This window comes from Diabrotica undecimpunctata, chromosome 1 (genome assembly GCF_040954645.1).
Source record: "Diabrotica undecimpunctata isolate CICGRU chromosome 1, icDiaUnde3, whole genome shotgun sequence".
Taxonomy (NCBI): Eukaryota; Metazoa; Arthropoda; class Insecta; order Coleoptera; family Chrysomelidae; genus Diabrotica; species Diabrotica undecimpunctata.
In genome coordinates, this window is record NC_092803.1 from 66416904 (window position 1) to 66561082 (window position 144179).

Consider the following 144179-nt stretch of genomic DNA (forward strand, 5'->3'; position numbering starts at 1 on the left):
ATTACCACAACAGTTTTTTCTGGCAAATTTAGCATTAAGTTATTTCGAACCAATATTCGAAGGTCGGTCCATCCATTTCGTCGTGGTAGTTCTGAGTATTTTTCTTTGCCAAAAACGTGAGCTCCGCTCCATCAACAAATCCACTGGTAGATCCTGCGTGCAATAAAACGAACCGTGCACCACGAGCTGTTGGAGCTTTTAATTCTGTTGTCAGACCACGAACAAAAGCATCGCGATGAGATGTAATTGTTTTATCAACTCATTCTTTTTTCACACTGTGCCCGATATTTACCCATGATTCATCCAAATACACTATGTTGTATCCTTCTGCACGGTATTTACGAATTGCGCGTAAATAACGATGACGCTACGAGATGATTTCTGGTTTTTCAATCAAAATTGAATTTCTGCCACGTTTTATAAACACAAAATCCATATCACTCAGCAAGCGATGTAGCGTGGCCCGTGAAAAGTTGGGCAAAGTTTCTTCGACATTTACAACAGCTAATATGGTATTTATTGTTGGTGGTATGTTGTCACGAAAAAATTGATGAACTATTCTACGAATTTGGCCCCTGACACCTTCATCGTACTTGTTGTCACGAGAATTAATAACCTCTCGCTTCTTGGGGGTGCTCTTGGAGATTGTAATCCTGGTGATGAATATTCCTGTCGTATGCGAAACAGAGTCTTTTCACAAACACCACTCATTTCTGACACTTTCCTAATTACACTTGATACAGTATCGTTGGTATCCTGATTAAGATGATAATTAATAATATTTATTAGTATCTGCTTCCCTGAAAGTTTCAGAGCTTTTCCACGTTTCCATTGAATAATTTCCTCCGTCAAATTCTCGTCAAATATAACAATAGCCAACGACAGAAAATAACAATTTTTGCCAACAGCAAATCACAACAACAGCCACCAACAAATAATAACAATAACAAAACAGTAACAGTACATCCAAGATGGTACAAATAATCATAACTCGAATATATTTACGCGCTCCGAAGAACAAATGAAGACTAATTAAGGCCCTGGATGTATCAAGCTTTTAAACATATTCTGTACAAGAATTACTCTAATTGCTTCTTAATTACTGAATAACTTAGGAGAAAGTATTTGCAGTTAATATCAACCAAAATTACAAATTCCTTACACATTATGGCAGTAATTAACACCGCAGGGACATAAATAACATTTTAAATCTGGCAGTTAGTAGAGTAGAGTAAGGTAAAGGCTCCTTTATTAGCTGATGTCAGCATTTTAGTATTCACAGTGCATGAAAACATATTTCTAGAATACAGATATCACAAAATCATATAATTTCAGGTTAAGTGTTTTCTAAAAAAGTTCATGTCAACAATGAGCACACTTTCGGATAAAATCGACCATAGTGGTCGATTTTACCTCAACGTGATCGATATTACCCAAATTGTGATTGGTCTCAGTTGATGTTATTTATTTCAGATGCCAAGAACATATCACAGAAAAACAACATGTTCCTCATGGGGCGAAGAGGCGATGGAAAGAACCTTCAGCGATATAGCTGACAAAAATACTTTCGATAAGAGGAGCATCCAAGTTATACAACATTCCTTATGGAACATTGCAATACCGATTAAGAGGTCGTTTCGAGGCCAAAAGAATTACACTAGGAAGAAAAGCTGTCTTTACCGAGGAAGAGGAATCCGAATATGTATCTGGAATTTTAGAACTGTCGAAGGCGTTTTTGGCATTACGTCCCGTACCATACGTCAAATGGTTTTTGAATATACAGAGCAAAACAAAATTTAACATTCATTTAAAATGGCGACGAAAATGTGTGGAAAAGACTGGTTTTATTCATTTATGCACCGTCATCCAGAACTCAGTTTGTGAAAACCAGAAGCAACAAGTTTGAGTAAAATTACTGCTTTTAATCGTGAAGAACTAAAGATATTTTACAAAAACTTGGCAATTCTATGTGATCGTTAAAAAATTTGAATATCATCAAAATTTTAATGTTAATGAGACGGGTATCATAATGTTCATATTCCCTGCAAAATTGTTGCTGCCAAAGGCCAGAAACAAGTTGGTGCAATTACCAGTGGTGAACGAGGACAAACCACGACGCTAGTATGCGCGTTCAGTGCCTTAGGTCAATATATTGCACCTATGTTTATTTATAGAAGAAATCGGATGAAAGAAAGTTTGGACAAATACGGTCCTATTGGTGCAATATACAGATGTTCCAAATCAGGGTGGATAACGGAACAGTTTTTCTTGGAATGGTTGAAACATTTTCAGCGGCATGTTAATGCTTCTAAAGACCATCCATTTCTTTTAGTACTAGATATCCACACAACGCATTCAAGTCTGGCTTCCTACAATTTTTGTCGCGACACCGGAAATAGATGTCTAAAGACCATCCAGTTCTTTTAGGACTAGATAACCACATAACGCATTCAAGTCTGGCTTCCTACAATTTTTGTCGCGACACCGGAAATAAATCTCCTTTCACTGCCACCGCACACGTCTTACCGTCTCCAGCCTCTAGATATCACGTTTTTTTCTCCATTCAAGACAGCTTAATACCAAGAATGTGAAAAGTATATAAAATAAAAAAAATATGAGAAAATCAATAATCAAGAAGCGCGCGCTGGCCAATCATGACGTTCGCGCCACGGAGTGTGCCGATACGTCCCGACACGACAGGTCACCGCGACTATAAATAGAGCGGTAGCGGAGTAATCGTCGGATTCACTCCCTGCCTCTCGACGCGTTAGTGTTCTGAGCTGTTGGACGTGAATCCCTGTCCTGGCATTTGGTTTTCACCTCTGGCTGCGTTGAGTAGTTGAGTTACTGTGACCAAATGCCCATCTTGGTAGTTAGTATTCGCCTCTGGTTGCGTTGAGTAACTGAGTTACCGTTGCTAACTACCCATCTTCCTGTCTCTTGTTTTTCTTTTTCTTTTTTGTTCTCCTGAAGAAGCTACATACAATTGTAGCGAAACGTCGAGATGAACCCACTTTTGGGTCACTCACAAATGACACGGTCCAAACCCGGAAGACGAATAAACTATAATTCTGACTCTGGCCGTGGAAGCCTACGATTTCATATGTGCAGTATGTTTGGAGTCTGGATCAAATGAATTATGGTGGAAATGTCGTGTCTGTGGTCTCTGGGCTTATTCAGACTGCACGGAAGAGGATACTGCTACTCTTAATATTTGCTCAAACTGTAAATGTAACTAAAGAAATATGTATTTTATACTTAAACCCAAGTAAACTTAACCATTGAACCCCTCCTTGATCGATATTACGAATCTTCATTGTCGATATTAACCGATTAATCGATGTTACCTGAATTTTTTGAGTTTCAAAAATATGTATTTTTTAAAATTCCTTGTAATTATTTTATAATATTTTTGAAGTACTCATTTGTTAACTGAATGAACTAAATGTCCATATCATAAGTTTCAAATTCGTTAAAGCTATAGCGACCAGTCTGTAACAGTTTTCTCCTAAGTAGTCGATATTCCCCCATCTTCCCATAATATTGACGTAAAACCATAACTGCAATACTGTCCAATAAAGATGGAAAAGCTTCTGTTTCAGATGAAGTAGGTACACTCGGAGATAGTCAAACTCTTCGATAGAGATTTCAAGAACTATTTAAGTATTAGTCCACGAGATATAAAACAATAAAAAAATAGTCAGAAATTTGTTGAAAAAAAATCTCAGGAGTTAAGAGAGTATTTCAAATCCAGTGGTGAGCACTGCTACAAAATGGTTTATCGCGCAGACAATAGACTATCTACCATAGGAGCCATGCAGTGGCGTTGCAATATTAAACAATTTGAAAACATTGATTTATATTTGAAACCGCACTAATTACAAAATTATTACTCACTTAAATATTAAATGGAGTTTGATTCTATACAGATTGTTTTATCGGTACCAAACTTTTTAGCCAAATTAGCAACTTAATGTTCAGTACTGACGGTGTAAAAATACTAATACTTGTGATTGTTTCTTTCAAAATTTTCTACCGCACGTGGGCTTAAAATGTTAACAGAAGGTTATAAATAATACCATCTTTAATTGATACTTATGAAGTTTTCTAAAAGTTGCCAAAGTTTTAATTTAGTATTGGTGGTTACCTTAAAACCGTAATTATAAAGTCATTATTAATGACTCCTTAACAACTCATTAAGGATATACAAAGAACAGATAAGAATTATTTCCGAGAATTTCGAGTCACTGGAAGCCTGTTTTTTCCGAAGTTCAGGAAACAGAAATTGTTCATACGGTATTAACACTTTCCTAATTATTTTATGGATTGACTTCTCAAAGTATACGCACGTTAGTGTTCAGTTATGCAGAGAAAAATAAAATTCCACATACTTTTAACACAGCTAAAGGAATGTGTGGTAAGGATTGTCTCTATTTATTACAGCTTAAGTGACAATGATGATAAAACCCTCAAAATTAGGAAAAAAACGGAAAACACGTTATTTCAAGATTTGTGTCCAGTTCCAGTCTTTCAACTTGGAACTTCACAGCGAAAAAGACAACATTTGCAAATATTAAAATCTACTCCATTAAAAGCTGAGCTCGAAATTAAAAATCAAAACAAGAGAAAATACAGAAAAATTACAAAAGGTTACCAGAAAAGCTACAAATAAAGGGAAAACTCTTGTTGAGAAAAGAAAAGAATGTGATGAAATCTGTACCATTTGCGAACAGTTTGAACATGATAATGACATTTGGTGGCGGTGCCGTTCTTGTGCAACTTGGACCCATGCTGACTGTAAAATAATGTTCAAATAATAAAATTAAATGCATTTCCAAATAGGGGAAAGTGTCCATCAGTGGGACAGGTCCCACAGTGAGACAAGTAATGTAATTCCCCTAAAATAGGTAATAGCTGGCAATGCAGTGCATGAAAACGTGAGTATTTTTTTCCAATTTTTGGTTGCTGCGCATTGTTTATTTAAATAGTTAGGACTGTATCGTAGCTACGTGAGTAAAAATGTTTATTAAAGGCTAGATTTTTGCAAAAATTGTATATATAATGTTAAAAATTAAGAAAGTACAATTTTTCCAACTGATAGTGTACAGTTTCCAACACTAGGAAAAAGTGTCACGTCCTCCAGTGGGACATGTATATTGTAAATATACAAATATATACATTTTGCACTTGGCATAGAAAGCCAATAGAGTAAATTTTTTCATTTAAGATTAAGAAAATGAGTAAAGTCGTAGAAAAACGTAAGCTGAAAAAGCATGAACCATCGGTTATGCGAAAGGCGGTTGCTATGGTAATTGCTGGACAACCACTGAGAGAAGTAGGCAATATAAAAGGTATTCCACATCAAACATTACATCGATACGTACAAAAACAAAAAAATACTCAAGAACCAATCTGTATGCAGCCAAGATATGATATACGACAAATTTTCGACAAAGAGCAGGAATATATGTTAGCGAATTATATAATTGTTTGTGCTAAAATATTTTATGGACTTCCCGTTTTAGAATGCAGACAACTAGCCTAAAAAATTGATAAGAGGTTTTAGAAGGCGAAACCCTCGACTATCGTTAAGGACGCTCGAGGGATGCAGTTTGCCGCGAGCGATTGGGTTTAATGAGGCAAATGTACGAATATTTTTTAATAAGCTACATGCTTGTTACCAAAGGAATGAACGTTTCGCTGATGAGACAATAGTTTTTAATCTCAATGAAACGGCGACCATAACACAACAAAAACATCAAATTCAAATTTTAGCAGAAAGAGGTTCAAAGCAAGCAAGCAAAATAACTTCTGGAGAGAAGGCCGTACTGGTCACTACCTGTATGATTGTCAGTGCAACGGGAAATGGGCTTCCTCCAGCAATGGTTTTCCGTCAGGTTCATTTTTACAGTAGGATGGTTAACACTCCACCAAGGAGGACATTAGGTTTAGCTTGTAAAACTGTAGACTGGATGAATTCGGACATATTTGAGGATGTTATGAAGCATTTTATTAAGTGACGTGGATCTTCAAAAACAAACCCCTCAAACCCATAAACAAATTACAACCGTTAGATGTAGGTATTTTTGGACCATTTCAAAATGGGGCTGTAGACAGTTAGATGCTTCATAATCCTGACAAATCCTTTATCATTTATGAAGTTGCTGCATGTGTTGGACAAGTCCATGAAAAAGTAATGACTCTAGTTACAATTACAAATGCATTTAAAAAGACTGGTATTATGCCATTTGGCTGCTATGTTTTTACTGAAGATGATTATTTAAGCAGCAGGGTGACTGATAACTTTGTTCATCTTAAAATTACCAATGACGAAAATAATCAGAAGAATACGGATATGCTTCATAATCCCGAGAATGCACATCTAATTGAAACTATTGCGACGGTTGAAATTCCAGAAGTCCCATTACAAATAAAAGAAACTAAGTCTAACACATATGTATCGGAGATCCCATTAACAAGCGGTCTTAGCGAACACAAATTAGCGAATTTTGTTTCTCCAGAAATATTTTGAGGATATTCCAAGAAAGTAAGTGACCAGACAACAAAAAGACGAAGAAAAAAAGAAAAGTGCATGATAGCGACTGATACGCTCGAAAAAATTTAGATTAAAGAACAATTTTTAAAAAGGCAAAAGAAATTGAAAAAACAGAAGCAATGAACCATTAGAAAAATTTGTAAAGCCAGTGAAGAAAAAAAGAACGAAGCAAATCACAATACCAAAACGAAACTTCAAAGGACGAGTCTAGTTTAGACCTCTCCACAGATGAGGACTACGCAAATATCTCAGATGAATTGGAGGAACCAATTTTATTTTGTAGGCCCAAAATTGACATTCATAGCAAAATCCAGCTTGTCCTTTTTGTTTTCAGCACTGGACTGTTTCACTTGACTGGACTAAACATAACAGAATAAAAATAAAGTTGAAAATAACTGAAAATAACCCGAGAAATCTCAAATTTATTAAATCGAAACCTTCGGCGTGACCGTCAAAATTAAAAAGATATCTACACAAAATTTAACTTTATAATTTCGGTAGATAATTTAACGTATTTTTTTCAATTTAAATACAATAGTTCACCTATGTAAAACACGTTTTTCTACGCTTATGCATCATATTATCCGCAACTAATATATAATTATTTAGAATTACTAGAATTAGAATTACTAGAATTAATACTAATCCTTACAAAAAAAATTAATGGGAAAATCCCAGTAGTTCGCTGTATACCATAGTTAAAAAACTTATACAGAAGTAAAAAACTTCAAAATTTGTATATTGGTATAAAAAACATTTAATTAAAACTTGTTAAACGTGTCATCCAAAATTTGTAGATACATAACGTTTTCGATCTAGCTCAGATCATCGTCAGTGCCTTCTTTTGGTACTTGTAGCTGACACTAAAATTGCTGTGGAGACATCAATATATTAGTTTACATATTTAAATTTAAACTATAATGAGACCCTACGGCGATGACAATGGTTGTAAATGTTAATACTTAAAGAGAAACATGTTTCTTTGCTCAACTTGAACACGTGGTTCTTGACAGTTAAATCGACACAGACCAACTGGCTGAGGTGACAGGAAGTAAAATTCAGGAAGACAGCATTAACATGACGAGGTAGTAGTCGATTTTTGGGTATGATCAGAAACTAATGTAATATTTATAAATATAATTTTTTTTTGTAATAGTACCTAATATATTATTAGTAAAAGCCTTTATGTGAAATTAAATTTATTTAAATAATAGTATTTATTGTCTTAATCTGCAAATTTCTATTATTGAAGAAACAAGTAAGTCATTAAATTAGTAAAAATAATAAATAAAATATTAATTAAAATCCTTTGTAAAAGGTATATATTTAAAAACCCAAACGGGCTGTGTTAGACAAAACGTTTTCGGAATCCATCATTCCATCATCGGTGTCTAGGAGTACATGAATGTAGCCACTAAATATATGGGTAAAAACCCGTTAACAAATAATTAGTTACATTTGTTTGACATTATATCTTATAAATAATTAGGATGTTAAAGTTACCGTTGGATTAGGTAACATGGCGACATATGACTCCACGTTGAAGTTGCAAGTCCTGAGACGGTGTGTCTACGAGGACTTTATGGAAGCAGAAGTTATAAATAAAATATTTATAAAATATATATAAAAAATAAAATAAATTATTTACACTAATTTAACCTGAGCTAGATCGAAAACGTTATGTATCTACAAATTTTGGACGACACTTTTAACAAGTTTTAATCAAATGTTTTTTATACCAATATACAAATTTTAAAGCTTTTTTACTTCTGTATAAGTTTACTAATCTTTACATGACAGAATTATGACTGGGTTGTGAAACGACTATAAAAAGTTAACTTTTTTGATACCAAGAGAAAGGGAGACTAAAAAAAGCTACTACACTTACCGTAAAATCGTCGTTAAGGAAAAAAACAAAATGATGTAATCTCACAACTTCTTGGCAACAAATATTTTTTTCTCCCTAGGCTCATTTACTTTGTATAGTAAGATATTAGACCGTCGGATTTTAATACGATTCATCCACGATTTTATTTCTTATGCCTTTTTGTGTACTAACAATGTCATATGAAATAAGCAGAAAAAAAGGAAGTTTAGAGTTGGACCAAGTTGCATTTTTCTGAAAATAGAATTTTTTCTTATTACAAAAAATTTATTTGATTCCACGATTTTATGCCACTTTATGAATCGATAGAGGAATATTGACTATTTTTAAAAATTTTGGTATAAGGGTTAATAGTGCCCTAAGGGTTTTAATTACGACCCAAACATGTAATGCTAATATGTTACTGTAAGTAATTTTATCCTTCATGCCACTTGGAATTTTGTTAATTTTGACGATAAGAAAACTGCAAAAAAAGACATAACCACAGGCCGACAAAAAGAGAAATTATATCTCGGAAAAGTTGCAAAAAATTTTCAGCATCGGTTCGCGATTTTATCTCTTATGCCATTAAAACTATACGATGCTTATACTGTCTTCCTAAGCAAAAAAGCAGTATCTCCACAATGTAAGTTTCGAGATAATGCAGATTTTAGTTAACAGGGCTGGGCCACTATGAAAATATTTATGGATTCCGGAATTGTTTAACTATGTTGTAGTTAATTTTCATATCATTGAATAAGTTTATTTTTTTAAAGATATTTTTATACATTTTAATAAAATGCCTGATACTGCTTTTCAGCAAGGTATATTATTATAACCGGTAAGAATGAATTAAATAAAAAAGCAGTAACTCCAATTAATTTGAGGTTACTGCTTTTTAGTGTCTTATTTCTTCAACGGAAAGCACGGTAACAACAAAAAACAATTTCGTTTTATTAACTTTAATAGTTTAGAACTTTCTTATAATATCATTAAGCTTGATTCTACATTTTGTTGAAAAACAAATAATTAGTCAAAACAGATTATTAGTTAACAAAAAAACACAAAATCCACTCATTAAACATCATCCAACTACGATCTTAAATCTGCGGTTGCATTATTGACGGTAAGGCTCTGCCAAAATTGTCTTCGATTTCCAGGAATTAATGCATCCAAATTTTGCAAAATCGCTAGCTTCTTTAATTCCGATTGGTTTTGAAATGCTGACAGGTTCTTTGAAGTCAGACTTGGTTAATTTTAATAAAAAAAAAACTAATTCTTTTGTTTACTTATACAGGAGTAAAAAAATTATAATAGTACATATTAGGTACTATTATAAAAAAAAATTATATTTATAAATATTACATTAGTTTCTGATCATACCCAAAAATCGACTACTACCTCGTCATGTTAATGCTGTCTTCCTGAATTTTACTTCCTGTCACCTCAGCCAGTTGGTCTGTGTCGTTTTAACTGACAAGAACCACGTGTTCAAGTTGGGCAAAGAAACATGTTTCTCTTTAAGTATTAACATTTACAACGATTGTCATCGACATATTGTCTCATAATAGTTTAAATTTAAATATGTAAACTATATTATTGATGTCTCCACTGCAATTTTAGTGTCAGCTACAAGTACCAAAAGAAGGCACTGACGATGATCCGAGCTAGATCGAAAACGTTATGTATCTACAAATTTTGGATGACACTTTTAACAAGTTTTAATTAAATGTTTTTTATACCAATATACAAATTTTGAAGTTTTTTACTTCTGTATAAGTTTTTTAACTATGGTACACAGCCAACTAGTGGGATTTTCCCATTTTTTTTGTAAGGATTAGTATTAATTCTTAAGCTAATTCTTGTAATTCCAACTAATTATATATTAGTTGCGGATAATATGATGCATAAACGTGGAAAAACGTGTTTTACATAGGTGAACTATTGTATTTAAATTGAAAAAAATACTTTAAATTATCTACCGAAATTGTAAAGTTAAATTTTGTGTAGATATCTTTTTAATTTTGACGGTCACGCCGAAGGCTTCCATTTAATAAATTTGAGATTTCTCGGGTTATTTCCAACTTTATTTTTATTCTGTTATGTTTAGTCCAATCAAGTGAAACAGTTCAGTGCTGAAAACGAATAGAAGCGAAAAAGTTTACCGCTTTTTCCCTCGGGCTTCCCCCTAAAACCACCCTTTTAGAAGGAAAAACGTAAAATCGTCGATTTCCCAAGAATCTATTTACCGTAGAGAAAAATGTTTCAAAAAAGAAATATAGCTAAGATCATTTTGAAAAAAAAAATGCTTGAAATAATGCTTGAAACAACCAGTGATTTTGAATATCAGTTACGCTCGCGATATCAATTTTTTAAATAAAATTTGAATCAACGATGGTAAAAATTCGATATCTTTTGGTAAAAGACCTATCGACAAAAATCAAAATGACTTTAAAAGGTAAAGAGTGCAGCTTGTGGATGCAATTTTTGCATGTTGCCGTAAATGAAGTAAGTTTGTATAAAGCCGTTAAATAGATAAACGTTAGAAACGTAGAATTTCCATTAATAGACCCTAATCTTCAAAACCGAAAAAAATAAAATAAAATATAAGTTTTAAATAAAACTTCGAAAGTTTTGAAATGATATTTATTTATGTCTATTTAATTTATAATGTCTTGTTCTTATCTTAATTCATTAAAAGGCACAATAATTTATATCAATTTATTTAAACGAATAATACACATAATTTATTTAGGCGAGCGTAACAATAAATATCGCGGCCGCGGGTCTTCAGAATTAACTGCCCTCTTCAATCAAAGTTCGGTTATTTTATAAGCAATCCTGATATTCGAGAACAGCATCGAAAGATCGCATTGTCTTGCATCGAAAGATCGAGAAGCTTAGCCGGGCTCATTCACCATAATATTGGTTCTAGACTACCACCGAAATTTCAACAACAAAACAGAATAGTTAGTCATAAAATTTAGGCCAGTATGTTTATCGTAACATTGCCCCCCTCTTAAAAGATGGTTCCTCCTGGAACCTTGTCGGGACTGGAACCGGAACTGTATGCTGGTATCGGCAACTGGACCCTCTTTTACAACTTCCAGTTGTATAAAAATGACAAGGGACGGTTTTCTCTCCGCACAAGGTACTTAGCGGATTGCAACAGACTAACACCTGGACTTCGGTGTCTTTGAAGATCTCCTCCACCATATTTCGGATAACCCTCCAATCTAATTGGCGGCACTCCAACTTTGGCATGGCTAACTTTTGCACGTCGGACTCTAGTACGTGCTCTCTCAATTGAAGTAAGGCTTCCCATACATCTCGGTAGGTAGGTTGGTCACGGGCAGTGTCTTTTGTTACCAGGTAGAAAAGGTAACGTGATGCATCTTGGAGTTTCAAGGTTTTACCGGGAGCTGGCACTTGGCATTGAAGTTCTGCAACTCGACCAAACTTCCTTCGAAAGACGGATGCCAACCCTGGTGCGTCTTTGATACTGGCCGGGATGGTAAGGGCCAGCGAGTAGTCATCGGGGAGCGCGAGTAGATCTTGCTTTTCTTCAGTGATAACACCATGTCTTGCTTTACCGGTACCTCCATAGGCACCCATGAATTCCTCAAACGTGAGGTCAGACACGTCTTGGACTTGGTTTACCTCCACTTCTTCATCTACGTCGTGGTCACCTTCGAAAGACGCCAGCCGGTTATGGTGTACTATCATCGGCTTTCCCTTCGGAATCTTGCTTATTCGGTAGATGACATCGTTGATCTTCTCCATAATTAGGTATGGGCCTTCCCAAAACTGCTGCAATTTGGGAGAACAACCTTTTCGCTTCTTGGGGTTATAGAGCCAGACCTTGTCGTTCTTCTTAAAGCAACCCTTTTCGGCTTGTGTATCGTACCGTTTCTTCATTCGGTCGCTAGCGATCTGAAGGTGGGAACGGACCAACTCATGTACATCGTCCATTCTTCTTCGTAATTCGATCACATAATCTTCACCTGCTACATCTTCTGCAGGTCGACATCCAAACTCGAGATCACAAGGTAGTCGAATTTCGCGTCCGAATAGGACTTTGGCTGGTGTCTGGCCTGTTGATTCGTTAACAGCAGATCTGTAGGCCATTGTGAAGAACGGAAGGTATTGGTCCCAGTCTCGCTGATGATCGGACACCATCTTTGTCAAATACTTGCCAACTGTCCTATTCATTCGTTCTACCATACCATCCGATTGCGGATGATACGCGGTAGTTCTTGTTTTCTTCATGCCTAGTCTATCACATATTCCTTGGAATAGATCGCTTTCGAAGTTCCTGCCTTGGTCACTATGGATCTCCAAAGGCACTCCAAATCGGCTGATATATTCTTGGATCAACTTATCTGCAACGGTGGCGGCCTTCTGGTCTGGAAGTGCGTAAATCTCGACCCACTTAGTGAAGTAATCCATTACTACCAGCATGTACTTGCCTCCATTTTCACTTTCTGGAAATGGCCCAGCGATGTCCAAAGCTATTCTTTCAAACGGGCTTCCAACATTATATTGTCTCATAGGAGCTCTCCTTTTTCGGTAAGGCCCGTTACTCGTGGCACAAATAGTACATTTCTTACACCAGTCTTTTACATCGTCGGAACTGTTCATCCAATAAAACCGTTCCCGAATTCGCTGAAGGGTTTTCCTTACACCAAAATGCCCTCCCGATGGACTGTCGTGTAACTGACGAAGTACTTCGGCTGTTCTGCTCTTTGGGATCACCAACTGTCTTCTCTTCTTCGAACCGTCATCATTTTCCAGGACTCGTTTGAGCAAGCCATCTTCGATGATAAATGAGTCCCACTGGGCACAAGGTGGTCGACGGTTTTCCTCTTTCCATTCTCGGATTTTCTGTATAACTGGATCTCTCTCTTGTTCTTCCCTTATCTTAGTAGGCGTCCAGTCGTCGTTGACAATCGTCGTTCTTAGCACTGCTGCTTCCTTGGATTCCGTTTTGTTGCAGTGGGAACACTCTGCTGAGCATGGCCTTCTGGAAAGAGAATCAGCGTTTCTTTGGCTAACTCCGGCCCGGTGCTCAATCTTAAAATCGTATTCTTGGAGTCGTTCGATCCACCTGGCTATCTGACCCTCTGGATTCTTAAACTGCATCAACCACGTAAGGGCGGCATGGTCGGTTCGGATTAGAAACTTTCTGCCATAGAGGTATCGATAGAAGTGCTTTACTGATTTCACTACTGCCAGAAGTTCTCTTCTCGTGACGCAATAATTCCGTTCAGGTTTTGAAAGAACTTTACTAAAATATCCGAGAACTCGTTCCTGTCCTCCTTGAATCTGAGACAGAACTCCTCCAATTCCCACATTACTTGCATCCGTATCTAAGATGAACTCTCCTTCTGGCAGTGGATACCCTAAAATTGGTGCTGTTATTAAATGCTTTTTCAACGTTTCAAAGGCATTTTGGCAGTCTATATCTCAGCGGTATTCTCTTGCTTCCTCTGTAAGTCGCGTTAATGGCTTAGCGATATCTGCAAACTTCTTAATAAACCTCCGGTAGTAAGTACATAGTCCAAGAAAACTTCTCACTTGATGTTTGTCAGTTGGTTTTGGCCATTCCTTAATGGAATCGATTTTTCCCTTATCCACGGCCACTCCTTCTTTACTGACTATATGACCCAGATAATTGACTCTACCTTGAAATAGCTGGCACTTCTTGGGGTTTAGCATCAATTGGGCAGCAATTAGCAGTCGATTAAAAACGTTTTCTAAATTCCTCAAATGATCTGCGAATGTCTCTCCCAAGACGATTATGTCATCCAAATAAACCAGGCATGTTTTCCAAGATAACCCTCTCAACACATTTTCCATAAGCCTCTCAAATGTCGCAGGAGCATTACAGAGTCCAAATGGCATAACGTTGAATTGCCACAATCCAGATCCTGTGGTAAAGGCTGTCTTTTCTTTATCTACTGGGTCCATTTCTACCTGCCAGTATCCAGACTTCAAATCCAAAGTAGAAAACAATTTACTTCCAGTCAATGTGTCCAATGTGTCATCGATCCGAGGCAGAGGATAACTATCTTTCTTGGTAACGTTGTTTAGCAAACGGTAATCCACACAGAACCTCGTCGTTCCGTCTTTCTTCTTAACTAGGACCACCGGAGAGACCCATGGGCTCGTAGAAGGTTCTATCACCCCGTCTTTCCTCATTTCCTGAACAATCGTTTCAGCTTTCTCTCTTTTCGCCTGTGATAATCGTCGAGCTGTTTGACGAATTGGCTTAGCATTACCAGTATCAATTTTATGCTTAACAACCGTAGTTCTTCCCGTCTTTCCTCCTTTCGGTACGAAAATATCACGATACTGCTGAAGAAATTCCCTTAATTTCCTTTTCTCCATCTGATTTAGAGACTGTCCTGCAACTGCAACCATTTGGTCGAATTTATCGTTGGAATTATCAGATGTTGTCGCCTGACGGATTATGGATGTCACAGGTACACAAGTTCCTACTTTTGTCTCTTTCTTGATGGTCACTGGGTAGTCATTGACATTGATAAGCCTCACAGGAATTTCCTTAGCCAAAGTCACCAATTCCTTTCCAATTATGATTCCACGGCCAACCTCATCGTCGTGGTTCCAAGGCTCCATCATAACAGGTCTCCCTTCGTCTACAATTCCCTGTAGTCGCGCTACTATGATCGTTTCGCTTCTCGCAGGCACGACTGTATCTTCTGTAATGGCTGCTTGCACAGTGTTGTCATTATGTGGATGGAGAAATACCTCCTCGTTGCCAACTTTGATTACCTTATTCTTAAAATCCAATTGGAATCCATGCATATTCATTACGTCCATTCCTAATATAACATCCTCTTCGATGTCAGCAACTATAACAGTATGGACAAACTTTTCTGTCCCAATTCCCAATTGTACCTGGATTTCTCCATGAATGTTGGCATTTTCACCTGTAGCGGTCCGAAGTCGTAACCTCGTTGGTAACAGTTTCTTTCGGCTGTTTATAACTGTCGGGCGTATAATGGTTCTGGTCGCTCCGGTATCCACCAACAACGTATGCTTTTTACCATTTATGTCTCCATCTACATATACACTATCTTCACGGCATTTCAAAGAAGGTATTAGTATGAGAGGGTCTTTGGAAAAGTTTTGGGTCGAAGCTGCCCCCCTAAGGCTGACCCGTTCTAGTTTTCCTGATGGTGAGTTTCTTGATTTGCGTCGTACCTAGGGTGCTTACAGGAGCTTCGTACGTGTCCTATTTCGCCACAATTCCAGCATCTGATGGTCTTCGTTTTCTTGTATGTCATGCTTTTCATCATATTAACGAGCTGGTCAAGTTTATCTTCATCTCCTTCCTCTTTTACAGTCCTAACTTTACTGTACCCGCCAGAGGCCTGCGTAGCTGACTCGTATTCGAGGGCGGCGGATAGGACATCAACCAGCGTCTTGTGACGAGCTAATCGCAGTGTTCTCTGCATTTCATGATCACGAAGACCATCAATAAACGTTTGAACGGCCAATTTTTCCATCATGTCTTCGGGAGCTGTTGGATAAGCATATCGTACTAATCTGGCAATATCTACCTCATATTCTTGAAGAGCCTCATCTTTCTTCTGTCTACGATTTTTAAGCTGCGACTGATATACATGCTCCAAATGTTCGTGGCCATATCGCATATTTAACCTCTTCTTCAGTTGTTCGAAATCATCGGTCTCCTCTACGGCTATGGTCTGAAGCACATCTAAGGCATCTCCTCGAAGAGCGATAGTCAGGTTTACCGCCTTTTCTTTTTCAGACCATCCATTTGCTCTTGCGGCTGATTCGAACTGTTTCATGTAGTTGTTCCATGACGATTTTCCATCGAAAGTTGGGACTTTAACATGAATAGAACCTCCACTTCCTTCAAATTTCGGCCGTGTCTCCAACTTACATTTCGTCTCGTCTTCTTTTATCTCCACTGTAATCGGATTGTTACCTCTCTCTGCTGTCCCTGTTTCCTCCATCTTCCTTTCCATCTCTTTCCATATCTTTTCTTCGAAGGCCAACATATCGGCAGCAACTTGGTTTTTTAACGAAGACACTCTATCGTCAAGAGCAGATATCTCTGAAGTGACTTTAGAGATGTTAGCAGAAACTTTGCTTTCCAGAGAAGAAATCTCGTTAGAAACTTTGCTTTCTAAAGAAGCGATGTCGCCGGATACTTTGTTCTCCAATGATGCGATGTCGCCGGAAACTTTGGCTACATCACCAGAAACTTTGGCTACATCACCAGAAACTTTGGCTACATCAGGAGAAACTTTCGAAATATCGTCAGAAACTTTGTTCTCCAATTTCGAAATCGACGAGATGACAGCATCTTCAAATATATAAGTCTCTGGATCTAGACCTTCTTCTAGCAAAGCGTTCTTTAGTCGTTGGACTAACTCAGCCTTTTTTCCGGTAGAAGCTAATTCTCTGTCTTCGAGATGTCTTCTTAAATTCGTCACTGTGAGCTCATAAATCGTAGCCATTTTCACAATTTATTTTACGTATTCCACTATTCCGACACCAATGAAATGATATTTATTTATGTCTATTTAATTTATAATGTCTTGTTCTTATCTTAATTCATTAAAAGGCACAATAATTTATATCAATTTATTTAAACGAATAATACACATAATTTATTTAGGCGAGCGTAACAATAAATATCGCGGCCGCGGGTCTTCAGAATTAACTGCCCTCTTCAATCAAAGTTCGGTTATTTTATAAGCAATCCTGATATTCGAGAACAGCATCGAAAGATCGCATTGTCTTGCATCGAAAGATCGAGAAGCTTAGCCGGGCTCATTCACCATAATATTGGTTCTAGACTTCCACCGAAATTTCTACAACAAAAACAGAATAGTTAGTCATAAAATTTAGGCCAGTATATTTATCGTAACAGTTTTATTTAAAAATCTTTATAAAAGGTATATAATTAAAAAGATCCTTTCGGGATACATCACAACAGAACGTTTTCGGACTTACATAAGTCCTACTAGTCCATCGTCAGTGCATTTACCATGTGTACAAGAGTGAAGCCACATGTATGTGGATAAAAACCTGCTGAATTCTGCAAATTGTTTTAAATCTATAAGACAGATTTTTAATATGTCATTAGTTTTTTTCTACTGTTCCGATGATGCTATCAAGGTTTAAGTCCAAGACTCAAATTCAACTGAGATTAAGATGAGGTTAAAAAGGCTCTCTTCAAACATCAGTGAAATATCTAATCAAATGAATAATATTACCAACAAATTATCTACTATCGTTCTACCAACAAATACTGTCTATTGAAATCTAATGCAAAATACCCCACTATTGTATCTTTAAGAAAACTATATATTGTATACATTTCTAACAGAAAATAACAATAAATTATAAACCGTCTCTGTGGAACATTACTAAAATGAGTGGTAGATGAGAGTGTGGGAATATAGACCACTTAAGCGTTATTAAAGATTTTAAGTAGTAATCTTTATAATAAGATCAACAACATTTTTCAATTGGTTTTTCAATCAAAGAAGAAGTAGGATAATATCGACCAAGATTTAGGGCAAAACTGACCAATCACTAATAGGGCAAAGTGCCCACCAGTGGGACAATTTTATTTGTATTTACAAAATTTCATCAATTATTTATCTGAAATGGACTAAGCTTTATATAATATTTAACACTAGTTTAAAATCCTAATAGTTCAGCAAATTAAGAACATATTCTTTTTGTATACGCCAAAAAATGACGTTTTCTAAATAATCAACTTTGTCTCACTGTTGGACACGCTTGTCCAAGACTGAGACATGATGTGTCTAAGAGTGAGACAATAGTACCTTGAGTCACACAGGTAGACAATTAACACTATTACAATAGATACTACTATATTTTTAAATGTCAATTCCCAACGCTACAGCTACACAAAAAAATCTGCCACCTGCCTACAAGATGCGTAAAGTGTTCAAGTAATCACCATACTTTAAATTTTTCACGCAAAGAACGCAGCAATAACATATAATGTGTACTTAGTATGGGAAGCCATCCAGCTAACTATAAGGGCTGCAGCGTATATAAACAAATACAAAAAGAAAAATTCCCCAGCTTAGGGAGAAACCAGAGGCCCATAGAACAGGCCCCAAGGAAACTAGCAATCAACTAGTAATCTCTGGTATTTCTTACGCTCAAAAAATTCAGGAAATAGTCAAACGACTACAATTGCTAATCTTGAAAACCTTATGGAAAAACTAATGGAGAGAATAAACACTTAATCTCCGTACCACTATGATTTCCAAAATGCACTAATGCAACACAGACTTGAAATAGTCGTCTCGAACTCAAATGGCCTAACGAAGTATATATTGTTAACTACACAAAACATCCAAATGACAAAGCACAGGGTAGACAACTCCTGAAATCAATAATGGGAAACAACCTACAATATATATTTACAGGAGAACTAACTTATTGGCCTACTGATCTAAATAAAACACCAGATCTTTTAGATTTTTGTGTGATTAAAGGTATATCTCTTCTTCTTCTCTTCCTGATATGCCTATCCGTTACGAATGTTGGCGATCATCATGGCAATCTTTATCTTATCTGCAACAGCGCGAAAAAGCTGCACATATGTTGTATTGAACCAGATTCTGAGGTTCTTTAACTAAGATGTTCTTCTTTTTCTTGGACCTCGTTTTCCAAATATTTTTTCTTGCTGGACGGATTGAAGGAGAGTATATTTGGATTCATTTCGCATAATATGTCCGAAGAACTGTAACTTTCGAGATTTGATGGTGGTCAGTACTTCCGATTCTTATTCATTCTTCTGAGGACCTCCTCATTTGTGACTCGGTCAGTCCACGGGATCTTAAGCATTCTCCGATATAGCCACATCTCTTAACTACTGCATTATACAATTATGTTGGGACTTTTATTAATTTTTCACCAAGTAACAAAAAACAAAATGTGTTTAATTTATTAATGTTTTGTATTTTAAAAATTATTTCCGAAGTGGAAATCGAAACGTCTAAAATAAACTTATTTAAACTTAAATTGTGGCTTATTCCCAATAAAACTAGTAATTGCATTTTTTAAGAAAATAGTCTCAGAACCATACTAATTAATCTAATTTATGTAATTGATCCATCCTGTATGATAAATACTAATAAAATATTTGAAACCTATAAAGTATTAGTAATAAAATGATTTGCAACTCTTCCTATAGTGCTTTCTAATTACGGTTTTGTATATGTTTTAAATTACTGTCTTTGCTGACAATAACAGAGTAAGTAGTTGTTGTTAACAAAATACGTTTATGTGAGTGACCAACCTCTTTGAACTTATACAAGCGAGCTTCCTGCATTGCGTCCTTGATTTTGTCGAAATTTCCATTTAATTACCATTCAATTGCGTTGAAATTTTGAAAGCTTATAAACACTTTTTACGAATGCTCGATACAAGCTGCGTGGTTGGTATGAGCTGTTCAGTTCCCGAAAAGCGCCTTTAAGAATAAGACCATGTCGACTACCGTAACCCAAACCGTGGTGAAGGAGGAGGACGCTAAGCTGTCGAAAACCCGGGATGTGAACTGGATGAAGGTGTTGTTCCAGTTGCAGATCACCCTAATGTCCCTATGCGCGATTCATTTTATTTTGTATGATTTACAATGGAAGACGCTTTTCTTCAGTAAGTATATTTTAAAAGAATATACCGCCGCGAAATTTGTAAATACTTATTGTAATTTCGTAAAATTTTTAAAATATCACTAATGGTAATATAATAGTGGCATATCTAGGTTTCCTGTTTTATTTATTTAATCTGTTGTTTGTTCATTTTACATTTGAGGGCTCCTGGGCTAGTGTTTGAGAGCTATTCGTATTAATATACTCGGACGCAATATTTTTGTGCGACCATAGTAGAAAGTTCTTTATTATATATGTCTCTAGAAATTGTTTCCTCTGTCTTTTTCAAAGTCTCCATTCCTTGCTGATTTTAAAGTGTACCTAATTATTTATTTCATCTGAAATTTCAGTACCGTTAATGATATGTCTTAGACAGGCCTTGTGTATTCTCACCCTAATTTTTGTTGCCATTTATTCATTTCTCCATATCATCTTCACTTTCTCCACTCCTATTCTTGTATGGTATGATGTAATTGCTCTAACATCTACTTGTTTGGTTGACTTAGTGGTGTCCACAATTATTTTTTTGAATTTGTCCAAATTTATCAAATCTAAGTTTATCTTCTCCAATTGTGCAATTATATCACAAAGTTTATATTGACTTCTTATATCGTTGTTTGTTACTTTTTATTTTTAGTTTTGTTGATAATCGCATGTTTTTGCATTATTCGTCGAATCCTTTACCTATATAATTAGCCATTTCCTCCAAACATTTTCTTTTATTGTTTTTACTCTTAATAAAAGTATGATCTGGGCAAGATTTTGAAGGCACTTTAGTGTAAAGTTGCCTCCATCTATCTATCGTCCGTTCAAATTCAAATACCACCTTTAATCCAGACAAATTAAAATATTTTTTTACCATAAAAAATGAGATGAATAATTTTGAATTCGGTTCCGAATGAACTTGATGTTTTGTCCTTAAAAGCAGAAAAAAAGTTTAATTTCTATTGCTTATATTCCAGTCGTCAGAGAGTTGACCCCTTAAAATCATACGAACAAGCTGAATTTTTGCAGAGAATATTATTTTGAGACCTTTAAAAAGATGCAAAAAAGTTTAGCACTTTTACCACTGGGCTTCCTTCTAAAACGCCCCTCGCAGGAGGGTAAAAACGTAAAAAAATCGATTTACCAAGAATCTGTACACCGTGAAAAAAATTTCAAATAAAAATTGTAGCTGAGATAATTTTAAACAAAACCGTTTATAAGCATTTTTTGTGTAGAATAAACCGTTCTCTTAGAAACAACGCTTGAAGTGACCGTCGATTTTGCATGTGTCACGTGCGCGAAATCAATGTTCAATAAAATTTGTATCAACTTGACGGTAAAAATTCCATATCTTTTGATCCAAGTGTTCTATCGACAAAAATTAAGATCTGTTTTAAAGGTAAAGAATGCAGCTTTCGTATGCAGTTTTTGTATTTTGCCGAGAATAAATCGATTTTTTTTGCGGTTTTACTCCCTGCGAGGAAGATTTTAGGGGGAAGCCCGGGTGTAAAAGTGGTAAACTTTTTTGCATCTTTTGTGGGGTCCCAAAATTAATATTCCTGGCAAAATTAAGCTTGTTCGTAGGATTTTTTTGAGAGGTTCAGTGTAGTAATATTTATCGTCTAATAATTTTAATTGTACTAATATGCAACTGTTTACCTTAAGTACTAAAATTACTGATTTACAGTAAGTAATGCGATTGTTAAAATACCGTGCTTATCTTTAAAGGGACTGGACTTTGGCTGGGATGGACTGGACTGGACTGTGCATTTCTTCAATTTTCAGTTGCGTTGAAATTTTGTTTTTTTGAGGTGGTCGTTATAATTGTAGTATTTTTTTTGTTGTTTGTTTTTTGAAACTGTTTATCTGTGTATATAGAAAATATTTAGATCATGGGAAAAATTTAATTCAACAGTTTTTCGTCCATGGGAGCAAGAACACCCAAGTGATAGTAGTCGTAGACAAGATCTCGGGTTCGTTCAGAAAAATATTTCAATGAGATTTTTTTGCATAAGATACTCTAAAATAAGGTTCAAGATGTCGCCCAAGCGAAAAGTTTTTAAAATTTTTTTAAACAAGTTTTTTTTAACAAATTATAACAATAAATTTGTTAGTTTTTTTAAATCATTATGAACAGAAAAGGTCTGTTGTAAGTTTTCTCTAAAGTTGATCGTTTTCGAGTACGATAATTCAAATCAGTTAAAATGTGTGCCATAGATCTTGTTTCTATCGCTTATACACGCCACAGCCCGAGAGCTCGTCCTTTCATAAGCTCTTTATTTAACATTAAAAAACAATGAATTACAATGAAATAAGCCCAAAATACTTATTTGAAAATTATAGAACAAGGTTTGAACTTGAATTTAGATCCTTGGTGAATTCAAAAATAATATTTTTTACTCGTGTTTTGGAGTCTTGAAAATCGTAATTTTGAGTTTTCTTTTCTTTTTTTTATTTAGAAAAAAACATATAATCCACATCAACCACGCAGGGTTATTAGTGGAGTAACGTACACAAGAGTTCATTTTATTTACATTAAATATATGTATATAACCGTAAATGATTTAAATAATTTTTTACATGGTCAGTGTTTATGGTTAAAGTGGTTTTGATGTCATCTGAGATTCCATATTTCTTCTTGTTTCTTCGTGATACCGACAGTCAATCAGAATATACTTTACCGTCAATGGGAGAGAACAGTTTCTGCAGGTTGGAGAAGATTCTTTGTTGATTAAGAATTTATGGGTCAGTGCAGTGTGTCCAATTCTTAGTCGGTTAGTTATTACTTGGTCCCTTCTATTGGATGGATGATTCGAGATGATCTTCACAAGGGGATAAATCTCATATAGTTTGGTTCCTGAATCTTTCCAGTATTCTTGCCATATGTTCATACAGTGGTCTTTAATTAGATTTTTGAGATCGGAGTATGGGTAATTTCTTGATTTGGTTGTGTATTGTGAGTTTATTCGACTTGTGTTTTCTAGGTTGTCGTTTCTCATTTCCAGCTATTCCTACATGCGACGGTACCCAGATAAATGCTACTTCTTTTTGAGTTGATTGAATTATATTTAGCTCATTTTTTATAGCTTGAAATATTGGATTTGTAGGGTATATTTATTTTACACCTGATAGGGCATTTAATGAGTCAGAGATGATGACACATTTATTCTTACTACGCGTTTTGAAGAAAATTAAGGCTTCCAAAATTGCTGTGGTCTCGCCTGTGAGGATGCAGCAGTTTGAAGGTATGGATATAGTGTGAGTAGTGTATTTACACTAGTATGCAGCAGCGTGTCCGTCATGAGCTTTAGAGGCATCACTGAAAATTTGGAGATAATTAGGATAATGAGATATCACTTCGGAGTACAAGTGTTTAATGAAAATCATCCCTTGATTATCCCTCAATCAGTGATGATTCGTCAGTTTCGTCAGCTGAAGAAGGGTTAGGGTTTATTTTTTTGTCTAGTCGGGTGATATTATTTCTTAACCTAGAATTTTGTGTGTAACAATAAATAAAATTAAGGATCTGAATTAGTTCCTCTGGTTCATTGGAATAATCTTTAGAAATTAATTCAGGGTTATGAGAGTTTCAAAAATTTTCCATAAAATCACATATTTCATTGAAATTTAGTATAAATAGAGGTGATCTATTTTCAATTTTGTCTTTGATGGATTCTAGAGAGTGAATGACATCTTCGCGGGAGGTTTTGGAAGAGGTTTTGGGTTTCTTTTTTGGTTTATATGAGTCGGTTTTTGGGTTGTCTTCGTTAATTTCAGGAGATGATATGTTATGTCTTTTTATCTGTTTAGAATTGACTGCATTATTTAAGTTTATTGGTGTTTCTGGTGACGTAGTATTTTCAGTGTTATTTACAGCTGGTGCTGTTGTTTTGGAAGAAGCAGACGAAGTGTTTGGATTATCTTTAGACATGTTTTGGATGAGGTCGATTTCCTAGTATTTTCAGTGTTATTTACAGCTGGTGATGTTGTTTTGGAAGAGGAAGACGAAGTGTTTGGATTATCTTTAGATATGTTTTGGATGAGGTCGGTTTCCGTAGATTGATATATTTTATCATTAGGTTCATTAGGTTTAGATAATGACGATGTGGTTTGAGTTGTATCTGAGAGGGGATTGAAGGGGTATCATTAGGTTCATGAGGTTTAGATAATGATAATGTGGTTTGGGTTGAAGCTAAGAGGGTGGTTGAATTAGGTTGGTTTGAAATGAGAGCGCATTCTGATTCTTGATGACCAATGGTTTTACATTTGGAGCAATTGAATTCGTCTATGAAAAGAAATACCCGGTAGGAAGTATTATCATGAGTTATGGTAAAAGAGTCAGGAATAGACATATTTTTCAGGGGTGTAATGAATGATTGCCTTCTAAAGCTCAGAACATGACTGTACTCACTTTCAGACATACCTACTCGAAGAAAAGTAATTTTGGATACAGTGTGAATACCAAGTTTTTGTACTTCTTGTTCAATTATTTCGTTCGGGATTGTAGGACATGCATTAGATATTAGAAGTCTCTGGGCTGGAGAAATTAATCTTCTTACTTCGACTTGACATCCATTTATTTCGATATATTTATAAGAATGAAGAAGAGCATCAACAGTATTTTTTGAAGAGAGGTATATGCATATCCTATTGTTAGCAATTCTGGACGCAAAAAGTACATTAATTGGACCCACTAGTGATCCAACAGCTACAACGTAATCATGGATTTTTGTACCTTCAATGCTGGAAATGACTATTGCTTGTTGTTTTGTTGGATGTTTAAAATAATTTACGACATCTGAGTAACTGTGTTTAGTGGAGTTGTGAGTAGTATTATTGTTGTATGAAGTCATTTTATTAATTTTCTTGATCACAAGTTAAGCCGATCCTGTGGCCGGTCCAAAAAACTGGTCAAGACTCAACTGGAATTTTTGTTATCTCTTTACGTAGGTATTATTTAAAGATTATTTTGTTGTTGTTACAAAAATAATACGAAAAGAAGTGCTACTCATTTGAGATAATATTGTCAGCACTAACTAATGCACTTAAATTTGTAGTAGAGATATAAAATATTAAATTATGGTTTGTTTTTACCATTTAAAATGACCTGTATTTCAGGACAGCTGGTAACGTGGTAGATTTGATGGTTATCAGGGCCGAACTGCCGTTTTCTTTTCTTCTTAAATTGTTTATAACTCGATAACGATCAAGTTTACAGACAAATTACAAAAGAACTATTATGCTCAAAATGATCCAAGAAATTAAAAAAAAAAATGTCCGAATGCAAATAATCTATTGTTACAATTTGTTTAAAAAAATTGGTTCTAAAATAATTTTAACAACTTTTTTCCTGGGCGACCTTTTGAACCTTATTTTGAGGTAATATTCGATATAAAAACAACGACACTGAGATTGGAAATTTGCAAAATGATCCTGAAAATAGTTGTAAAGCCAGTATCATAAATAAGCGACCTTTCTAGCAGGAATTACGTATTCTACCATGCGCGAGATTATAAAGAGTGGTGTTAAAAAAGGAAAAAACAAGATCGGATGCTTAAAAAAATCTAAACATTCTAATATTGTGTTTGCTAAATGTATAAGAAATTTGGTTTACGAGTTATATGGAAAAAAATGTAATACAAATAATTGATATTATGTATACAACAAGCTTGTTGCGATGGGAAAAACTTGCCATAAAACTACTTTACGCAGACAGTTGAAAAAACTTTGATTGAAATACAAACTGGTTAATAAATGAATGGCTATTAAGAAAAGTAAGAGTATAGTAAGTACATTGCAGTTACATTATGTAGAAAAAATTCATCGAGACCAAAGCCGCACAATTTATCATTTAGACGAGACGTAGTATGACACGCATGTAAGATGTTCACTTCCCGTCATATAAAACTGGTACACTGGTAAACCTGTAATCAGACTGGACAAAATGGTTCGTGAATCAATTCGTTGTTGCCGTTACAGATAACGGAATTGCACTAAATCTAAAAAAAAAAAAATAACGTTCAAAAATGTATTATTGTAATTGTATTGTAATGTAGATAGGTATTATTTTTATCATTAACAACAAAAAACCGTATCTAATTAATTTAATAACCAGAGATAGGGTTGAGTTAACATCCAAAATGTTTAAAGGATCTTTAAACCTATGGTATTGGCACAGGGAATATTTGAATGCGTCTACTGTAATTTTATACTTCAATTGCCTACCGAACACTAACTGTATTTTGTGTTAATAAGTTTAGTAACAGGCAAACTACCAAGATTAATTGATTATTTAGTACAAGAACGATAAAAAATATTATACTTTATCCTACGTATTATAAACTATAAAATATCCGGGGGGAAAAAACGCTTTTCAAAACATGATAGTTACAATCCAATATCCGACTGAAATGTTTTATTATAATAATTTAAAGTTATGTCTAGATCGATTATCTATCATTATTTTTGAATTGAAATATTTTCATAAATTATAATAAGATACAAATCAATGTATGGGTACTTAATTGAGATGATGGAAAATTACAAAATTAATATGGGAATTTTTTAGGATGCATGTTTAAACAAATTTAATGTAATTGACTGATCGAGAATGCTCGATTATGTTTTAGTTTTTAGTACACTTAAAACTGGCGGTCTGTCGCACAGCCCTGCTTTTAGCTGGTTTCATATAATATTTTCGTTGAACTGGCAACGGTGCCCTAGAAATTAGAATGACACATGTGACATGTGACAAGATCAACGTACACAACTTAAAAAACACGATTTTTGGTTATAAGAGTTGTACCAGTTTTTTATGACGCGAACGGTACCTCCAAATAAAGGTTCTTGAATGATTATAGTGCACTGTGTATCTTCAAATGGTTGAGTGCCAAATGTGTTTAAGCTTTGCGAAAAAGAAAAAAAAGAAAAAATAGAATGGAGTGTAGATTATCATCAGAATATGAATTCTATTATTATATTCGAAGAGTGGTTTAAGAATACATAACTTTCTAATAGAATACTCAGTAGTGTGATAATTATGGACAATGCCAGCTATCACTCAAGACTCCTAAAAAAATTCCGAACAGCTCGCCTTCAAAACAGGAACTACAAGATTTCCTCTCAAATCATGATTTGCATTTGGAAAAGAACTATAATAAGAAACAATTACTTGAAGTGCTTCGTACTAAAACTTATCACAAACGATATATACTGGACAATGACTGGACACGATTGCAACAGAACATGACGTTTCAAAACATATTGTTTTGGCGTTACCACTTTATTTTTGAATGAAATGAATTCAGAAGACTATTATAATTAACTTTAAACAGTGGACAATTTAATATTGATCTGTTGGATAGTGAGAATGATAAGAGCTCGTTTGCAGAATTGATATTTTAGACAAGGTACGCTAATGTGATTACTGTTTCATTAAAAATTTTTAATTTTTGTTTAAAACAATATTATTTGTTTAAATGTAAAATAGTTTTTGCATTTTTATTTATGTGACGTCAATAGTCACAGAATAAATAATAATCATAATGCCCACTCTCAGATGCCGCCTTTGAAGTTTGTCAGCACGCGATCGCCATATTTTAAACAGAACTCGGATTGAGAAATTTGTGACAAGCTACGACAGAACTGTAAATTTTTTTATACATACTGGTCAAAATTTTCCACTTTTATTAAAGTTGTATGACACGAGTATGACTATTATCTACTTTAAAATTTATAAATCGTAATTTTAAAAATCAATTTAATATTAATATAAAATTTTTTTTATATTATATAATATATATATATATATATATATATATATATATATATATATATATATATATATATATATATATATATATATATTATATAATATATATATATATATATATATATATATATATATATATATATATATATACAACGCAAAAGTCTAAGGATATTTTAATAATTTGACAATACCAATGACAGAAATTTCATGACCATATAAATTTGCTTGTACTATAATTGTTGATACAGATACTCACTTCTTATCAAAAAAAAATTGTAAAACTAATAACAATACGTGTTTTAGAATGTTTTTTATAAGGGACAAAAAATCGGCATTTTTATGTTTTGTTTATTTTTAATTTTAGTCACTTTATACCATTCTTGCTTAATAGGTGAGTTAAAGGTATTGTCTTTTTACCATGAAACGACAACATTTAACGTTGGAAGAGATGAATAGAGCCGTGGGCCTCCTTCAAGCTGGTATGCGACAAACTCAAGTTGCTGACCAGCTGGGTGTCTCCCAAAGCGTCGTAAGTCGTTTGTGGCGTCGGTTTAGAGACACTAGGAGTCCAGCCGAGCAACATCTAGGACGTGGTCGCTCTACAACCGTCGCTCAAGACCGATATTTAATTTTAAATGCCAGAAGGCAGCCAACAATCACAGCACCTGAGCTGGTTAGTGAATTACAGCTTGCACATAATGTAACAATTAGTAGCAGTACTGTGAGGAATCGTCTCCATGAAGCCAATCCTCGTAGACGGCGACCACTGAGATGTCCACCTCTATCTAGAGGCAATCGCGCTGCAAGATTAACCTGGTGTCAAGAGTTTCAGAATTGGACTGACAATGACTGGGCCACAGTTTTGTTTAGTGACGAGTCTAGATATGGATTTCATCCAGATTCTCGTCGGACAAGAGTTTGGAGACGACCCGGATATGAAGAACGATTACTACATCTTCAAGAAGTGTATGCATACAGAGGTGGTACATTAATGGTATGGGGTGGAATGATGATTGATGGAAGAACTTACCTCATTTTCCCACGTGGCTTTCTCACAAGTTAGCAATATTTGGACACTATTCTTGAACCTGTTGTGCCCCCGTTTGCTGCTGCTGTTGTAGAAAATTTTTACTTTATGCATGATAACGCTCGACCACATGTTGCGCATATTGTAACAAACTGGTTGGATAACGAGGGTATTGATGTATTGCCGTGGCCAGCACAATTACCGGACTTCAATCCAATTGAGCATGTATGGGACATGCTCCAACGAAGAATTACTCCACATATGGGCAATATCTACAATGAGTTTCAATTAAAAGAGCTTCTGAGAGAACAATGGACACAACTACCTCAAGCAGACAGTAACAATGTAATTCGGAGCATGAACAGTAGATATAGAGCTGTGATAAACCAACGTGGTGGCCATACTATATATTAAGTTTATATTTCGTATTTTTGACATTTTATGGTGGTATGTGAAACATGGGTGATTTGCGATATATTTTTTTTTGCTCCAATTATCTGTGTTTTTTTCAATTTATAGTTTTTAACATATTAAACAACAATTTAAACTACAAATTTTGTATTACTTTTTTTAAGTTGATTACAGATAAACAAAATACGTCTATTTATAAAAATATCCCTAGACTTTTGCGTTGTGTATATATATATATATATATATATATACAATATAATATGAATTATGAATAATATATTTATATTATTTATATATAACACTAATCCCTCATATAAGATAAAATTTCATTGAACAACACTGGTTCCGGTTAAAACATGGCTGATTCCGTCTGCGCGAACGAGATGCGCGTACGTATCTCGACAAACAGAGTGGGCATTCTGATTGTTTTATTATTCTGTGTCATAGTTAAACGCTAATAGAAAATGCCATTTAAAAAATAAATAAATATAACGTTTTGTTTTTTTTTTCAAAATCAGATTTCTCTGCTCTTTGACTTTACAAATTTTACACATTGCTATTTATGCCGCCACTTTTTTCAACAGAAGGCGATAGAAATATGGAGGCAACTATACTTGATAATGGTAGAAGTTACCTAAATTCGCTTAAAACATTTGTATAGTCATAGTTTGTTTAGTCATTAGAAAATATATTTACATTATCATCAGCTACAAATAAATTAATATTGCACATTGGTGCTTGTTTTTGTAAGTACACATAACTTTATTTCTACCACCGGTTTCTATTGGTTATTTTTATGATTTATTGTATTTCTTTAAGTCGCCACTATATTATATCCTGATAAAATCGCTTATCATATAGTGTGATCTTCAAATATCTGTTTGTCTTGTTATTTGCTCTGTACCGTCTCTCACTTTGATCACTTCCCTAATATAGTGTTATATTTTTTCTTGTGACCTATACGATTTTGTTATCTTGTCAATATTAACTTTTATGAGTGTTCAGATTTGAGAAATGAAATGGAGTACCTATTATGCAAAATATGTATTCTCATATTAATATTAATCAAGTTTTAATTCATAAACATAACATAAATCATTCACAAATCTGTGGCAAAACGACTAGTTTCCATGCGAAACACACTATCGTCATCATCATCATATTAATATTCTATATATACACCGAGTGGTGAATGATCAAGCGAGCTATAGAAAACTAAATTTGAAATTCTAAATTGTTGAATTCCTCCTTCTCTAATTTTTTTTGAGACCTTCTCTCTATTCGGATTGCCGAATATAGGCGTCTCCTAATTCTCGTCATTCATCTCTGTTGTTTGTAAGCCGTTTCCACATCGGTCCTGCAGTTCTTTTAATATCGTCGCTCCAGCGCATTTGCGGTCTTCCTTGTGGTCTTTTGGCTTCATATGGCTGCCAATTCCCGATTTCTTTATTCCATCGGCCATCCTTAAGACGTTCATTATGTCCAGCCCATTTCCATTTCGCATGGAACAAAATTAAAAGATGCTGTTCGACAGTATCTTTTACTTTTGTTCTATAACGAATGTCTTCATTAGTTTTATGGTCTTTGAGTGAGATACTCAGCATTTGTCGTTTCATAGCTCTCTTTTTTTTGTTTTTCTGATCTTCTTCATATTTATTTTAGTGAATGTCCAGGTTTAAGCTCCATATGTAAGTACAGGTAGAAACACTTTGATTTGCAGTCTTTGAGGTATATTTTGATTTTTAAGTACGTATAAGATGGTATAAGAGTCTTCCGAATGCTGCCCATCCCATTTTTACACGTCTACTTATTTCGGTAGTCTGATTTTCTTTGCTAACCTTGACATTTTGATCCAGACATGTATATTCATCTACGTGTTCTATCTCTGTCCCTTGGATGTTTGTCATAGGTTTGTCATCTTTGTTTGACATTAGTTTAGTTTTGCTGAAATTCATTTTCAGTCCTTTCTTTAGGGATTCTGTGTGTAGCTTCTCAATCATCATATTCAGTGCATCAAGTATCTTCCGCTAATAGGGATTCCCTTATTTTCTCAGTCTATTGACTTAAGATATCTTCTAGGGCAGCTGTAACAAATTTTGGAGATATTGTATTTCCTTGTCTTACGTCTCGGTTGATTTTTACTGGTCTTGTTTCGATTCCATTACCCAACGTCACTGTCATTTCAGCTTGTTCGTAAATATTATGTATTAATATTCTGTACCTGTAGGCGATCCGGCTGTTGACTAATGCTTCTTCTATTGCCCACAGTTCTACGCTATCAAAAGCTTTTTCATAATCTATAAAAGCCAGACATAATGGGAGATTGTATTCGTTAGTCTTTTCTATTAGGATTTTTAAAGTATATAGATAGTCACAGGTGCTGTACCCTTTTATAAATCCGGCTTGTTCTACTGGTTGATATCCGTCAAATTTAATTGTTAATCTGTTTGTAATAATCTTTGTAAAGGTTTTGTAAAATTGTGAAAGAAGTGAAATTAGTCGATAATTTTTCAGGTCTGTGGTCTCTCCCTTTTTGTGTATTAGTATTGTTTTAGCAGTATTCCATTGTTCGGGTATGTTGTCTTCAAATAGACATTTATTAAATAGTATTTTTAGATATGTGATGGCTTCTTCTCTGCCTTCCTTTAGCATTTCTGCTAGGATTCCATCGCTTCCAGGAGCTTTATTCCCTGTTATTTCTTTTACTGCTCTTTCTATTTCTTCATGGCTTATTTCGGACATCACTTTCTGAGTTGACATTTGTTATCTGCCTTTTTAAGTTTTGCTTTGAGGAGTTAGGGGGATCGTTTCTGGAACGAGACAGATCGGCGTAGAACTTTTCAATTGAGTTTGCTATATCAGATTTACTTTTTTCTAGTTGTCCTTGTTCATTTTTAATGGTTATTATGTTTTTCTTCCTAGTTTCGCTTTGGTGCATATGAGACTTTGGTTTTTCTCTATGACTTGTTCTATACGGTCTTTTTGATGTTTTTTAATGTCCTCTTTTTTCCGTTTTCTTATTACTCGATTAAGTTCCTTAAATTCTGCAGTGTCTCTTTTGTTTTGTCTCAGAAGATATTTTCTTTGCTTCAGCATGTTTTGTGATTATTTTTAATTTTCATTTTTTGTTAGCGGTTGTCACTTCTGAGCCTGCATTTAATAGTTCTTTTGTTATGACTTCATTGATTTCATTAAAGCTAAGTTTATCTAGATTTAATAATTTCGCGGATTTTAACTTGCTTTTATATTGTTCTGTATTAGATTTTAGTTTATGTGTGTCTATATTCCAAGTTTTTCTAAATTTATTTCTATTTTTATTATGTTTTATCTCTATTATTTTACATTTAAAGTCATAAGAAATTATTTGTCTCCTTCTTATTTTTCTAATTTTTACTTTTTTAAACAAATCTACTTGTTCATTAGCGGATTAATACCCCTATGAAAGGTTGTCACTCTTTCTTTGCGCGGTCGTCCGATACTTCCTCGGTCGTCTCCTCCATTCTGCTTATGCGGTTATTCCATTCTTTTTTCTATTTTGTGTCCATTCATTTATACACTGTACTCATTTTCTTCTAATGTCTTCACTTCTCTTTCGATCTCACAGCGTATTTCCTGTAATTCTTCTCATTACTCTCATCTCTGCCGTTTTCAGCATTCTCTGTGTTTCGGCAGTATCGTGTCATTATTGGTCTTACACGGGCTTCATTAAATCTTGATTTCATCTCAGTGTTAATGTGTCTGTTTGGCCATATAGTGGTAAGGCACCCTTCCAGTCTATTTGCTAATTGTACTTGATCTCTTACTTCTTTGTCCAGGTCATCATAGCTGGACAGTCTAATTCCAAGATATGTTATTTCCACTTGTTCAATACTGATGCCATCATTTTCTATTTTACATCTGGTTGGTTCTTTGCTGATTACTATTGTTTTAGTTTTGTGAGATGTGATTGGCATACTAAATTCTTTTGCTCTTATGTTCTTATGAAATCTGTATTAAAAACAAAATGTTGCAAAAATGTAAAACATTTTTCAGGCCACCCCTAAAAGTCGGGCCACACATAGTGCAAGAATGTGAAGTGCTCCGTTTGATCATATTGATGTAAGATGTTTGACAATATTTAAATTGTCAATATTTTTATTTTATGATGAAATAATTCTAAACAATTAATTTTACTAAATACTACTACTAAACAATAAATATTACTTTGTAAACAATAAATTGTATTATTTGCAAAGCAATAAAGTTATTGAATTATACTCAGTGGACGAACAATAGCAATAATGTTGTACTCAGGCAATAGTGCGAGCACTTAATCTTTATTTAATGTAAGATATTTTAATACATTCCGATTTAATATCAGGTTACACGCCAATTCAATATACTTTTACTATGATCCTTTTACTATATTCCTAAAAATAATTTTTGATAATTTCTAAAGATAAAACTAAACAATCTGCCATTTTGTACTAAACAGTATCCCAATCGATTGTAAAATTCTCGTCTGACATTAGCCAGAACGCGTGGCGTTATTTTTGCACACTTTTTAATAATTCATATTTTTAATGCTTCAATATCCGTAAATTTTTGGTCAAAATAGATTTTTGATTTTAGATGCTCCCAGATAAAATAATTGTTTGGAGTCCATCTCAGAGGCCACCTAATGTTACAGTTAGGTAAAATCAAACAAATATTAAAGATCTTTTTAAGCAATTCCTTAACCTTCCCGTTATAGTGCACAGGGCATTTGAAACCAAATTTTTTCTTCATCTGGAGCTACTTCTGCAATTCCCGGTACATAGTCCCAGACATTTATTTTTCGAAGATGTTGGGTATGGCTTACAATAATATCCTTAGCCTTTCATGTCGACCAAATCCTATAATTTTGAACATTTAGTTCATTATTTAATGTAAATGTACATTCATCATGAAACAAAATGTTTTTTAAAAATTTTCTGTCAGCCCTCTCTAAAATTTCATAACAAAAGTCTGCTTGTCTCTCAGTATCTCCTTCTCTTAGTTCTTGATGACATTGAAATTAATATGAATGAGATTTGTTCCTTTACAAAATTTTTAAGGCCGTGGAATTATAAATATTAATCTGGTCTATAATGATCTGAGAACTGATTCTAGGATTCTCTATAACTGCTGTTAATACATTTATTTCATTTTGATTTATTTCTTGCGAACTCAGCAATATTGTTTGTACAGTTATAATCAGAAATCACGGGTCCACAATTTTCAAAATTTTGGAATTGGTCTATTGGGATGTCTTACGCTAAATAAAGAACTTACACTTCGCGCACTATTGGCTGAATAAAACATTTTTATTATTGGAATTTTTTCCTCAACTGAGTAAATTTTTTAATTACCTTTATTGTTTTTTAAATAATAAATCACAAATTAAAAATCTTGACAATTCAAATATTGACAAATACCAGAAACATCAATATGACCAAACCCAACATTTAACATTTGTTTTCGATACAGATTTAAGTCCTCTACAAATAGTTTCCCATGACTTTTGGTGTATACTAATTAGGGAAGCAGGAATTCAACAATTTAGAATTTCCTGTTGAGTTTCCTATAGCCAGTCACATCATTAACGATTCACCATCCTATATATACATATATATATAAATACATATATATATATATATATATATATATATATATATATATATATATATATATATATATATATATACATACATACATATATAAATACGTTGGAATTATCGGATAAAATGGTCTCTAATAAAAATCTTTTTTCTAAAATACTCAATATTTCGCTATGTATTTGATAGCTTCATCAGGAGCAAACTGTAAAACAATTTGAAGATTACAAAAAATGGCGTACAAATACATTTAAAAACACTCTATGTCTATGTCTATATATATATATATATATATATATATATATATATATATATATAGATATATATATATATATATATATATATATAGATATATATATATATATATATATATATATATATATATATATTTACAGTATAGATAGTATGTATATTTATCTAGATATGTCTATATATATATATATATATATATATATATATATATATATATATATATATATATATATATATATAGAAAAGAAAAGAAAAGAAAAAAAAAAAAAAAAAAAAGGAAAGGAAAAGAAAAGGAATTTAATCTTTGCAGATTAGTTAAATAGTAAACTCTTAAATATTGGGGAAATCTGCAAGAAATACTCTAATGTGTATCAATTGTTTCGCCGAACGTTTTCGCCAAAGAGAATTAATTTGGCTTCTTCAGGGCTGAAAGAGAATAAATTATAATTAGCTACCATATATTATCTATTAAAACATTATTGATCTTACCGTAACTTAGAATTGTAGAGTTAGAATATCGCATTGTTCGCGACTAACAATGCTGATCCTGATGTCTTAAGTGGGAACCCAGTCTCGGATACTCCTATAAACAAATATTTTTTCATTACCATATTTCAGAGATATCACTCCGGGGTTAACAAGGATTCTGAAAAGTGTTGAAAATAGCTTTGGCAATAATAATAACAACATTAAACTTAATGTAGCTTGTAGATCAGCCCTAACAATTAATAATCTTTATTCTAAGATAAAAGATAAGACTCCCATAGATAGGCTTAGTAATATTGTCTACAACATTCCATGTCTCTCTTGCAACAATTCCTACATCGGTCAAACATCTCAATTATTGAAATCACGTATTACACTACACAAAAGTGATTCTCGACTTCACCCTGACCGTTGTGCATTAGCCAAACATGTCCATTCCACTGGTCATCTCATGGACTATACTAACACCACAATTCTCCACCGTGAGAACAATAAATCTAAAAGAGAGTTCATTGAAATGTCTTATATTTTCCTTAACGATTTCTCCATTAATGTTAAGAGTGACATCAAGAATCTAAGCGATATATACCACCTGTTACTTAAATCAGATACCAAGAACAATACTATATCACAGATTACTAACTTGACTGATATATCCATTAACAACTAACATACCTTTATAATTAATTTTCAATTAATCAATAAGATTCAATAATACATGAACAATATAATATAATTAAATAAAGAAAATGAAAATAATATTTCCCTTTACTGGGATTTAAATTCATTCGTTTTTTACCAATGAACCTTAACGACATAAAGATTCATACGAACTAATAATGAAGTTGTCAGCGCTTGCGTTCTGGCTTAAACAGAACCTCACTTTTAACTATCTAAAAATCAAAAATTTAGTTATTGCTGACAATTCAAAGAATTACCTCCTTTTAAATGTAGTTGCATTGGGTTTTTCGATTAACCTTGGGTAAGCCTTTACGTGTCAAGTTCGAAGCTACCATACATTTCAATCCTTATAAAAAACTTTTTTTGCACATAGTAACAAAAAAACACCACTATGTTACTAGCAAAGTTTTTTAATATTCTAACTCTACAATTCTAAGTTACGGTAAGATCAATAATGTTTTAATAGATAATATATGGTAGCTAATTATAATTTATTCTCTTTCAGCCCTGAAGAAGCCAAATTAATTCTCTTTGGCGAAAACGTTCGGCGAAACAATTGATACACATTAGAGTATTTCTTGCAGATTTCCCCAATATTTAAGAGTTTACTATATATATATATATATATATATATATATATATATATATATATATATATATATATATATATTGTTATGATGTATTGTTTGTTTGAATGATGAGCAATGAGTATTTTTAATAATATAATATATAGGGTTTTTATCGCGGTTCTCAAAGAATTAGTTTGTAAGTACTTTTTTAAATTATCTTTATTATATCTATTATGAAACACACATATATGTCTAACCTAGCCAATGTAAATTTAAAATAAACTATCTTTAAATTGAAATTCTTATGAAACTAATTAAATTCTATAGACAATGTAAAATTTAAACAAACTATCTACAAAATTAAAATTGTTATGACACTAACTAAATTATATTAACAAAATTTTGTACCTTTCTGTCACTGAAAGCCTAAATGAACTGTTTTCCACTATATAGATTATAATCACCACTCAAATGTCTTCTTCTCAGCTTCGGTTATCCTTGTTTTTGTGAAATTACTTTTTCCAATTATTAGCTTCCACCAATTTAAGATATTTTTCTTCACCAGTATTTATCAACCACCAAGCAAACCAGCAAAGAGCATTTATTTTTATTCTTCTTTTCAATATACCAATATCCAATCACCAAATATATTATTTAATTTTAATATTCAATTAATACTTCTTCCATTATCCAATTATCATGTATACATAACATAATTTTTAATCTTCAATATTATTTTCTTTATACTGTTTCTTAATATTGATTTAACTCACTATATTGAACAATTGTAACTGATTGATTGCCTCTAACTAATTTTCATACTAAAAAACTCATAACTGATTGACTAACTGAATGAACTTTCTTACTAAACTTTCTGACTTTCTTACTAAAACTTTCTGACTGACTGACTGACTTTCTGAATCCAAATCACCGGGTATTTATATCTTTTTGGATGTTCCAGAACCATCTGGTAAGAAATCATGTTCCATTTGTTCTATTAAATACATGTCTGAATTTTCTGGAACAAACCATTTCGCAAACAAGGCCATCTCCGGTGATCTAGAGAATTCCATACTTTTCTATTAATAATTTTGTTGACATTTAGGCTTTTCAGATCAGAATAAACATTTAAATCAGTAAATATATATAAATTAAACATTTTAATTTTAAACTAACATTATTATTATAACCCCACTTTATATTCCTAATTATTTAAAATGTCACTTGGAGAGTATGTATATCTGGTTGCCTAGTCACATGGCTCACTTAAATATATTTTACAACATTATAATTATATAAAAAAAATACTTTTTATATGCTAATTTCTTAAAAATGCCCTCACATAAATAATTTTTATAAAATTCTCTAGTATATAACTTATTAAAATAACCAAATACTTTTCATATCTAATATTATGTAGTATATAATTTATAAATTATTTTCTTTAAACACTAATCATATCAATATATATATATATATATATATATATATATATATATATATATATATATATATATATATATATATATCTAGATAAATATACATACTGTATTTATAATCTATTTTTCAGTGCTAGCTTTAGTGCTACTAGGACAACTGGGTGTTACAGCTGGGGCACATAGGCTATGGGCACATAATACTTACAGCGCTGATGGTATTCTCAGAGGTTTTCTTATATTTTGTCAAACCCTTTCTGGAACTGTAAGTATTTCAACTTTCTACTTATTTAGTCATCTTAAATCTTGTTTTTTTTTTGGTTGTTGTGTATTTGTTCATAAATTATGGAGCATTTAATCTAATTACATGTTAACCCCTTCACTAAGAATCCGACAGATTAAATCATTTCGTTGTCTGTATGTGCGATAACTCTTGAAGGAATAGTCTTAAAGTCTTAAAACTTGGTGCACATGTTTCTTTTTGTCCAAATAAAAATATAAATTATACAGTATACATAAAGAATATACCTAGGTGAAAGAAAAAGAGAAACAAATCAAAGCTAGAAAATTTCAGAACAAATACTTTATTAAACACAACACTAAAATTAACACTCAAAGTAATAAAAATAAATTAAATGAAATTGTAACACTAGCAGAAGAACAACAAAGTTTTAGGTGACGGAAAGCTCGATACAGATATGGAAGATCAAGTAAATAGAGCAAACAGAGCCGCAGGTTACCTGAATTAAACAATATGTAGAAATAAAAATATCTTAAGAAATCAGGCAGAATTTATAAAACAGTCATCAGACCATTGGCATACCTGGCAGAAACAAGACCTGACACAGAGAGGACAAAAAGGATGTTCGAAATATAAGAAATAAAACACTTCGGAAAAATTAGTAGTAAAACCTATATGACAGAGCTAGAAGTACAGATATATGACGTAGATGCAAGATGGAGAACATCAAGGACTAATGTCCTTGAGACTTGAGACAAACCCTTCCCTCTCCTCCACAACTTATTCAGTTAAAGACTATAAAATATAAATGCGTGCCAAAAAGAGATCACTTGAGAAAGGCACTCTGCTGAAACCGTTGTAATGGTTATAAATTATACTAAATTTTCTTGAAATTTTAAAAACAACAGTTTTCAGTGTTTTATTGTTAGATAAAATGAATTTCCATTAAGAAACGGTCGAATCCATCATTTAATTTTTGTTGTTTTTTTTTAACCTTTAAACATTTTTATTCTAATAACAATTTTAATTTTGTTTAGGATTTCCTTTTGGTATTTTCTTTTCCCAATTTTACGAATTTTCTATCCAATTTTCTTTTCCTGCCTTTTAGAAAATTTACCATTATTTAACTTATTTATTTCTAAAATTTGTATATGGGATTAAGTATATTTAAATTGACCATTTAAGGGTTCCGTATACGAATGGGTTCAATGGCACAGGCTTCACCACAAATATTTTCAAACTGATTTGGACCCATATAATCCCTCGAGAGGGTGGTTCTACGCACATATTCAGAGCACAACTCTGCACTTAAGTCAAGCGCAAGAGGCAGAACTAAAAAAGATTGATATGAGTGATCTCGAAAATGATAAACTAGTAATGTGGCAAAAGAAGTAAGTATTTAATTGACATACATTTTAAGTATTCATAGTGTAATAGAAAAATAGGTTTGTCAAAAAATATAAATTTCACTCAAGAGTAAAGTACCTTTATATTTCACAATATCGAAAATAATTGTCATTATGAAAAGTTGTTTGGAATTAAAACTATGTTTTAATATGCAATTACATCCTACTAATTGAAAAAAAAAATGTTTGTAAATTTTTCTTATTACCGATACCCAACATAATTTTTGTTTATTACAACTACGAGTATGATAATTGTTTTATTATTAATTTTACGAAAAAAGTTATTCTTCATAAAAAGTTCTGCATGGTCTATAACCTAAGATGCAATTATCAGATAATACATTTATTTATTCTCATACGAGGTACGTCAAAAACCATGAATCTTGAAAATAAAAAAAAATTCAATTGGAAGAATGTAGTTACATATCAAAATATAGTTTTTAATTCTGAACAACTTTTCATAATAACAATTTTTAATATTGTGAAAAATAAAGGTACTTTACTCCTGAGTTAAATTAATATTTTTTGACATACTTCATACTTCGTATAAAATTGATAGAATGTGATATCTGATGCATCTTAGGTTTTAGACCGTGCAGAGATTTTTACGAGAAACAAAATATTTTTTCGTTTAATTAATGATTAAAGAATTGTCATATTTATAATAAATAAAAATGTAAGATGTTTGGTATTGGTAATTTGAGAAAAATTTGCATTTTTTTTTAATTAGAAGGACATAATGGCACGTTAATTTTTAATTCCAAACAACTTTTCATCATAATAATTTTCGATATTGTGAAATATGAGAGTACTTTACTCTTGAATGAAATTCTTATTTTTTGACAAACCTTTGGCAGACTTTAACAGAGAATTTAAAAATTCTGTTGGATAATTTATAGCTTTGTCTTCATTAACAATACTGTCAATTTATTTAAAAGATATCAGATCACCTGGTAACCGCTTTTAAACCTGGAAGTTAATTTAGTCAATATCAATATTATTTTCCACCAAAATGGCGCGTTCATTGAGCCAATTTTGATTCAAGTAATTATTCAGTATAGCCGGGAAGACACTACAATTATGTTTGGTCTTAACAAAAGTGCAGAAAATCTCTGGAAGTTTGATGCATTGTATATTTGGATGCAGTTTTATTTTACCTTTTTAAATATCCAGCAAATGTTTGAAAAAATTTGCTCCGATAGACCATTTTGCATTTGTACCCTTATGTTAATGGTCAATCGAACTGTTTCGATATTTCGCCATAAAAATTATTGTTTTAAACATGCATCCTCATATGTAAAAAGAGGAAAAACCGACAATGTCTGTCGGAAGTCACCAGACAGTATCAAGACAGCACCACCGAGTAGTTTGTAGAACAGCAGGGAGATACTGGATTCCATCAAAATAAGAAAACTACGTCATATAACACGTGGTGACAAATATGAATTCCAAAACTAATAATGCAGGGAAAGATTCAAGGAAAGCGCAGCATAGGTAAAAGAAGAGTGTCCTGGCTGAGAAACCTCAGAGAATGGTTTGGATGCAGCTCAACTGAACTCTCTCGATCTGTAGTGTCAAAAGTTAGAATAACAGTGATGATTGCCAACCTCCGTGGCGAAGATGGTACGTAAAGAACAAGAAGACCGAGTAGTTTGTTATTGTCAATTAAATTTTGCATACTTCTATGTAATTCTTCGAGTGAATGTTTGTGAGCCATAGTACATTCTTCCCAGATAATAACTGAACTCGTTTGCATCACTGTAACCATTTCACTTCGTTTTGTTAATTTGTATTTGGTTTGTTATGAATGTCTAATAGCAGCTTGAGTACTGAATGTGCAGTTCGCCCATCATCTAATAATTTTCTGAATCACCAGTAAAAAGCTATTTTAAAGGTTCTGGTAGAGTGGTAAGAGATGGTAACACAGCTTTTCCCGACAATACTGGCATACTGTGTCCATTGCACCAATAGCAATTTTAAAATGAGCAGAATATGTTTGGAGCATATTCAAATACAAGACGAACAAATATTATACATGTAAATGCGCGTTTGATTCACTATCTTTCTTGTTCTTGTGTTCTGGATATAGCTATATGCTGCTCACGTGCAGCTCTCCTTCTTAAATATATATTTTGTCGTACGCGTACACATATTGTAACGATTATTTTTGCCTACCACCTAGGGTATTACTATAAGTGGTTAAAAAATGGGGAGAGAAATTACGGAGCTACAGATAGGGCAAGCAAAACAAACCAAAACGTTTGCGAATGGCTACTCAGGATTTTTTTGGAGAACTGGATCGTGAATAAGTGAATGACAAGGGGACTGAATGGGGTAACTACAAAAATGGGTACTTACATGAATCTCCTGGACAAACACAATACAAGAAGGTTATTAAGCTATTTGAAATGGAAGCCGCTTAGAAAAATCTTCCTGTTGGATGAAATAAAGGCTTTTCCTTGCTAAAAATTACAATTTCTCAACTTGTCATGAAACCAATTATTAATGGAAAATGTCTATTTTTACTTTAAAAGTTCAACAAAAAAACGTTACCTGAATTTCACTAAATGTTATTTTTTTTCTTTAAAAATTCTGGGGTTGGAACTGCATTTAGATTCACTGCCACACAAACAACTGCGGAAATATTCTGGAATGACGACCATGGACAAATAAATTGAGGATGGAAGCTGAGTACTGGACGCAAACTTTAAAACTCGGCTTCTTAAAAACTCAGACACCATGGAACCATGTGGGCATCTTTCTAAGTTGATGAAAACGCCGTTTTACAAATGACGATGAGAGATGATCAGATGAGAGATGGCATGAAAATACAACAGTGACAGTGACTACTCTTATCAAAACTGACACATTACATTGAGTATAATTCACTTTTCCACAACAAATTTGCCAGTTTCTCCAAATTAAATACACCGCGTCTGCTCTCAATAAAATCTCTTCTAAACCTAATGTCATTAACTTCACCTTCTGCACAATTAACTGGCACAAGACTACACATTTTCCCACGAAAAGGGACGAAAAACGAAAAAACATTGCGAATTTGAAGAAAAATTCGGACCAACACTGAAACCAACTGCCTTTGACAGCGGCCTCACTGAGAGTAACTTCATAATCCTCAAAAATCATTCGCCTAGCCGCATAACGTTCCCATCAACCCAAGTAGATATTTATTTAACGCGCAATATTAAGCGGAGACGATAAAAAGAAATACCGAAAAATGACGCATCTGTGATATATAAACAAACTTTAAAATGAATTTATTATCAATCTCGGCGATGCAAAAGGATTTAAAATAGTTTTTTGGTGTTTTAACCTATACAAGGTGATTTGAAATGCTACAATATAATATAGTTTGTTATTTCCTGGCCGTGAATTTTTAAATCGAAACTTTTTTAATTCCTGGATTTGTTGGTCTGATGTAAATAAAACTATTTAACTTTTGCTTAAACGTTTCGGCAGATTTGTCATTTTCAATAAGCACTTTATTTTATTTTATAAACATTACATCTTAAAATTAAATATAATATAATATAATATAACTTTTTTAAAAAGTTTAACATGGATTAAAAAATTGGTATCTGACATTGTCAGATGACATCTGGCAAATATTTTAAAATAGGAGTAGTTCAGGGTCGTATCTTAAATATCTGACATAGTGCATTTAAAAAAACAACTCAATTTATTAAATTATGATACATATTGGAAGACATCAAAGTGAAAGTTGCAGGAAGGAAATAAACTGACGTAGGCTTCTCAACTAGTCATAACAGGTGACGTAACTGTGATAGATGACGTTACAGAGCCACTGTGACCAATAATTTTAAATGGCACCTTATAGCAAGTGATATCTTGTGTAAAAGGTATTGAGCATACCCATTCGATCATACAAATTTTGTTTGGGTTTAAGCTGAGTTTACCGAATAAATTAAATAAGTACTAAACTTATAGTCTCGCATTTAATTAAAATTAATAAAGATTCCAACATCCGCCTCTGGTTATTTATCAAAAAAGTTAACGTGTTTCAATTCCCTAGTTGTTTTTACTTTGCTCAGTTTTTGCAACAATGTTTATGCCTTAAATATTTAGTTTAAAGATTGTTTAACGAGACGCTTAAATGTTACATAGCCAGGATAGTACGTACTGTAACCGACAAAGTAGCAGCTGTCTTAATAATTGGTGAATATAGAAACAATTTTCATGCAGTGGAACGTCTTTTTAATCAGAGGTACCCCGATCGCCCTATATCGAGGACTTATTTGAGGGAGCTTCTTTGGAAATTTAAAGAAACAGGTATTGTTCAAGATGCCAAACAATTTGGTCGACCAACAATTATTCGTGATGACAAAAAAATTACCTAATTGCAGAAATGGTAATGAAACCTACTTCTTCTACAGTCCAAGATCTGGAGATGTGACAAAACGAAATTAAGCCGTTAATTATTGAAATTCTGGAAGATAATCCAGATGAATTCGACAATTTGGAAATAATGTTTCAACAAGATGGTGCTCCGACACACTATTATGAGCAGATACACTTTCGTCTGGAATATCGTGTGTTTTGAGTTCAGTTTTACCTTAAATTTTTACCTGAAGAAATAACACTTTCGTCCAAGTCAAATATTTTTGCATATACACTTTCGTCCAGGGGTCGAGCTCAGCGGGGATCAATCCCATAATTAAAAAAAAAGTTGTCTTACTGCGTTATAAAATTTATTATCTTAGATAAGTAAATTTCATTTACAACTTACAATATAAATAGCAAATAATAATAAACTTGCTTAAAAACTAAAATATTGGGATGTATATTTAACATATTCCAGATTAGTAATAGTTTTTTCATTCAAATTTTCTTTTTTACTTTTCAAAAGTTTCTCACGAACTACAGTTTTGTTATTAGGTCTGTTACATTTATGAATACTTTGAATTCTAGATCTCATTTTGATATTGATTGATAGCCTCTAAAAACACAAATATATTCGGATGGTATGTATTAAATGATTTATGTAAATCAGAATGGAAAGATTCACATGCATTGGTTGTTCTGATTGTGGGTCAAGAAGACCAAAGCAATAACCAATCCATTATCCCACTTCAGTTCTGTTTTTGTAATCATTTGTTAAGTCAAGTTCTTGAATTTTACGCCACCAAGCCTGCGAAAGATGGAATCTACATCCGATTATTTTAGATTGGCCCCAAACTGATTTAACAGCCTTATGAATTGATTTTTCAAAATCGATGACAATATCTTTTGGACGAAAATTTAAATTTAGCTCTGAACATTTGGCCCTTATCATATTGAAATATGTTTCATATTTAGATGATAATTTATCTGACAATAAACAAAATACTAGTGGAATGTAGTGGCCATTGTAGTATCCATGAATTGTAAACATTTGATAATAGAATTTTGGGCAATATTTAAATGTACCATTATATTCTAGAACACTTACATAAATATCTGAGATTTGTCTCACAAGATATAATAGTCAATTTTGCACTCATCATTTACTAATAAAAAGTTTTCATTTCTAGACGTGATGATAGGGTCCTCTAATTTTTCTAATGATTCCAGTACTTCCTTTAACGTTTTCGGTAAAACTGGGAGTAATTTTCTTCTTACATTATAAATACTTCGTTTCACTGATTTCAAATTCATAATAGTTAAATTGGTATTTTCTTCTTCATTTAAAACGAGATGTAAAATTTTCCTGGGTTGAGTACTTATATCTTCTGCAGCTTTACGCTTAGCTGCTACTCTTACAAACTGTTGTTGAATGCAGTTGGCCTCCAGACTTTCATGAGAATTATTTAAGTTTTGTCTAGAAATTACTATATCATCCCCAATTGTGTAGACGGCAGCGTTACAACCTTTGGTACTACATCTCCAGCGTGATTCCCCACTTTTTAACTTTTCGGCAAAATTGAATTTATAGTTATTCACGAGTAAAAGAGGAGCATCTCTTTTCGTTGCACTTTTTTTCAAAACAATACGTTTGCCGAAATTCTCCATAACGTTTCAAGAATAAATGATTTTCATAACACATTTCAAGACTATAGCAATATAAACACTTTGAGAATATTTATATATTTAATATTAATTGCTTCTTCGACAAGCATTACGAAAATTTACCTGACCCTTTAAAGAACTTGTATATCTCAATTTTAGGGGCTTGGACGAAAATGTATACCTTCTTTTATGACACTCATTATTTTGGACGAAAGTGTAATCGCCGACTATTATGGTGCAGTAAACCGTTACCTAGATGAGGAATATCGTGGTAGATGGATTGGACGACGAAGTTCGATAAAATGACCAGCTCGCTCTATGACCCTCAGACCATTAGATTTTTTTCTGTAAGGGAATTTTTGCAATGTAAGGTTTACGGTACAGCACCCGACAGTACTGACATTTTGAAACAACGAACTGTTGAAGAATGTAGGTAAATGTCCCCCATACATTTAAACGAGTACGACAAGAGTTTCGTAATAGTAAATGGAGATTTAGAACACTTTATAGGAATTCCATGGACTAGCAGAACCAGAAACGAAGAAGTTCTTCGAAGAATGGGACATCAACGAACTCTATTAAATATTATTAAGAGGCGTAAACTAAAATATCTTGGACATATAATCAGAGGACCAAGATATGAGTTCCTTCGGCTAATTCTCAACGGTAAAATCGAAGGAATGAAATGGATAGGATGGAAGAAACTCTCTTGGTTGAGGAATTTGCGGCAGTGGACAGGTTTGACAGCGGACCAATTGCTACACGCAGCGCAAGACCGAGATCAGTATAACAATATTATAAGCATGGTAGTCGCCGACGTTCCGTAGGGATATGGCACTCTAAGAAGAAGATAGGAACTGGTTCTTAAATCTTTATTAATTAAACACGAATCTATATCGCTTACCATAAGGTCCTATTTAAAATTATCGGTCACTTTATTAAATATTAGGTGGTTTCGATTTCATTTACGTGATACAGTTCTTGTTTAGTATAATATGAGTTAAATATACTATATTTTACGATGGAACAAACTAATGTAGCTGAGCATATGTGGCTTTCTTAAAGTATTAAATAAGTCGATATGGATATGGCGTCGATTTCGAGATACTTGAAGTCTAGCTGAGCAATATCCAAGACAATGATGTACTATGTATTACAATTGTAGCTAAAAGTCAATTTTTTATACAAGGTGGTCCTTAAATAATTGTACAAAAAAAACAGTAGATTCTACACCACTTTAAAATATTACGATTTAAGCCAAATTGCTTTAATAAAATGTTGATATTAAGAAAGATACAGGGTGTTAGAGTTCAAAATTAAAATTTTATTTTTCGCTATAACTTTCACCTTTGTAAACATTTAGGTATAAAAATTTACAACTGGGTACTTTTAAATATGAGAAATTATAATTTGATGCACACTTTAATATAACTGATAGAGGGCGCCACTAATGCCACATATGTGGCATAAATTTGCACTTAACTTTTTTGCTCTTTAAGTTACCTGTATTTGTGATAAAAAATATTAAAGATACATTATTTTAACAAATAAAAGGTATACTTCTTAATAACTTCAAAACTCAATAGTTTTCGAGATAATCGCATTTTAAAAATCAGCTGCCCAATTCTGATCTAAGGCAATTACTCCAGTCAACGAAGAAAAAATAGACAAAAACATTAATATTTTTGAATTTTGGTATAAAATACCTTTAACTAAAGATAATAGCAAATATATTCTTTGATAATAGTTAACGAAATATTAAATAAAATAAATATATCAGCAGGATAATAATAATTATTAATAGGATTTGACAAAATAACAGAATAATAGGATTTTACATAAAACATTTTACGTTTTATGTTAAATTAAAGTCATAATCAAAACATTTTGTTTACAAACCAAATTAAGAAATAGTTAAACTAAATAATATAACGTTTTGTCAAAGTAAGTGTTTGATATGTCCACCATTTTCTTTAATTCATTTGTCAAAATATTCCATAAAAGATCGTCTCATAAATAGCATCATTGGTTCTAAAGAAACTGCTGCAGTATTTATTTCTTCACATAGTTGGTTGCGAATGTTTATGGGATTCTTATAGACACGTTGTTTTAATGCGCCTCATACAACAAAATCAAGCGGATTAAATTCGGGGTTATGTGGTGGCTATAATGTATAGTGGATGAATATATTATTTTGGATACATATCCAAATCTTATGGTACATTATGGAACTAAATCTTATTTGTCGCAGAAGTTAAATAATGTATTAAACTGTGATGTATCTCGTTCATTGGTTACTTATATACACACGGAATAACCCATCGATGAAATTACTTATTTATATGATTACGTTACAGCTTACGAGTAAGTATAATTACATCTCGAACAAATCGACTATTATGATTTACTAACAAACTAATATTATGCTGACCTAAATTGCCTGTGTGTTTACTATATTTATACCAATATCGGTTATTAGGACAATGATGATGTTTTTGTAAAAATTCTGAGTCTTTCAGGTTAGATGTGTAGCAAAAGTATTATGAAACAGAACACATATGTGTTATTCAATACTTGTGCTCTAGTTTCTATTGTCCTAATAAAAATTGGTAAACAATTTACGTAATGAATAATAAGTATTCTTTTCGGATTTTTTATGAATTAAATAATTATATCAATATCTCACCACCTTGTCCAAGGAATATGACTACCACGACCAATCCAACGTTCAGAAAAGTTGTATTTAAGTAAGTTATAACTGTTTTCTCTCTAGAATGTGGTGGTGTACCATCTTGCATAAACCACATATTTTGTGTTTTTAGCATTTTACAATAGAGAAAAAGTAATACAACGCCATTATAGAAACTTAAGAAGCAATAGTAAAGGAAAATTGTAAACATGATGACGGCCAACGTCTGAATACGGACACGGCACCTAAAAAAGAAGATGAAATATCTTTTCTTCAATAAGACATTTAGCACCCATAACAAAGCATTTTGTGATGTTACATTATCATCTTTCAGTTGTTTTAATAAGAATAAACTATGAATTATGCTTATCTACAGGTATTCAGTGCTTTACCGTACAAACATCAAACTAAGAATTATTGTGCAGCTGACTTATAAAATGCATTTATGTCGAAAACGGTTGAATTTTCAGGTTACTATCAAGTATACCTTTTCTTTGTAAAAATTATGTATCTTTAATATTTTTTAACACAAATGGAGCTAAGTATAAAATTATAATTTATTCTACTCAGAAGCATCCAACTATAAATTTGTGTCCAAAAATATTTACAAACGTAAAAGTTATAGCGAAAAATAAAATTTTAAATTTCCTCTTTAACACCCTGTATCTTTCTTAATATCAACATTTTATTAAATCAAGTTGGCTTAAATCGTAATATTTTAAAGTGCAGAATCTACGGTTTTTGTTTGTACAATTACTTAAGGACAACCCTGTATAAGAGACATACTTCAACAACGAATCATTCCACATTTAGTTAACACCACAATGCATTTAGCTTACGGTAGCCTCTTACGAGAAAATGGACAAATTTTCCTCAAGTGGACGCTAAAAATAATATTTTGACCATAAGCGATAGACGTAGAACTTCTTTTCTGTAATTCAATCTCTAATCTACTTGTGATAATTATGTCGCTTTGTTTTCTATCATCATTGGTGAACTTTTCTAAGCAACTCTCTCAGTATTTTCTGTAAATATTTTTACTTGTTCTGGTCACTCACGCAATTAGTGCCATATTCACTCAATTTCCTATATTTACCTACCAAATATTCTTTGGTAATCATTAGTGTAAGTAAATATTTGGAAAAAAGGTAATTTTCGTTAATCTTGAATGTCTACTTGTAGATTAAAAGTCAACAATCAAAATTTCATTTTAAAAAACTATTGAAAATAAAAATTTGTTTTACATGCCCAAGATTGGACAGTGTTAACATGAATTGCAACGTAAGAGCATTAACATACAATTGATTGATTAATAAATCGAAATAAATTTTAATATAATTTTCTAAAACACTATCTAATTTTCATTTATTGTTCACGGCGCGGAGTATTGTTGTTATGTTGTAAAACAATGTTTACCACAAAATGACGGTCACAACCAGTTTAACAAAATGAATAGATTTAAAGTGCGATAGTGGAGCGACGACTTATCGCTTTTACATGTAATCAGCATAGTGACTATGCTGAATTGTTTTTTTTAATCTATAAAAAAATAGTAGCTTTAAACATCTGGGTCATTAGTGACATTAGTTATTACTAGGGAGTGAATTTATATCTGATCAATTTTGATGAAATATGCGCATATATATGCAATAAAAAATACGAAATATTCTCAACATATGCGCACATCTTACTTAACTTAACTTAAAAAATGCGCATTTTGAGAAACCACATATTTTTTATACTATTCTAATGGGTATTATAAATATTATCTTTTAAATAAAAACATTATTATATACCTTGCGCTTTTATTTCCCATTGTTGTACCCCAATTCTAGATTAATCGGCTTCAACATCATCCTTCAATCTTTTTCTCGATCGGCCTACTGATCTTCTACCATCTGGTCTTTCAAAAAACACTGTCTTTAACACTCTGACTGTCTAACACACTGTCTAACTATGTTTTCAGTTCCATACAGAGTCACCAATTCAGCATTGCGGCATCTTCTCTAATCCCCTGTGAATTCATCTTTTTGAGGGCCAAATATTATTCTGAGAACCTTTCTTTCAAATACTAGAAGCTTATTGATTTCCCGCTGGTTGAGAGTCCACGTTTCACTGCCATATGTAATAATTGGGCGAATAATCGACTTGTACAGTGTTAATTTAGATTTTCTTTTTAGCAGCTTCGATCTTAATAATGTTGAAAGGGAGTATAATGCTCTATTTCCCGCAGCTATCCTTACTGGGACCTCTTTTTCTATGTGGTTGTCAGCTGTGATTGTCGCCCCCAGGTATTTAAACTCCTTTACTACTTCGAAGTTGTGATCATTAATAGTTATGTTCTGCCTAACTCTTGTTCTTGGATTTTTGGTAACTACCATTTTTGGTATTTTGTCTTTTCTCCATTTATTTGGAGACCCAGACTACCTTTTTTCTCCTCGATCTGTGAAAACACCTCTCTTACGTCTCTTGTAGAATGCGTGACTGCATCTATATCATCAGCAAGGGCCAGCAACAGTTTTGATCCTTGATCAGCAAATTCTCTTGTCAGCTCAGACGATATTTTACTTAGTGCATATTCTAAATTGAACAGCAATGGTGACAAGGGGTTCCCCTGCCTAAGTCCTGAATTTATACCAAATGGCATCGATGTTCTGCTTCCTATCTTTACTTGCGCATATGAGTCTGTCACGCACATTTGCGTTAATTCAAGTAATTTTCTTGGTATTATCATTTCTAACATTGCTATCCACAATTTGCTTCTTTTTATGGAATCATATGCTTGCTGGAAATCTATTAAAATTTGGTGCACATCGCGGTTGAATTCCCAGTTTTTCTCTAATATTTGTCGGATGGTAAATATCTGATCTATAGTTAACCTTCCAGCACGAAAGCCGCATTGGTAGTCGCCTAGAATATCTTCCGAATATGGTGTCTCTTTAGCAAGAGAATTGATAGCACTTTATATGATGTGCTAATAAGCGATATGCCCCTATAGTTTCGGAATTGTTCTTTGTTTCCTTTCTTATATATGGGAATTATAAAGCTTTCATTCCATTATTTAGGCATTTTCTGTTGTTGCCTTACTCTCAGAATGATGTCATACAATTTTTGGTGTTTAAGGTTTCCTCCTTTTTTTAACAACTCTCCATTTATGCCATCATTTTCTGGTGCTTTATGATCTTCTAAAAACGTGATCGCGTTCTTTACTTCCTCAAGTGTTGGTGCTGGTATTTCGATATCTGCAGAATGAAACCTAATATCTGCTTCCTCCATCTCACTTTCAATATTTAGTAAATTCCGAAAGTATTCCTTCCATCGTTCGACGATTTCCGTTTCTATCATAAGTTCACCTGCTTCATTTCTCATAGGCTGTGTTACTCCAACACTTGCACCTTTTCTGACTGACTTCACTTCACTAAAGAATTTGCTTATTTGATTCCTCTCGCCACTTTTGTCCATTTCCCGGATTTGCTGTTTTAGGTAGCTCCTCTTTTTAGTTCTGAATCGCCTTATTTGACTATCGAATAAGTCGCCTTATTTGTGCTCTTGTTCTGTTAAAATCTGCTTTGTTCTCCTCTGTGGGGTCTTGTAGCATTTTCAATCTTTTTTTCATTTTTATTTCCAGAATTTCCTCGCATGCTTTGTCAAACCATTTCCGTTTTGGGCGAGTCCTCTTTTTTCCAATGGTTTCCTTGGCTGCTTGTTCTATTATTGATGCCACTAGCTGCCATGCTTGTTCTAACTCTACATTATGCTCTGTTTAGGTATGCTCTACATTATGTATCTGTTGCTTATTGCCACTTGATAATCCAGTTCTTTATTTGGTGTTTGTAGGGATTCTATGTTCCATATTTCCCTTTTTTCTTGTTGTTCCAGTTTCTGTATTGATAATTGTGTTCTCAACTTAGATTTCAACAGAAAGTGATCGCTATCGCTGTCAACTCCTCTCATACTTCGCGAATTATTAATGCTACTAGAGTGTCTTGCATCAATGAGGACATGATCTATTTGATTTTGTGTTCTTTCATCATTTGAAGCCCATGTGACCTTGTAAATGTCCTTTCTCTCGAATTGGGTGGATTTAGCGAAAATGTTATTAGATATTGCGAATTGTGTTAGCGGGTGTCCATTATCATTTGTTGTGTCGTGCAAGCTATATTTGCCAATTACTTCTTTTAAATAATCTTCCTTACTTAGTTTAGCGTTGCAATTTCCCATCACTATTTTGACGTCTTGTTTTGGAGCAGCTTTATACTGTTGGTCTAATATTTCATAAAATTCCTCCTTTCTATCTTCTTCGGCATTTTCTGTTGGAGCATATATTGAGAATATTGTGAAATTGAACCACTTACCCTTAATTCTAATATAGCATATTCGTTCGTTTATTGGCTTGAAATCTATCACTGCTGATTTCAGTCTTTTTGCAATGACAAAGCTACATCCGTATTCATGTCTATTCTCACTACCCGACCAAAAGACTATAGTATCTTCCATTTCCAGAATTCCCGTTGCTGTCCATCTTATTTCCTGTATTGCTGTTATATCCATGTTATACTTTTTTAGTCAGTTCCCGAACCAACTTTCCACCCGGGTTGGATACCGGATCTCCAATTGGGTTGCTCGGTTTAACAGGAGGCACCTTATCCACTGACATGCGGTATAATATATTTTGTTGTAAAACGTGTTTTTATAAAAGATTCCTAGAAAACCATCTGTGTACCTTCAAGTGATGTGTAATTATACCTGCTCCCAACTGCTGCAGTTTTAGTATTGGTCTAGTCTTTGAGCTACGTTGACGTAAAGTTTTTTTGCGGTATCACGTACCGCATGTCGTAGTTTACGTTTCTATAGTTAAAAGCAGTCCAGTGTATTCTTTGGCTATTATTATAAAAGCAAGTTCATCAAGTTGTTCTAAATTTACTCGCTAATCTGTAAAACCTTCAGACTATGATTTTGAGACTGTTTTAGCTCAATGGGCTGACGAAGTACGTAGCAATTTAGAAAATTTTAGTGATAGTGATATTGACGATGTAAACAAAGAAGTAGGCATTGAAAGTCTACACGACACCGGAAGTGAGCAATCGGAAGGTTCTGAAGACGAATATGATTCAAATGCTACTATTAAGTCATATTTGTACGGCAAACATCGTTTTAAGTGGTCTACTACAGAACCCTCAAAAAATTTAAGAGCTCCGTTACACTCCGTTACACTCCGTTACGAGTGTGAAGAATCATTTCGTAAAATTGATGTAAAAAACAAATGCAGTGATATGAGACAAATTCATATTGAAAACAAAGGAGCATAGACAGCGGTATGACATACCGCATATCAGTGTCTATGTTCTGAAAGATCCACGTCAGTAGTTAAGGGATATATATATATATATATATATATATATATATATATATATATATATATATACAAGAAATACAGGATATTAGTGACTGTCGATATAAACAAAACCACAAGTTTATTAGGGCTGCAGTCAGAAGGTTGGCCGAGATGTTAGAGAAACACTCTTTTGACTTTTTGTCGAGCTTTCGGAATGGTTTTATTTCTTTTTCAAGACAGTCGTTGAGATTCTTTAAAATAAACTTTGACAGTCAACATTAAGAACACAAATTTAAAATATAATAATGGACAATACATTCTAAAAATTTTGGTCAGGATAGTATACCTTAGTTTATTTCATGACATATTTTGATGGTATGACCATATACCATATACCATAATTTCAAAATTACCAATAAAACGGTATTTTCAATAAAAAGCCTTCACACAAAAGTAAAAGACAAAACACCTAAGGAGCAAATGTCACATGTAGTCTACAGCATTCCATGCAAAGACTGCAATAAAAAATACATAGGCCACACAGAAAGGCATTTAAAAAATCGCATAATTTCACACAAAAGCGACTGCCGACTGCATCATGACCGTTGCTCATTAGCGCTTCATGTAGTAAATGAAGGACATCAGATGGACTTTGATTCAGTAGATGTTCTAAAAAAAGAAACCAATTACAAGAAACGTCTTTTCCCAGAAATGGCTTGTATAGTACAAACAGAGAACAACATAAATAAAAAAACAGACATCCACCACCTTAGTGAAATCTCCTCCTTTCTTCTAACAGTTGACAAACAACATATTAAATTCAATAATTCAATAGATTCCATTTTAGAATAAGATTATTACATTACCATATTATCACATAGTTTTACAATAGACTCTTAAGGAAAGAATCGTACAGCACATATTCAATTATAATAATTAACATTTCTTATCAAAACATTTTTAAATACGACATCATTCAATACTACTCTTTAAAGGTGGGTACACATATGCGAGCCGAACGGTATACGTACCGTACGCGTACAGATCCTTGAAAAATATTCTACATCGTACTGATCGCATACTTATCTCGATCCATGGAAAGCGACAAACCAACAACGAACACACATGTGCGAAATGATTCATTTTATTTATAATTTGGGTACTGATTTATGTTCCTGTTTTTGCTTGCTTTGCAAAACAAAAATAAAAATATGCACAATAATCAGTTTACTGTTTTCTCACGTCTCTCTAATAGGAAGGAACACGTCATTCACACAATGTCGATTTGATGACACAATAAAAATGTTTGCTGCGTCTAGTAAGCGCCGTCCAAACTGAAAGACGAGCTTCCTTTGAAGTCGTGAAATAAACCGCAACAATTTGGTTTGCGACGAGTCACGATGAAACAGTACGCAAGCGGTTTTTTCTGCCGTACACATTAACGAATATAGCGTTCGCATACCGTATGTATACCATTTGGCTCGTATATGTGTACCGACCTTAACATTTACATAATAACTAGGTCTTGAAATTAACCAAGATCTAGTTATCAAACTCTTGTTAAAGTGATCTTCAATCACTTTAACAATTTCAATTGTTTTTTTTTAAATAGCTCCAACTTGAGCGTCTAATCTAATACAGGTATATATATCCAATGAAGGCAAGGGCCACTAAAATCTCCATTCTACTTCGACCATCTAAGAGAGAAGAAGATTTTAGAGGTTAGTCTTTTCAAACCTGCAAATTAACCACAATGGCCCCATTACATGTCATAAGGTTCAGGTTATAAATTAAAAAAAAAAAGATGTAAAACTCTCGAGAGAGGACTTATTTCAGTCCGATACATAAAAGGAAACACTTGTTCGTTGTTTTTGTACCAGTTTTGTGAATTACACTACATGGTTTTTGTAAGAAAACTTATACAATTTTCTACAAAATTTTTTATAACATTGATCAACTTTCATTACGGCGCTAATCTCAAATTGTAAGTAATATCAACTTAGTCAAATAGACTGTCAATTTTTCATGTAAAACTTTTTGTAGCTTATCCCTAATGATGTCGATGACTATCGACGAAATATTGGAAAAATAAAGGAATAAAGAGTACACTTAGCCTATCCTTTCAGCTGTTTTTCCCAAAGAATCTCAAAGTTTATCTTCTAACTTTAACAGCTGTGATCAACACTATTTTATACTATATATATACATATATATATATATATATATATATATATATATATATATATATATATATATATATATATACGCATTTTATTTACATTTTTTATAAAAACTGATATCAATAGTGAAATAGATACCTATTTAGAATAAAATAACAATCATCATCATAATTGGCTCGACAATCCGTTGTGGATCTTGGCCTGCTCACAAAGAAGTCGCCATTCCTGTCGATTCCTGGCAACTTCCTCCCATCTTCTGACCCTTAGAATCTGTAGGTCTTCTTCCACATCATCAATCGATCTCCTTCGTGATCGCCCTCTACTTCTTGTGCCCTCTGGTTTTGAAAATGTAAATCTCATCATGTATTCGTGATTTAACATCCTATCAATGTGTCCAGCCCATCTTAGTCTCTGCACTTTAACGAATTTCACAATACCTGGATCGGTGTATAACTGATATAGTTCAAAGTTGTATCTTCGACGCAATTGTCAATTTTAATTTACGGCCCCAAAAATATTTTCAAGAATTTTTCTCCCAAAAATACCAAGAAGTATTTCATCATTTTGAAATAAGGTCCACGCTTCAGCCCCATATATCAAAACCGGTCTTATTAAGGTCGTGTGCTTTTGCACACGACATTTAGCTTTAATGCACGTTTTATATTTTTATTTTTTTAATGTTTCTGGAGACCGTGAACAGTTTTGTTTACCATTGTTATGCGTCTTTTTATTTCGTCGCTTGTCGTATTTTTTGCGTTTACTAGCGATCCAAGATATGAATTTTTTGACTTACCAAAGGTATGGTTGGTAATATGAATTCTCTGTTCGATAATTCAGTAGTTTTAGAAAGCAACATATTTATATTTGGTTTTTTTCTCGTTTATCACAATAAAACAACAATATGACTACATATCATATCTTCGATTATAATTAACTACAGTGAGTTTTTTCAAATTATTTACGAGGAAACATTTTCTTTAATGTGATAAAATATATCATTAAGATATAATACACCACATCTTATCTTAAGTATCCACCTTATATAATTAAAATACACTTCATCACTCACATAACCCATGTGAACGCCGAGTCCGATGTCTATTGATGATTGCAGAAATTAGATTCAGTTGCTCTCTCCAATGCCTTTTCCTTATCCCAGCACAAATTGCTCCTATCACCTGTTCCAGCTTATCCACACAAAAATTTTTATCCTTCCACTCGGTTTTAAATTCCACTACCCATCTTCCCCCAAGTTTTATGTAATTTCATCGTAAATAGATAGATACACATACTCTATTTTAGATTCTAAATCCAACATGTAGTTTGGACAGTACATAGGAATATTCTTACTTATAAAAATTTCTTATAAAAAACGTTTTACCTCTTCAACTACCTTAAATTCCGTACGTCCCAAACTTAAGCTCTATAAATCAGAATAGATTGAACTATCCCTTCATATATGGCACATTAGATGATAGGGTCACCAAATCATGTTATTAACTGCTTTGGCCGCTCGTTGTTTTTGGTTAAAGTGGGCACTAAAAGATAGCCGCAGTGTAAATTTCACTCCCAAATAGCAATAATTAAAAGACTTTCATTATTTCTCCATTTATCTTTTCTTTAATAACTCTACTCCCTTATCTAAACACCATAATTTTTGACTTGTGCATGTTGATCTTTAGATTCCATAGCCTAATAATCACCTCATTTATTTACCATAATTATATTAAATCATAGTAACTCTCGGACTGCTTGTCAACACCACCATATTATCAGCATAAAGCAATATTCTAATAATAAATCCGTTTAACTCAACGCCTCCACCTAGAAAATCATGTAGGTCATTAATAAATAGTGCAAATAGCAGCGGACTAAGAATGCAGCCTTGTCTAATCCCTATCTCAAAGGCAAACCAACGTGACATTCCATTCCTTTTTCAAAGTGCATATTGTGTTTCTGTAAAAAGACATTTGATAATTTTTCGCATTTTTGAAGACAACCCCATACAGCTAAGCTTGTAAGACCTCGCTTGTCGATCAATCGTATTGAACGCTTTACTGAAGTCCACAAATAAAGCATAAGTTCTCTTATAACCCCTTTCTCTTCGTATCTACTGTAGAATATCCCTCTCTTTAACCTGCTTGTTATTCCAGTAAAATCCCAGACTCTGCCCACTTTTTTATTCTGTCGAATATTTACGAACAACAATTATCTGATAATCTAAAGCACACTTTCCATCATCGCTAAAAAGTATCGTCAAAACAAGTTTTGACCCCCTTGAGGAACCATCTGAGAATTGATTTGACTTCTGAATCGTAATGTTGTTTGTGCGAAGCTCTCTTATCATTTATCGTGAGTGCTATCTGATGACCGATTCCGCTGTCAATCGTTATTGCGAAAATAGCATGTATGTAAGTTATTTAATTTTATTTACTAATAAAAGTGGACCACCAACCACACAAAATGAGGCGTATTTAGCACAAGCTAATTAGAGCTTTTTCAAGAGAATTGTCAGAGGTTACAAAATGAACAGGCCTTATTCAATGTTTAGCTTTTGGGTCCAAAAACCTTCTTGCATTAGCACAAAATCCAATGAATATTGACAAACATCAGGTTGGACTGTTTAAGTGGCCGACCGTCTATATTAAATATACAAAGTTTTTAAAAACCTTTAATGGACAATCACTAATACGATGAAGTTTGTAGTAAGTAGTTTTTCATTCGTTGAATGAATTATGTGTCATTTTCTATAAAACTTGCATATTTAGATTATGTATGACAGCCATTAATTTTTCTTGTCTGTCTTGACTTTTAGTCCTGGTTGATCACCTTCCCTAATCAGCGTTTATTACTTTTTGTTGTAAGTATTCAACGCTTCAGCTATAATTACTGTGTTGTTGTCGTATTTTAAGTTGTTTATATAGATTTCTTTGACTTGTATGTCTTGCTCCATATTCTTCGGACTTATTCGAACTTCGGTCTTAAGCCCGGTTGAGAAAGGAAGAGGACACGTTCTCTACGCAGCACCAGTCTGAAGTGGGGCGGTAGAGAAAATGGCCTACAGGAGGCTTATGCCACGAGTGGACAAAGTTGCGAGTGGCAGGTGCCTACAGGACTGTGTCTGCGGCAGCCTTGTGGACCATCACTGGATGTATTAGGCTACATGTGCTGACAGTAAAAAGAAACGTGCTATGTGAGAGAAGAGACCTAGACTCTACTAGCGCCGAGAGAAGACAGGAAAGGGAAAGGTCAATTGAAAGATGAAAAGAACAATGGAGAAATACGGAGGATGTGGCAGAGTAGAAAAAGATGCTGATCCCAAGATTAAAGGGTAAGTGGACTGTGGTCACAAGCATCCTATTCAAATGTCAACCTCACCTGCTAGTATGATAATCTAGATCATGGTCTTCTGGAACATCCTGCTAGATAACTAACGAGGCTCTGACGTACGAGTGTTTGCCGGGATAAGCAATCCACCATTTACTGGCCAACGGCTTAAGACAGATGAGCTAGTAAGTGGAAAGACACTCTGTTGTCCTGAGACTGAGAAATTGGTCTCGAAGGTGAAAGAACCAAGAAAGTGGTCAACGCCATTAGAATGCAGAAGGCAACGAGAAACCACTGCATTAAAGGTCCCTGATAACATCTCTAGTATAAATTATATTAGCTAGCACTATTTGCGAAAGAGACATTATTGATTATGGTAATCGGAGACCAAAATCCCACAGGGGAGGACAACCATCAGAACGCAAGCCTCCTCGGTAGGCAACATGCGAAACCCTTGCACAAAAAACCAAAAAAAATACTCAACCCTCTCAGATAAAAATAGCTACCTGGAATGTAAGAAGTATGTATCAGCCTGGAAAATTACATAATGTTATTAAAGAGAAAGAGAGGCTAAATATAGATATACTTAGGGTTAGCGATGTACAATGGTCAGGAAATTGGGAGATATCAATAAATAACTACAATATTTATTACACTGGAGTAGACAAAATTGATCATCGATACGGAGTAGCTTTCATCATAAGCAACACTATTAGAAAATCAGTGCTAGGTGTGATTCAAATCTCAGAAAGACTAATAATGCTGAAAATTCAAGCACGGAACTGTAATATTAATATGATCCAAGTCTATGCTCCCAAAGCTGATAAGACCGAAGATGAGATCGAAAAGTTTTATTCAGAATTGCACAATACACTCAATTTAACAAAATCTAGAGATATTACTTACATTTTAGGAGACTTTAATGCAAACAATGGAGTAGGTACAGTTAAAAATATAATTGAACAGTTCGGATTAGGAATTAGAAACGAGAGAGGAGAAAGGCCCATAGAATTCTGCCAAGATAAGAATATGGTAATTGCCAATACTTGGTTTCAGCTTCCTAAGAGGACTATATACATGGACGTCTCCTTCACATACAGAAAACCACATTGTCAGAAACCAGATGGACTTTATACTCGTAAATAGCAGATATAAAAACTCTATAACCTCAGTTAAAACTTATCCTGGAGCAGATGTTAACTCATACCACAATCCGTTGGTTGCTGACGTGAAAATAAAATTAAAAAGAATTGAACTCAGAAAACAACAACCAAAAATTATTGTCAGAATGCTAAAAAACGAAGAAATAAAAAACGAATTAAAAAATAATGCGAATGTTAATATGCAAAAAACACTAACTGACAACAAACAAATTATGGATGTAAATAAAAAGTGGTATAATATAAAAAACACATTTTGTGAAACCAGCTCAAGAAAGTTTGATACAACATAGGTGAGAGGCTAAAAAACAGTGGATTACAGAAGAAATACTATTACAGATGGAAGAAAGAAAGAAATATAAAGAAAAAGATCTAGAGAAGTAAATGAAAAAGACAGAAAAGATTTTATTTCACGTTCAAAGCGTCTATGTATCTATTGATACGTATTTCGCTTTAATAAAGCTCATCAGAATAGTTATTCATAGCCGTTCTTAACGTGAAAAATAAAATTCTCTGTCTTATTAGAAGTAACAATAACATGACTTCGTTATGGACGCAATAGCGACATCTGATAGAAAAATCGGTAAGATAGTTTCGAAACAAATTCAGATTTCTGCTTTAATCTGGAGCCTTCTAAAACTTGCAAGACATGACCAGACGATGATAAAAGATGTTAAAGAAGACATGGGGAATCTAAAATTTGCATTCCACGACATGTCTATTCATCTAGGCAGAAATCCTAACGAATTTGTTTCTCGTACTCACACAGAGTAGATCCGAAGAAAATGAAAAAGACAGAAAAGATTTTATTTCACGTTCAAAGCGTCTATGTATCTATTGATACGTATTTCGCTTTAATAAAGCTCATCAGAATAGTTATTCATAGCCGTTCTTAACGTGAAAAATAAAATTCTCTGTCTTATTAGAAGTAACAATAACATGACTTCGTTATGGACGCAATAGCGACATCTGATAGAAAAATCGGTAAGATAGTTTCGAAACAAATTCAGATTTCTGCTTTAATCTGGAGCCTTCTAAAACTTGCAAGACATGACCAGACGATGATAAAAGATGTTAAAGAAGACATGGGGAATCTAAAATTTGCATTCCACATAAAATTTTAGATTCCCCATGTCTTCTTTAACATCTTTTATCATCGTCTGGTCATGTCTTGCAAGTTTTAGAAGGCTCCAGATTAAAGCAGAAATCTGAATTTGTTTCGAAACTATCTTACCGATTTTTCTATCAGATGTCGCTATTGCGTCCATAACGAAGTCATGTTATTGTTACTTCTAATAAGACAGAGAATTTTATTTTTCACGTTAAGAACGGCTATGAATAACTATTCTGATGAGCTTTATTAAAGCGAAATACGTATCAATAGATACATAGACGCTTTGAACGTGAAATAAAATCTTTTCTGTCTTTTTCATTTTCTTCGGATCTACTCTGTGTGAGTACGAGAAACAAATTCGTTAGGATTTCTGCCTAGATGAATAGACATGTCGTGGAATGCAAATTTTAGATTCCCCATGTCTTCTTTAACATCTTTTATCATCGTCTGGTCATGTCTTGCAAGTTTTAGAAGGCTCCAGATTAAAGCAGAAATCTGAATTTGTTTCGAAACTATCTTACCGATTTATCTAGAGAAGTATAAAAAATACAACGAATAATTAAGGAAAAAATCAAAACAGCTAAGGAAATCGATTTGATGAAACAATGTAAAGAGATAGAAGAACTAGAAACAAAATATGATATGAGAAATATACACAAAAAAAAATAAAGTGACTTTAATGGGTCGAAATAGACAGCAAGGACATATAAAAGACAAAAAAGGAGTACTACTAATAGATTTACCAGAGAAATTAAGACGATGGAAGGAGTACTGCTGAAAGTAATACATAACATAATATACGAAAGGCTAGAGGAGGATATTAGCGAGACGCAGTTCGGGTTTCGAAATGGAATGGGTACTCGAGAAGGACTATTTGCCATCAACATATTGATTCAGCGATGTCGGGATGTAAACGTTGATCTACACTTGTGCTGTGTTGACTACGAGAAGCTTTCGATAAAGTAAGATATGATAAACTAATATCAATACTTATGAACAAGCGCATTGACTGTAAAATCATAAATATAGTGCAAACATTATATTGGAACCATAGTTCAAATTGATGGGCAACACTCAGAAGAAATGAAGATCTGTAGAGGAGTTAGACAGGGATATGTTTTATCGACACTTTTGTTTAACTTATATTCTGAAAACATTTTCCAAAACACGCTCAATAATATCAAAGCAGGAGTTACCGTTAACGGAAAATTAATTAACAACTTACGATATGCAGACGACACTGTGATCATAGCAACGAGTATAGAAGATCTACAAAATCTTATCGAAAGCTTAAGTGTGAATAGTCCTGAGATGGGAATTACTATAAACGCTAAAAAAACGAAGTACATGCTAATTACAAAAAGCCCACAAAATATACATCACCTTTTGACAATCAATGGTAACGTGATAGAACAAGTAGAAAAATATCAGTACTTGGGAACTTTGATCAATGAAACCAATGATCATACTGCAGAAATAAACAGGCGAATAGAGATTGCCAGATCAGCATTTATACGAATGAAGCCACTCCTAACGTACAAAAATCTAAATTTGGAGATCAGACTACGTACCATTCGCTGTTATACATTTTTAATATTATTATATGGAGCTGAGACTTGCACATAAAAAAAAATGCAATTAAAAAAGAATCGAGGCTTTCGAACTCTGGTTATATCGCAGAGTATTAAAAATATCATGGACTGATATAATTACAAATAAAGAAGTACTTTAGAGGGTTGGTAAAAAAACAGAACAAATCATCACTATACAAACCAGAAAACTGGAATTCCTAGGCCACGTGATGAGGGGACCAAAATATGAAATTTTGAGATTCATAATACAGGGAAAGATTCAAGGAAGAAGATCTGTTGACCGAAGACAGAACTCATGGTTATGCAGATCGATTGATTTGTTTAGAGCAGCAAGTTCAAAAATAAAAATAGCCATTATGATTGCCAACCTCCGTAGGGAGACGGCACTCGAAGAAGAAGAAGGTCACAAGCAACTGGATTATTTCCTAACGCTAGTGCTCACAGGACAAAGGCCGACACGGATAAATGCCTATACTGCAGGCACTTGGACACTGTAAAACATACAATGTTAAAGTGCAACAGATGGATAGTAGGAAGGAGTATAGTGGAAAGAAAGACATGTGTGTATTTTGCTACATTGGGAGAAATGATTGGGAGAATGATTGAAAATAAAGCAGGTTGGAATAGTGTACACAACTATATCCAACCAGTGATCAAGAAGATAGATGAGAAAGAAAGACAGCTGGACCAACGGCATAGCATAAGTAAGAAGGAATGATGCTGTAAGTGGACTATGAAGATAGGTGACTATGAAGATAGACTTCGGACTTGTTCGGTAAATCAACTATTTGATTAATTTGTTTACTAAGTACATATTTTTCGGGAATAAATCATACTAATTGTAGAAAAAATTACATAATTTGCATCTTGCAGTTGATTGGTATGAAAGTTGAAACATCAAAAATATGTAATTTTTAACTACATAACTACAATAGTCGCAATTTTTTCCAAAAAATATAACAATCCATGGTAATTTTATAATTATACACATTATAGTTAAACACTGTTACTGATCTGTATACAATAAAATTGGGTCGATTTAAAGCGTTTATTAAACAATATTAACTGTTTTAGATACTACATTGTCCTCTACTTGATTGTCACTCTTCTGTTGCCAATCAACGCTCCTGCGGAATATTGGGAAGAAGGGCTTTACAGTTCTGTATTTGTTCTAGGATTTTTACGAGGTTTTATTAACCTTAATTTAGCCTGGTTAATCAACAGTGCAATAAGAATTTGGGGATTAAAAAAAGGAGAAAAGTAAGTATATTTGTTAAAAGACAAGATTCCACTAGGAAAAATTGTGCAAAACTAAACAAAAAAGAAAAAGATAAAAAATTTAGATTTACATTTACAGATTAACCATTCTTCTGATATCATTGGCCACTTTGGTTTTTTAATGTTTGGGAAAATATTTAGTATTTATTTACATATTTCACATTAAATTTTTTTATTACTGTACTATAATATGATCTTATTTAATGGTATATTCTAACTACTTATTTACTTTAAAAGATATTATTTTCTTCTATTCATTTAAATCTCATTGTCAAACTGGCGAACACATTTAGTCTCTTTTTAAGTTCAAAGAATCTGACCTTCCTTTTGTTATTTGGAAATTATGTTGCAAGCACAGAAAACGCTGTAAGGTATCATATTTCTGTCACCATTTAGTAAGATTATCGCCTTTTTTATCGATTTTGTGCCTCGGCCGGCGCCGCGACGGTTAGATACAACTCTACCCCACTGGCTACCATAATTAATACACCATATTGTAAGTCTTTTCTTTGTGCAGATAGCAGCAATGAGTTAAGCCAGCTAATTTTCGTAATATTTATATTAATTGCTAATTAATTCACAAACAGAATACTGCATTTTATCTTCGATTATTTCTATAATTCATTTAACCAGCGACCTCTAAGTTTTACACAAAACATACAACAACCTCTATATTGCACCCGTATTGAAATCTCCACTTCAATATCAGTTCAACCGTATATTCGCTCCATGCGTGACCATGGTAGGGGTACTTTGAAACGATGCCAGCGTGCGTAGCGGCGAAATATGACAAAATTGGCCCTACCTTTTTACGCATAAATTTTATCAAAAATGTGTGCAAATACATATTGCGTATTTAATTGTGCTAATAATAGCAAAAATAGTAAGTGTAGTTTTTATAGGTTCCCAAAGATTACATATAAATTAGAGAAAAGAAAAAGATGGATCCGTGCTATTAATATGAAAAAATAAATATCACATAACTTCATTTTTATGCAATTGAAATAGGAAGAATTTAAATAATTTACCTTAAATGATATTTTATAAGGCTCCAAGCTAGCTACAGAGTGCCTGATGACTTTAGCTTTTATATATTATAACTTTTACTATTACTGTTTTTAAATATATGCTCTTTCACGTGAAAAACTTGATTTGCCAGTACTAGATTTTTCCCTTTCTTTTCCGTTTGTGGTTGAAAAGATATATTTTGATGAATTTTGAGAAACCTAGTTTTTAATACTACATTTATTCTGTACATAAACTAAAAAAATATAATTAAAAAGTTAATTATTAATAATTGTCAATTTCGCATATATTTAACAATGTCAAACATATGTCATATAGTCAAAGTTTAGTGCAGTGCTAAATTAATGTCTACCTAATCAAGTGTTTAATGTTACATCTTTTTTCTCACTTTTTGTTTAATGTCACATATCACCTCATATTATTATGTCTTATGTTTTAACTCAATATTATTAAGTCCGCTATAAACTGACTTAGAGTCTGAGATGGTCACAACATCTTGCAAATTTTCGTTCTTTAGCCAATCCAGAGCTTTCCTAATAACTACTGCTTCTACACAGTAACTAGAGCAACGTGATGGAAGTTTTATTAAGGAATGTATACTACAGACCTTACTTTACCATCGTTCAGTTTAGAGCCATCTTTGTAAATTATAATTTTATTAGTATATTCACTCAATATAGAGTTCAACAACGTCTTATTTATTTTATGTGTATGTTTATAGGTATCTAATAATTGATTTTTTGAAAATTGTATTAAATTCTAATTTATATAGTGGTATAACAAAATTTGTTAATAATGTAACCGGTAAAGTGGACAACGGTAGTTCGCATAACTTTAAATGCATTTTAAATTAACACAGTCGTAAGCACCTTTAGGATCTAGAAAAAACATGTTAAATATTAATTTTTAGAAAAATTTAGTTGGATATCTGTTGTTAAGTGACTTGCATCTAGTGTACCAAGACTAGATCGGAATCTATACTGAGTGCTTGACAAAATATTATAGTGTTCGACTGTCCAGTTAAGACGATTTTTGATAATTATTTCGAAAGTTTTTTTCGAAAGTATTTCAAAAGACAATAAAAGAAATGTAATTTCCTTCCAGAAGCCAATCACTAAATATTTTTATTAAACGATTTTTAACCTTATCCGGGAGGTGTTTAATTATCGAATAAGTCATATAATCTTTCGCGGGTTCAGTAGATTTTGATATTTTACTAACTACATCAAGTTCTTGGATGTTTATCGGATTTTCTAGTAATTTGAATTTACCATAATTGCATATTGTTACGGGTTTTAATTGGTCTTGAACGTATGGTGGAGCGAACTTGTCAAGTAACTCTTCTATTAGCTCTGTTGGAAATGGTTGTGTTTTTGAATGATAATTTTTGTTAGCCATTTTATAAACAAATTTCAATATTTTAATGAGCGGTATATTTTTATTGATCGTATTTACAAAGTTAATTCATGATGTTTTTTGCGTTTTCGTGAAAACAACTTTGCATTTAGCTTGGATGTGTTTAAATTTTAGATAACTTTCAAGATTTGAGACAAAATTATATTCTCGAAAAACTTTTTTTCGATAAGATATTAAATTTTACATTCGTCGTCTTACCATACGGGAAGGCCATATTTTGGTTGAAATGATTTTTGAGTAATCATTAGACTTCGGCAAATATGCATATTGCATATTTTGCATATTGTGCATATTTTATGCAAATATTTCATATTTTGGCATATTTGTATAAAAGTTTGCATAAAGTGCATAAAAGTTCAGATTTTTATACTGTATTTGAAAATTTTTAAACATACCAATTTATTTCAATTCTTGTATAAAATTTTGTAGTCATTTTAATCAAGAAATGATCTAAGTACGTAATCTCTACAGGTACAAAACATTTACAATTTCAAAGAAGATCAATTTAAGTAGCCCTCAACATTCTTAGAAAGTCTCGGTCACTGAGGCATTCAGTTATTGGATAATCGCTAAGGGTTCGCTCATTTGCATTTTATGATCTAATCCCCAAATCTATCTACAATTTATTGTATCTTAACAGCAGGTAAACGGCTAATAGTTTTGTTCCTAATTTAGGGATTTTCCAAAATCTCCCAGTTTATTGAATTAGGTACCTAAACATTTCTAATTTGATGCTCAGATTTGTAAATCATTTTTGTTTTGATATTCAAAGCGTAAACACTCGTTGTGCGTAACAAAAAGGAAGATTGTGATTTTATAATGCCTAAAACAACCAGTGCTTCAACTTGGATTAAACCTTATAAAGAGCTGTCTATGGATATGGGAAAAATCTACTGTTCAGTCTGTGGCAAAATTGTAAGTATCTAATATTTTCTATTAAATATCTAATATTTCATACATACAGGGTGTTTCCAAATGACACTTACAACGTTTGACTGTAGATACTTCTCGAAAAATTGAACAAAACGATATAGTTAATGAGGGGTCAAACTTATTAACTTTTCGAGATACAGGGTGTTAAAATTAAAAAAAATTAAATTCTTTTAGTTAATAACAACAATAACTTTAAAACCAATAAACGTATTTACTTGAAATTTAGTACTCGTAGGTTGTTTTTAAATGAAAAATAGCTTCCTTTAGTGAGAAAAAATTGTCCATGGTACAATACAATGGTGTGTATTTAGAAAAATTTTTCACCTTTACTTTTTTTTATGAAGTCAGCTATTCTAAAACACAATTATTTTTATTGTAATTGAATTAACAAAAAAAAAACTTTTGTTGAATTTTAAAATAAGTTATATGATGTACTAATGGTTAGTAACAAAAACTAATTTGTGGATTAATACTGCATTTAAAACACTTAGCGAGTGTTTTTTTTTCCAAACCAGTTATTTGATTAACCAAAAACACCTTGTATATTTTTATATTTTAAAGGTTGGGTTAAAATAAAGGTTTTTATTTTTATTTATAGATAGCATGTGAGAAGAAATTTCAGATAGACCAACATGTGAGAACTGCTTCACACATTGAAAAAAAAGGAAAAATAGGAGGAAAACATCAAACTTCAATGGCTAAATGTTTCCAATCTACTTCAAAAAAATTAGATGAGCAAGAAACTTTTAATGAAGACTTGTGTCGCGCATTAGTGTCTGCAAACATACCGCTTTCAAAATTAGCAAATGTAAATTTTAGTTCGTTTCTAAAAAAATATTGCAAACTTAATGTTCCAAGTGATCGGTCTCTAAGAAGAAATAATGTGAACGGGCTATACTCGTCGGTGTTAATTAATATTAAGGAAGAAATTGCAGATAATTATTTTTACATATCTGTAGACGAAACCACTGATTCCTCAGGAAAGTATATTGCTCATTTATTGATTGGTGTTCTTAAAGAAGATACCTTACCAAAATCTCATCTTATTTCATGCCAGCAACTTGAGAAAACAAATGCTTTAACAATTTCGCGTTTTATACAAGAAACATTAGCAACTTTTTTTCTTCCGACAACTATTCCTTCTAATAAATTACTGCTCATTTTATCGGATGCTGCTCCTTATATGGTGAAAGCAGGACAAAATTTAAAAATATTTTTCCCAGATTTAATACATGTTACTTGTGTAGCGCATGGATTAAACAGAGTGGCAGAGGAAATACGAAAAAAGTTTCCTCTTGTAAATACCATGATATCCAGTGTCAAAAAAGTATTTCTTAAATCTCCTATAAGAATTCAACTTTATAAAGAAATGCTACCTAACGTTCCTCTTCCACCACAACCTATTTTAACGCGATGGTGAACATGGTTAGAAGCAGCTAATTTTTATGCAGATCATTTTGTTAAAATAAAGAACATAATTGATACGTTAACAGATGAAAGTTCCCAATCTCTTTTGGATTCTAAACAAACTTTTCAGAGTAACTTGCTTCAACAAGAACTTTCATTTATAAAATCAAATTTTAGTTTTGTTCAAAAAACAATTACTCAGTTAGAATCACCAAAACTGTCATTGTTCGAAAGTACAGCATTAATAAAAGAATTTGCGTCATGTTGTCGGAACGTTAGAGGTAATATTGGAAAAGATATTTTAAAAAAAATTGAAGCTACTATGGAAAAAAATAAAGGTTACCATATTCTTTCTGAAGTAGTCAGTGTTCTAGCTGGAAATATTTCGGAAACAATTAATTTAGAACCAAATGTTTTGGTTAGTTTGAAAAATGCTCCCGTTACATCAGTTGATGTTGAACGAAGTTTTTCCATATATAAATATATGTACTCAGACAGAAGCCACAAGTTTTTGTTAGAAAATTTTGAACACCACTTGGTCATTTATTGTTACCATAATTCTAAATAAGTTTATTCATACTTAAAAATGATGTAGTTACTTAAAATAAATGTAAATCTTAATGAATAGTAGGAAATATTTAGTTATGTACACTTTTTTTTTTTAAATAAAATTGTTACTATTTTACGATTTTTTTATTTATTTGTATGCATATTTGGTAAAATATTTGCATATTTTCGGGTAAACACGTGCATATTTATGCGCATATTTTCTACATTTTTATTTGCATATTTGCCGAAGTCTAGTAATCATAGTTCTGCAGCTTCGCTCATTATTATATTAAGTAAGTAAACATTTCCAAAGATGTACCATATATAGAATGAGTGTCTAGAAGGCATTTTTTTAAGTAATTTTCAAATATAGGCCAGTCCGCTGAAGACTCTTTCCATCACATCGATCAACTCGTAACATTATTAAATCCTTTCATATATAAATTTTTATTTTGTGACAACCAAGTTTTGTTAAGAAAAATGACATCAATTGTATAACTTTCTAGAAAATTAAGCAAATTAGTTCTTTATTTTATAATATATTAATAGTTCCACTGAAGAATATTAATTGTTCTGATTCCCCATCACTATCGTTGTCTGATAAACAAGAAAGTATATTTTCGATTTCAGTTTGAGTGACCTTTTGTAATTCAATCGAGACGGGGTCAATTTGTTTAATGGGTTGGAGGCTTGGACTTTAAAGAAAGATGTTTCGGACAAATTGGAAGGCTTCGAGTTATGGGCCTACAGAAGGATATTAAGAATAAGTTGGGTAGATAGAGTCACGAATGTCGAGGTGTTGAGAAGAATGGGAAAAGATAAAGAGGTTTTAAATACAATTTAAGTCAGAAAACTGCAATATCTGGGACATGTCATGAGGGGCGAGCGTTATAACTTGTTGGAATTAATAATGCAAGGAAGAATACAGGGTAGAAGGAGTCACGGAAGAAGACGCATCTCCTGGTTGAATAATTTAAGAGCTTGGTTTAACTGCACTTCTGCTGACCTCTTTAGAGCAGCGGCGTCGAAAGTGCAAATTGCCATGATGATTGCCAACCTTCTTAGAGGAGATGGCACGTGAAGACGAAGAAGATTCTTTATAAAGCAAATTAAATTTCTTGTAAAATTTGTAATTGTATTTTCTCATTCCGATATGGGTTTGGAATTATAGGATGTGACACTGATTTTTTTGTTTGATAAGTTGAAGGAAATTGTAATGCAGTTTTACATTAAAATTTTGTTTAGGTTTAGGAACGTACAAATTGTTTACTGTACTGCCATTTGTGACAGGCAGGAGGCTTAAAAATTATTTTAAGTTGCTAAGCAATTCAAATGTATTATGTGTTGTCATTTTAGCATAGGATGGATTTGTTTCTATACACTCAGCTTTTTTAAATGTGTTATTCTCAATCGTCATTATTTTTTTTACATTATATTGATGTTAATAAGCTGGGCATGAGTTGTAGGATAATATTGTGAATTACCATAGCGGGAATTTTCTTCGTGTTCTTTCTCTGCCTGAGCGTATGGCCAAATTTAAAACAGTTTAAACACTGTATGTATTGTTTAACTTAAAACCTTACCAAATCTAACGTAATATATAGAGCAGTGATATTTCCTTCAAATGTTAAAATTATCATTTGTCTACGAGCAAAAATAGTTTTATTAGGGCAGGATTGCCTGTATTGAACCAGCTCCTAAATTGGACCCTTGCAGATTTGAGGGAACCGATAACAAGTGGTGTAATCCGTTAATACCAACTAGAACTACATCCCGAAACCCATAAGAGCTTCAACACGTGGGTAGCTGTAAAAAACGGTTGGGAAAATATTAGTGTTTTCGTGATTATTTAACTTCCTATACAAAGATACTAGTTCTTACCGTTCAAGTAAGTAATCACAACATTTATAATATTTTTATTTCTCAAGATTCATTAAAGAGGCCATAGTTTAGGAATTATTTTCATGACCTAACCTCTAAATTGGTAAAATCCGTTGTGGGTGAAATTTGATATTGATTAGCTTTAGAGCAAGGTTTCCTAAATTGAACCAGCAATTGACTTGTAAATTGGACCGGTCCAATTTAGGCAACCGTATTGTAAATTAAACCAGTCCCATTTAGTTCGTGATAGATTTATTTTTTATTTCAGAATGTCCCCACGTGGTAAATAAGTGGATCACAGAAGATTTAAGCAGTGCTATTTCTGCTTTTCGAAATGGTTCTTATGATCTTAATGAATGTGCAAGGTTGTTTAAAGTATCTAAAGCTACACTAAAAAGACATCTCGGAGAGAAAAACAAACGGACAAATAATGCATTTAAAAAATGGGCAGGTTTACTGTATTTAATAAAGAAGTTAAAGCAGAATTGGCTAAGCATATTTTGATTTTCAATGTGCGAATGTTCGGGATAGGCATACGAGACGTCGGTTAAAGAAATATCGTTACGGCAGCCGGAGAAAAGATCAATTGCAAGGGCTGCAGGGTTTATGTCAAGGGCTGCAGGATTTATATCAGGCTCAATGTCGATGAGACAGGCTGCTTAACCGTCTAACGACAATGCCAGAAAATATTAGCCAAGAAGAGAAAACATCAAATTGGGAGTATTTCTAGTGGAATGGGTTTACCCCCCCCCCTCTAGTGGAAAGAGAGGGGTAAATACTACTGTGATTTGTTGCGCTAGTGCAGCAGGGCAGTTTGTGCCACCCATGATAATTTTTAAGAGAAAACGTTTTTAAGAGGAACTTTTATTAGTACTCCGCCTGGCAGCATTGTCACTATTTCCGATACTGGATATATCAGTACCGATCTTTTTGTAATATGATTTAATCATTTCATTGAAACAGTTAATAAAAGCCCCGATGCCCTTCTTTTGTTATTGTTGGACGGCTACAGCACCCACAGTAAAAACCTAAAAGCTCTACAAATTGCCAGGGATAATGGAATTAGGGTATTGCAGTTACCAAGTCACAGCACACACAAACTTCAACCGTTGGATATTGGATTCTTCAGAGTCTTTCAAAATGTTTATCGACAATGCATTCAAAAATGGTTGCGGAATAACGTGGGTCGAACTGTATCGGTGTTGCAGGTTTCCGAGATAATTGGATAATTTTATCAGTTACAAAACGTTGAATATTAGTTTATGTTATGTTAATATATACTTTTAACACGTTTCTCATGTTTAAATATAGGTTCCAAATTGGACTTCTGTTTATAATTTTTTCATTTGAAAAATAAAATATTATAAACTATTGCTTGTCAAATTTAACATGATACTTGGCCGATTTAAAATTAGGCTCCACCCACGATGCGCATTCGACCACAACACAATTCGTCCTTATTATTTCTTGGCCCTTCGAAGTGCAAGGTACTTGTATAGTCTGCGACAAAGTTTTTTTTATTTTACTTATGTTTAGAGTTACTGTGTGTTGAAAAAATATCGTATTACAATAGATTTGACTTTTTAAATAATTATTGTTAAGTATTTTAAATTATAAACATGGATTTTCATTCAAAATTAGAAGGCAAAGTCTTGTCTGGACAAACGAGGGAGGTAATAGCAAATGTAATTATTTTTATGCAGAGAGAAGCGATGCAAAATCCGCATGTTAAAGATTTTAAAAAAGTTCAAGAGCCTGCTTCCTTAGCAACGGGAATAAGTATAGCCACTATAAAACGGATCTCTCGTGAAATGAAAAATATAGAAGAAGGTGCTTCTACATCATTTTCGACGCCTAACAAAAGAATGAGATCTGCCCCAAAATCCAACTTGGGCGATTTTGACAAAGGTTTACTTCGGCGTGTAATAATAAATTATTATGTCACGGACAAACGAGTTCCTACATTGCGAAATATAACAAAAAAAATTAATAAAGGCAATATTTATACAGGGTCGCATGAAACTTTGAGAAAAGTGATGAGAGATACGGGATTTCGATGAAAGAAAGCGAAGAATAACAGGAAAATCCTAATGGGAAAAGGAAGAAAGGAAGTTTCTCAGAATAATTAAACAATATAGGGAAGAAAATCGGCCCATAATTTACATGGATGAAACTTATATTCATTCCTCTCATACACATGACAGATATTGGGGAGACAATACCACCGAAGTTTTGCACAAGCCAGTGTCCAAAGGGCAAAGGCTGATTATTGTTCACGCCAAATGGGACTCATAAAAAACGCATGTTTGACATTTAAATCTGGTACGAAGTCTGGAGATTATCATAGCGAAATGAACTATAATAATTATAAAAAATGGATTCATGAAAAACTTATTCCTAATATACCAGCCCGTAGTGTATTGGTTATCGACAATGCATCATACCACAATGTCCAAGTGCAAAAATGTCCCACTGTGGGGTGTAAAAAATACGAAATGAAGGAATGGTTAAGACAAAAGAACATTTCCTTTTCAGACGAAATGATAAAAGCAAAATTATATAATCTAATAAAAATTCACAAACCCAGAAATAAAACTTATGAAATAGATCAAATTATGAACACTGCAGGTCCTCTTATAAAATTACAGAACGAGACATTTATAGAAGTGTTCGAAAAAACTGCAGCTTAAACATGACTAAATGGTCAATATTAATGAGTCAAATAAAATATAATTATTAGAAGATATTTTTTTACCAAGTAACAAAAACAAAATATTTTGTATTTTGAGAAAAATTTCCGAAGGAAAAATTCAAACGTCAAAATAATATACAATATAGACATATCATAGAAGTTCAATTAATAAATAAGGTCACTCTCAGTAAACTTGTAGTATGGAGTGTACCAACGAGGCGAAGAGACCGAGCGCATTATGTATCTCTTTTCCTCCGAATGCGTTCCCACTTAATTTTCTATGCAAGTGGACAAATTTGTCAAGTATCACCTTAAGTTTGACAAGCTGTACCATGTATATCTATTATTTGTGATTTTTTGAAATATAAACAGTACTTAGTAAATGATTTTAATGATAAAATTTTGAAATATTTATTAACATGTGTAATACAATAGATATTTGAAAAGTGGTCCAAATTATGAAACCTTACCCTATCTCAATCGATAAGCTTTCTTTTCTTACGTCTTATCTTGGCTCGGTTATTTTTTGGTCGGAAATAATATTATTCATATCATTTTTCGTCCAAGAAAGTATCTACCTGTCAAATTATTCATTTTTTGTAAAAAAAGAAATTTGGAATATAGGCAATAAATTTATTAGAAGTAATTATCTCGTGATTAACTAGACTAATTGCACAAGTGTAAGAATTAAAAATAACTTTCACTTTATTCATGCTAAAGAATTTAATATCGACAATATATTTCTTAAAAAGCTATAGATAAATAAATAATGACCTACTCGGACTGGTGATAACCTTTTAATATTTGGGTCGATGGATCCTACCATAACAAGGGTTGCTAACCCTTAGACAAAGTATCTGTGAGGACTGACTGAAGGACTGACTTCCTTCGTTTAAGGGCCAGCAACTCCAGTGGAGTCCTACGGTACCATGTAGATAATTCCGTTTATAACTTAAACAACATTCTAGTTTTTTAACATCAAAGGTGTAATTTAAAATTAATTTAACTACATTTTAATTATTGTATTTATTGGCTTCAAACATGTAAATCTAGATAGCACTGATAATAGGATAGTTATTCCGAAAACGTTCTGTGAGGTAGCCCACACACACACACACATGAGTTCATCCCAACCCCTATGGAACATGAGTGTACCACTGCTAGACAGTGGGACCCCCATGTCCGAAGATCAGACCGGTCTCGTTCCAAAAGAGCAAGTCATTTTGGCTCGGTACCTATCTGACCCCCAGGTTTTTCCACCACCCCTCCTCTACGTCTGACATACGCAGAGGAGGCTTGAACTGTTACGTCGGGCGATTTGGGAAAAGAAACACCCTCCGTTTTCCATGACTTGTGGTTAGGCCACCTATCTGTAGGGGTAGCTTAGTGTAGCTTTTCTCCCTATTTACTTTACTGAGTTTACTATGGCTTTACTTTGGGCTCTGTGACCCTAAAAAAAATGTGTGTCCGATCAGGGGGTCGACAGCAAACTGTCGGCCCCCTGTTCGGTTGTTGTGTGCTCGGTCACACAGTCGTCAATTTGGCAAAACAAGTTTTGGTCTCCTTGCCGACTGGGCGATCGATAGGCCTGGCCATCGAGCCCGTGCTTGTCGCACACGACCTCGATGCTCAGTTTTCGCGAGTTGCCTGTGGCAACTTAGTCCTGAAGGGCTATTCCTGAAGGGTCTTTTTCCTTAGGGGCGTGCCTGAGGGGCCTCAGCCTTGTGGCTTTACTTATTAGGATTTTGTCCTGTTTATTGATTTTACTTTATTGGCCTATACAGATTTTTGTTAGTGGGTTTTTGGGTGAAATAATAATAGGGGTAGGGGTTTTAATGGGTGGGTGGGATGTGCATTCCCAAGTGTATAATGCTCTCACACATCCCGTGTATATGTTTTTGGGTTTTTTGGTTTTGTTTTTAACTGGTTAGTGAAATAAATATAACTGAAATAATAAAAAAAAAACATAAAAGAAAAATTTGGGGGATTGGGATGGGATTTAGGGTTTTTTTTTGGTGAGCTAAGCTCTTTTCTGTTTTTTTGATTTTTTTTTTTTTGTGTTTTTGTGGGCCAAATCTGCTAAGCCATAGATTAGGGCTTCTCATGTGAATATCTTTCTTTACGTTCAATTAGGGTTTCCCCTGTATCCAGCCAGCTGTTGTTTTGGCCGTCTATGTACTGTCCTTATATTAGGATCGTAGTTTGTCAACTCTCTTAGCGAACGGTTCGGATGGTTTCTGAGGTTTTCAAAAAGCTCATATGCATGTTCGACCATCATGTTCAGGACGCTCTTTTGCTGCGAATCCCTATATACGTACCTTAGTGGCACATATTTAGGAATTTTAAGAGCCTCTCTGATCATGTAGTTCTGTACAGTTTGGATTTTCTTTCTGTTTGTTTCACATGCATGCCCCCACGCTGCTGAGGCGTATGTGAGGGTTGGCAGAATGATGGCATTTGCCATTCTTATTTTCGTTTTGAACCTCAGATTACTTTTCCTCCCTATAAGCGAGGAGAGTTGACTTTTAAGGATTTTTGCCTTTTGAACTGTTCTGTTTATGTGTTTAGTAAAGGTGAGACGTTTATCTAGCGTTACTCCGAGATATTTGGCGTCGTCTTGCCATTCGACCGGAGTATCGAAGATAGATAGTTCCCTGTTGGGGATTCCGTGCCGTCTTTTGTACATGACTGCCTGAGTTTTGTCCGGGTTGACGGCAATTTTCCACGTAACACACCAAGATTGCAAATGGTCTAGTGCCGTTTGCAAGTATCTAGTGGCCAGATCAGGATTTATGCTGCTAGCAGCTATAGCAGTGTCATCGGCGTAAAGGCTGAGCATAGTATGTTGATCACCACCAGGGGTATCTGAAGTGTATATGGTGTACAGGTAAGGCGACAGCACGGCTCCCTGTGGCACTCCAGCCTCCATGATTCCGACCTCGGATAGGGTGGGCCCTATTCGAACTCTGAATCTTCTGTTGGCTAGGTACGAGGAGAGGAGACATGTCATCGCTTCACTGTACCCCATTTCGTTCATTTTATACAGCAATCCGTCGTGCCATACTCTGTCAAAGGCTTTACTGACATCTAAGAAGGCGGTTGCTGTATATTTTCTTTCATTATACCCCTTAGTGATGTACTCTGTCAATCTTAGTATTTGCAGTTCGCAGGAGTGATTGCTCCTAAATCCAAACTGCGCTTCAGGGATTGCATCCGTTGCCTCAGATTCTTCTCTTAATCTTGCCAAGATGACTCGCTCAGCAATTTTGCTTACTGATGATGGTGAGGTAGCCCGATAGGGTTTTTTATATTAATATACCCTTTATTTTACCCAAGGTATTTTGTAAATAAAAATTTGGACGCGTACGAACTCATCACTTTATGGCCCCCATAAAATTATTAGACCCTCCGAGATTCAGTAAACTGATTACCGGCATCCTTTGGAGATAGGTAAACTCATCACCAGCATTTTTGCCCCAAGGCGCTGGTTTCTAATGGAAAAGATTGCTTGCTACCTGTTACACTTCTCGTTTATGTGGTAATTTATTAAATTCAGAAATTATTTTAAGAAAATTGCTTTAAAATATATATTAATATCGGGTTTCTTACGGTGTGGTCTATTAGACGTATCTGCCAATCTAAACGGCTTTGTGATCTGAAAATTCAATTGCATAGGTTTTTGATAGTGAACTTTATAATGAAAATATTTATGAGTATGTGCTGTTTCCGTTTATATCGGAAATAGTCCCCAACTTATTAACCAATTAGAAATCTATTTATTATGACAGAATGAATCAAAATGTTTAAGTACAGTTTCCTGGCTTTTATAAACGGCCAAAGCCGTGAAAGCCATGAAATATTATCCTGTGCAAACAGCAAAAAAATTTAACAATTAAAATGTCTCAAAAAATTGTTTAAAAATTGTGCGCCAATATGAAAATGAATGAAAACTATTTAAATTTAAAACATTACGAAATCTGTATGGGTAGGCAAACGAAAGAAGATATATATATATATATATATATATATATATATATATATATATATATCTTCTCTTCCTCTTCTTCTTTTTATGTAGACATGTCTTCCTACTAATCGTCTTAATATTGAGGAACCGTCTCTTGGCGTCTTTACTACTCTATTTGTTGTCATTCGGCTTATATGGTTATATAAGCCGCCGAATATATAGTGAGAAATTGGAAAAAAAATGGGTTATGAATTTCATAATTATAATGAGCATAGAATTTTAAAAAGAAACATTTTATGTGCAGTATAATTTACTTTTACAAGTTTTTATGATATCAAGATGACACAAATTTCATAAATTCTTCGTTCCTACTCAGCTCTTTTAACTTTTCACGTAAGACGTCTTCAGCCTGCTTGACCTTCCTAATGAGTGTACGCACAGGTATACGTAAACTCTGCAATTTTATATATACCATTGTTTAGTACTGTAGAAGCTTGAATACAAAAGTAAGGATATTGGGATGAGAATGGTAAAAACGGTTGCAAAAATGGAAATGAAAGGATTCGCATGGATTTGTAGTGAATGTATGGCTGGACTGGGATGCCTAAACAGTTAGACGGAAAAGAGCTTTATTACTTATGTAGTTCTCTATTATATAATTGGCCATTTTCATAAATGAAGGCAAGTTAGAGATATCCATATGAAATCCTTGACAAAACAATTGCCGATTCGTTCTGGGTCCAAAAATGGCACGCCAAATAAGTGATGCAGCCACTTGGAATCACCCCTCGTGTAAGTGATTACCAAAGCAAGTTTTTGGATTTTGCGAAACCAACTTTGAGTCAAGTCAAATAGATACCCAATTCGTTTCGCAGATGACCGAACGGCAACTAAAATAATTGTAGAAATATAAACACATACTGGTGATTTTCAGACAACTGAACTTTAATCCATAACATAACGTCTTTTTTAGTTTTAAAATTTTTATAATTTCTTTGCATATTTATACGTTTCATGTGTATGTGTAAAAAAATGATCCATTTATGGTTAAGTCAAAACAATAGTTGGATCTTCAGCTGGTATTGCAAAACTTATTATAAAAGTACAACTGAAATTCTACACAGAAAGTAGTTATTTATACTAAATGATTTTCCAATCCTGTCACTTTGAATTTTTAATAAAAATATCAAGTTTTGTCTGAGTCGCCGACGAGTGAACATCGTAAGCGTTCAGCATCGAATATATCGTTTAAAAACTTGTGTAGTGTGCCCGATGTGGTTTTTGTACGATAAGAACAATTAATACCTTTTTATCAGAAAGTGATTTAAAACTTTATCATATAAAAACAGTTAATACAAATAATTTGCCGGCCCTATAGGCCAGGCATTGAGTTCATTAAAAATTAAATTGTCAGTTAAGACCAACAATTGACGTACAGCTTATGTGTACATGAGCAGCACAGGAAATACCATTAAACCAACTGTTCCTTCCACAACAATGTCACAACAAGATTCAACAATCCGCAACAAAAAAGATACATCAAACAACAACATTTCTACAATGTCATATGTAACAGCAGCAAAAACAACACCGAAAACAACATACCCAAAGAAAGAACAAGCAATCATACTCCATGCCGAAGACAGCCTCAAATTATTTGATTATGTAAAAGCAATTGGTGATATTATCGAACCCAAGAACATCTGCTTCGCCTCCAGAATCTCCAACAATAGGGTCTGTATATATTTAACTAATAAAAATATAGTAGATGAACTTGTAAAATCTCATCCTACCATACAAATCGGCTCCCTAACTTTAAACATACGTAAACTCGTTTCTCCTACAAAGAGAATCTTAATATCCAATGTCTCCCCGTGTATCCCACATGAAATTATCGAAACTGCTGTTAAAAGCCTAGGCCTAAAAATTGCTTCTCCAGTATCATTTCTTAAAGCAGGCATTCCGGGAGAGGAATTCTCACATATTCTTAGCTTTAGGAGACAAGTTTATGTGTTCCCGCCCTCCGAAACTTTTGAGCTTCAAACCTCTCTTGTGCTCTCTTTCGAAGATAATGAAAACCGCATCTTCCTTTCTACTAACAAAATGAAATGTTTCGTCTGTAAAAGATCAGGGCATGTCGCTTCAACTTGCACAAATCCACCAGAAAGTACCTCTTCTGCCAGACAATTGTTTCATCTCCTTTAAGAGCCGAATCCACATCTACTGAAAAAAGCCCAGAAACCAACACTGTACCTTTCACACCAACAGAGATATCTCCTCCAGTCAATAATGTACCACTTACATCCTCAAATAACAACTCCTTATTAGAACAACCAAGTCAACATATGACAGATACACAAACACATTATAAACGCACACACTGAGAACTTTCTTCTCCTAGCGATATAACTAGCATAACTGAGGAATCTACTCATAGTGAACAAACTAATATCCATGCCAGATTTTCCAAACCACAAATCAAGAAAAAACTTAAACGGTCAAATTGTGACTCAACTCTATCCGAAATGGCAAAAACAATCATACGCGAACTTTATAAAGAAACTCCACAGATATTCATAATCCCAGCAGATAACATAATTGCTCTTCTTGAAAACTGTTACGGTAGTAGCGATCCATACGCAGAAGCATTAAAATTCACACCAGACATCAAATCACTTATTTCTACGTTATACCAAATATATCCCAACCTTAATGAGAAATCAACCAAAAATAGATTAACTCGTCTTATAAAAAAATTTAAGGACAAAACCGAACTCTTAATGAGTGATTCTACAAAATTATCCAATCTTGATTTTCACACGAAACAACTGATGATGAGTACATCTCTGACACATCTCAATATTTCCGAAACCAATCCTGACTTTATTTGTTTACAAGAAACAAACTTTACAGAAACACACAACCCTCATCTAAAAAATTTTGTTAGTTATCACCATATCAGAACTACACACCGACGCGCTAGCGGAGGGACATCAATTTTCGTATCAACTGAAATTTTTCACCGTAAACTTCACCTAAACACTACATTAGAAGCTGTTGCTATAACAGCATGGTGTCCAGAACAAATCACAATATGTAGCTTATATATTCCTCCTAATTATACATTGACAAGCACTGAATTAGAAAACCTAATATCTCAAATTTCTGGCCCATTTATTATGGTTGGAGATTTTAATGCACACAACACTATGTGGGGCTCCAAAAATACATATGGTAGAGGTAAAATAATCGAAAATGTCATTAATAATACTGATATTAACTTATTAAATACAGGAAATAGTACATACTTTCATATTCAGTCAGGAAGCTTCTCATCAATAGACTTAAGCTTATGTGATCCCAAAATACACCCGTTACTAACTTGGAATACTCTAGATAGCTTATTCGATAGCAATCATTTTCCCATTATCATTACTAACAATGCAGTCAAATCGGAATATACAAGACTGAGATGGAAAATCTCAGATGCTAATTGGGAACTCTTCAAACTAACTGTAAAAGAACGCACAGATGTACTCAAATATCAAAATAACATAGACGAAGACATAAAACAACTAAACCATTGCATAGTTTCCTCTGCAGAGGAGTGTATCGGCAAATACAAAATTAACCCAATAAAAAAACACGTTCCCTGGTGGAATGACTCATGCAAAACAGCAATTCAAGAAAGCAAAAGAGCTTTAAACAGATTCCGAAAATCGCGCACTCTAGCTGACTTAATAGATTTTAAAAGGCTCAGAGCAAAACAAAACGCATAATAAAAAACAGTAAACAAAATTCATGGAATCATTTTACCAGCTCTATTACAAAAGATACCACACCGACTCAAGTATGGTCAAAAATAAAGAGAATGAAAGGACATTACACATCATACAAAATTCCAGCTCTCACCATTCAAGACAAAATAATTACAGATGACCAACAAATCAGTGATATGCTTTCCCAACACTTTCTCAATAAATCAAATAATCCTACTAATCCACATAACGAAATTGATGCTACTCACAAAACTTGCAATACTAATAATCCCATTAATATACCTTTCAGTTTCCAAGAACTAAATGATGCCATTTTTTCGACAAAAAGCTCAGCTGCAGGCCCTGACCATATTCCCTCTATCTTTTTAAAAAACCTTCACCAAAATACATACGAGAAAATACTCCAACTGTTCAACAACATTTGGTCTTCCCAAAAATTCCCATCACTATGGAAACAATCCATAACGATTCCTATCAAAAAAGGCGATCAATCCCTAGACACGCTAAACTCATACAGGCCAATCTCTCTCACCTGTACATTATGTAAACTTCTAGAAAAAATGGTTAATAAAAGATTACTTTGGTACCTTGAACAAAATAAAATCCTCGACCAATTTCAATCAGGCTTCAGACCAAATCGATGCACCATGGACAATCTTATACTTCTGCAATCAACAATTGCGACTGCGCTATCTAACAAAAATGAAGTCATTGCAATCTCCGTTGACATCGAAAGCGCTTTTGACTCCATACCGATTTCTGTAATACTAAACAAACTAAACCAGAACAAGTTATCCGGTAATATATATTCGTTTATAAAAAATTTTCTTACGGAGCGATCCTTTAAAGTAATTACTAATGGCAAAACTTCCTCACAGCACACAACCACAAACGGTGTCCCACAAGGGTCTGTCCTAAGCAGCACACTATTTCTCCTTAGTATTAACGATATTAGTTCATTCATAAACGACCCTGTACAATACGGAATATATGCTGACGACATAATATTATTCTGCCATGGAAAGGTCACATCCAGCACAAATACTTTACTACAAAACACTCTAAGTAAAATAAACAACTGGGCCAGTCAATCCGGCCTTAACTTCTCCCCATCCAAATCCAAAGTTATTCATTTTACCAGAAGACAAAACACGCAATCTCCAACTATTATTCTGAATGGAAATTTTCTCAAAGTAGTAGATCAAATAAAGCTTCTTGGCATTATTTTCGATAAAAAACTTTCCTGGAGACCACACATTCGAGAACTTAAGGGTAGCTGCCTTCAAAGAATGAATCTTCTTAAATCACTAGCTCATTATAGTTGAGGAGCCGATGAGGAAACACTACTAAAAATATATCGAGCTCTTATTCGCTCCAAAGTTGACTATGTTCTCTACATGTCATCAAGTAACTCACTACTACGTTCACTAAATGTAATACAAAATACTTCCCTTCGACTCTGTTTAGGAGCATTCCGATCCAGTCCGGTGGAAAGCATTCATGTAGAATGTTTTGAACCCTCGCTTCATCTAAGACGACAACAACTTCTACTGCTCTATTTCGCTAGAGTTTCAGCAAATCCCACAAATCCCACAAGAAACCTCATTTGTAATAGACAATTACCAGTTACTAATAATCCTAGAATGGTACTGTCCACTATACAGATGTTAATTCCTTATTTAGATATCAATCTATTGTCGACCAGCCCTTTCACGGTCCCTCAAACTCCTCCATGGATATGTATACTTCCAAATTTAAATATCGAATTATCCAAATATAATAAGAATGAAATATCACCTTCCGTTATCAAACAAAGATTCTACGAAATACTACATCAATGCAACTTCGATAAGATCCTTTACTCAGATGCATCTAAGACTGAAGAAGGTGTTGGCTGTGCTGTTACAACGACTACAACCACCGTCAACTTGTTTCGACTTACCAGCAATTGCAGTATTTATACTGCTGAATTATATGGAATACTACAAGCGGTGAAAACTCCACTCAACGATGATAAAACTAAAGCAATCTGTACGGACTCTCTGTCCTCTATGCAGTCCATAAGAAACGTACATTCTACCCACCCAATAGTTCAAGAAATCCAGAGTATATGTAATCGCCTTCAAACTAATGGAATTACAATAACAATATTGTGGGTTCATAATGTGGGGGGAATAATCAAACATAAAATAATGGACCTTTGGAATGATCATTGGAAAAGAAGCAATACCAAGTTAAGCGTTCTACAACCAAACATTTTCTACCACCAGCTTCCACCAATGAAAAGAAAGGACAAATCTATCATTCGAAGATTGAGAATAGGACACACACGCCTTACACATGGACACCTAATGAATTCCAGTAATCAGATTTTGTGCCAGTACTGCAACAGCATGACTTCCGTAACACATGTACTTCTTGACTGTCAGCACTACCTAGCGGCCAGAAGAAAATACAATCTTGGTAACGACCTAAAAGACATACTTATCTCGAACAGCAGCAACTATGAAAATGTATTAAACTTTTTAAAAAACACAAAGTTATACACTTTAATATAAAACAAAATGTATTATAAAAAATGTATTGTAACTAATTTGTACCCAATGTAAAGTATTAACCATGTAAACATGAATGTAAATTGTACCTGTGTCAATGACCATTAGCTGTCGAGACACATATTTTTCGAAATAAAAAAAAATAAAAATATCTAGCAAGAGAAATATAGAGTATTTCTTAACAAACTTTAAAGAACAATATTGACACACATTTGTGTTTAGATTTAAACTTTTAAATATGCAGGGAGTTTCACTCTACCACCGTTCACGAAACATGGAAATTGTGTCAAGTAAGAAAAATAACGAATTTCTCTAGAATTAAGTGGTCTATCACCAAAAATTATTTTCGGCTATACAAGATGTTGCTTGAGGCATGATTTAAGTTGTTTTTAATAGAACACCATCTTCAATATTACACCGATTCGCACTTATTATTATTACCGTACGTTTCTCAAATGGATAATGCATAAGTAACATACATATTTTATATACATAATTTAGTTTGTATCTAACAGTTTTGTAAATGATAATTTTCTTATTCTTACAGCAATTAAAATCCAGAAAATTTAACCAACAATCAAACTTGATTAATTAAATATTGTTTGATGTAAACCTGTCATAATAAAAAAAACCCAAAATCTTTTGCGACACATCCATAGGTGAAAAGTCAACGTATTATATGGCATACTTTTTGAGTTATTCAATATTTTAGAATGATTTATCGAAAATCTAAAACTTTTTTTGGTCATGTGAAACATATAACTGAAACAATGTAACTAAAACTCTACATACATCATTTATATATATATATATATATATATATATATATATATATATATAAATATATATATATATATATATATCATATGGAAAACTTTTTTATTATCAGTTTTATAAAAGTTCTGAATGATCTAGAACTTATAATACAATCATCTGATAATAAGATTTTTCAGTGACAATGTGAATTTAACAATTTAATCAGAAATCTAAAAATCTAATAACACAAAGGGTAATCTTATTAAAGAACTTAATTAAGCTGATTTTTTTCTGTTTTGATCAGAATGATCCGCCACCAGTGCAAAACAACTAAAACAACGGTATAAAACCTATTCACCAGTTGTATGACATTTACATACACCCTTTTACACCCTGTCCACAAAAGGCAATTCGATTTTAGATTCTTTCCTAGATTCTAGGCAATTCTTTCGCAATTGAAATTTGAAATTATTGATATCTACCATTTTTCGTTTGCGTTGGCTCAAAACGTAATTAATGAGCAGTTCACTATCCATGTTAAAAGAACAAGAGTAAATGAAGAGAAGTTTTTCTTTTCACATAGTTTTAGGTAGCTATCAATAGAATTTTGTGGAATTCCCAAATAAAAACCAATGACTTAATACATTTGCATTTAATACATTATCTATTTTGGATTTGTTCTGTCAAATTACCAAATCTTAGCGGTTTGCCTCTAGGGAGTTTATGGTCTATACCTGCCACGGGGTGCAGGTAGTCCAGTGATGAGTTTACCAATCTCTCGGGGTCTATTTTAAAATCTGTACTTTTATGGCGGTGACGAATTTGTAGTATGTACGAGGATATTTATGCTAATTGGTGATGAGTTTTCGTGTACCCAAAAATTTTTGAAGTAAGAAATACTGAACAAACGTGACCTATCGATATTATGTAATATACAATATACAATTCTTTAACACTTTTTGTATTATACGTATTTTATTTTAGGTTCCCATGTGACACAAATCTAGTCTTTATTCTTAACAAAAGCAACTGGTTGGCTTATCACTACATCGCCCCTTGGGACTACCAGGTTAGCGAATATGGTCAATATGGCAAAGACACAATCTCAAAGATAATCAGGATATTCGAGGTACTAGAATGCGCTTCAACATTAAAAACCATCGACAGCGATACTGTAAGGAAAGCATTGACAAATTCTGTTGTACAGAAGAGAGATATTACAGAGTGTCTGGAAGAGCTTTGTGATTATTCCCAGAAGGCGCCCGTCTTTTCTTAATAAGACAACTCTGCAATATATGCAGTATACTGTTAGAGCTTGTAAAAGTTAAATTTTTTACGGTGTAATATTCTAGTATAATATTATTATTAAATTATTTTTCAGAGATAAGTTCTGTCTGTCTTTCCAGTTATATGTATATTGTTTGTATGAGTGAAGTATAGGCTTCAAACGCATGAGATTATGTAGGTATATTGCAGACAATTTTTGTTGAATAAATAAAATAAACAGATACCTTCATCCAGTTTAACTATTACTTTTTTATAAAAATAAATCATAAAGTGAACTTAGGTTTATTTCGCACTTAAAAAAAAAATAAAAAAAAATACCATTTTCTATTTTTATTGGGAATAGGCCACAATTTTACTTTAAAATAAGTTTATTTTGATAGTTTCGATTTCCACTTCGGAAAAGGTTCTCATTGTTTTTGCTAATCGTTCTAAAATGTATTTTATTTCGAGAACGATTTTCGAAGTGGAAATCAAAACGTCAAGATAAACTTATTTTATAGTAAAATTCTGGCTTATTTCTAATAAAAATAGTAAATTGCATTTATATGCCACAAGGAAGAAGACGTATCCACTGTAAATAACGAAACTGGCAGACTATAACATTACCACTTTACCAACGTTTTTCTAAAGACGTTCTAAAATTGTTTTTCTGTGGTTAATCAATAATCACTTGTAGCTTAATCCAACATAAATATAATATTTAACGTTTTTCTATTTTAAAAAACCGATAGATAAAGGTTTGAATTTCTTACACACTTTATGCAACAGCCAATAAAACTAATCTACGTAAAGTGGATATTATACAAAACAAAGCAGTAAGGATATGTATTGAAATCCACACTTCTCGAACCCTTGAGAGTATAAGCCAACGAACCTCCGTTGGAAATTACAAGATCATTTTTAGCTGAGAAACGATTATTAAATTATTAAGGAAAGGATCACCTATCATTAACAATATATACAAGCTAATCGGATACAATTTAGCTAACACTTTCTGTAAAATAAAAAACTCTCCTTCTATTTGTGAAGGACTAAGAAATGTGAGTCCACAACAAACAATACAAATAAAAATCAATTACTTTATCTACTTTGCTTTGTGTGATGTAAATATTCCTGATTACTCTAAATTACCATCATATTAAAATAATGGTAACTTAGAGTGATAATAAAAACTTCCACACAATTTATACCGATGGGTCAAAAAACGCTGTTCACACAGGTTCTTCTTCTTCTTCACGTGCCATCTCCGCGACGGAGGTTGGCAATCATCATGGCTATTCTGATCTTAGATGCTGCTGCTCTGAATAGTTCAATTGATGTGCATCCGTACCATTCCCTCAAGTTACGCAACCATGAGATTCTTCTTCTTCCTACACTTCTCTTGCCCTGGATTTTCCCTTGTATAATCAATTGAAGTAGGTTGTATCTCTCATTACGCATAACATGCCCCAGGTATTGCAGCTTTCGTGTCTTGATGGTTTCCAATACTTCCATTCTTTTGTTGATTCTTCTCATGACTTCGTTGTTTGTTACATGCTCGGTCCATGATATCTTCAGGATTCTTCTATACACCCACATTTCAAATGCTTCCAACTTTTTAGCAGTCGACGCGTTAAGTGTCCATGCTTCTATCCCATAAAGCAGAGTCGAGAAAATATAGCACCTTGCCAGCCTAACTCTCAAGTCCAATTTTAGTTCTCTTGCACAAAGTACCTTTCTCATTTTATTGAAGTTTGTACGTGCTTTCTCTATTCGAACTTTGATTTCTTTGGAGTAATCGTTTGTGTGATTAATTATTGTGCCAAGATAGTGGTAGTTTTCAACTTGTTCTAAAGCACTACAGTTAATTGTCAGGCTTTCACCATTATTTTGGGTTTTTGATATCCTCATAAATTTGGTTTTCTTGGTGTTTATTGATAATCCATATTTCTCTCCATACTCAACTATCTTGTTCATTAGCTTTTGGAGGTCTCGGAGGTTGTCTGTTATTATGATAGTATCGTCCGCATATCTAATGTTGTTAATTGGTGTTCCATTGACCTTGATTCCTGCTGTTTCTCCCTCAAGAGCTCTTTTCATAATTTCTTCAGAGTATGCATTAAATAGTAGTGGTGACAATACACACCCCTGTCGCACTCCTCTTTTAACTTCGAACTCTTCTGATGTGTGTTCATTAATGCGTACGTGTGCCTGCTGTTTATAATATAGATTTGTTATAATTCGAAGGTCATTGTGTTGTATTTGTTTTGCTTTGAGGATGTCCATTAGCTCTTTGTGGCGGACTTTGTCGAAAGCTTTGTTCTAGTCTCTGGATTAGTACGTTGAATGCAAATAGAGCTTCACGGGTACCTACGCCATTACGGAATCCAAATTGAGTTTCTTCAATATCCATATCAAGTGTTTTGTAAATGCGTTTATGAATGATCTTTAAAAACAATTTAAGTGTGTGAGACATCAGGCTTATGGTACGGTGGTCAGTGCATTCTCTAGCATTTTTTTTTTTGGGAGACAAATGAATGTTGAGGTCAACCATTCGTTGGGTATGTCACCCGATTGATAAATTTTATTAAAAAGCTTTAAGAGGACATCAATGTACTCATTTTCTATTATTTTAAGGATATCAATAGGCAGTTGATCTGGCCCCGGGCTTTTTCCGTTTCTGGTGTTCTTTAGTGCATACATTATTTCTTCCTTTGTAATTTCTGCACTTGTTTCTCTGTCCTCAAAAGACAAGTCTTGTGGGTTTCCTCTTTCGTCGTCGAAGAGCTCTTCCATATACTCTTCCCATCGTTTTAGTTTTTCGTCAGTCGTTATCATAGTATTTCCATTTTTATCTAAAAGAGTTGTATTGTGGTTTCTTTTTTGCAGTCCTGCCATTTCTTTAACCTTTTTATGTATGTTGAATAGGTCGTATTTGTTTTGAAGATCCTCTATCTCTTTACATTTTTCCTCATAGTAAGTTTGTTTTGTCTCTCTTATCTTTTTTCTGATTTCGTTGTTAATGATTTTGTAATTGTGACTGTCTTTGTTCTTGGCTTATCTTCGTTGTTCCATCATGCCGAGTATCTCGTCGGTCATCCAATTGTCTTTCTTTCGTGTTGGTTCTTTTAATATCTCTTTGCATGGAGCGAGGAGGCAGTTTTTTAGTGTTTCCCATTGTTCGTTTATCTCGTAAGGGTTAGTATCTAATTTATCAATGTTTTCGTATATTTTCTGTTAAAGTTTGATTTTTATATCACACAGGTTGCGCCTTTGCAATACCAAATCAGATACAAAAAAATACAGTTTTTAGAGCAGAAGTTATAGGAATGCAAAACAGATTATAGATAGTGATAGAGTTGCTACCATCAAGTCCTCGTAGACACTTTGTCTCAGGACCAGCAACTTCATGTGGAGTCGTAGGTTGTCATGTTATCAAATCCACTGGTAACTTTAACATCCTAATATACAGTGTGGCGCACCGAAAACGAAACAGAGGCATTTACTGGCAGATGATTCCTTTTTTGAAAAAACGCTCGGACCCGTCGATTTTGTTTTCGAGGGGGACACAAAACTGGCATAAAATCACTTTAACATTTGCAGCCCCTTAAGCGGGGGTGGCATCATCCCTAAAATCTTAAATGAAAAGGGGAGTCGAATGATCCATTATTTGAAAGGTCTTTCAACTCCCTTTATAATGATGTAAAATTCATGTATTCAATTCAGTAGTTTTGGAGATTTATTGATTTAAAGTTTAAAGTAGACTTTAATAGGTACATTAAATTAGTTTGTACTTCGTTCAGAAGAAATTTGAGTAAAAGCATTTTCTTGATAAGTAAATGCTTTTATTTACTACGCCCATGGTTTATTAATAATAAAAATAGCAATTGAAGTGTCCTTTGTGACAAAAAAAGTTGTTTCTTGAAGAAAGATAAGTAGAGAATGCCACGTACTTATTTTAAATAGGAAATAGTACATTAGTTTGCGATTGATTTGACCAATCTTTGTTGTTAAAATATCATTTATTGCTTTATACATAAATTAACCATGGTATATTCCACGGCAGAAAGGGTTGAAATTATTGAAATATTTTTCGGAAATAATCAGTGCGCTAATAGAACAGCACAAATTTTTAATGAGCGACATGAGAATAATAATGTGCACCGAAAATATGTTCTAGAACTTGTAGCTAAATTTCGGGAAACTGGATCAGTCGCCAATAAAAAACGTAATATTGAAAATCCTATAAGGAACGAAGCAACAGAAGTGGGGGTTTTAGGCAAGTTATTGTAGATCCTACATTAAGTACCCGCAAATTGCAAACTTCGTGTGGTGTTAGTCGACGTACTATCCAACGGATTCTAAAGGCCCATAATTTTCATCCGTATAAAATTCACCTTGTACAAGAACTTAATGAAGACGATTTTGATAAGCCATTAGAATTTTGTGAAGTTATGAGTGAACGAATTACAAACGATGAACAATTTTTATTTAACATTTGCTTTTCCGACGAATGTTCCTTTTTTTAAAATGGCGAAGTAAATCGTCATAATTGTCGATATTGGTCGGACTCTAATCCCAGAATTTACCATGAGGTACACACATAGCAGCCACAAAAATTAAATGTTTGGGCTGGCATTTTTGGCGATCATTTGGTTGGTCCTTTTTTCTTACCTGGAAATTTGACTGGTGAAATGTATTTGGAATTACTGCAAAATGCCATAGATCCTGCGCTAACAGATATAATTGAAAATCAGAATGATGGTCGATACGTTGAGAATATGTTGATGTTCCACAGGATGGTGCCCCACCACATTACGCATTAAGAGTTCGGCATTATTTAGATCAGACCTTTCCAGGTCAATGGATTGGTAGAAGAGGTGCCGTTGAATGGCCCCCAAGATCGCCAGATTTATCACCTTTGAATTTCTTTTTATGGGGTTACTTGAAAAGCAAAATCTATGCTACTCAGCCAACATCCTTAGAAGATTTACGACAAAGAATTGTGAATGAGTGCCATCAAATTACTCCTCAAATATTGCAAAATGTCCGGCAACGTTTTCAGCAAAATCTTCATTATTGCATGGAAAGTAATGGTGGTCATTTTCAACATTTACTCGGCTGACAGGTCAGTTCATTCTTTATTTTTTAACAACTTTGCTGCTATGTATTGATGTCCTCTTACGATGATGTATTTAAACTTTAAATCAATAAATCTCCAAAACTACTGAATTGAAGTACATGAATTTTACATCATTGTAAAGGGAGTTGAAAGACCTTTTAAATGATGGATCATTCGACCCCCCTTTCCATTTAAGATTTTAGGGATGGTGCCACCCCCGCTTAGGGGGCTGCAAATGTTAATGTGATTTTATGCCAATTTTGTTTCCCCCTCGATAACAAAATCGACGGGTCCAAGCGTTTTTTTTTTTTTTAAAGGAATCATCTGCCAGTAAATGCATCTGTTTCGTTTTCGGTGCGCCACCCTGTATAAGACTAAATAATGTAAACTAAATTGTAACCTATAACTTTTAACGGGCTTTTATCCAGATATTTAGTGTCTCAAAACATGTACACCTAGACACTGTTGATGGAATATGGATTCCGAAAATGTTTTGTCTTCATGACATAGCCCGATTGGGTTTTTTAATTTATATACCTTTTATAAAGGATTTTAACAAATTTTTTTGTTTTTAATTGTTCATAAACCGTGCAGGGCCGGGCGAGCGCTCATTTGTACAATGAGAATTCAAACCAGCAAAAAATTATTCCATAGATCTTGTTTCTTTCTCTCTCTTATACACGCCGTAGCTCGAGCGCCCGTCCTGTTATAAGCGCTTCATTAACGATTAAAAAAATAATATTTTAAAATTATTAAGTAAGCCCAAAGTACTTATTGGGAAATCGTAGAACAAGGATTGAACTTGAATTTAGGTCCTTGTTGAATTCAAAAATAATATTTTTTAGTTGTGTTTTGAGCCTAGAGAATTGTAATTTTGCGTTTTTTCAGTTTTATATTGTTTATATCTCGAAAATGATCAAGTTTACAGAAAAATTACAAGAAACCTATTTTGTTGAGAATAGTCCAAAAAATTTGTACTGGCCGAAAAAATTAATTGTTAGGATTTGTTTAAAAAATAAAAAAAAAATTATACAACTTTTCGCTTGAGCGACCTCTAGAACCACATTTTGGGGTCTCTCATGAAGGTGAATATGTAAAAAAATCTCATGGAAATATTTTTCCAAAAGAAACAGAGCTTTTCGCCATATCTAAAAGACGCATTGTGAGTATTCGTCGCAACAACTATGCCGCAGTTCTCAGTGCAAAATTTGGTATTAGGGTAACAGAAAGGCTAGTTTATTCGAAACTAGCAGCTTCGATTTACTAAAACTGTAAATCTTCGCCAATAGGTGGCAGCAGAAATATCCACAGAAAATGTAAATAAAAACTTTAAAATTATGCACCTGAGTATATATATATATATATATATATATATATATATATATATATATATATATATATATATATATATATATATATATATATATATATATATATATATATATATATATATATAGTTCTTCTAGTCGGAAATTCCTTCAAAACATCTATTTTTAACGATCCTTGATTAGCCATCGCTACCAGTTGGTTTAAAGTACAATAACTATCCTAAAAGAAAATCCCCAAATTTAACCGATGATCCATGAGTTTCACGGATATATGTTATCCTGTTAAAGGATTTTGTAAATAGGAAACAGAGGATATATGTATTTAAAAGAAATCAGACCATACCACCAGTTGGTTTGAAGTACAATAACTATCCTAAAAGAAAATCCCCAAATTTAACCGATGATCCATGAGTTTCACGGATATATGTTATCCTGTTAAAGGATTTTGTAAATAGGAAACAGAGGATATATGTATTTAAAAGAAATCAGACCATACCACCATACGTATATTATAAATAGGAATGTGATAAATGACTACATGCCTCTACAATGGTTTGGCGATGTCCTGTTCAGCCATTGGTCCTTATAACCTCAGGTCTGTTTACTAGCGTCCCTTCAGTTTTCTATTGATGTGATTTAAAAATGAATAGGGCAGATCATCAATTTATTATTGTATTATCATATTATTTGCCAATTGCAGGATATGAGTATTGTTTCCTTGCAAAGACTTATTAAAATTATTTAGTTTGTTAAATATATCACAAAGATATGCCTATTTTATCTGTAACTCTGTACTAATCAAGTTTTGCGCATGATTATGTGATTACTGTAGGTAGATACGTGTAAAATTCGTTTATTAATTCGTATACACGTGCGAGTACATTACCTCTGGAAAATCGACGAGAGTTGTAAAAATAAATTAGAGAGGTATGCTCGGTATCCAATTCTTCACAAAGCTTATGGAAAAGTCTTGATTTTACTGCACGTGCTTTAATGTTGTTCACCACTTTAATATTGCTATCCATCACAAAACTTAATGTTCTTTGCTGCTAAGGCCTCTCTAGGTATGACACAATGTGTCCATTTTACTCTTGAAGCCTCGATTTTGATTAGAGTTTAGACTCATTTATACTGCCCAGATATCGCTCGGGCATAATCCTCACAAACCCCCATAGTTTTACCAGTTAATATTTTAATATTCTTTTCGGTCATATTCGAATTTAAAATCTTAAATAAATCAGTAGCTTTAATACTTTCATATATTTTTCTATAAAATAACAAATCCTCACGTACATTTTTGTTTAAATTTTATGTTTATATGGGATCCTCAATTAACTGTAATGGAAATTACATTTGTAACTGTTATTTGACGTTTTGATCTTCACTCTAGATATCGTTAAACGGTTATTTTAAAATAGTGAGCTGTTATTATGAATTATTTTTTGTAGAGGAAAGGCGCCAAATTTCAGATAGATTTTGAACAACTGTATATTTTGACTTGATATTACTCAAGGAGCAAGTTCATACATGTTAAATTGAACCAATATAAATAATTAGGATGTTTGTTAGTAAGGGACACTATAAAGTATAGATAAAAAAATGTACAAATTGGACGTATTAAAAATTGTTGCCTAATTTCGCATACCCTGGTGTCCTAACTTCGGATAGTAATTTAAGTAGAAACAAAAATCGCATATATACGTCTTACTTTTAGAACTATTGGAATAATTCTCATGGGCCCATCGTTGACAAGATTGGCACTTCCTTGGTATCCTCCGAAAAAAATCCACAGTAAAACATGCATCTGCTCCATTATCACTAGCATCCATGTCAGAGTCATCATCTAGAATAATAAAATCAATCCTATTCGGAACTTTTGGCTTAAATGACTTGTTATTTCCTAATGTAGCTTTGTCCTTATTTTTAAACTATCTTGCACTTTTTTTTCCAATCTTTTGTTCATTTGTAGTCTCCTTCCATCTCTTTTATATTAATTTCGAGTTAGTTCTTGTATGGCGTGCTGATGATCACATAACTTGAACCTTGTCTTCCTTTCTTATTCCCCAGGTCTACATTTCATGATGTTTAATTTCCTGTTCCATTACATGATGGAAATTGACTGATTTCTTCAAGTCTTACAATCTTGATTATATCTCCTTCATTTGTTGCTTTAGGCGGCCCTCTCTCTTGCAGATTTTCCAAACATGCAGTTTCTCTATTTTTTATTTGATGTTCTTTCCATGCTTTCCATAAATTTTTTTACTTCCTCGGGCTTTCTTCAAGTTGGTGGACTTCTTTTTGTTTGCAATTTTATAATGAAATCAGCATTCGAGAAATATAATCCACGTTGATATATTTGGAAAGATGTTTTATATGGCGATTTGGAATATGTCTAAGCCATGATTGTATTTCCTGAGAGTAATATGTTTTGAAAGGGGACATGAATGCTAAATTCAAAGGCTGCAACCTATGGGAACTATGAGGGGGAATAGAGACAATCGTCAAATGATTAGACCTAGCTGTTTCAATCAGTTTAAGATTTCTTACATGGCTGTAGTGTCCATCCAAAACAAACACTACAGGATCATCCTCGGTTGGTTTTACATGCGAAATAAAATGTCCAATTTAATGTATGAATATCTGTTGTTGAATCCAGCATGATGGATGGCATGCTACTATGGATCCGAGGGTAGCACCATCTAACAATTCAGCTTTCATGTTTTTCGGGAAAACACGAACAAAGGTGGGACAAATCCACCAATTGCGCTCATACAAAACACACAGTGACTAGTGAACCTCTCAGCAGCAGTCACGGCGCAAATTTGCTTCATACCTTTTAGGGAAATAACGCGATGGTGTTTCGTCTGCACTGTTGTTATTCCCGTTTGATCAACGTTGTAGTCTCGCTGGATTCAATTTTATTTTCTCCAGAGCGGGTTCAAGCAAGCTAAAGAAGCGTGCTACGTTTTCTTCCGCGAAGCCCTTTATTCGTGCTTTGCAAAGGCTTTGAGGTTTGCGTACACTTAAGTTTTAAGAATCCTTTAGGCCATTTTTAACCGCTCTTGCATTTTCGTTTAAAAATGGATGCGAAATACCATTCTGTAATGCAAGTTGATAAGCTAACCATCTGATGCCCTATGTTGTCAAACCATAATACAGCTTATACATCTCCAAACAATAGGAAACCAAATATTTTTCTAAACTTAATGGAAACACAGATCTACGGCCACGAGAAGATGGTGAACTACCTTTTTTACATAATCCGCTAATACTGATTTCGGAACTTTAAACGTGGGGGACGCTTTTAAATAACCTATTTTATTCCTTTTACTGCGTGTACAGCCTCTAGCATAGCTGAAGCCGACCAACATTTATGCTTTTCTACCTCTTCCAATTATTTCTGAATGTACCATATCAACTGGCAAAAATTCGGCGTAAATTCGGCAAAATCGTAAAAAATGTGTAAACTTTTTTTCTTCAACGCCCTTTATCTTGTAGCAAATCCTGGCACGCTTTAGAAGTGCATTTTGCCACCCACCATTTAAATTAACACAAATGGTTTGCAGACACAAACTCATAACTTGTTATTATATATGCCACACAACAAGACGTGGCCAGCATTTAACAACGCCTCGTCTTCTGTTAAAAGTCTTACTGTGTCTACTGGGCCTACATATTTAAAAACATCCACAACACTAACTTTAATATCAATATTTTTCGTTATTAAACCAACTAAAAATTAATAAAAGGTACTAAATACAGAATGCTTCATGAGGGGCTATGGCAGTTTGGTTTGTTTTCCTACGTACTCAATCAGCTAAGTATCTGTCAAAGCGTCCCCTATAGCTCGCTTATATCGCCAATACTTGACTATTTTACCACATCAATGGATTATTGCCCTATTGGATAGATTTCCGAATAAAGGGAGTTAAACAATGTTTTTTTCTGCTTTAAATTTTTATTTTATATAAATAGTTGTCATTTATTTTGTATATGTATTTGATTTTATTGAGACCGGTGTATTATGCACCAGCAAGCACCAAAAGAAATTACAGAATTTTTTTTTCTGGATAACAGTATTATTTTTCAAATATTTATTTGATTTTTTTTATCGATTTTTCATCTATCTGATTAAAGGTAAATTGATTATTAAAAAGTATATAGAACATATACTCGTCCTTGCAGCTTACGTTTTTACAACATATTTTTATATGAAAAAATAAATTAAGGCATGTCTTATACTGTAGATTATAGTATACCTAACTAAGTCTTATCAACTAGTACTAAACTACACTAATTGTTCTAAACAATACTTCAGTCTTGACAGAAACATCCATCTTGAGAGTTTTCCAGGATCCAATCCAAGTATCTGGTGATTCTTGTGTATACTCCTGGATATCCTGGCCTGGCGCATCCATTTCCCCATGAAACAACACCTACAAAAGATTATATTATCTGATGATATGATCTAAAAATAATTAAAAATTTCAGAGGTTTCAGATGTATTTTAGAAACTAATATGCACGTGTGTATAAGTGTATACAGAGTGGAACAGTCAAATGGAAACAAATCTATAATAAATAAATGGGGCCGTGTTTAAAAAGGGCTTGAACAGTTCAGTTGATATTTTTAGTTGTTCATTTTTTGCAATAAAAACTTTTCGTAACAGTAACAGTAGCCAAAACCAACTTTCTTATTTCAAATACACCCTGTATATTATTTAATTTTTAGATTCCTCAGAATATTCTAGACATATCTTATGTACAATGCCCTACACCTATCTACAAAGTAGGTGTTATCAGATTTATTTGTAAGAAGTAACATTAAAAAAAAAATAAAATTATCTGAGTACAAAAATTTGCTACAACAGACTGAAAAACTAATGTGATGTATAGTGATACTGTTTATATGTGGAAAACAAAAATAAAATACATTAATGTGGATGTAAAAGAGTTCAAATGCTCGCCGAGAACGTCTTGGCGAAATCCTAATCTTAAAAATAAATTTCTTATAAGTTATTTAACATCTCATGCATGACCGATCTAGTCGCAAACGTTATTCGTCTTTTTAAGTCAGCTAAGCTGAGAGGTTTAGTTTTGTACATAATCTTTTCGACATATAACCATAAAAAAGTCTAATGGCGTCAGATCAGGAGATCGTGCTGGCCATTTCAACGATCCTCGCCTCCTTATCCACCTGACTTAGTCACTGCAGTTCCTTTCAGGCATAAATCCAGCTTGTTCTGCTGGAATATTTCTGACAGCTGACAAATTGAAAAAGGGCTTGAAAGGGCGATTGCTATTCTGTTCTAGTAAAGTTTTTGTGCCTGGTTTGCAGATTGCGATGACTTTTTTTTTAGGGAGCTTTTTGCGTCGTCATTATCTGATCTGGTTGAAGAAATCTAGGAGCTACTTTCGAGTTTTTGGACCACTGTGTTTTATGAACTCGGAAAATATTTTGTCAAGTCCTGCAGCTTTGCGACACTTAAGTCTAGTGCATTGAAAAGTTCCTGGGTCTCTATTTGCTAAGGATTTTGGCGTGGAATGTGATTTATAGCACAACTGATTAAAAGTTTGACAAATCATTCCTAGTTCTCTACCTTAGGCTTGATATATCTGATATCGTTCTCCAATCGAGTTTGATACTTATTCCAGTTTGCCTTACGAAAGTTCCATCTAGGCAGAAGAGTTGAGATTATAATAAGAATAGTATGATAAGTAAGAGTGTATGGTGCTAACATTTTTTATGTCTCCTCTACAGTAGATAGCAATTCCATATTGTGAGTGACTAAGTGAGGCTACCAAATTATATCCTGGGAATTCAGTCGTCAAGATTGTGTGTTTCCTGAACTGTGACTATGTAAATGTTGTTTTCTGCTAGAATCTAGGCGATGTATTTGCTCTTTCTTCGGGTATTGAATTTAATGTTTATTGTGTATACTTGGATTGTTGGTCCGATTGTCAAATGGTTTTGAGAAGAGCAGTTTTTTGTTTGTTGCATCGGTATTTGCAATGTTTTTACCGGGAGATCTCGAAAACGGTCTAGCGGTTCGATATTGCTGCTCATTTAGTTTACCCAGGATGGATCAAGAGAAGGCAAGATAGCTTTAACACTTTATATATAAATAAAATATTATAATCAAACTTAAAAACTCGAGACAGTCTTATTTGAATTTGGGTATCAAAATGGGACATAATGAATTTTCTGATACAGCAATTTAGTTCGTTTCTTCAATGGTCACTTTCTCAGTCAAAAACAATCATTTAGAAACAATCTCGGAAACAATCAAACATTAATCTTATTATAAACAGTGTAGATAAATGTCTTTCACAAAATGGTGGAGGATAATTTACATACTCGGAACCGGAACTCACTGAAGAACTCTCGAAAAGTATCAAAATTTATTGAAAAAAATTACATTGCGACATTCCCGAATCAAATAATGTAATCTCTGTACGGCTAAAGTATTGCTCGAAATGTTGCCGAAGCGGTCATTTCAACATAAAATGCTCCCAAAAAACACCACTTATCCCAAATGCGTACAACAAAAATATTTTTCATGCCTAATAGCAAATGCCCCAAGGTGCCCAAACTACAATGGTAATCACCTCCTTCTCCTGTAGATTAAAATCCGAAATTAATCCCCGTTTCATCATATCCAAGCAAACAGCCCCTAAGGATACTCACTCATCAGTCACCCCCCAAACAGTCGTTACGCAAATAACTTATAATTTGCTTAAAATTATAGCATCACCAGCAAAATCTTTACTTTCTACCCCAATCTCACTGCACAACGAAGAAATCATAACCTTGAAGAGGCAAAGCACCTACAACGATGTTTTTATAAATTGTTTCATGGTCCTTTTATATCTGTGCTTCGAGTAGCTCATAGTATAAATTTTTATCTATAATTTAAGTTACTTCTACCTTCAATTTTTAAATAGTGTTTAATAAAGAAGGATTCAGTTATACAAAGTATTATTAGGATATTCTAGTGGTATTTTTATTCAAATTTTCATACCTATAAGCTCATATCTTGAATCAGCCTTTTTGGTGATGAGAGGTCCTCCACTGTCACCCTAAAATTTAAAAATCAAACAAATCAGTTTTAATTATATATCGGATGGATTTTTCATAAATAAAATACTATAAATATAAATAATATACAGTACACGTCTAAGGACTCCACACAGCATAATTTGTGAACTATAAATCTCAAAATAATACATTTAACTGTCTAACTAAGCTAAGGCACCTGCTTATAGTTTCTGATGTTATTCAGTAAGGTAAGCATTAAAAATTGTGATGTCAGTTTGTCAGATTATTTTAAACAGGATCATAAAGAGGAAAAGACAGTTAAGATTTGATTTCACGTACAGGGCGCTTGCGCATCCGCTTATACGTATTTCGGCCCAATAGGCCTAATCAGAACGGCTTTCGCAATCGCTCTGAACGTGAAATTATATTGTGTTTCGTATTAATATAAGTATAAGTGAAAGATATAGCCACTGTATAGTGAACGTTATAGCCACTGCAAGAGCAACTGGCTATACTGTTCTGACGAGACCTAAGGAGGTCGAAATACGTATCAGCGGTTGTCGCTGCCCTGTATCAAAACAAAAATCTAATACCGTCATTATATTTTATTACTTACTTCGTTTGGAGTACCAGAAACTGAATTCACTACGAATTTTGACCAGGATGAACGGCATGTGGAATGCAATTTTAGATTCCCTTGCCGAGTAATTTATCCAGCTGTTTGTTTCGCAAATTTTACTAAACACAGTGGTAAAAATTTGAATTCAGTTTCGCTAGGTAGAAATCGTTTGATTTCTCTTTTTGTTACTACTTTTATCTTCTACATATGGGGCCATTTCTCACAGAGCTCCTGTTTAAATTTTTCCAATAATGCACAATAATATTGATAGTTTTATCTTTTCAAGATAGTCAATTAAAATTATTCAATTGCAATCTCAAAATATAGTGGCCATAACCGATCCGAACCGATTGCGCTTCCTAAGGTCCAAAAACTGCTGAGAAGTGGTCACAGATAATATTTTTGGTGAATGGTCAACAACTGCGGCACCCAACGGCAGGATAATTTTTCATATTGAAAACATCGTTCAAAATATGGCTAGTGCGCTCTTTAATAATTCTCGTGGTCTCTTCCAATTCACGAATCTTCACTTTACGATCCGCTAAATCCATTTTATTGACTTTCTTTACATTTTCCGGTGTAACTGCATCTGAAGGCCATCCAGTACGTGGTTCATCCAATGTAGATATACGGCTACTACGAAATTCACGGAACCAAAATATGACAGAGTAGTCTGAAGCAACATTAGTAACATAATAATTATCCAGTTTTCCTTATGTTGCCTTTGCCATTTTATATCCCCAAATAACAATGTTTAATGAGATATTGAAAATCGTTTTTCTCCATATGCGTCATTTTTACAAACACTTCAACTTTATGCAGCTGTCAAAAATATACTAATACATGCGTCGCGCTGAAATTTGACATGTATGCCTAAAAAGGTTAGACTTTCTAAAATTATGGTTTTTTTGAAGCGATGCTTCTATACTGGCATTACTGGTATTATTTTTTTCTCTACAGTATAATGCTGAGTTGAGCGTCATGGAACTAGCGCCACAAGATGGCGTCGCCATGGATAGCGTTATAGAATAGCGATTCTTGACATCGATTCACTACTCTCGATCAATTCGTTTCTAGTCATCATATATTTACCCTAAGCAGGTTTAAATTAAAAACTGCATGAAAAATAACTAAAAAAATATTGACATTAAGGAAGTATAAAATTAAAAGAATATCTTTCACTAAAAGATTCGATTCGTAACCATTGTCAAAATTTAATAAAAGTCATAAATGTCATCCGATTAATAACAACATTGAATCATCATCCATTTAAATTTTTATAATAATTCTCGTTTTAAAATATAATATTTATATACAATATATATTTCATATAAGTACAACTATTATTTTTAAACATATTATTTAGTTTATATAATAATTAAATTTACTATCAAACGATATTTATTTATGTTTTATTATTAATATTTGGTCGGAATTTGACAAGTTTGTCATAAGCAAACAACGTATGCTTTGTTAATGCGTTAACAGGTGGCGTTAGGAGCAAACATAATAATTTATTGAATTTGTTTAAAATGTAAAAAATTAATGAATATTAAAATAACTTTAATTAATTTAAAATTTTAAAAATGCAGAAAATATTTTATGATGCTTCGCACTAGTCTACAGTACCGCCTACTGTTTCTACGTTTTTTTTTTGACATTACAGGGTCCTAGTCGGCGAAAGTGTACTTATCAGACCACCAGATAAACAGATTGTACTATTTATGACAGACTACTCACATTAGGTTTTTTTGATCGCTCTAGATCACTCGATTGTGCAGTTATGTGATAATTTCGAATGTACCTAGTTATTTCCATCTCTTATTTTATGCGTTAGTTAAATCGTCTCAGGTAATATTGGCTGCTTTTGTCAATATAAGATTGTTTGTGTGGAACGTTGAATATCTCGTTTCTTATATTATTTCTGACCTTTTTCTCAAAGCTCTTATTGTTAAAGCCCTTTGGGTTCGTACTCCTCAGAACGTAGAACTCAGTTATAATAAATTTATATTATTACACACTTCTTCTTGGTACTTTTCAGTTAGTTATGCGTAATCTTTAAAAATTTTCTAAGATTCGTCTATAAATCTATCTATATTCATAATATTTCAACTCAATTCATGGTTGATACTGAAAAACTTCAACGCTTCTATACCATATATTTTCGCAGATCAGACACTTGATTATTTTTACTTCTGGACTGGTATAGCTGTTGAAAATAAATTTGGCGTTTTATGTCTGTCGATGTCTATTTTATGTGGTATGATGTTATCAAAGTGTTTCTAAGCACTAGCGACCGATGTTTTGTAATGATAAAATTCGAGTTAGGAAGATTTTCTATTACTATTCTATCGGCGTGTTAATAGAATTCACCGTACCGTTGGAAATATGTTGTGGTAAGATAGTGAAGGCAAAGATTTGTTGTATTCCCTGGGAGAAACTGACTAGTAAACAGTAAGGTTTCTCCAAATGGTATCGTGATATATATATAAACTAGGTGGAAACTCACCAGGCCATCTTTGGATCCTACCCCGATATCTCTTATTCTTTCAATTAAATCTGTAGAATTTCTGATGTAAGTTTCAGGACTGACCAATGAGTTTTAGCAAAGTCGTAAAATACTCTAATATAATTGGCAATGTACACTTGAGTGCAAAACAATCCACTCAAAAGTGATATTTGAGATTATACCTTCTGTTTCAATGTAAAAAGTATGAAAATAAAAAGATGTAATGTACAAACAATAACTTTATTATTGAACTTACCAAAACTGTTCTTGCATTATTTGGAAGACGCATTATAAAAAGAATATGCAATACGAACAGAGTTTCCTAAATATTCATCATTGGAACTAACGTAAGAAAGACGTTATGAACAGAAAAATCATCAATTAAAAATTAATTTCTTTATTTTTCAGTATTTGATATTATCACTCCTACTTCTAATTACACTTTCCAATCGATTTCGCATGGATCGGATGACTTTTATAATAAATTCTTGAGGCATTGCTTTCCATTCATCATTAAGCTCAGCTCTCGATTTCAATATGCTCCTTGGTGCATGATTTATATCCTGGACCCTTCGTTTAAGCTCATCCCAAACATGCTCTATTGGATTTATGTCCGCGCTAAACGCGGACCCATTTATTGTAGGTATACCGATTTCAGTCAGATAGGTGGTGGTGACTCATGAGGTATGACATCGTGCCTTATTGTGCATTAAAATAATGTCATCACCAATAAATCCCGCGTATGGAACCACATGTTCCTCCAAAATGTCTCTGATATAACGATCCGCCGTTGAAACTCCTCAACGTCCTCCACCAGGCACGAAAACTAACTCGGTTTTTTCATCCATGGAAATGCCTACCCAAAACATACAAGAACCGTCTTCATACGACACAATTTCTTGAATACAACATTTAGCAAATTGCTTTCCTGGCCTTCTATAGACTCGATCCAGGTATTCTCGAGCAAATTCTAATCGCCTTTTCTTCTGGACTGCTAGCTTTTGGCTTCGTAGCTGCTCTTTTTGATGTCAGGTCGGCTGCCTTAAGTCTCCTCCTGACTGTCCAAACACTGGTAATTACACCTCGGACCTCTCTAAGCTCTTCTTTAAGATTAGCACCAGTTAAATATCGATTTCTCAGGGATTTCGATACAAGAAATCGATCGTCTCTCTCCGTTCTTATTCGTTTACGACCTCCTCCTTAGTGGCGGACATAATCACCTGTATCTTGGTACCGACAATACACTCGGGACACAGCAGATTGGCTTAAATTTAGTCGATTTGCCACGGCCCTCTGACTCAGGCCTTCTCACAATAATGCTACTGCTTGAACTGCTTTGACGGATGTGGTATCCATTTGTAATGCAGTTGCGAACTTAGAGACTGATGTATTACTGAGTTGCTATGAAAATTAATACGTACGATGTTAACCGAACCTGTTAAGTCGGTGTGCGTCGATTTTAATGAGTCAAATTCTGACCGCCTCTCTACGTGTTGCATTATTTACTTGCAATAAGACATCGGATTCAACAAAAAACAAAACTTTTTTAAAACTCAATAATAAGGTTAATGATTGTACACTAAATATTTTTAAATTTACACTTTTTAGATTGAAACAGGAGACATACTTTCGCAAAATAATTTTGAGTCGATTATTTTGCACTCAAGTGTATATTAAAGAAAAATTATAAAGTTAAATATTTTTTCTTAGAATAGTTCCAATTGGGTTGTGTTTCACTTCCTTTCAGGTATTCGTTTCCAGTTGCTCTTTAATTGTCCCTCTTGGCATTTAGCTCTATTGACCCGAAAATGAATATATTATGTTATTATGCTATCGGAGTTATAAAATCCTATCATTTTTAATGTAATTACATTGATCTTCAATTTTTTATTGGAGGAAGAATATAACTAACTTAACTAATTTCGTTGGTAAAATTATTTTCAACTTTGGCGATACAATGCAATTAAAAATATGAATATTCATATTTACTGACCTCACAAATATCTATGGCTAAATAGTTTTCATTACCTCTATAAATGCCAATTAAGAATGAAAAACACGTACCTGGCACGAATCCTTCTTTCCGCTTTGAGGATATCCAGCACACATCATATTATCTGATATCATGCTAGCTGAATAATTTGTCTTTCTACAATCTTCGTTTGTAATTACTGGCACTTCAACTTTTTGAAGAATACAAGTTGGTTTCCCTTCTTCCTTTAATGTTCCCCAACCGGATGCAATGGCGGTTACACCCTCATACAGGTTATCTATAAAAAATAATTATAATATACAAAAAAAGTAAGTAGTAAGTATGAAAGAGTTTAAGAAGGGCTCTCTACAATAAACAAACATGGTCTAAAATATTTAAGACTTTAGAAAATATACATGCCGCAAACCAAATTCACACGATGATAAACGAAAAAATTTCTTAACCAATACTGACTGGGAATGAGATTAATTTAGAAGATCATGGAGAATCTTATATTCAATATCACCATGAACAAGCAATAAGAGCAACAAAATAGCATGGTGTTTAAAAACGATAGACTATAGCAAAATAAAAGCAAGGGCATAGAAATAAAATAAGGAATCAACAAGACAGCTATAAGATCTATCGTGGTTATGACATATAATATAGAAACTGTTTTAGAAACATCGTACTAAAATATTACTGGAAACAACAGACACTTCGTAGAATAGATAAAAGATACTCTTAGACAGATAAAAACGAAAGCATAAAGTCACATGCAAGGTCAAGGAAATTATTACCTTGGTATTCAAAAATAAAAAAAAAATAATGTTAAAAAAAACCACACATTACCATAATGAACGAAGGAAGCATAGACATAATATAATACCTAGACGGCGCGCTGTAATCTGAACCCGTTCTCCCAGTGTGACAGAAAAAAATATGCGAGGAGTCCTTCAATCTCTTTTGTAATGGGTGAGGTTTATCGACCACGTGATCTTCCCACAACCAAGCATACTTAAATCATAAGTGAGGTAGTTCGATTAAATATGACTTAAATGTTTAATGTAACAAGACGAGTGGTAGCGACCTGGTATTTTTTTTTATTTCGGACCTGGATAATCGGGGTTCGATTCTTCCACTGATTTTTCTTTTTTTATATAAAAATTTAGTATTAATCAATATTATGTTTCTTAGATATTATTAAATATGTAAGTAAACCCTGCAAATACCATAACATATATACCATACTATAACATAACATATTATACCATATTAAAAAATATAATATACAATATATACAATAGGGGATTAAACTTTGGTATAGGAATCGGAATGGCTGTTCTCTGCCAACGAATTCTACCTTCTACGTTCACGAAGACATAAGTCGCGTAATCAACAGCAATATATAGCGTATTTATACGCATATAGGTAACGATTCCAAAAATCATAAATGCTAAAGATTGCAATGACTATCGGACAATTGCATTAATGAGCCACACATTGAAAACCTTCCTTAAAATCATACATAACAGAATCCACATGAAATTAGAACAAGAAATAAGTGATTCACAGATGGGTTTTAGAAAGGGTCTAGGAACTAGAGAAGCATTATTCGGAGTCAATGTTCTGACACAACGATGTCTGAATATGAATCAGCACATATATGCTTGCTTCATAGACTTTAAAAAACCTTTGACAGAGTTCAACATGAAAAGCTTTTAAGTATTCTTAAGACCAAAAACATAGATAGTGCAGATCTACAAATTATATCGAATCTGAATCAAAATCAGAAAGCAAGAATAAGAGTCGAAGGAGAATTGACAGATGAAGTAAGTATACTTAGAGGAGTTCGACAAGGGTGCATACTTTCACCACTCTTATTCAACGTCTACAGCGAAGTAATATTTCAAGAAGCTTTATTAGATATTGTGGAAGGTATTTTGGTCAACGGAAATAGCATTAATAATATTAGATATGCGGACGATACGTTCATATTTGCAAGTGACATGGAAGATATACAGTACATAATACAACATGTGTACAATGCATGTGAAAGGTACGGACTGCAAATAAATCTCAAGAACCACAAAATGTAGATAATCTGATCGTCAATAATACAACGATCGAAAGAGTAACAACATATATATATTTAGGAACGTGACTAACCGAAGATGGAGATCAAACAAAAGAAATCAGATCTAGAATAGAAATGGCAAGAAACACGTTCATAAAATTGAAGAACTTACTTTGCAACCGTAAGCTAAGAATGCTACGTTGTTACGTTTTTTCTACTTTACTATACGGCATGGAAGCGTGGACAATAAAACAGTCTGAAATCAAAAAATTCAACTCCTTTGAGATGTGGTGCTACAGGAGAATCCACAGAATATCGTGGACTGAAAGAGTAACTAATATAGAGGTGTTACAAAAAATGAAGAAAAAAGTCATAAAAACTGTTAAAATTAGAAAGATTCAATATCTGGGTCATATAATGAGGGGCTAGAAGTACGTATTGCTTGGATTAATTATGCAAGGGAAGATACAAGGGAAGAGAAACCCAGGACGACGCAAAATATCCTCGCTAAGAAATTTGAGAGAGTGGTTCGGTTGCAGCTCATTAGAATTATTCAGAAGCGCGGCCAATACAATTAAAATAGCGATGATGATTTCCAACCTCCGATAGGAGAAGAAACCTAAAGAAGAAGACGTGTATCGGAACACACCAGCGAACCCTGATCAACCCGCACTAAGGTAGCGTGGTTAAGCTGTGTCTCACAACCCCTAACATGAAGAAACATTTAAATCATGGCCCTCATTCTCCGTAGGCCCAAATGGCCGTAAACTGGGTAGCTTTCGATAGCAGGCTAGGAGGGTAGAAAGTGCTAAGAATCTGCTGTGTCTAAACCGCTACCCAAATTAAACAACAACATTTATATAGCGACGTATAGATGAATTACAAAACCAACCGTGGCTGGTATAAATATTAACAATCTAGATCACTTCGAAAAGACAATTAATAAAGATTACATGACCAAATCGACAGGTCTCAATTAATGAAAATTACCTTTGAAAGTTCGAAAGAAATGGTAGGCTTGCAACAACAAAATGAAGATAATAAACTGTATAATAAAACTAAAAAAATGCTAAAACAAGGAACGGAAATGAAAGTAAGTACCAACCTAGAAATAATACAATAAACAGACCTTTGTATGACAATAAGGAAAAGTGTTAAGAAAGACATAAGAAAGTACAATGAGGACCTTTTAGAAAATGCAATCGAAAACAGAAAAAACTATAAGAAAACAAGAAGAGCATTAATCATTCGTAAGAAGCAAATCGTTGCTCTGACAAACGAAAACGCCAAAAATATATACAGAAATGAAATAATAAAACTCGTGACTAAATTCTACAGCGAACTATACAAAACACTTGAAACACGTGAAGAAGCAATCACTAACCAAGAAGATGTGCCAGAAGTCCTTCCGGAAATAAGTAAAATCGACAATTAGAAAAATGAAAAGCGGTAAAGCAGCTGAAATAACAGTGGAACTGCTTAAATACGCTGGCAAAAAATCTGAAAAATCTTAACAGACATATTTACAAACTGCCTACGAAGATCAAGATGCAGATACAGCATATTTAATTCTCATTCATAAGAAAGGTAGAAAAGAGGATTTTAAAAACTACAGACCTATAAGTCTACTACCAATCATGCAATATCGCCAAAGTTCTTCACTGAAACTCTAGAAAATATATTCAGCAAAATAAACTGGCAAAACAAAGCTTTATCCATTGATGGAGAATACCTCAGCCATCTAAGATTTGTAGACGACGTCGTTCTAATTGCTAATAATCCTGCAAAACTACAAGAACTTATAAGCGACCTAAATCAGCTAGCAATGAAATTGGCATAAAACTCAGCTTGACAAAAACAAAACCATATATAACGAGCTAGTGGATGTCCAAGATGTAATAATAAACAACACTGCACTTGAGACAGTAGACGAGAATGTATACCTGGGACAATTAATACATACATCTGGCTCCTTACTCTAAGAAATCAGCAGAATAATGAAACTGGATTGGGCATCTTTTGGTAAAAATTCAGTTATATTCAAATCAGAAATGCCACTCCACCTGAAGTAAAAGCATTGGATCAGTGTATACTACCAATTATAACATACGGTTGCGAAACTTGGACACTAAAGAACGAGATAATAGCGAAACTTAAAGTCACTCAAAGGTCAATGGAGTAATGCATGCTAGGAAAAGAGAGATCGAAAAAAAAATAGAATGGATCAGACAGAAAATCAAGGTTACTGATGTAATCCACATAATTAAATCTTTAAAAGCACTGTGGGCGGGACATTAAGCGAGAAAATGTAAGAAATGTGCATCGGTCTCGATGAAAAAAGTCAATCGTATATATCTTTGCAAAGAAGAAGGAACTATGACTTCAGCAACCAAAAATATTATTGTCGTTTCCAAAGTAGCAGAGGCAGTTTTTCGGGCTCAGAATAATTTTTCAAAAAACAAAATACTTGAAAGAATGATGTTATCAATTCTACAACTTTCTAAATCAATTTTTGCTACTGATCATGTTTACAATCAACCACTATTAGCTGACCGTCGATTGCAAATAATTAGATTATTTAAACAAAATACTTTACAATAAAGTTGCATTATAGTGCTGTAAATAAAAAAAAAACGAAGACCGAATAAGTATGGGAAATAATAAGTTAGTATTTAAAAGGTATTATTTAAAAATCAATAATTGAAATATATGCTTGTTTATATGATTATTGTAATTTTTTCTAACTATTTTGTAACTATTTTCCGAATTTTTAAGCAAAGCTTCTATACTGGTGTTGTATTGATTTTTTTTTTCTACAGTACAATCCTGAGGCGGACGTCATGGGTAGCGTCATATACTAGCGCTTCTTGACATCGATTCACTTCTTCTTCTTCTTCAGCCTTCATTTATCCATTGTTGGACATAGGCCTCCTCCAATTGCTTCCACGCTTTTTTATCTTTTGCAATTCTCATCCACTGATTTCCAGCTACAGCTGTTATATCGTCTATCCATCTCTTTTTGGGTCTTCCCATGCTTCTTTTTGTTTCTCGAGGTCTCCAGAATGTCACTTTATGAGACCACATGTTGGTGTCTTGTCTTGCTACATGTGCTACCCATTGACATCTCAATGTCGCTATTTTTTCCATGATGTCGGTTACTTTAGTTCTTCGACGTATTTCGGTGTTAGGAATTTTGTCTCAGGCTTATATTTAACATGGATCTCTCCATGGCCCGTTGAGTTACTCTTAATTGTTCTGCCATTTTTCTTGTTATTGCCATAGTTTCCAATCCATAAGTTGCAACTGGTAGTATACAAGTGTCATAGGTTTTTGTTTTAAGTGTATTGGGATTTTTTTGTCTTTTAAAATGAAGCTCAACTTACGAAAAGCAGTCCATGATAATTGTATCCTTCTTTTAATTTCTAGGGTTGATTTTCCTTTTCGTTTTTAATTGCATATCCAAGATATATATATTGTCCTACCTTTTCTATATTAATGTTATCTATCGTGATGTTTTCTAGGCTGTTGCTTAATATCTTTGTTTTCTCGAGATTCATTTTTAATCCTATCGATTCGATTTGTGATTTAAATCTTGTAGCATTGATTTTACTTCATGGATATCTGTGCTTATTAGTACTATGTCGTCTGCGAAACGTAAATGGTTAAGATATATTCCATCTATTTTTAATCCCTTTTCGGCCCAATTTAGTTTTTGAAGACAGTTTCTAATGCCAAAGTAAATAACTTGGGTGAAATGGTGTCGCCTTGTCTCACACATTTGCCAAGGTCTATTTTCATAGTTTCCAGATCATCATCTATTTTTACGTGAAAAGTAGCATCATCGTATATATTCTTAAGGAGGGCAGCATATCTTGAATCTATTCTGGCGTCGTCCAATGCTGTTAAGAAAGCCCATTTCTTGATACTGTCGAATGATTTGTGATAATCGACAAATGCCAGATGTAGTGGTATGTTGTACTCTATTGTTTTTTCAATAACTGTCAGGATTGTTTGCAAGTGATTGATAGTGCTAAAACCCTTACGAAAACCTGCTTGCTCCACTCTGGTTGGTATGCATCTAGCTTAGCTGTCAATCTACTTGTTATTATTTGGGTTAGTAGTTTGTAAAGGTGTGACAATAAGCTTATTGGTCGGTAGTTTTAGCATCTCTGAAGTAATTTTATCTTCTGCTGGTGTTTTTTTATTTGTTTTAGGGCGGCTCTAATTTCTGATGTTATTATTTCAGGAAGATCCTCCACATCCCCCTGGGGGAGCACACATTTATATGTTTTGTTGGTATACCGGGGTTTGGAATAGTATAAGTATACAGCTTCTCATACAATTTTCGGATTTCTCTAACGATCTCTTCCTTATGCGAGCACAATGTTCCACGGTCGTCTTTTATCTTTATGATTTTATTCCTGCCAGTGGATTTACATGTTTATGTTCTTATTGTTCTCTATGTTTTCAAGAATTGGGTTTGTTCTATAAGCTCTAAAGTCTTTTCGAATATTTTTCTTATCGCTTCTGTTGAGCGTTTTATAGTCCGGGTTATCTCTGTTCGTTCTTCTTCTTTTCTCTATCTGTTCTAGAGTCTCGGGTTTTAGTTTATCTTCTTTTTGTTTTCTTATTCTGCAATAAAGTTTCTTAGTGACTGTTTGTATGTCTTTAGTTATTTTCTTAGCTAGTTCATCTATATTCTTGTGCTCCTGTGCTCCAAGGTATTTGCTACTAGTTTCCGTGCTAATTCCTCTTGGTATTTCTATTTATTACTGGCTAGGATGTCTGGTAAGGATGTCCCGTCGGTAAAGGGTTTGTTGTTAATAGTTTTCGTCTTTCTCTCTTTACGTTAATACGTATATCGGCACGAATTAGTATACGGTCACTGCCGGTGTTAAATTTGTTCAGCACCTCGATGTTTTTACATATTGGTCTATCACTGGAAAGGATAAAATCTATTTCATTCTTAACCTGGCCGTCAGGGCTACGCCATGTCCACTTTCTTTGTGTTTGTTTTTTATAGAACCTGTTCAGGCAAAACATTTTTTCGGTGCTTACGTAATTTGCTAATGTCTCTCCTCCGGTGTTTCTGTTGCCTAGACCGAAATTTCCTATGTAGTCTGAGTCGCCTGGTATTCGCCGCCCTATTTTTGCATTAAAATCTCCGGTGATGATAACATAGTGTGTTTTTTCTAGGTCTTTAGCTCGCGTTATATCTTCGTAGAGTTGTTCTATTGACATCGATTCACTACTCTCGATCAATTCGTTTCTAGTCATCATATATTTACCCTAAGCAGGTTTAAATTAAAAACAGCATGAAAAATAAATAACAAAATATAGATAATATTGGGAAGTAAAAAATTAAAGGAATATATGTTAATAATCGAATCGAATCGCAACGATTGTCAAAATTTAAAAGTCATAAATGTCAATCAATTAATAAAAATATCGAATCATTTGCCTACATTTTAAGACTTTCTCGTTTTAAAATAATTTCATATAAATATATAAATATAATTATAATTTTTAAACATCTTATTTAGTTTATACAATAGTTAAATTTACTATCAAATGATATTTAATTCTATTTTATTATTAATTTATTATTTCGTCCGGATTTTGACAGGTCTATAAGAAGTAAACAATGTATGCTTTGTTAATACGTTACCAGGTGGCGTTATAAACATAATAATTTATTAAATTATTTTAATATAATATAACTTGTTTAAAATATAAATAATATCTAAATAAATAATAAAATTATTTTATTGAATTTTAAAAATATTATGTAAATTTTATAAATACAGAAAACATAGTATAAAGTTAGTCTACTGTATCGCTTACTGTAACATTTTTTTTTATTTTGGGTATTAAAAGAAATAAAAGTAAAACTCTAAAATTCTCTAAGTATTGTTCTCACATAAAAAGTTTTAAATTATTAATGCCTAATTATAATAAATCGACGCTAAATGTACTTACATTAATTAGTAATTAGTAGTAATATTTAACAGGTACTTTATACTATTCTTCTATTAACTTATTTAAAAAAGAACATCGCCTATTATATTTTCAAAGATATGTAAACAATTTTAATTATTTGCAAGATCAATTTACAGATTTAATAATATCTAATAAACGTAATATTGATTAATATTAAATTTATAAAAAAAATTAAATTAATGGAAGATTTGAACACCGATTGTCCGAAAGCAGAAACAATACAAAAACAATACATCAAACATATAACTTATATTTAAGTTGCTACCTTACTTATGTTTAGTAGGGGAATGTCGCGTAGTCAATAAACCCCACCCATTAGAAAAAATTAGAAAAAATGCAAGGACTGGGGGAACGGGTTTAGATTGCAGTGGGCAATCTAGGTATTATATGTCTATGGAAGGAAGAGCAGTGAGACTTTCTTTCGTACACCGAAACAGATCGAGAGATGAGCTAAGCACATATGGAACAGTTAATTTGGAAGTACAGAATTTGGCATAAAACAGGCAATTTATCTAAAATAATAATGGAACTATAGAAGGCAAAGAAGAAACATTAAAGTAAAAAAGATATTTATTTTTCTTAGGGCTAAATATAAACTGTATATGGTTATAAGATTTGGTGTTTTTCATACGACCTAGAAAAAAAAATCAAATGAAATAATGAGACCCTAGTGTATATAAAACTCTTCTTACCTCTAAGTTTTGGCAAACAAATTGGTTTAATAAACTGTGTTATTGGAACTTTGTCGTTCAGCCTCAGAAGAGCAATATCGTTATCGAAATTAAGGAAACTGAAGGCACCTGCAATGGCTCGAAGCACAAATCTTGATTCTGGTCGTTTGTTGTCGTTACATCTGTCGTGTTCTCCAAAAGTGACTTTGATCATGAACCACATAAACCTTAAATATACATTATTAAAAATAACCAAACATATTCTAATTGTTTAAAATTTATAAAATAATTATATGTGTCACATTTATAAGAATTTATTATATTAAACATCTTCAAGGAACTAAAAAACTAGGCCAAGATGTTTAGTAAACTGTAGACTAGATAGTTCCTAAGAGCAAAAGGAGCAATGTATTGTTAGATACTGGTTTCTTGGTTAGTAGATAGCTTAGTGTTAGTTATAGTAAAATATATTACTAGTAAAAATATATACATGTATGATCGGAGGAGAAGCTTATTAAGACTCAGTGTTCTAAGCAGAGTACTTAATCTCGCTGATTCCTAAATCGTACTTCTGATCTTTAGAATCTTAAGGTTTTCTTTTACATCATCAATCCATCTTTTACGCGGCCTTCCCCTCCTCCTTCTGCTCTCTGAGATTAAGAATGCCAATCTTTTCATGTATTCATTATCTCCTAGCAATGTGTTCATCCCATCTTAACTTCTGCACGTTAATAGATTTCACAATATCTGGATCAGTATTATAGCTGGTATAATTTATAGTTATATCTTCGACACCATAGTCCATATCTTCTGGTCATGTCTATTTTGTTGTATTTACTAGCGATCTAAGATATGTGAATTCTTTGGCTTGCTCAAAGGTATAGTTGTTAATTTGAATTCTCTGTTGAACATTTTAAGGGTTTTTAGCAACCAACATATATTTAGTTTTTGCTCGTTTACAATAAGTCCTAGTTCACTTACACGTTCGTAAACTTTGCAAAACATTGCACTATGTCTCTCATACATCTGCCTACTTTAACGGTATCATCATCAATTTGTGTCAATCTATTAAAGCTAGTTTCGTTCAATCTAACATCTATCTGCTTAATTTTTCCAAGGCAATATTAAAGAGAAGGTACTTAGGCGCGTTTTCCTGTGTTGGACGATTGTTTATATTAAAGAACATAGAGTTTTCTTCTTTAATTCTAACGCACAAGCTTAGGTTTTGCATTGTTAGCTTTGTCAATTTAACCAACGTAGCCAATTCACCGAATGATTGCTGGTATAAGCAATCACTTACTTACTGACCAAAGGCTGCGAACGGATGAGTTAGTAAGTAGAAAGACACTCTTTTGTCCAAGGGTTGGGAAACAGGCCCTAAAGGCGGATGAACCGAAAAATAGGTCAACAGCGTAAGGATGCAGAAGACAAGTGGGAACCACTGCATTACAGACTCATACAGTCCCCTTTATTTAAGTCATGAATGGCAAATAACAAAAGTCCACACAAACTTACTGATTATGGATCACGGAATCCAAGATCCAGTAGAGGAGGAATATATGTAGACCATAGGGCCTCCCAGGTCGTAAACCAGAAAAATCCCTACGCGTTTAAGACATTAAAAATAGCAACTCGGAATATTAAAAGTCTGTATGCAAGTTGTAAATTAGCGAACGTATTCCTTTAAATGGAAAACCTCCAAATTGATGTTCTAGGTATAGTGGCCGGGTTCAGGCAAACAAATTACAAATAACGAAACCATTCAGGTAACGACGAGGTTAATCATCGCTGCGACGTTGCCATCTTAGTTGTAATAAAAGTCAGCTACTCTGTAAGTCAGTTTTACTTCTTGTTCTGATAGGATCCTATCATTACAGCTTCAGTCTAAGAAAAGGTATAGTAAATTTTATTCAAATTTATGCTCCAACGGCAGATAAAGATGCAGTCAACCTATTTTACCATGATTTGAAACAAGTCTTAAACGAAACATCACACTACAATAGTAATGGGTGACTTCAATGCCAAACTTGGCCAGGGAAGAGTGGATGGATATGTGGGTGAATATGTATGACAGATGGAAGAATTTTTAATAGCCAATACACTTTTTAAACTACCACAAAGAAGATTAAAAACATGGAAATCTAAAGATACAATAAATTGAATAATCCAAAATCAAATTGACTTTGTCCTCATTAGAAAAAGATTTAGTAATTCTATACTTTCTGCCAAAACACAGTAGTCACATTACGAACCAAATTGAAGCCGATTAAAAAACCCACACAAAGTAGAATTGATATTAAGAGATTAAGGGAACCACAAACAAAGGGACACACTGTAAAAACTCTTACTAAAAATTTACATAATGCCCAAAAAGTGGACAGAAGTAGCTATAAGGTTGATCGGAAATGAAAAAATATAAATAAAATAGCAAATGAAAACTTAAGCCAGTGTCCAAAGTAAATATAAAGACTAAATGACTAAAGGGATACTACTGTTAATGAGTGAAAGAAAATCAATCAAAACAAAAAATCCAATTAAATATAAATTAATTGATTAATCAATTCATTAAAAAGAAAATAAAAGACGTTAAAGAGATATTATTACATGAGCAGTGAGCAGTGTTAATAACTGAAAAAAATTGAGAAACAATAAGACTTTTTCAACATGCATAAAATAATTAGAAACTAACAGGAATGAGCAAAACACTTCAAACTAGGCAACTAGATATGAAAGTGATGCACTTATAACAGATATCAACCAAAAAATGCAGAGATGGACACAATATATAAAACAACTTTTTAAAGACAAAGAGAGAACCGAAGCACCAAAAGAATTTAAAGATGATACAGGGCCTGACATTATATGAGAAGAAATTGAATATGCAATGAAACAAGATAAAAGTGGTAAATCTCCCGGGCTTGAGAATTGTGGATACTAAATCTATTGACCTTTTTTGGATCTATTTTATACCATATACAATATATACAGATTGAACGAATTTAAAACGGAACATACAATTTAATATATGTCTGTTTGAACTGCATTTGAAATAGTGGACCAATATAAAACTTGAACAAAAATAAATCCATACCCGGTGATAGACATTGTATAAAATATCGTTCAACTATCTGTCTCCTTTAAAGGAAAGAGGAGCTTGCCTAATAGTCGGAGAGATAGAGCCGAAATTTTGAACTGATCAGTAATATGACATTTCTCTATTGGAATATATTCATTGTAACTGGGTTAAGACTTTGTCTTACAGGCGGACGCCCCTCGTGGTACAGGGGGTGGCTATACAGGGATGAAGTTGTAATTTTTTTCGGAAAAATTAACGATCGATAATATGGCTGAAAATTTGCCCAGAGTAAGATCTTGGTATAACTAGACGAAATCCCAAAGGGCGGACGCGAGAGTGGATACATAAGGGGTGGCGGACAGGGATGAAATTGCAATTTTTTGGGGAAAAATTAACGATAAGTAATATGTCCGCCATTTTCCTGGCTCATTATTTAGCCCCTAAAAACTCTAAATCCAAAAGAGCGGACAGCTGGGTTGGTACAGAGAGCCATAAAACGGGGTCAAATGTACCACTTGCCTGCGCATTTTAGGTCTCGGTAACAATTTTCAAACTGATTTTATCATGATATTTTTATACCGATTGATTTGAAAATTTGTATGCTCACTTCTGTTACTATTCTGAAAAGCGTCAAGTAGAGTTTTCCTCAAAATTTTCCAAAAAAATTTCCGTAAATGAAAATTTTCGTAATTTTTTGAGGTAAAATCTAATTTATAGAATCCTTTCGATTTTCTGTCAGTTATAACCATGAATTTTTCCAAAAATTTTCAAACGATTTTTCCGATAAGAAAAAAAAATTTAGAAAAACTTTAAAAATTTCGTCATTTTTTTCACTCTCACTGATGTCATCACATTCATCATCTTCGTCACTTTCACTTTCAATAATATCACATTCATTATCTGCTTCATTTTCAATCACTACTTCTCGAATTGATTCTGGGATCTGAGGTCCACTAAACCATTTGAATTTATATGTTTCATCTTCAAACTCCCAACCATGTTCTTCAACAATCAATTCTGTTGGTACTTTTTTATGAGCATTTGTCCAAATATTTGAAATATAATGGGCTCGCAGTAGATGTTGGTGTAATTCATCTTGACATGGTGGTAAGCTTGAAGCATCGAAATTTTTTAGTTTTTTTTTTTTAAGGCTCGTTCATATCATGCAACTTATACTGCCGGTTAAATAGTGAAAATCTGACATCGTTTACTTTTCTTTTTGGAATTGTTCTCGTCAGTCCTGTTCCATATAAGTGACATATGAAAGTTTCTAAGGTTTCAAAAACTTCATTACAATCGAAGTCAGTTTCACCAAGTTGGATAAAAGCATCTTGATACTTATTACATTTAGCGCATGCGTCTAGAATTACTGATCTAAATGGAACGCGCATCATTATTATTTTAATATTTTAAAATAATAATGATGCAAAATTATTGTCCAAACAGAATTTGTAAAATTATAATTAACTAATGAAAAAAAAAATTCAATAAATTTGAAAATTAAAAAAAATATTGAAAATATCTAAGTACAAAGTAAATTTCAAAACTTAAAAAATTGATAATTCCACTATTAAATTGATTTTTATTAATAATTATTTGTAAAATGTTAAAGGAATTCTACAAATTGAATTTTACCTATTGATAAATAGAAATAATATATTTTGTATTTGATTATTAATGTAATAATAAATCAAATTTTTCTTATATCTGAACAACCATTATTTATGCAATATAAATTTAAAAACCTTTTTATTGTAATAAAAAATAAGTAAAATTACTATTTGTTATACCAAAAATATTTAATAGTTAACATTATAAAATTACTTTAATTTAATAAAATATCAAATATCAAACATTTATTCAATTAAAAATTAATTCGTAAAATATTTATATTTAAGAAAAAAATGTGATTTGTAAAGTAAATATGACTTTAGTTTGAAAAAAAAAACATCATAATATCATTTTAAAACTACAAAATATTCTATAAAAGATTCAGACGACGACGTAGAGTTTTATCAAATGTTTTAGAAAAGTTTTTCTAATTTTTTTTTCTTATCGTAAAAATCGTTTGAAATTTTTTGGAAAAAAATCATGGTATAACTTACAGAAAATCGAAAGGATTCTATAAATTAGATTTTACCTCAATAAATTACGAACATTTTCATTTACGGAAATTTTTTTGGAAAATTTTGAGGAAAACTCTACTTGACGCTTCTAAGAATAGTAACAGAAGTGAGCATACAAATTTTCAAATCAATCGGTATAAAAATATCATAATAAAATCAGTTTGAAAATTGTTACCGAGACCTAAAATGCGCAGGCAAGTGGTACATTTGACCCCGTTTTATGGCTCTCTGTACCAACCCAGCTGTCCGCCCTTTTGGATTTAGAGTTTTTAGGGGCTAAATAATGAGCCATGAAAATGGCGGACATATTACTTATCGTTAATTTTTCCCCAAAAAATTGCAATTTCACCCCTGTCCGCCACCCCTTATGTATCCACTCTCGCGTCCGCCCTTTGGGATTTCGTCTGGTTATACCAAGATCTTACTCTGGGCAAATTTTCAGCCATATTATCGATCGTTAATTTTTCTGAAAAAAATTACAACTTCATCCCTGTATAGCCACCCCCTGTACCACGAGGGGCGTCCGCCTGTAAGGCAAAGTCTTAACCCAGTTACAATGAATATATTCCAATAGAGAAATGTCATATTACTGATCAGTTTAAAATTTCGGCTTTATCTCTTGGACTATAAGGAAGCGATAAGTGGTTTGACAGCATAATAACTGCTTGCGTAGTCTAGTTTTCACAGTGATTCTAGGCAACCTATTTGGGTGGAGTTTTGACTTGTTCTTGAATGAATTCAGAATCCAACAGCCCGCTGAAGTATTGGATTTTTATAATATAATTATTTGACAACCTTTTGTTGGCCAACCACCTAGAGCGGAGTTGAGCCGAAATACATTGATTTCGTATGTTCCGTTTTAAATTCGTTCAATCTGTATACAACAGGTATAATCCCTAAAGAATGGCTCCAATCGACATTTATACTGTTTCCCGAAAAACCAATGCGAAAGAGGCCCATAAACATTGCACCATAGCCTTTATGAGTCATGTCTTGAAATCGTTTTTAAAAGTACACAACAGAATACATAAAAAATAATGAATGAATGCATAAGTAATACACAAATAGGATTCAGAAAAGGAATACACAAATAGGATTCATAAACACGGAATGCACTGTTTGCAGTGAGTGTTCTGTTGCTAGATATGAATCAGGAAGTTTATGCCCATTTCATTGATTTTAAAAAGGAATTTGACAGAGTGCAGCATATTCGCCTTAAAGAAATTATGTTAAATAAAAACATAGACAGTAAAGACATTAGAATTATATGAAACCTCTATTGGAATCAAACAGCGAAAGTGAAAGTTGAAAATCAACTGATTGAGGATATTTAGATTTGCCGTGGGGTTGTAAGGGTGTATTTTAATATCATTGTTGTTTAATTTATACAGTGAAGCCATCTCAAAATTAGCGTTGGCCGAAGTTAATGAAGGCCTAATAATAAACGGTGAGCCACTTAATAAAGATATGCTGATGCTATCGTGCTTCTGACGGGAACACTAGAAGAACTGCAACACCATGCTCGCTTCGCTTATATACATTACAACGATTATTTATTAAAAATAAATTTAAAGAAAACACGAGTTCATTGTATTTACTAAAGCACAAAACATCAAAGTTAAGCTGGTATTAAATAATACAAAAATGGAACAAATGTCTTCGTACAAATACCTTGGAGCATGGATCACAGAAGCTACTAATTAAACAAAAGAAATAAGATGCCACATTTAAATTCAACGGTCAAATTTTAACAGAATGAGAAGACTTTTCTGTAATTGCAATATCAATATAACGCACCGGATAAGATTGCTTCGATGTTATATTTTTTCACCCATTGGTTTGAAGTTGAGGCCTGAACACTGAAACAATCCAAGATTAAAAACCTGGAAGCATTCGAAATGTGATGTTACCGACGTATTCTGAAGATGTCATGGATGAATCGCAAAATAAACGCACAAGTTCTCGAACAACCAGTAAAGCAAAGCGAAGTTTTAAATCCCGTAAAAATCAGGAAGTTGGAATAGTTGTGGCACATCATAAGAGGTAAAAAGTATGAAATATTAAGGTATATAATTCAGGGCAAAATCAAAGGCAGAAGAAGAGTGGGAAGACGTGAAATCTCGTGGCTAAGCAATCTTCGTAAATGCTTTGGATACAGTTCAAATGAACTATTCAGGCGTGTAACCAACCAAATTATAATTGCCCGAATGATTTCCAATCTCTCGTATAGAAGTGGAACTTAAAGAAGAATAACCAACGTAGAGATAATTTCAAAGTATGTCATTGCATTATATAGTGCAGTTCTTTTAACACTGTCATATGATACTTTAAAGTCAACGAAGAGACAACGTGTATATATATTATATTCTAGTGACTTTTCTACAATTTATCTATGTACGTGTATTTGGTAAATAGTTGACTTTGTAATGTTCAATTATGTCCTTTGAAAAGAGTTTAAGTCTCTCAAAAAGTACGTTACCGAATATTTTGTATGCAGATAAAACTGGTTGGTTGATATCTTCCGCTAATGGCTAAAGTCCTTGTTTCGAGTAGGGATTTGTATGTTCCCTTAAAGTGAAATCCTCTACTACCTTGTAACATCTACCTCGTGTCACACAACATTTTTAAAATTTAACACGGTCAATATGTAATCTAAGGGTTATTAGACCTTTCTATGTATCCAGTTTCAATTAGGGGAGACTGATACACAATGACACATTTTTTAGAAAATGCACTCTAACATCGGAATGCAATCTTTGAAAAAATCTCCATTTAGAGTTCTGTTATCTGTATACATTTGTCTATAAAATTTGATAGTTATTATGACTAAAGTAAAAATAGTAACTTAGAACTTTTCAGAAATATGCAATACTGAATTTGTTTGTGTACCACCGGTGGTATAGTTTGAAACATAAACTAGTACACAATGAAACGTGTTAAAAACAATGATTAAATATAAAAAATATTTATTATTTCTTCAAGTTACCGTACAATAAAATTGTTAAACTCCAAACCAAATTCACAATTTCCAAAATTTTGGCTACATAATGGACGTTTTTCTCAACTAACTAACACAAAAGAGTCTTTTAAAATGTCAATATTTATAATCCTTTTGTTCCTAGATCATAGGAGAACTTAATTCATCATCTGCCCTCTAAACTTCCGGAATCCGTTTTTAAATCACTTTCACCTGGCTTGGTCTTTTTTCTGGGAGGGTCGTTTTTACAGCCTTTTGTGCTTAAAGCTTCACAAATATTTCGTTTTCTTTTTTGACTGCTGCCATTGTGAGGCTTGTCTTACCTTCTGTTTTATAAGAAAAGTCTTTCATTTCTGGTGTACTAGTTAAAATGACACTTGAACTTCCTTGATTTCCGTGTACGACTTGAGTTTTTTCTGGGTGCGGCCTTAGGAAAACCCCGTATGTCAAATGGGACAATAAAAGGAGTTTTTGATGTCGAAGGTATTTTGGGAGTTGAGTTCGGTTCAGATTCTTCGGTTGTATTAAATGAAGTAGAAGCTATATTAACTGAGTATGAAGATACAGCTGCATTTTTTCGTAATTGGTAGAATTTCTTAGTACAACCACAGCTTTTTGTCAGTCACAGTTTTCAAAATCATCACTTTGTCTGTCAGTACCGACGATAATAGAAAATCAGTTTCACTAAAAATAAAATTGTTTATTAAAAGGGTAGATACCTGTAGATTTAAAGGCGTTCATAATATTTTCAGGTATTATTGATTTTGAGTGGGCAATACTAGCACATTCTGCTATTTGGTACAGTGACATAGGAACAAAGGAGTGGTTAAGAAGCCATGAATCAATCGCACTATTGTGCTATTATAGCTTTTGAAGGAAAAACCTGATTTGTCCAAAGCCGTATCTTATTGCTTGTATGTGGGGGTAAGGCTAAGATTATTATGCCATTAGCTTTTGCTTTTTCTGCTATTTCCAGAGATATATGGGATTCGTGATTGTCATATATTAATAAACACGGGTTTTCTTTTCTAGTACCAGTATGCTTAATAAAGTCATCTAATACTTGCATGAATAGTTCGGCGGTCATCCATCCACTTGGATTAATTAGTCCTAATGTTCCTGACGGAGCACCATTTAGCAAAATCGTATTAAACTTTTTATGAGAAAAATAGTGACCAAGGAAAAAATGTTGCATTTACTCGAATAATTGCACAAGTAGTAGCGAGTAATCCTCTTCGGCATTTGTGCACTGGTTCAGCTGTTTAACATCTCTTTGTGCCAAAACTTTATGTGGTCGTTGGACAGTCGTAGTAGCAGTTTCGTCCAAATTGTAGACGCAAATATATTTAACAATTGATGGATATTTTATGTAACTTTGTTTCAAATTTAAGAAAAATCGGTCAACATTTGGTTTCATAAATGAAGTAAACCTTGACAGTGAACATCCTTCTGGTCTTCTGTGGCTTAATGATAAATTTCTTTTTATAAATGCCCTTTACAAATTTTTGCTTGTACATTTGTTGGCCTTTTAAGATTCTGGTATAGTTATATTGTTTTTAGCAGCTATTTCATATGTCAATTCTCTGACTTTTAGAGTATTCAACCCAAAAGTCATTTTGCTACAGTTCTTGATATAATCACACAACGACGTCTCATGCTCTGTGTTAAATACTAATTTAACAACATAATTTGACTCCATTTTTGCATTAGGATCATTTTTTTCTTTTAAAACATATCGCCTTAATGTCAAAATGTATGCCAAACACATCTGCCGCAACGCGAAGTGCAGTTCCATTTTTTTAACCTCTGTGACTGCTACAGCCATTTGTTCAATTGTAAATTTGGCTCTTAATCTTTCTTTCTTCCTTCTTACCATAGTACACCTTCAATAGAATGCCATTGCCATTGATTCAGTATAGTACACAATAAAACATGTGTCATTGTGTACCACCACTATATATTTTATTGTGTACTATCATAAGTTTCAGTTGAATGTAAACTTAAAACCCGGCAATATTGGCAACGATATTAATAGGTTAAAAGACATTCATTACAAGTATTATAACGAAAACATATAAACGCAAACTAAAACTATTTATTTATAGGCAACATACCTTTTATAAACGCTCCAGTTTTTAAGTCTCAGGCATAAAGAACAATAAAATACGTCGTATAATGTCTACTACTCCGTGTATCAAAACAAACTACTGTCGGTGGACGCAATGCATTATGAAGTATCCGTTGCAGCGCTAGTGGTAATGTGCCGGCAAATTTGATTTAGTTAATAACAGTGTTTTATTGTGTACTATGTGCCAATGTGTACCACTCTCCCCTACTATTAAGATGTTTTCACTGATAATGATCTGATAAGGCCGAAAACGTTTTGAAATTTTTAATCCTTTTGGATAATTTTTTATAATAAATATAATAAATAAACCACAATTATAATCTAAATATATTACACTTTATGTATTTTGTATAAACTAAACTAATTGTTTTCTTTGTTTCCTGTTATTTGCAAAAATTTACTACCTACGTTCTCTCTGTTCTTAATTAATTAAAAATTCAATTCGTTCTGCACGATTAATTAGTAGAGGATTCCTTTCAACAAGTCATGCAGAAAAGCGAAACTGATCATAAATTACCAAAATGGAAAAAACCCATAAAACCGCAAAACCAGATTTCTATCTTACTTTCTTTGTACTAGAATTTTTTGTCACCGCTCTCAGATTCAGTTAGATCTCTTATTTTGCGAAGTTTAGCTAAATGTCCTTAAAAATGTAAATCTTCTTTCAAACTATTGCACTTCATAGTAAAGATCTTAAAAATAACTATTTCTAAAGGCCGTATGACACTATGCATTTTCTTCATATCGTATCATTTCTTTATATCGTTTTTGATATAGAAAGTTATTTATGTTTTCTTGTATCGTTTCTTGCACGTACATTTGTGCACTGTATGACACTATGCAAGTTCTTTTACCGGAAATTGTATGTGATTCGGCACATGATTGGTCGAAATTTTGACACATATAAAAATAGAACTGCAGTACCTGAGGACCCCAAGCCAGATGCTACTGATTATTTTTTAAAATACTATGGTTAAAAAATTAAAGAAATAAAATGTTCCAATATTAAAACTAAATTGGAAACCACAATTTTTGAAGATATTCAACAGGCTGTAATGGAAGACAGAAATAATAAATAATTTGGTTGTAACAATTTATTTGTTTTTTTTACAAATTATGTGTTTGAATGGCATGCTCTTGAAATTCTACTCTCTTATTTGGAGATATAAAATAATCTTTAAACTCATCACGAATTTTTAAAGCGGTTATGTATTGTTTTTAGTAATACATCTCCTCCTACTTTCAGTAGTTCCGATGCTATTTGATCCAATCCCTGTGATTTATTGTTTTTCAATTTGGCTACTGCTTTTCTAATCTTGGTTATTGTTGGTGGGCACTTTTCTCTGATGTCTGCTTGGTCTAATTGTATATCAAAGTTCTCCTCCAGCCGCCATTATGACAGAAATTTTACGTTTTTGCGCACAAATTGGCGCATTTCTTGTACAAGAAACTGCAGCGGATACAAATTCTTGTATCGTTTGAGTATCGTGTCATTGTTTGAGTCTGGATTTTTCTTTAAATTCGTTATTGTTTTTTTGTTGTTCGTTATTGGTTTTTGTCATGGAAATATAGTGTAAAGTGCTAATAGCAGTTGAGAGTTAGTTAGAGAGAGATTTTAGATTTGAAAGAGATATCTTTCGGCGTGTAGTCTTCAAAAGCCGGCAATTTTTTTAAGTTGACAGGTGAATTTAGGCCCAAGATGCTATATGGTAGTTTTGTTGAGTTAATCACCGATTGGTTGTGTTGTGACCTATGTGAAAGATTTGTAAGACGGCGTTTCCAACCACTTGAGAGGTCTACATGGTTTTAAGAAGGCATTGAGTGGCCGAGTTTTAAAGATTGCAGTTTGTTCTCATCCAGGATAACCCGAAGCCCGAATCAGTGTCCAACTTCCCAAGAATTGTCCATTTTGTCTTCCATGGTCACCCCAGACCAATTACAGTTTGTGTGGGACACAGTTGCTTGTTGTTTACAGTGTTTTTAATCCAATTCCAATCTCAAAAACTTTCTTAAAGGAAATATGCCCGCCAGAGATACCAGATATTTTTTTATTAAAATCATTCAAAGAAAAAATAAACAATTTTTCATTATTAATAAGATTTGCTGTCATGACAAACTAAAAAATTATAAATAAATTGTTCTTCTAAACATATTGTTCTTTTTTTAAGTAAAGTTAATTTTTATATTTAACTTATATTTCAAAAAGGTTTAATATTTCATTTCGACATATGAGAGTCAGTATTATCCTTTTCTGACATTTGGTACATAACCATAATTTTGAAATTGAATTCTGTTTTGTTTAAAGGTTAACCTCAATTAAGCTCCATTGAAAACTTTAGTTAATTTTTATTTCTAATAATTATTTAAATAGTTATAAAATTGTTACAACTGTCACCCAACCTGTAAGGTTTGTTGATAAATTTTGTTAATATTATTTGTAAGAACTGTTGATGTGAAGTAATAATAAATATGTAATGTTTATCTCTAAACCAGGAGTTGTAGAATTATTTCCTATAAAAAGTTTTTCACCTTTAATATTTTTTAGGAATGAAGAGCATTTCTTTCTATCCAGCAAAAGGATTCTTTTAAACGGCGTCCATTTCAAATAGTTAAGGAACCTTCTTGTGTGTGTTGCCCAGGAAATCTCTGTAAGTATTTTTTTTATTTCTTTCTTTGTAGTTGACCCATCCAGTCCCTTCCTTATTCATTTACTTACGATCCAGCTCTCCAACCAAAACAAGAGTGGCCGTTCGCAAACGTTTCAGTTTGTTTGCTTACCCTATCTCCAGCCTAGTAATTGCTCAGTCCCCACTTTCAATCCCCTACAAGTGATACCCAATGTGGTAGGCAAATTATATCGTTACAAATTACCACCAAGAAGACTTAATACATGAAGTGCACCAGGAGACAACGAAAATAATCTGATAAGAAACCAAATCGATTAGATTCTTGTTAACAAAAGATTTAGAAATGGTATTAAGAGAATGAAAACATATCCGAGAGCTGATGCAAACTTCGACCACAATCTATTTCTTGCCAACGTTAACATTAAACTGAGAAAAAAAAAAACAGAAAAAAAAGTAAACCCGACACTAGATCAAAGCTTGAAGATGAAAAATGTCAACAACAAATAAATAAAGCAATTGCACCAGCATTCACAAAAGCTTCAACAAAAGATATTAACAGTGCCTGGAATTAAATGAAGGCGGCAGTACGTATCGCTGGTGAAACGTTTGGGTAAAACAAACCAAATGCAAAAAAAAAGAGTGGATGACACCAGATATTATAAAGCTCATAGAACAAAACCGAAAATACAAAAATATTCATAAAGAAAAATAAAAGCAAATAACGAAACTAGTAGAAACCCAGATCAAGGAAACTGAAGAACTCAGGGTGGATGAAAATTGCAAAGAAATAGAAGCATTTACTATAAAACATGGTACACATAACTTACATAAGGAACTAAAAGAAATTACGGGTAATACACTAAAGAGTTAGGAAGAGTAAGAATACCACAAGTTATAAAAAACTTCAATGGAGATCTTCAATTTTCAGAAGAAGGAAAACAACAAACTTGGGAGAAATACATCAACGACTTACTTATAAATAGGAAAAATTAAACATATTCAACTAATGAAAATATACAAATTCTAATATCAGAGGTGACACAGGCAATTAAAAACTCAAAAATTGGTAAAACACCAGGTACTGATGAAATTCCAGTAGAAAAATTAAATATCCTAAATGACGAAAATATTGAGTATCTGACTAAATTATTTTATAAAATATACTACAACGGTCAAATTCCTGATAATTAAGATAAATAATTCCTGATAAGGTAGAAACTTGGACTCTGAAAGCTCAATCCGTAAAAAAATTGGAGACATTCGAAATGTGGCTATATAAGCGTATTCTTAAAATTCCTTGGACTGCAAAATCTTAAACGAAAAAGTGTTAAGACGAGTTGGACGTGGAAGGAAGAACACAATTAGTATACGAAAAATATCGTATCTGGGCCACATACTTCGAAACGATAAATACTCTCTTCTACACGTCATCATGCAAGGAATAGTTAGAGGGAAGAAAAGGCCTGGGAAGAAAGAAGAAATTATGGCTAAGGAATATCAGAGATTGAACTAAGTGTTGAACAGATATTTCATGTTGCAAAAGATAGGAAAGCGTTTAAAGAAGTGATCGCGCACCTTCGTTAGAAGACGGCACAATATGAAGAAGAATACCTTTTAAGGCCGCTTGGAAAATGGATTCAGAATATAAATTACACAGAAGTGCAATATTATACACCCCTGTCTGACTCCTTTGAGAATTTGACTATCCAATGTTGTCATATTTCCGACTTTTATGTGAGTGTGAAAGTTCTTGACAATCCTTATGTCGTTACCATCTAAACCAATTTAATTGAGCAGATTTATATATTAAGTTTTTCATGTTCAAGTTATCGAATACCTTCTTAAAATATATAACACATGTGAAGACATTCCCTTGCTGATGAAGATTTTTTTGATCTTTGCATTACGAATAAAGCATCTCTGTTGCCCATACTATTGTTTAAACCATTTAATGGTATATTATGGTTATATTAATGATTTTTAATTTATTTCTAATTTCACTTTCCCATTTTTGTTTTCATCATAATTTGAATATCAAGACTCATATTAAGACCTCAATTACAACTAGCCAGGAACTTCTTCTCGTATATATTTACAGTATGTGTGCATGTATCCTGTTTAAACAGTTATAATTTTGTATCTATTCAATTTATAGTTTCCTTTGTTGATGGTAACACCTTACATCACTGTGTATACTTGCGTATTAAACGTTTTCAATACCGCTGTCTGAGAGCAACTTTTTGTATCATGTATATCCTCTGTAAAAGCTGTAATTACTGAAATTATTATCGGACGTGTTTCACTTGTACTTTTGCGTAATTGCATAGAAAAAAACAGTTGCGAATAGAGGTGGTCATTAACTGATTCGTTATTGTAATTCAAATGTTATGATACAATCACAGACATGATTTCTAAAGTTCATTCAGCGAGCAAATAACAAATAGACAAGCGATATTTATCCTGTCGAACCCTCGTGTACTGTAGTATGTGTAATGTGTGTATTGTAGTAGTAATGAAGTTTTTGAATAGTTCTGTCATCCAATTAAAGTTGTTATTAAGGACTGTAAAATGGTTTGCTTTTCCAATAAAAGTCATTTTAAAGTAAAGAAGTGTAATATTACAAATCATCATCATCATTGGTGCTACAGCCCTATAAAAGAGCCTCGACCTTCCCAAGTCTATTACGCCAGTCAGTTTTATCCATTGCCAACTGTTGCCAGTTTGCTGCGCCTATTTGTCTACCATCCTCATCTACACCATCTCTCCATCTGAGTTTTGGTCTACCCCTTTTTCTACTTCCCACATGTTGTGACATAGGGATTCTTCTAGGAGGGTTGTTCTGCTGTGATCTTGCCAGATGTCCTGCCCATCTTAGTCTTCCTATTTTTATAAAGGATACTACGTCTTTACCACCAAATATATGTTTATATCTGTGATATATCTCGTAGTTGTACCTCCTTCTCCAAACACCATTTTCACAGATGCCACCAAATATTCTTCTCAGGATCCTTCGTTCAAATATAAGCAGGAGATTTTCATCTGCCTTGGAAATGGTCCATGCCTCTGACCCATATATCAACACTGGTTGTATAAGGGTTTTGTATATGGTTATTTTTGATTTTTGGCTTAAGTTTCTGCTTCTCATATGTCTACCCAGTCCAAAATAGCATTTGTTTGCTAGGATTATTCTTCGCTTGATTTCTTCCGTCATGACGTTCTCCTTGGTGATCAGGGAGCCTAAGTATGTGAATTTGTCCACCACTTCAAAGGTAGAATTATCAACCGTGAGTTGGTGGCCGATGTTTCTGGCTCTATTGTTGGGTGTTGATGCCATTATATTAGTTTTATTTTCATTTACTTGCAGGCCCATATTTTTTGAGGCGTGTGACAAGGTGGTATACATTTCTTCTAGCTTGCGTGTTGTGCGGGCAACTAGATCAACATCATCTGCATATGCCAAAATTTGGGATGATTTATTAAAAATGTTTCCTCTGCTGTCTATTTGGGCATCCCTGACCGCCTTTTCCAAAGCTATGTTGAAAAGGATACACGCCAGCGCATCTCCCTGTCGCAGCCCAACATGCGTTTCAAATGCCTGTGATTGTTCGCCCTGTATTTGGACCTTGCAAACAACTTTACGCATTGTAGCCTTAACCAATCTTATCAGTTTATCGGGGATATGGAATTCATCCATGGCTTCATACAATTTATTTCTTAGGACACTATCATAGGCCGATTTAAAATCTACGAAAAGATGGTATGTGTCGATATTAAATTCATTGGTTTTTTCCAGTATTTGCCTTAGCACAAAAATCTGGTCTGTTGTTGATCGACCAGGCCTAAAACCACTTTGATATTCGCCAAGAAGTTCCTCTGAATATTCACTCAGGCGACCATATAAAATACTCGAAAATATTTTGTATGCTGTATTAAGGAGGGTTATTCCCCTATAGTTTCTACATTCTAATTCATCACTGTAATATTACAAATACAGTTTTATTTTTTTTAGATTTTTACTCTTACTCTTGTTATTTAATAAACACATCAAAAATGTCGAAGAAACAAAAAGTTTTTTTCTCATAAATACATCAATTTTAATTGGATTTTAAAAAGTGACATAGCGATATTAGGCCTTAATAGTCGGCAATAAATTCAGCCTAATTTTGGTGAACTATGATTTTTTCATGGTGAAATAATTAAAAAAAAAGTTAAGAAGTGCACCAATTTAATGTAAATTTCTATGTAACATGAAAGTCAATATAAAACATACAAATCTAACACAAAGTGTGTTTAATAATCTGTTTCCTTCAGCAGCATTTTGACAGCTCTTTGACCTGCTCTCTGAAGCATATCCCATACATGCTCGATGGGATTAAGATTTGGCGATTGTCCTGGCCATGGTAAAAATGTAATATTCCTATTATGAAACGCATCTCTTACTGCTGCTGCAGTATGTCGCTTTGCATTATCTTGCATTTAACAAAAATCAGAACCCCAAAGATTAGCAGCAGTGGCAAATGGAAGGACAAAAAGTTTTATGATACGATCAATATGTTGAAATTGATTCAAAGTGCCTTCTACAAAAACGGGAACAGTTTGATGATGAAAAATTATTTCAGCTCACATCATAACTTGTAGACCACTATATGGACAAACAACCTGTACATGCCTGAATCTCTCTTTTCGGTCAGATCTTCTCCAAACTCTCATTCTTCTTTAATCAGGGTAGAGCTAAAACCTAACTTCATCTGTGAATAATAATGAACTCAATTCTTGTAAAACCTCAATGGACGTCTGGCGTGCAGGTCAGTTTTAAGTAATCTATCCTCAAAGTTTGGTCACATACAGTAATTTTGTTGATGTTTTCAAGGACCCATAGAGTTCATGTGCAGTAATATTCACATTTCGACGAGCTAGTCCTACCACATACCGATCCTGTCGAGGAAGTTTTACAGTGACGACCCTTCTTTCTTTCAACGAAATTAGCAAATTGTTCATGTCGAAGCCCGCGAAAATCGCGAAATCGCGCACAGAGATACGTCAAAATGTCGTACAACGTGAAATATTGTGAAATACCAGATATTCACAGCACTTATCATTTGAAAAAATTAATCGGATGAATTTGAGGCGCTCTCACTTTTGGCTTCATAAAACAGTCCAATTAGCAAATTAATTTAAATGGCGTATCTTGATTTGTAGTGAACAGGTTTTTAAATCGAATGGTATGTATTAACAAAAAAGTTTTTATTGAAAAAAGTGGAATAATAATGATGTTCCTTAGACATTTTTGATGTGTGTAGTTAGTGTTAGTATATTGTACCTATGCATATATATATATATATATATATATATATATATATATATATATACAGATTGAACGAATTTAAAACGGAACATACGAAATCAATGTATTTCGGCTCAACTCCGCTCTAGGTAGTTGGCCAACAAAAGGTTGTCAAATAATTATATTATAAAAATCCAATACTTCAGCGGGCTGCTGGATTCGGAACTCATTCAAGAACAAGTCAAAACTCCACCCAAATAGGTTGCCTAGAATCACTGAAAAAACTAGAATAAACAAGCAGTTATTATGCTGTCAAACCACTTATCGCTTCCTTATAGTCCAAGAGATAGAGCCGAAATTTTGAACTGATCAGTAATATGACATTTCTCTATTGGAATATATTCATTGTAACTGGGTTAAGACTTTGCCTTACAGGCGGACGCCCCTCGTGGTACAGGGGGTGGCTATACAGGGATAAAGTTGTCATTTTTTTCGGAAAAATTAACGATCGATAATATGGCTAAAAATTTGCCCAGAGTAAGATCTTGGTATAACTAGACGAAATCCCAAAGGGCGGACGCGAGAGTAGATACATAAGGTGTGGCGGACAGGGGTGAAATTGCAATTTTTTGGGGAAAAATTAACGATAAGTTATATGTCCGCCATTTTCATGGCTCATTATTTAGCCCCTAAAAACTTTAAATCCAAAAGGGCGGACAGCTGGGTTGGTACAGAGAGCCACAAAACGGGGTCAAATGTACCACTTGCCTGCGCATTTTAGGTCTCGGTAACAATTTTCAAACTGATTTTATTAGGATATTTTTATACTGATTGATTTGAAAATTTGTATGCTCACTTCTGTTACTATTCTGAGAAGCGTCAAGTAGAGTTTTCCTCAAAATTTTCCAAAAAAATTTCCGTAAATGAAAATTTTCGTAATTTTTTGAGGTAAAATCTAATTTGTAGAATCCTTTCGATTTTCTGTAAGTTATACCATGATTTTTTTCCAAAAATTTTCAAACGATTTTTCCGATAAGAAAAAAAAATTTAGAAAAACTTTTCTAAAACATTTGATAAAACTCTACATCATCGTCTGAATCTTTTATAGAATATTTTGTAGTATTAAAATGATATTATGATAATGTTTTTTTTCCAAACTAAAGTCATATTTACTTTACAAATCACATTTTTTTCTTAAATATAAATATTTTACGAATTAATTTTTAATTGAATAAATGTTTGATATTTGATATTTTATTAAATTAAAGTAATTTTATAATGTTAATTATTGAATATTTTTGGTATAACAAATAGTAATTTTACTTATTTGTATTACAATAAAATGTTTTTAAATTTATATTGCATAAATAATGATTGTTCAGATATAAGAAAAATTTGATTTATTATTACATTAATAATCAAATACAAAATATATTATTTCTATTTGTCAATAGATAAAATTCAATTTGTAGAATTCCTTTAACATTTTACAAATAATTATTAATAAAGATCAATTTAATAGTGGAATTATCAATTTTTTAAGTTTTGAAATTTACTTTGTAGATCTTTTCAATATTTTTTTTAACTTTCAAATTGATTGAATTTTTTTTCATTAGTTAATTATAATTTTACAAACTCTGTTTGGACATTAATTTTGCATCATTATTATTTTAAAATATTAAAATAATAATAATGCGCGTTCATTTAGATCAGTAATTCTAGACGCATGCGCTAAATGTAATAAGTATCAAGATGCTTTTATTCAACTTGGTGAAACTGACTTCGATTGTAATGAAGTTTTTGAAACCCTAGAAACTTTCGTATGTCACTTATATGGAACAGGACTGACGAGAACAATTCCAAAAAGAAAAGTAAACGATGTCAGATTTTCACTATTTAACCGGCAGTATAAGTTGCATGATGTGAACGAACCTTAAAAAAAAACTAAAAAATTTCGATGCTTCAAGCTTACCACCATGTCACGATGAATTACACCAACATCTACTGCGAGCTCATTATATTTCAAATATTTGGACAAATGCTCATAAAAAAGTACCAACAGAATTGATTGTTGAAGAACATGGTTGGGAGTTTGAAGATGAAACATATAAATTCAAATGATTTAGTGGACCTCAGATGCCAGAATCAGTTCAAGAAGTAGTGATTGAAAATGAAGCAGATAATGAATGTGATATTATTGAAAGTGAAAGTGACGAAGATGATGAATGTAATGACATCAATGAGAGTGAGAAAAATGACGAAATTTTTAAAGTTTATCTAATTTTTTTTTTCTTATCGGAAAAATCGTTTGAAAATTTTTGGAAAAAAATCATGGTATAACTGACAGAAAATCGAAAGAATTCTACAAATTAGATTTTACCTCAAAAAATTACGAAAATTTTCACATACGGAAATTTTTTTGGAAAATTTTGAGGAAAACTCTACTTGACGCTTTTCAGTATAGTAAAAGAAGTGAGCATACACATTTTCAAATCAATCGGTATAAAAATATCATAATAAAATCAGTTTGAAAATTGTTGCCGAGACCTAAAATGCGCAGGCAAGTGGTACATTTGACCCCGTTTTATGGCTCTCTGTACCAACCCAGCTGTCCGCCCTTTTGGATTTATAGTTTTTAGGGGCTAAATAATGAGCCATGAAAATGGCGGACATATTACTTATCGTTAATTTTTCCCCAAAAAATTGCAACTTCACCCCTGTCCGCCACCCCTTATGTATCCACTCTCGCGTCAGCCCTTTGGGATTTCGTCTAGTTATACCAAGATCTTACTCTGGGCAAATTTTTAGCCATATTATCGATCGTTAATTTTTCCGAAAAAAATTACAACTTCATCCCTGTATAGGGAGAAGTAAGGAGACTGATAGTTGAACGATATTTTATACAATGTCTATCACCGGGTATGGATTTATTTTTGTCCAAGTTTTATATTGGTCCACTATTTCAAATGCAGTTCAAACAGATATATATTAAATTGTATGTTCCGTTTTAAATTGGTTCAATCTGTATATATATATATATATATATATATATATATATATATATATATATATATATATATATATATATATATATAATTTAGATTATATTGATATATTAGATGTTCCCTTATAATATTCCATTTTGCGTGTTTTATAAAAATATTGCTTTTAATTATATGGTCTTCGGTAAATAATTAAGTCTTCGGTATTCGGTAAATAAAAAATAAATTCTCTGCTAATGATACGCTTCTTGGTAAAACTCATAAGGACACCTAACTTAAACAATAATTCACGATATCACGCATATGACTCATTTCATTATTTATTTGCATAGAAATATTGTATAGAATGCTGTAACCGAGCATTTGCAAATATTTGTTAAACCTTGGTTTAAAAAGAAAAGTCGAAAAACATTAATTTCGATGTTATTATCAAAGAAATGATATTAAAATGTTAATAAAGCCAAAATCTGGTATAACGAAACAATGATTTTGGAGGCAATTACTGCGAGAGTCGTAAATAAAACAAATATATGAAAGCGTAGTGTTAATAAAGCTAATAAATAATAAAATTTCCAAAAGTACCGGAACACTGCCTGCATTAAAATGGATACAAAATCAAAAGAAAATTTTCAATTCGGATATTATATTGACAAAAAAATATACACGTAGTTTGTTTTTTATAAATGAGCTGCCCACAAGATAAATTATTGAAACTTATTTGAGAAGATTAAAATTTGTATAACTTTTTACATGCTGCTCAAGAAAATTATTATAAAACTCAGCCAAAGATACTCAAGATACAAGACGAAAAACACAATACGGGACAGATTTTAGGAGATATGTTAGGTTAAAATATAAGAACTGGACTAAAACTACAAAAGAACTAAAATAAAGAAAGAAAGAACTAAACTAAAATAGACTAGAGGAGACATTCATATTCAAACATCTTCTTCTTCTTCTTCTTCTTCTTCTTCTTCTTCTTCTTCCTCTATATAAGCAATTCTGCTTGTTCATTGGCGGATTATTCCCTCTATGGAAAGTGGTCACTACATCTTTTGCGCGGTTGCCCGATACTTCTTCTGCCGATTGGCGACTTATCTCTTGCTATTTCGACGACACGGGTCTCCTCCATTCTGCTTATGCGGTTATTCCATTCTTTTTTCTATTACATTACGTAATAGTAGTAGTACGTTACATTTTCTTCTACTGTCTTCACTTCTCTTTCGATCTCTCAGCATATTTCCTGTAATTCTTCTCAGTACTCTCATCTCAGCAGTTTCCAGTAGCCTTTGCGTTGTGATTGTGTCCAGTGCTGTTTCTGAGGCATATGTCATTATTGGTCTTACACTGGCTTTATAAATTCTTGACTTTATCTCAGTGTTAATGTATCTGTGTTACCATATAGTGTTATTAAGGCATCCTGTCCGTTTGCTTTTTGTACTTGATCTTTCACCTCTTTGTCCAGGTCTCCATAGCTAGACAGTGTAATTCTCAGGTAATATTCAAACATATTACCAACATTGTAAGAAAATGTAATCATTGTATTAGATAACAAATCTTGAAAAGTGCTTAATTTTTTGACTATTTCATGTTGCAATATTCGATTTGGAATTTGACAAATAGGAACTTACTTTTATAACCCTACAACACTGCTTCTAGTAGGTCTACAGACTTCTTAAGTAGGTATATAATTTTTTTTTGTTTTTGTTATAAGCTATATAGTGAAAAAACTCTATAGAACAAAAGTTGCTTAGAATTAGTCAATTCATCCATATCGGGAATTTTGAACGTATATTTTTTCACTTTTGTTTCCCAAATAAAAGCAACTCTGGACTTGTTCTCTCAACAACTCTCCAAAGCGAAGAAGAGGGTAAGAGAAACTCAAATCCAAATTTTCACGCAAAATTACACTCCAAAACGGTCATTTACTGCCGAAATAGAGAAAGGTTCAATAAGCCAACATGAACGGCTCAATGAGAAAAAGTTTACGTTATTGTTGAATCAAGAATATTAAAAGAATATTATCATCAGTCACTAAATAAAGCGTATCTAAATGACACAAACATATAGGTATATTTACATATAACAACATCTTTCAGGTCGAAGTATAGGAAAGTTTTATGAAGCCAAACGATCCTTTTATCAACAATTTACCATTTACAATAATTTGATATTTATTATTTTTTTTAAGAAGTGTTGAATATTGACTTGTACATTACGGTAAAGACTTTTCTGGAGAAAAACTAGGTGTTAAGCAACAAGATAATTGATAATTTGTTTATCAAATATATAAGTTCGAAGCAGAACCGTTTTAAACTTCATTCGTTTTACATATTCTCATCCGTCAACAAACGCACGTGAAAGCCACACAGGGTCGTACTGAGGTATATTATATGATTTTTAAAAGTATTTACTTTTGAAACTATTAGTGTAAGAATTTCTTGAAATTTAATCACTGTGAGCAAAATTCAATGTTCCATTGAAGGAAAATGTGCTAAAATAAAATATTCATTAACTGAGAGATACATAACAAAGTAAACATTTTGAATAAAAAAGCAACACGCTACAATTTAAATTTAAATAAACCGGCAAGTTTGGATCTGTAACATGAGAATCCGTCTGGCTTAAGGCAATAAATTATATTTAATAACCTCTTGACGAATGAGAGGGCGAATATCAAAATGTGCTCATGTTTACAGAGGGGAATTTGCTAAATGAATAAACTTTAGTGTATTTTTAAGAAGATTCTAACAAGTTGTAGTCATAAATGGCGCTGAAAGTAGCTGTTATTGTGTAATTATGTATTTATTAAGTGGCTAAAGATTTCATCACCAAAACCAAACAAAATAGAGAAGAAACATAAACTGGAAGTGTTTATAGATAGGGTTTCTGGAAATAATGTTTTTACGGCATTTTTGGTGAACGATTGAAACGTTATAAATTCTAATTGTAATTACTATATCATGTATTTTCCACTGGATAATGATAAGAACAGATATATTATTAACTCTTTTAATACTGTTGCCGTAAAAGTAAGATTTTCATTTACAGCTTTGATGAGCGAGCGCCGTACTATTACGCAAATTAATCTCCATCGTTAAGGTTCTGTCACCGTACATTTTTAAGTATTTACATCTTTGAAAAGCTATAATCGTAATAGTACGTTCATGTACGTTACGATCCACAAATACACCATACTGATGCCGTACATACACGGCAGCACATCACCCACCCTAGCGCCGTACTTCTTGAATATCGTGGGCAACGCGCAACCGATACTTGGCCCGTAGCGAAAGGGTTAATGTATTTTTGCGAAAGTTATATTATTAACTATAAATGTTATTTACAAACTGTTTACCGAGTGATAGTAATATAACTAAAGTACATTTGTTTACCAAATTCCCATCTATAAACATGAGCACGTGTTGATATTCGCCGTCTCATTCGTCAAGAGGCGATTAAATATAATTTATTACCTTAAGCCAGACAGATTCTCATGTTACAGATCCAAACTTGCCAGCATTTTAAATTCAAATTGTATCGTGTTGATTTTTAAGTTAATATATTGTGTTATATTTATGTTATAGTTCTTGTTAAGTTATTTACTGGTCATGTTATTTTTTAGAGTTTAGTTTAATTGTGATATACTGATTAAATTTCAAGAAATTCTTACACTAACAGTTTCAAAAGTAAATATTTTTAAAAATCATATGATACACATCAGTACGTCCCTGTTTGGCTTTCACGTGCTTCTATTGACAATTGGGAATTTGTAAAATGAATACGGTTTAAAGGCATTGCTAGCAAAGAAGGACATTATTAGTATAATTTTAAGCAAGTTGAAATTTTTGTTTCCGAAATGTTAAGTTGTAACATTTGGTTACCACCATTACATGGTTGAAACCAGAAGGCAAGCAGCGAATATTACTGAATTCGTAGAAGGATAAACGTTATAAGTGCAGAACAAAAAGATTTGTTTTGCACAGATAAATGGCTGACTGTCAAGATAAATATGTGGTAAGGAGATGTAATACGTGGTAAGAAGAAAAAAGATAATAGTATTTTTTCTGTAAAACAATGTCTAACCTATACCACCGTGGAAAAAAGATATGGGGCAAAAAAGTAAAATCTCGTGTGCCCCTGTTTTCTTTGCTTCGTTTTTTGAATATCTTTTTATCAAAAAAAAAAAAAAAATTTACTTCACCCAAATGCACCCTAGTGCATAGGGACAAATTCTCACCTTTCTCAAAAACGCACCCCTTTAAATGCTTTAATAGCGATTTTATGTACTTTCGAATGGACAAAAATTGTTAAAATAAATAAATAAACTTTGTAAATCGATGACTGTAACAGAAATCGTAAAATAAAAAAATAAATGAATAATAAAATTACTTTATTAAATTTTAAAAATATTTTTAAATTTTAGAAATACAGCAAAAATAGTATGAAGCTCCGCGCTAGTCTACAGTATCGCCTACTGCACCACTTTTTTTTAAGTTAGTTCGACAGTTTACTTTTAAACTGTATTTTGAAGAAGTTAAAAAGTTTAGTGCCTAATAAGGACTTTTTTTATACACGCAAGTTATCGACACAACACCACACGAGTTTTCTGGAAGGAGTTTATAGAAAACCATCACAATATAATGTTAAAATGATAATACACATTGATATGAACATATACAATGAATATACCTACATATTTTTTCTTTTTTGAAGATTTTTTATAGGAATTCACTAACAAATCCGTTCCAATAAAACACTTACAGCGGGTTCGTTACAGCCCACCTTTAGTCCTAAATTAGCATTGAAATTACTTTCGCTTTGTGAATATCGGTCCTACATTATAATCATTGTGTTGCTATTCTCTGGTCATGAAAATAACGATAACGGTTTCGATCTGCAGTTATGAACAGCTTTATAGACAAGAAATCAAATATGTTTAAATAACCAATTCCAAAGGATTTATCGTAGGAAATAATGTAAACACGTTTTTTGGCTAATTACAAACGTAAAACAATCTACCATATTTAACTAGAGGCAAAACATATAGGAAAATCTTCTTTCCAAAGTTCCAAAAATGTACTTCATTAACAATAACTTCAAAATAAAAAATTGGAACTAAATTAAACTTGTATATGAATATTTATTTACTTTTATACTACTTATGAATGAAAAATAAAAATAGGACCAAATGGTTAATACGTAGGGACAATACTATAAGTATTTACATTCTTTCCTGAAGATTTAGTATATAATTAATAATAAAACACTGCACTATCTTTATTCGGTAAAATGGAATGCCTAAGGACCGATTACTTAGCAGCATTATTTGTTTAAGAGTAATTTTTGACTTAAAATTGATTTCATTTACTGAAATTTCGGATCTTTTATATAAATATATTCTAGAAATGAACCACAAAAATATCATTTTAAATTTACGTTTATTCATTTATTATTAGTTTATTATTAAATGACACTTATACGATACTTAATTAAAAACTAATTTACTTACCCTTTAACACAGTGAGCTGCTGTTAAGACGTATCTGTCATTGATTAGCATACCACCACAATAGAATCTGTTGAAGTATGACAAACGAGCCATCCAGGGAAATTCGTTTTCATTAGTCGGTCTTCCACCCACTATTCTACTATCTTCATTTTTCTCTCCACAAGCTAAAAACGAGATATTTCTGTCTAAAATAGTTTATTTTACCGATGCCAATAATTATTTTATTATTGACAGAATTCGCAACACAAATACAAAAGAAAATAGATAAAGGTAGAAGGAAATCGTAAATACGCATTTCTGACTATTTGGTAGGCATTAGTACGGTGCAGTTAGAATAGAAAAGGAGCAAATTAAAATAATCTACAATAGCCATGCAACCAATTGTAGCAGCACTGTCAGAAGTCCCTGCATTCCACCTTGGTAACTCTGCAATATATCCACGGAGGAAGCTACTGCTACTTGAGGAAAGCACCACTCAGATGCAATGCTACCAATGGTGGGGTAATAATGTTAGAAGACCCTACGTTTTAAAACTAATACTAACACAGCTATGGAGGAATTCCACTACCCGAGGATAGGAGCGCCAAAATGTTTTGAACAAAAATAAGGACGTTAATTAATGCAAGAATTACTACAACACAGATAAGGAAAAATCATTGGCAGAACTCGCAACGCAAATACAAAAAAAATTAGAATAATGCAGGTCTATCTGATCATGAAGTAGTATATACCAAGTTTAAAACTCTTAACAAACCGTCATCGAAAACCCAACGTTTAGGTAGGATATCAAAACTTTCGTTAATTTAAAAATTTGTTTTTTTTTAAGGTTAAAATACGTTTATTGACGTTTTTGATTTTTTTTTTAGTTGACGCAACTCAACAATATTGGCAATATCATTTTAAAGTCTTCTATTTTAAAATGTATAAGGTATGTCTGAATTGTCAATATAGATGAGTCAGATAAAATTAAATTATTAGAAGAATTTTTTCACTAAGTAACAAACTTTGTGCTTGACTTCTGGGTGGCACTTTGCCTTTGTGGACGTGGACTATAATTTCAGGGATTTTTTAGATATTTCTGCATTTTCAATAAGGCATTTTCTTTAATTACAATTATTAAGTCAAAACATCACAAACTCTGGACTACCAGAGGTATCCACATATCAGCCAAGAACATGCGTTCTCTACTGTGCATCAAGAAATTTACTACCAACGTCTCTGTCACTGAATATACATATCTCCAAGTACACAGGAACCTATCTAAAACTTGTAAAGAGTGGAAGTTTGTCCATAAAATTGTACAATTTTCAGTAAAAATAAAGCCTATTTTAATTCTATAAGGGTGGAAGGCAACACTAAATACGTATTTCTGACTATTTAGTCGTTATTAGTACGAAGTAGGCAAGTTATAAAAGGAGCAAATTAACTTTGGATAAGATCTACAGGAGCTATGCGACCAATTGTGGGAGTACTGTAAACTTCTGCTAACAGTGATAGCTAATAAACAGTGCTCTTTCAGCCGTTCAGAAAGATGGCCTAATGCACGTTTTTCAAATTTAAATTACATTTACAATTTAATTAAATTAGTGTTGAAGATGCAACTCGTAGTGGTCGACCACATTCGAGGAGCATAGATGAGAACCACAGATGAGAACACCATGCAGTCAAGTAACAATATAAGATAGCCCTCGCCTCTCCACCAAATAGACATCGTTAAAGATTAGCATACCATCCCGCACATTTCGTAGGAGTATAGAGATATGGGCTTGCACTATTACCGTCTGCATTTGCTATAGGAGCTAAAATCGTAGGACGTCCAGACACGGTTCGATTTCTGCTAGTGGTAGCTAATCATGAGAGCAGCCGACCATTTTTTTTTGGAGAGACAAATTTCGTGGAGTGACAAAGCACAATTCAAGGTTAATGGTAGGGTAAATAAGCAGAACTGCATTTATTGCGCCGATTCTTATTCTCACGAAATTAAGAAACTGGAAGTAAGTGCATTTTCCTGGACTGGAGTTATGGTTTGGACAGGAATGAATTATCGAGGGATTGGTGTCCCCTTTTTTTCGATCGGTCCAATATTTCAAAAAGATACTTGGAGCTCTTAGCAAAAAATAGCAAAGACCCAAAGAGCCATGGAAAGGCAAATGCTGAACATCAGGCTATCAGACAAGAAAAGAAATACTTGGATCCACAACAAAGCAAAAGTGACCGATGTATTAACGCAGATAGCAAAACTTAAGTGGAAGTTCGCTGGACATACCATAAGACAGAAAGACGACAGATGAAATAAGATGATTATACACTGGAGACCATATAGTTACAAACGAAAAAGAGGAAGGCCACAAATGAGATGGTCAGATGACTTGAAGAAACAAGCAGGGCCGAAGTGGATACAAACTGCCTACAATAGAAAGACGTGGAAGAAGGAAGAGGAGGTCTATGTCCAAAATTGGACAGCAAGGGCTGTATAGATAGATAGATAGACTTGGAGAGTTTAGAAGAATTACATGTAACTTTGATTTAGAACATCATTAAAAACAGAGTTTATGCGCATACGATCGAAAACGTCTCCCAAAAAGATCTCGAAAAGATCTCAAATATTGGATAACGATCTCTCGATGCTCGCTTGTATTATTAATTCGATTGAGTTTAAATTTTTTTTTTTGCAAATTGTCAGCTGGCTTATGTCCACCCCTGTGCACTTACATATTTACATTCTGGAAGATAACAAAAGTTGTTACAAGAGTATTGGAATTCTATAGTTCAAATAGATTCGAATAATAGACAAAAGTTGTTTCTAGGTCGAAGTGCATATAAAAAATGCTAAACAATAATCTATATTATGTACAATCCCAAATTGGTGTTGGCTCATAAGTGAAATACTTCACAGCGTTTAAAGCCACTTGGCTTTCTGAAATAATTTAGACGTTGTTTCAAAGGATACGAATTTACCGTTAACAATTATATCTTTTTGAAGTATTATATCACTAAAGTTTTGTTTAACTGAATATAAATATCTAAGTTGTGAAAATTGAGAGCCTACATACTCGTATATCTTATATTTTGAATACGTACGAAAGCTGTCCAAAATGGTAGGTTAACAAATAAATGCATAAACATTTGCTGCCGTTTTTTTTTTTGTTATCACAAAGTATTATTTAACTTACTACATTGACAAGGAGAT

General features: G+C 33.1%; 2 protein-coding genes across 2 annotated transcripts in view; one reads left to right on the plus strand and one right to left on the minus strand.

The window, feature by feature from the left end:
* The first annotated feature begins 19858 nt into the window (after nt 1-19858).
* On the plus strand, nt 19859-87182 carry LOC140450311 (acyl-CoA Delta-9 desaturase). The gene is made up of 5 exons (XM_072543868.1): nt 19859-20120; nt 38484-38614; nt 39776-39981; nt 64492-64677; nt 86641-87182. Exons 1-5 carry the CDS (start codon nt 19952-19954, stop codon nt 86930-86932), a joined length of 984 nt encoding a protein of 327 aa, XP_072399969.1. The 5' UTR covers nt 19859-19951; the 3' UTR covers nt 86933-87182.
* A 10134-nt stretch (nt 87183-97316) lies between these two features.
* The window catches only part of LOC140450319 (venom protease-like), a 52299-nt gene continuing 5436 nt past the window's right edge, over nt 97317-144179 (minus strand). The window contains exons 2-7 of the mRNA XM_072543895.1: nt 144163-144179; nt 140991-141153; nt 114280-114485; nt 105603-105808; nt 100394-100451; nt 97317-97808 (exon numbers count right to left, since the gene is read on the minus strand). The exon at nt 144163-144179 is cut by the window's right edge and continues 92 nt beyond it. Coding sequence (XP_072399996.1) covers nt 97687-97808; nt 100394-100451; nt 105603-105808; nt 114280-114485; nt 140991-141153; nt 144163-144179 — 772 coding nt within the window. The 3' untranslated portion in view covers nt 97317-97686. The remainder of the gene's footprint in view (nt 97809-100393; nt 100452-105602; nt 105809-114279; nt 114486-140990; nt 141154-144162) is intronic.

Coding starts and splice junctions, on each gene's coding strand:
- LOC140450311 (XM_072543868.1), top strand. CDS start 19,952: ATGTCGACTACCGTAACCCAAACCGTGGTGAAGGAGGAGGACGCTAAG. Junction 20,121..38,483: donor ATGGAAGACGCTTTTCTTCA/GTAAGTATATTT, acceptor TCTATTTTTCAG/TGCTAGCTTTAGTGCTACTA. Junction 38,615..39,775: donor GTCAAACCCTTTCTGGAACT/GTAAGTATTTCA, acceptor TGACCATTTAAG/GGTTCCGTATACGAATGGGT.